Source organism: Desmodus rotundus, chromosome 8, assembly GCF_022682495.2.
Source record: "Desmodus rotundus isolate HL8 chromosome 8, HLdesRot8A.1, whole genome shotgun sequence".
Classification (NCBI taxonomy): Eukaryota; Metazoa; Chordata; class Mammalia; order Chiroptera; family Phyllostomidae; genus Desmodus; species Desmodus rotundus.
In genome coordinates this window covers 64,392,993-64,537,171 of record NC_071394.1, presented here as the reverse complement: position 1 = coordinate 64,537,171, position 144,179 = coordinate 64,392,993, and the positions used below count along the sequence as shown (strand labels likewise).

Genomic DNA, 144,179 nt, shown 5'->3' with positions numbered 1-144,179 from the left:
TCACCTTCCATTTTAATTGAGAGCTTTGCTGGATAGAGTAGTCTTGGTTGCAGGCGTTTCTTAAAACTTACTTATAATACTTCTTGCCATTCTCTTCTGGCTTGGAGCATTTCCATTGAGAAGTCAGTTGCTAACCTTATTGGGGCTCCCTTGTATGTTACTTCCTGTTTCTCCCTTGCTGCCTTTAAGATTCTCTCTTTGCCTTGGAATTTTGCCATTTTAATTATGATGTGTCTTGACATGGGCCTCTTTGGGTTCCTCTTGACTGGGATCCTCTGGGTTTCCTGGATTTGTGTGACTTTTTCTCTCATCAGATTAGGGAAATATTCCATCATTCCTTTTTCAAACAGGTTTTCTATCACTTGCTCTTCTTCTGCTTCTGATACCCTATTATATGACTATTATTATGTTTAATGTTGTCCTGCAGTTCACTTACCTCTCTTCATTCTTTCTGAGCCTTTTTTCCTTTTCTTGCTCTTTCTGCATGTTTTTTTTTTTTACCTTGTCCTCCAGCTTGCTGATCTGGTCCTCTGCTTCATCAAGCCTGCTTTGATTCCTTCTACCGTCTTCTTCAATTCAGAAATTGTATTCTTCATTTCCTCTTGGCCCTTGTTGATAGTTTCTATTTCCTTTTTCGTATTGATATAGTTTGCAGTGAGTTCATTGTAGATTCCCTTTAGTTTCTGGTAATTCTCTGTGAGCTCATTGAGCTTCCTTATAAACATTGCTTTGAACTTAGTGTCTGATAGTTGATGTGTCTCTATTTCATTTAGCATTCTTTCTGAGGCTTCCTCCTTTCCTTTCATTTGGGGTTTGTTTGTTTGTATCCCCACTATTTGTGAGACTCTTCTTGTTAGCCTCTGCTTCTTAAATTGATCTGTTCTGACTCTCTAGGTTTGTGGTGTGAACTTCTATGGTTGGAGACCTGTGAGATTCAGTGGTGCAGTCTCCTTGACCTCCTGAAGTTTCTGCTTTTGGGCTGTCATTTATGTCTTTGGGTTTTGGTTGTTGTTGGGTCTTTCTTTGATGGGTCCTTTCCTTGAGCTGGTTAACTGAGGGTCGCTCCACCCACCATGTTTCGTATGCTGTTGTGCAGGCGCAGACAGGTTGTGTCACATCTGGTTCTTCTGTCTGTCCAAAGTTTCGAGGCTTCTCTCACTATTGTTCAGTTATTTTTGGGGGGTAATTTCTCCACCATTTAGTTGTAATTCCAGATTGGTCCTCAGGGGAAGTTAGTGTGGCTTTCACTTACTCCTTCACCATCTTCCTTTATTATCTGTTGGTCGTTCCTTTGTTGGTTGGTTCTGTCTTCAAACAGGTATACTGGTGTTCACAGCTCCCACCTACTCTTTTATGTGATCAGTTGAAAGGGAAGGCAAAATGGATTAAGACAGCATGAACATATTGTATGGGATTTAAAGCACCAACACAAAAAGAAGAAATTGGAGATCCTTTGGATAAGTATAGTGTTAACCTTGATATTTCACCCAACTAGCCTGTTTTTAGAAAGGGTGGAAAAAATATAAGACTCTTGTTAGAGGGGAAAGGATTATGAGTTTAATCCAGAAAACAGTGAGTTTGTGGGGGGTCAGATTATGAGATATTGTGAGAGTAAAGAATAGAGAATAGGCACAGTGTACAAGAGAATAGAGTTAACCACAACAGTAATAAAGTTCTAGAAGACAGTGAAATGGGCTAAGATCTGGAGGGTATTTGCAATTGTATGGAACAACAATTATTTACAATAATACTGAAACAACAGTCATATGAGAGAATCTATGTGATCTGAATAACAAGAATAGGAAGTACATGACTACTGGAACAGAAGTGAAGTGAAAGAAGGAAAATTAAAAATACACTGTGAAATAGAGAACAAGGAGAACCAGTCAAACAATGCAATTAAACAAACAAAACAAAGAAAACTAAACAGAAAAAGAGAAATAGAAAAATGCTAATGAAATAGAAGAAGTAAAAATAATGAAAAAATAATAATAATACAAATAAACAAAAACTTGCAAGTTTTCTGAAATAGCAAAGTGAAATTTGTGTCACTGTGTCAGTTGTTGGGATGATCCCTCTTTGGGTCTGACCGTGGTCCTTTCATAGCTCTAGGTCTTATTGTCTCACTTGTGGGGGACAAAATATTAAGGAATAAAAAGTCTCTTGCTAGCTTGAAAAAGGCCAAGTGAGTTCTGCTAGTCTTCCTGGCTGCAGCAGGCCCAGGAAGGTTGGGTTTCACTTTTCTCCCTTCCTATGGTTTTACTAGATGGGGGCCAGGTCTGAGCTGTACTCTTCACAGTTGCCTGACCTCCAGCCCAGTTCCTTAGTTTGTTCCTGGGCCCCCAATGCCTTTCTGCACCAAGCCTGTGAATTCAGTCCACCAGTTGTGCTGTCCTTGAGGTGCACCAGTTAGGGGCAACTAAAACACCACCTTCTCACTCTTTGCTGTCTTAGGTGCCAGGAACTCTCAAAGTCTCTTCAGGGTAGTTCAGCTTCCCCACTGAGTTGTCTTCCTGGGGATTAACTCCATGAGCCCTGCTGCTCTCCTTTGTGAGGGGTGCCTCTTCCTTCCTCTCAGCAAGGCAGTCTGGCCCACGCAGAGTGGGGAGGGGGCACCACCTTGGCTGTGGTGGTGGGTGCAGGTGAGTGCCGCTGGGGCTGCAGGCGTGGGCAGGCACTCTCCATGGCTGTGGCCGGTTGGAGGGTAACCGTGTGTCCGTGGTCATGGCTGCAGGGGTCGGCCAGTGGCCAAGGCTCTGGCGGTTGCAGAGGGCACAGCCAGGGAGGTGGAGGTAGTCACTGTGGGAGAGTTCCTTAAATAGCCACTGAGAGCCTTTTTTTTTTTTTTTTTTTTTTTTTTAACAAAATCCTCTTGTTTAAGCCTGCCTCTCCTAACAAGTACCTGGCCTCTCACACATCCCAATTTTCCAACCAGATTGGAGACTATCTGGGTCAGGGTCCATTGTGGCCCAACTCTTTTCCCTTCTCCAGGCATCACCCAGCTCCCCAATTTCTCCGGTAATGACCCAGCTGGTGTCCACAGTCTAAGCAGTTGAACATTGCCTCTGTGCTTTTGCCACTTTGTCTTTATTCCCCCCCCAGCAACTTCAAGTATCCAGGTCCACCCTGGTGTTGCTCTAACCTGCCTGTTTGGCAGGGGAGGGAGCTGTTGATTTGGCTCTCTTCCAAGAATTCTGCGGCAGGCCTGGCAGGCACCAGGCCTGCTGCTGCAGGTGCCCTGGTCCCCACACTGGTCCCAGGGACCGTACCATCCCAAAGCAATCTCCTTACCATCTGTTTTTCAATGTCCTCTACAGTTTTGGCCTCTAACCTTCATATATGCTAGTTTTCCATTGGCTATTCACTTTGGTCCTCAGAAGATCGGCTAGATGTTCCACCTGTGTGCAGGGGGAAGTAGACTCCAATCCCACCTATTCACCACCATCTTCTCTGCCAGAAATAATTTTATACTCATTAGTGGTATCAAGAGTAGTGACTGACTAGGAAGAATTTGCTCTTGAATAAACAAGATACACGAGTGGACAAGTCCAGCCCTTGAGTGACATTGCTGTAACATGTCAATCTAGGCCCCACAAGACCCAGCTGCCTGAGCTGCAGCCAAGATTACCAGCCCTGATATCATCAAAGCCTGTTTATAGTGAATCAATCCTTCATGCCAGGTGCTGATGGGTGAGCTTCACTTTCAGCTGGCCTTCCTGACAAGTTGAATGACTATTTTGCAACTGTTGGCTAAGAACAAATATTCACTTGGGGAGGTTAGTCAAACTCAAGTTTGGTCTACTTTCATTGAAATATATCTTTGAGTAAGTAGATTGTGGAGGAAGATGCATGTAGCCCCCAGATATGTCTGAAAAGGCTACCAATACTTACTGAAAAAGGTTGATAATTATTAGCCTTCCAAATTAGCTTGGGTCACTTCACAAAAGTGAAGGATTGGATGAGGCACATGTGTGCATTTTAATTCACACACATGTGAGTCTGAGACAAATGATCTACCAACCAGATATTAAAAAATACTGGTTTAAGAAAGATCACATTCAGTTACAAATGAGTTTTAGAAATCTAGTCTTTGATGAAAGAGTTTGAGAGATAACACAATTACTAGGGGAGTGTCAGCAGAAACTTTTTTTAAATCTTAAGATAACTTTTAGGTAGATGGACCCCCAAAAATGTTGCACAAAAGATGTTATGTCAAGGTGACTGATTTGACTGACCTTTATCTCCCTTAATATTTACACTTGAGAACTTATCTCTTTGCATAGTGACATGGAGGATTTCTTCAAATCTGTAGCAAGCAGATTTCTGTTATGCAATAGTTTGAATTTCTGGCCACGTGTAATCATTTGAATTATTTTATTTTATTTAATCATATATTTACCTGAAAGTTAAGATCAATCTCTTTTTGAGGGCAAGGGACACTAAAGTCAATCATTTACATCTATGCAGTATTTTGTGGTTTACAAAAGATTATGCATGTTTTTTAGATGAAATATAGGCTTAATAATGTCATCTATTATAGAAGGATTCATCAATTCCCCCAAACAGTCATAGGAGATAAGATACAAATAGTATTTTGGTCAGTTGTAAAAATAAATGTAAGAATACACTTAACCTGTTCAGGTAAGCTATTTATCCAGTACAAGACATTCCTAACCATTAGCTCAAAATTTACCAGTCTATATCCTTAGCATCTCAGTTTATCTGTCCAAGCAGTAATTTCAATAAACACGAGAGTCAACCAGAGATATTTAAAATTTAATGTTTGAAAAGGCATGAAATTGTAAGAAACTGAGAATGCCTCTATGCTGTGGATTAAAATAGCCAGCAATGTAGAGGTGACTTAGTTGTTAATAAAAAGTACTCATCAGTGGATTTAAAAATTGTCCTAAAAAATAAATATAAAATGTTCCAAGACAGGAAATACAAGATTGAAAGTGTTAGAGTGATTACAGTGATAAAAACCATAAATTTTGTAAATTCATATGTCAAAAAGTTCAAACCACATTGTAGGAGTTAAGTTTTGACTCTTACAAAGACTAACTTCCACTTTCCTGGCAATGAGTGACAAACACAGGTGGGTCACTTCATCCCTCCCATGAATAGAACTAAGAAGGGAAAGGCTTTTTCTTTAGTTCCAAATACAAGCATGAGTTCACCTGCAGCAAATCCCATTCACAGGTCCACACATCAGTGTGTCACACATCCCTGAGATCAGATTAACACATTTCAGCCATTGCAAGATGGCCCAAACACATTTGGGCCTGCAGGACATTCTTCCCTTCCAAGTCTTTATAAACTACAATCATTGAATTTAAAAATGACTATTTAATCATTCTCTCTCTGAGTATTTATTGGGTACCACTGTTTTCCAGGCATATTATAAACTGAATGAACAGTGGTTAAAAATATACTCAAGGCCCTATCATCATTTTAGAGATGGTTATAGACATGAAGCAAGCAAATTAATTTCAGGATGCAACAAATGCTCTGGAAGAAATAAGACAGAATGATATAATGGAGTTGTTGGGAGGTCATGAATGTCATCTCTGTGCAAAGATCTGAATTCAGAGCAATCCAAAGGGGACAGCAAGTGCAAAAGTCCAAACATGGAGAAAAAGCTGGTTATGGCTAGAGACAAAGACATCCACTGGAAAAAATGAAGCTGGTAAGACATCTCGTACCTGTGAAGAGAAAGATCAATTTGAAGGAAATGAGAGCTGTGAAACCCAGGTAAGCCATCCTGCCATGGAAATCAGTTCATGGGATTTCTAGCTGTCTCACTGTAGAAATGCTCAAGCTAATATGGAAGGTTGGTTCTCCACAATCCACTTCTCCACCAGAAAAAAAAAAAAAGCTTTATGTCACCATTCTAAACAATACCACTTCTGGTGGGGAAGGGAAGTTAGGGAGCAACATGAAAGGCACACAAAATTGAAATTAAGAACAAACTGACAGTAACCAGAGGGGAGGTGGGAGGGGATAAAGGGGGAATGGTTTTGAGAAACATATATAAAGGTCACATGGACAAAATCAAAGAGGGGTAGGATCAAGGGTGGGAAGTGGGGATGGCTGAGTTGGAGGCAATAGTGGGAGCAAAATGGAGACAACTGTACTTGAACAATAAAAAAATGTAAAAAAAAATAAAAAAATCATAAGATAAAGAAAATTAAAAGCACTTAAAACCTTTAAAAAAACAAATTTAATAGTTTAAAATGACCCTTGGGTTCTTTCTGGTTGGCTCAGTTGGTTGGAACATAGCCCTGTGCATGAGAAAGTTGCAGGTTCAATTCCCAGTCATGGACATGCCTGGTTTGTGGGTTTGATCCCCCATGGGGGTACTTGTGGGAGGCAGCCAGTTGATGTTTCTCTCTCACATTGATGTTTCTCTCTCTCTCTTTCTCTCTCTTCCTCACTCTCTGAAATCAATAAAAACATATTTTAAAGATGACACTTGGTTTTCCTTAAGTATATTTCCTTATTTCTAGCCTAACCCTCACCCCCTAGCATAATGCACTGTGAAATATTTCTCCTCAATAATAATAATAATGGTGATTATGTTAGCACTCGTCATATTTCTTTTTGTTTTTATTTTTTGTAAAATAATTTATTTATTGTGAAGGAAGATATAAAATTGTAGTATATGGTTTAAGGGTGGTTCTTCTTAGGATAATATCAACAATTTATCTTTAAAAAGTTTTCAGTAGTATTTGACCTCTGAAATGCCTTTTCATAAGGTAAAGGAAGATAATCTCTCTCTTTTTTCCCCCTTCAGCCTATTAATACATTTTCATCAAATTTGAAAATTAAACCAATACAATTATTAAAATTAAATCTACACACCATTCTTTCAACATTTAAAAATCTCTTCGCTAAAATCTTTATGCTTATTTTTCCCACTTTTATTGAAATGTAATTGACATATAACTTGATACTCTTTCATTTTATTAATTAAGCAATTCTGTATCAAATTTATATATGTAATTTTGCATTACTTTAAAAAAAATTTTTTTCAAACAGCCTGGTTGGCCCTGATTCAGTTTCAAGTACATATGGATTTATTTGGCCTGTTCTATCAGGAAAAAATATGAGCCTTCCTTCCTCACTGTGTGCTCATGTATTTGAGGGCTTTCAGAAATAAACTGTTAGTTAGAAGAGCAGAGGCTGAGAGGCTTCACTCCTCAATGTGCAAAAGCTGTCCAAAGACTACAGCCCAGGACAAGGATCTGGGAGGGGACACAGTAAAGGTGAAGTACAACATGAGATGTTGAAATTTTGTATGGATTTTTAAGTTGAAAGAGGCAAGTTTATAAGAAGAAAAAGAAGTAAAATAAGAAATGGGTGGGGTGTTAGGACTCCAAACCTAGGTGCTCATTAAATTTTACACCTTCTCTCTAGAGTTTTCAGCTCATGGGGACATAGGCACACCTTGGGTACACAATGCATTAAAGGGTCAAGGTAGTCCAGATTGTGCCTCAAAGTAATTGTGCCTCAATTTCTGGCCATAATGGAAGCAGAGGTAGATACACTGTGCCTCCTCACACAACCAAAAGTAGAACAACAAATTTAAAAACAATAAACAACCAGAACTGCCAGAAAATCTAATTGTATGGAAGTCCAACACCCAAGGAGTTAAGGAAGAAGCATTCATCCAGACCGGTAGGAGGGGCAGAGAGGGGCAGCAGGGGCAGAGAAAACTCGATGCAAGGCAGCAGCTGGAGCACCAGGGAATGCAGCGGCTGACAGAGCAGAGGCGGTGACTGGCAGAGTGGGCAGTCCCACTTTTGTGTGTGGATAAACCGGGAGGAACAACTGGGAAGAAAGATCGTGCAACCCAGGGTGCCAATGTTGGGAAAATAAAGCCTCAAAATCTCCGGCTATAAAAACCTGTGGGCATTGTGGTGGTGGGAGAAATTCCCATCCTCACAGGAGAGTTCATTGGAGAGACCCACAGGGTCCTAGAATGTACACAAAACCACCCACATGGGAATCAGCACCAGAAGGGCCCAATTTGCTTGTGGGTAGTGGGGGAAGTGACTGAAAGCTGGCCAAGAGCTGAGCAAGAGACAATGCTCCTTCTCGGAACACTCCCTGACATACAGCGCCACAACAAAGCTACATGGGCAGCCCTGCCCTGGGGAATACCTAAGTCTCTGGCCCTTCCTACATAACAGGCAAGCCCAGACAAAAAAAAAAAAATGGCACTAATTTGATCAGTCCCAAGAACAGACCAAAGCTCCACAAAAAATAAAACTAAGTGATGAAGAGATAGCCAACCTCTCAGATGCAGGGTTGAAAATGCTGGTAATCAGGCTGCTCACAGAAATGGTTGAGTACGGTTGCAAAACAGAGGAAAAAATGAAGGCTATGAAAAGTGAAATAAAGGAAAATGCACAGGAAACCAACAGTGATGGGAAGGAAACCAGGACTCAAATCAGTGGTTTGGGGCAGAATGAGGAAATAAACACTCAACCAGAACTGAATGAAGAAACAAGAATTCAAAAAAAAAAAAAAAAATGAGAAGAGGCTTAGGACTCTCCAGGACAACTTTAAATGTTCCAACATCTAAATCATAGGGGTGCCAGAAGGAGAAGAAGAAGACCAAGAAATTGAAAACTTATTTGAAAACATAATGAAGGAGAACTTCCCCAATCAGGCAAAAGAAATAGACTTCCAGGAAGTCCAGGAAGCTCAGAGAGTCCCAAAGAAGTTGGACCCAAGGAAGCACACACCAAGGCATGTCATAATTACATTACTCAAGATTAAAGATAAGGAGAGAATCTTAAAAGCAGCAAGAGAAAAGGAGAAAGTTAACTACAAAGGTGTTCCCATAAGACTATCAGCTGATTTTTCAACAGAAACCTTACAGGCAAGAAGGGGCTGGAAAGAAGTATTTGAAGTCATGAAAAGCAAGATCCTACATCCAAGATTACTCTATACAGCAAAGCTATCATTTAGAATGGAAGGTCAGATAAAGTTGTTCCCAGATAAGGTCAAGTTAAAGGAGTTCATCATTACCAAGCCCTTAATATATGAAATGTTAAAGGGACTTGTCTAAGAAAATGAAGATGATCAAAAATATGAACAATAAAATGACAACAAACTCATAACAATCAACAACTGAACGTATAAAAGCAAAAACTAAAACTAAGTAAACAACTAGAACAGGAAGAGAATCACAGAAATGGAGATCACATGGAGGGTTATCAGTGGGGAGAGGGAGAGGGGAAAATGGGGGAAAAGGTACAGGGAATAAGTAGCATAAATGATAGGTACAAAATAGACATGGGGAGGTTAAGAATAGTAAGGGAAATGGAGAAGCCAAAGAACTTATATGTATGACCCATGGATATGAACTAAGGTAGGGGGCAGAATGTGGGTGGGTGGGGAGTGCCGGGCTGAGGGGAATTAAGGCGGGGAAATGGGACAACTGTAATAGCATAATCAATAAAATATATTTTAAAAAATACAAAGAAATTGTGCCTCAAACTTTAAATGAATTACCATCCTGTATGAATGTGGCAAATCACCATGTCATCATGTAATCAAAAAGGTGGTTGTCTTTTTTTGAAATATGTTGGTTAATATATTGGCTTAGCTTACAGTTATTTTTTTATTATTTTTTTGATATATTTACTGATTATGCTATTACAGTTGTCCCTTTTCTGCCCCTTCACTCCACTCCATCCTGCCCACCCCCTCCCTCCCACATTCCCCCCCCATAGTTCATGTCCATGGGTCATACTTATAAGTTCTTTGGCTTCTACATTTCCTACACTATTCTTACCCTCCCCCTGTCTATTTTCCACCTATCATCTATGCTACTTATTCTCTGTACCTTTCCCCCCCCTCCCCCTCCCACTCCCCTATTGACAACCCTCCATGTGATCTCCATCTCTATGGTTCTGTTCCTGTTCTAGTTGTTTGCCTAGTTTGCTCTTGTTTTTGTTTTAGGTGTGGTTGTTAATAACTGTGAGTTTGCTGTCATTTTTACTGTTCATATTTTTGATCTTCTTTTTCTTAGGTAACTCCCTGTAACATTTCATATAATAAGGGCTTGGTAATGATGAACTTCTTTAACTTGACCTTATCTGAGAAGCACTTTATCTTCCCTTCCATTCTAAATGATAGCTTTGCTGGATACAGTAATCTTGGATGTAGGATCTTGCTTTTCATGACTTCAAATACTTCTTGCCAGCCCCTTCTTGCCTGTAAGGTCTCCTGGAGAAATCAGCTGACAGTCTTATGGGAAGTCCTTTGTAGGTAACTGTGTCCTTTTCTCTTGCTGCTTCTAAGATTCTCTCCTTCTGCTTAATCTTGGCTAATGTAGTTATGATGTGCCTTGTTGTGTTCCTCCTTGGGTCCAGCTTCTTTGGGACTCTCTGAGCTTCCTGGACTTCCTGGAAGTCTATTTCCTTTGCCAGATAGGGGAAGTTCTACTTCATTATTTGTTCAAATAAGTTTTCAATTTTTTGTTCTTCCTCTTCTCCTTCTGGTACCCCTATAATTCAGATGTTGGAACGTTTCAAGGTGCCCTGGAAGTTCCTAAGCCTCTCCTCATTTTTCCAAGTTCTTGTTTCTTCATTCTTTTCTGGTTGCATGTTTCTTTCTTCCTTCTGGTCCACACCACTGATATGAGCTCCAGTTTCCTTCCCATCACTATTGGTTCCCTGTACACTTTCCTTTGTTTCTCTTAGCATAGCCTTCATTTTTTCATCTAATTTGCGACCATACTCAACCAATTCTGTGAGCTTCCTGATTACCAGTGTTTTGAACTATGCATTTGATAGGTTGGCTATCTGTTCGCTGCTTAGTTGAATTATTTCTGGAGCTTTGAAGTGTTCTGTCATTTGGGCCTTTTTTTTTTTTTTTTGTCTTGGCACGTCTGTTACTTTAAGGGGCGGAGCCTTAGGTGTTCACTGGGATGAGGTAAGGCTGGTTGCTGCACTGTGAAGCTGTACTTGGGGGAGGGGCCGAGGGGGAGCAATGGCACCTGCTTCAGTCTCCTCCGGATTTCAATCTTTCACTCCGCTACCCACAATCAAACTGGGCCCCTCTGTTGCTGGTTCCCGAGTGGGTGGGCTTGTGCACACTCTAGGCCCCTGTGGGTCTCTCCAAGGACCTCTCCTGTGAGGCTGGGAGTCTCTCCTGCTGCCCCCCCAACCCCCACGGGCATTTTCAATCAGAAGTTTGAGGCTTTATTTCCCCGAGCTGGAGCCCTGGGTTGCGAGGTCTGCTTCGCTCCCCTCTGTTTGTCCCAGTTTATCTGTGTGTGAGTGTGGGTCCGCGGTGTGCTACCTGCCGCTCTGCCTGCCCCGTTCTCCGCCACTCTTGAGTCCAGCCCTCTAGGTTTATCTGTGTGCAAATGTGGGGCCACAGGGTCTGCCAGTGGTCAGGCTGCCTGCCCCATTTGTCCCACACTCCGCCAGTCTCGGTCCTGGCACGGCCACGTGAGTCTTCTCCACCCCGGTACCCGTCTCCGCCCCTCCTACCGGTCTGGATGAATGTTTATTTTTTATTTTCTTGTTGTCGGACTTCCTTGCTGTTTGATTTTCTGTCAGTTCTGGTTGCGCGAGGAGGCGCAGTGTGTCCACCTACGTTGCCATCTTCGTTCTACCCAGCTTACAGTTATTTTTTACCAAGGTATGAAATGTTAGGAGGGAAATCATCTGGCAAAGCATTGCTTGCTGCTGTCACTGTGAATGCTTTAGCCACCTGAGCCTGTAGGGCTGGCATGCAATGAGCTTGAGGATTAAGCTTGACAACTGCTCATGTGAGCCAGATCAAACCAGATCCACAAATCCAACCCTCTAGAAAACAGAGTCAAGTGTAGGCCAACAGGCATCTGTTGATGGTGGAAAGTTAAGAAAGAGCATGTGCTTTGGAATTAGACAGATCTAGCTTTAAAACCCAGTCTTATGGGATGTCAGCCACCCCTTACATGTTGTAACCTCAACAAGGTGTCCTCACCTCTGCAAAGTGTCAATTTTTTCTTACATTGTAGAAATGTAAGAAAACAAATTTGAATGCTGAATTTAGTTATTATGAGAATTAAAAGAATTAATGCATGTAAAGTTTTTAGCATAGCATTTGAGACGTGCTGGGTCCTCAATACATTGAACCTTAAAAATAAATGTTCCCTTTTCAGTCAACTAGTTCCTTCTGCCTACTAGGGCATGAATAAGAAGCCAGCCTCCTCCTGCTCTGTTCATGAGGTAGTCACTCCACATCCCAGGCAGTTGACCATGATAGGCCAAAAAGAGGCAAATGACATATCTGCTCAGCCTTGCTAAAGATTGCACCAGCCCTCCTCATCCACCAGAAAATTTCTGAGCAAGAGAAGCTCTGACCACAAGGCACAAAAAGCATCACTTTATTCTCTGGTGCTGGGTCCTCTGAAGACAATTAAAGCGTTGGAAGTGTGGACCCAGCCAGGTTACATGAAGTCAAATAAAGCACAACAATTCTTCATAGATTCCACATGGTTTATTAGTAAAAGATTCAGCACTTTAAAGAGCAAAGAGAGAATTCTGTAATGTTACTGTATATTCAGAAAACTCAGGAGGATCCCAAATGTTTCCTGCTGAACAAAACAGACTGAGTCTAACGCAAGGGAGCTGGAGGGCAATGCAGCCTGCCCAGAAAACTCCTGATGAGCAGTATACATTGTGACCCAATTTTCTGTGACCTGATGGACTTGTGTGATAAACTCCTTTGACTCAAGGAGACAGAGGCCAAAAAGCTGTTCATACTTGGACTAAACACAAATGTGCAACAGTATCAGACCAGAGTCACTGGGTACTTCTCTATATGACTATCAGTCTCTGTTTGGTAAGAATGCACTCACTTTGCAATTCAAAGTATTAAAACAATATCTTCAGATTAATTCACATGGAACCAAAGATATATGATAGTGTCATTAAAATACTGTGGGCACAATTCACTCCAACAAACATAACAATAACAATTTAATTGTTAACAATTTAATTAATAACAATAACAATTTACTCAACAACCATAATGTGCTAGGCCCACTGCCAGTACCTCATTCCAGAACCCTACTAACCTCACTCGTCATTTCCATTTCCATAGCTCTGTCAAGGTCATTGTTTCCCCTGGGATCATGGCTACCCCGATTGGTGTCTCCGCCTCTGTTCTTGGCCTTCTCCAGGGCAGGATTCCATGTAAACTAGTTCTTTCCCTGTAAAAACCCTGTAGGGTCTTCTTTGTTTCAGAATAAACTCCAAATGGTTCTTACGACCTCCATCTCCCAATGTAATTCTCCTACTTCACCTCCCACCACTCTCCAGTAGTTTCCTGTGTTCCAGACGTGTCTGAAGTTCCTTGAACAGGCCATACTACTAAATACTTCAGTGCCTTTGCACACACTGTCAGCATTACACCCCACATGGCTCTGTCTCCAAGGCTCAAATAACCATCTGCCTCATCTAAAAAATTCCTTGGTCCTTCAGGTAGTGAGTACACAGTGTTTCCCTCAGACCCAAGCAAGAAGAACCCTGGGCTGGGCCCTGCACTGATGAAGCCTTTACATATCACAAAAACAAGTTCAAGAAAGAACAGACAGACACCTCTTTCAGGATCTGGTGCTCAGCATTGGGCAAGAGTCATGACCCCAAATGTCTGCTCTTGGGACTAGCATGACTCAAGTTCCAAGGAAACATGGTTCCATCTCTATGTCCCTGAAGCAAAAAGCACTTCAACTGGACAATGCAAAGGTCTGTGGGTTGTGCCACTGCTGATGTGGGAAAAATGTGGGAAACACTGCTGCAGAATGTGGGGAGAATCCGAGCAGCAATTTTTCTTAAGTGACCCAGAGGCCGCAGTCATCATGATTTCCAGATAGCATGTAGATTCCCACAAAAGAAGCTGTGATTCCCAGTACAGCCAAGTTCCCATTTTCTTGTTTGGCTATATGCGCAAATTTATGGTTCCATAGCTACTCATGAATTAGCGAGTATTCACAAAAGTTGTACAGGGCAAATGAGGAATGTTTTGAAACTTTAAACAATTCACTTGAATCTTAAATTTGTATAAAGATGTAATGTGCGACTCATCAATCCGATTAGCAACTACGTGGACATTGGTTTGTAGAATCCAAAATCATTTTATTTTTATAAAAATGTTTAATAAAATTGATTTAAAGCCCTGGCTAACGTGCCTTAGTTGGTTGAGCACTGTCCAGCAAAGTGAAGTGTGACTGGTTCAATTCCCAGTCAGGGCACATACATGCCTGGGTTGTGGGTTCAGCTCCCTGTCAGGGCATGTGCAGGAGGCAACCACCTCACATCAATGTTTCTCTTCTCCTCTTTCTCACTCCCTTCCCCTTCTCTAAAAAATAAATAAATAAATAAATTTTAAAAATAAAATAAAATAAAATTTATTTACATTTTCAAAACATTAAATTAGAAATTTCAGCTTTAGCTAATTTAAATTTGTAACTTTTCTTTTATATTTGATTTTAATGTATAGCTATTAATACTTTTCATAAACATAACTTTTTGAAAAATTATGAAAATAATATAAATTTTGTACACTTGTTTTAATTTTCAATTTGATGATCATGTATTCAAATTTTATATGTTTTGAACAAAAATATATATTTAGACACATAGTGTATATTTATAAATATATATTTATACATGCTTATATATAAACATACATAAAAATCTATATTTAGACACATAATAGTATATAATTATGAGAAAATTTTGATTATAAAATTAGTCATTTTGCTAAAATTAAGGTCATAATATTCATTTATGGCATAAATAAACTTTTTTATGAATTATTTTTATTTTTATTTTATTACTCAGAGCCCTTCAACAGAATACAGAGACAGGCCTATTAATATTTAAATTCATTTGTCTTTGATATTCTGCCAACTTTTAGTAATAAAAATTCATGGATTTACGCATACTTTTGATTTTTTCATTATAAAAGCAGCTTTGTGAAACTTGACTTATAATGTTCAAATATTTGGACATATGGAATGTGGGATTCCATCTCCACCTCTTCCCCAGCCCTTCCCACCTTAAGAGGGGGCCTTTGGTTACACTGCATCTCCATTCAGATTCCATAGCCACTATGCATGTGCTTTCTATGGATAGACAACATTGTCTCTTTTCACAAATCTCTCTTTACCACCAAACTAAGACTTTATCTTTGGAACCTAAGTGCCTAGGATAACCCGTAACACATGGTAGGAGTTAAGTAATTGGTTGAATTAATACATAAATAAAACAAGACAACACTAAGATCATGAATTCCTGAGTCTAATTGCCCAGGTAGGAATCCTGGCTCTGATTTTCTTCTAACCTGGAGTATTTACCTTAACCTCTCAGCCCCTCAATTTCCTCATCTATAAAGTAGAAATAACAAGAGTGTTGTTAAGTGTTGTTATTAGCATTAAAATAATAAGTGAAATAATAAATCAGTTAATATTTGCAAAGACTTAGAGCTGTGGCTGCACATTTTTAGCTAAATAAATGCCTAGTGAAGTCATTTTAACACATTCTTAGGTTTCTCTAGAAACTAATTTTTCTTAAATTGTCATAAAAAGATTTCAAAGGAAAAAAGTATTTCAAATCTCAACAACAAAACAATAAAAGTTTAGTAGGCAATAAGTAAAAAAAAAAGTCATTTTATTGCTAAGTGTGATTAAAAACAATAAGCTTAAATATTAGTCCCTAGAAATGCAGCATGCTCCTAACTGACCTTGGATATTGCAGTATTTTATGAGTACTATTGTACTTATTCTATGTATAGTAAATGAAGTACATGAGAATTGTGAGTATCTCCCTGGTGAAAAAAATATATGAAATTATTTCCGTCAGGTCATGTTCAGAGCTTAGATGGTGATTTCCATGCTCCTTCCCAGAACAAACGAGAATTATTGTAGCACCATAGATGTTTATGACTAAGTGACTTCTCACTGTTTTCTATGCCATTAAGTTCATAAACTTTTCATGAGACATTCTCTATTCACAAAGATGTTACAATCTAACAAGACAATAAAATCAACAGGCAGAGGTTTTATAAAATGTACCTGCTGACTGGGTGAGGAAGAGGAGGGATTTAAGTTTATAAATCCAGGGGTGCTGCATAATTATTTGTTCATGCTGGCATGCTGAACTAGACAGTGTAGTCAGAAAGACATAGGGGGAAGTAGAGGAAATGTCACTGGAGGAATCATGCATGGAGGGAGAGGTCCAGCCATTTCCCTGTTGAAGCAAGAACACTGCACAGGAGATTTGGTCAAGAGGATGATGTCATACTAGGAATGCCATAGATTTGTACTAAATCCATAAACTGGTCATTTACCTGCCGGAACTGAAGGAAGGATCCACAAAAGGAACAGAGAAAATGCCAAGATCATTGCATCCTGAAATGCAATTTTTCTTCTGTGAGCATTTTATCCTGTTTATGTATTCACTGTATATTCTTTAAGAATTTGTTTGCTGTACATAGAGTGTATATCATAGACCACAGAGGCACAAATAACAGTAACTTTTAAGAGGAGTTATTAAAGAAACAGAAAGAGTGAAAGCAATCAATGTCCCCATGGAACCCTTCTCCCCAGCACTCACCACACTTGTAATTACTGACTGGTGTTTGTGACCTCCATGAGGTCAGGGATCCTATCATTTCACTGCCACATTCCAACTGCCTAACCCATAGTAGGTGCTCCGTAAATATTATTCATTTATACAGATAATTCCTTTGTCAATAAGGTAAGTTTGTTTTGTTTCTGTTCCAAGTGAAATTTTGTTGTTCTTGGGGGAGGAAAAAATAAAGCAGATTTGTAGAAATAAACAGAAAACGTCTGCCAGAATTCTCATGGGAAAGTGGCAAGGCTTACATAGAAAATACACTAGTGTTCCTTATTAACTTCCAAAATCTTCCATTTCTTAAATTTCACAAATGGAACAAGTCCACTTAAGAGAACATGACCAGGAAGAGAGGATGGACTGGAGTGGGGCAAACTGGGGGGAGGGAAAACAGATTAGTAGACAGACTAAAGCAGCCCTCTGCACCTCATTTTCTCATGTGCAAACTGGGAATAATTTTTTGAGATGAGTGATTGTTGAAGAATATTCTAAAGAACTACATATTAAAAAACAAAATGCAGTGTCCATATTCAATGCATGCTTGTTCAATCTATTGAGTAGAAATATTTATTGTCTTTTAAAAGAGATATTCTTAGGAGAAAAAGAGAAAGTTGACTTAAATTTAGGTAAGAACTTGGGTATAGAAAACTTTAAGATCCCATTTGAAAGACCTTGCTAAGAAATTCCCCATATCCACCAGAAGTTCTTAATCATTTTCCAGTTTACTGAGATGAAGATATGCTCCTTTCCTTAAACACTCTTAACCTGATTGAGGAAAGAACCTAACTCTTGTCTGCAGAGTTTCATTTTTTAAACATCCTCCTCCATCTGTGTCCTGATGCTTTTAGATCTGTTGTATTTCCCTTCAGGACCTTGTGAGTTGGTGACTCAGGAAAAACAGATTTAGAGACCAAACACCTACCTGCTCAGCCCAACCTGTTTCAGGGAATATTTCAGAAGTAACTTTAAACATTAATTTTAAAAATGCCCACATTTCATTCTGTGGTATAACATTTTACAATTCAGTTTTAGTATTTTACTTAAATATTCTAAATGAATATACAGATAAACTAAGGAGTAGTGAGCTCAGTCCTTACCACTGTACCTTATTGACAGCCTGAGTGCAATTATATCAGCTAAAGTGTCAGTGTGGAAAAAAGATGATTTGGACATTTAATTAAAAAAGCAACTGAAAGATGATACTCTGCTGAAATGAACTCTGAGCCAGTGCCTTTGTAGAACATTAAAGTTACCATAGCACTGTTTGCTTACTTCCTGAACACGTAAGTCATGTCTAAGAACTGATTCTGTTGGCAAGAGCTAGACTCTTATCTAGCAAAGATTTTAATAGTTGGTGGTAATCACACTGAGCTCTGAATTTGGGTGGGTGTCCCTTATTGAATTCTCTGGCATGGAAACATTGCTCTAATAATCCTGAGCTAAAAAATAAAAAAAGCAGAACACAAAGGTATCCAACAGCAGTAACTGGCAACATTCTCCTTTTCTGTGATCAAACTTGTCAATTTGTCATTGACAATTTGTCATTGCTGAACCATCTTAGCCTTGGGCATCTGCTGCCCTGTGGGATTCTATCTTGCTGGTCTTCTCTAAGAAGAATTCAGAACTCTTTAAAGGTTACACAGAATGCATGCTGTCTTCTGAACCTATAGAGACCTGGAGGTATGATGTTGTAGATATGTAGAAGCAACTCCTTTGTGAGCAGAAGTGTGAAGTGTAGGATTTTCCAGGATGTGTGAGTGGAGGATATAGGACTGTAAACAAGTTCATTGTATAAAATTTATGAAATATAAATAATCTTATGAATGAATAAACCATGTCCATTATCCTACTACCCAAAGACTACTACTAAGATTTTAATCTTTGTCTCCCCATTTTGGCAGTCTCCCTGTGTTTGTTCCTATGTATTAGGTAGAGCTGCTATGACTCCCTGTCTTGGTAGTGTGGCCTAATGTAGTAGGTGTCCTGTAGGGTCCAGTGGTACTGCCTTCCCTATCACCCAAGCTGGGTACTCTAGGTGCACCCTTTTGTGGATTGCATGTACCTTCCTTTTATAGTTAAGACTTGACTGCTCTTGGTAGGTCAATGGGAGGGATTTATCCAGGCCAGTCTGTTGGAAGGACTGGCTGTGACCACTGACCACCAACCACCAACCTCCACCTACATCAAGGATCTGCTGCGCAGGGGCAGGGTGGTGATGCTCCTATGTGGTCTGTAGCTGTCCACTGGGTGTACAGGCTCTGGGGTTTTCCCGGGTAGTACAGTCCAAAGTCAGCCCCTATCTGTGTTCTGCCCGGGGCCACCTTGCCTGAGCTATAAAGCAATCTGAGATGCCTGCCACTTTTACTGGGCTTGGAGATTCCCAGGTAAAGCCAAGCTGTGTTGGGCCTGGGGCCACTTAGCAAGAGGTAGAGGGACTAGGGGCTCACTGAGGCCAGCTGTTGCTTGTTTGAAAGGATTTAGGAAGTTGTGAATTGTGAGCCAAGACAAGCCATTCATATAGAAAAGTCATGGTTAACAGTTTGGGTAGGCCTGTAAGTCAACTGGGACAGAGTCTCAGGGGATCTCCAGGGTGGGGATAATCATGTTAGCCAGGTTGATGGAGTATCAGATATGGCACCCACCTGTTGGCTCTGTGGCTCTGTCAGGGGAGGGCTCAGAAAAGGGACAGTGCCTTCTGCCCACCTTTCTGTTTGGGAAAAAGCTCCTCTCCAGCTCCCACCTTTTTGCTATACACATCAGTTCCTTCCTGTATGCTACTAGGTACATTTCAAGCTGCTACCCAAGTGCTGGAGCTCAGAGTGAGTCTGAGCAAGTCTGTGGGTGGGTTCTTTAAAGGGAACTGCTTGGGACTCTAGAAGTTTCTTCCAGCATCTCAATTCCCACTGTTTTTTCCAGCCAGAAGTTATGGGGACTAATTTCTCTGGTACTGGAACCCTGGGCTCTGGGGTATGGTGTGGGACTGTGACTCCTCACTCCCAAGATATCCCTGCAGAATTTTTATCCACCACATATGGGTATGGGACCATCCCCTTCCACATCTCTGCCCCTCCTACCAGTCTGGATAGATGTAGTTTCTTCAGTTCTGTATTTGTCAGACTTCCATTCAACTCAATTTCTGATGTTTCTGAGTGATGGCTGTTCTACATTTTAGTTGTAATTTTGATGTGGTTGTGGAAGGAGGTGAGCTGTGTTTACGTATGCCACCATCTTGACCAGAAGTCTTCTCTTTCTTCTATATATTACACACACTTCCCTATTGCACAAAATTCTTCCATCTACAGTTTATCTCTGTGCCTGAATCTCTTCATAGAGGACTGGATCTTCCTGAAACAGAGCCAGAGGCAGAACACGGGAGATATGAAGGTAACTAGGAGAGCATAGTAAATACCTGATAATGCACAAAACTAAGGGAAATTGAGGGAAGGAATCCAACCTTAACATCATGGAAAGACAACTTAAATGGTTTACATTCATGGTAGTCAAAAATTTCAGCAACTGTTTGAAGTTTAAAAGCTTATTGGCACAAAACCACAGTGAGACTCCACAGTACACCTACCATGATGGTGTTGGGAGGATGTGAAGAAATTGAACCCTTGTACATTGCTGGTGATCATGTAAAATTACGTATCCACTGTGGAAAACTGTTATGCTAATTATAAAACTACCATATGGTCCAGCAACTCTACTCCTAAATACATATATACCCCACAGAATTGAAAGCAAGGACTTGGACAAATACTTGTAGGCTAGTGTTCATAGCTGCAGCATTCTCAATAGCCAAAAGGTGGAAGCAACCCAAGTGTCCATTAACAATGAATGGATAAACAAAATGTGGTAATACATGCAATGAAATATTATTTAGCCATAAAAAAAGAAATGAAGTTCTGATATATGTTGCAACATGAATAAACCTTGAAAACATTATGGTAAGTAAACAAATCAGACAAAAAAGGAAAAAATATTATATGAGTCTACTTATATGAAATATCTAAAATAGATAAATTCATAAAAACAGAAAGTGGATTAGAGGTTACCAGGGCTGGGAGGAGGAAGAAATGGAGAATTATTGCTTAATGGACACAGAGTTCCCTTGGGAGGTGATGAAAATATTTTGGAAACAGTGGTTATGGTTACACAACACTGTAAGTGTAATGAATGTCACTGAATTTTACACATAAAAATGGTCCAAAACAGCAAATTTTGATATATATATTTTGTTACAATTTTTAAAAATCAATAATGCAATACCAAAAAACATTGAATTGTATACTTTCCAGGGGATGAATTGTATGGTGTAGGAATTATATCTCCATAAAGATGATTTTTTAAAGTTCACTCACAAAAATTCTCCCTCTCTGCATCTGAATTACTATGGTTAGAAGACAAGTAAATTTGAAAAATACTGTAGAATTATGTTACAGTGGCTAATTTTCCTTTTCATACTTTCAGTTCCTTGTAGTATAGAAAAATGCCTTACTTGCACTGTGCTATATTTTGACCATATTTTTTAAGTGTGCATATTCCTATATATAGAAGCTTAACTCATGTTATTTGAATAAAACAATAGCTGATTCTATTGGCTTCCATTAGAGCTGAGCTTCCTGCTATGAAAAGGGAGAACACCACTGTAATGAAGTTAGAGAAAATCAGCTAACATGAGGCTACACTACTCCCATTTTTTAAAGCAGTTTTGAGAAAATAATATATATTCATTTTTGTTCCATAGGTGGAAAAGAAACCCCAGATTTTGGAGGAAATCTTACTTGTGTCTCAATATTCAAGGATATGTAATAAGATCAGGAAAGAGAATGACGCGTCTATGGTACAAACTATCTGCTTTGAGAATGAGAGGGAATCTTCGCGGTATTGTGGTGGCTTTGAGCCCTTTCTCAACCCTGATGGATGGACTGTTTAACATCTTACCCCTAGTTTATGTTAACTTATTACCTGGAGTTTTCTCATGTAAAATAGGAATGATACAAACCAGGATACTTGTGAAGATCACATGAGATGCTTTGTAAAGTGATCAGTAAATGTTAATTTTCGGCAGTGAACTAGAAAAATCAGCTGAGGGAAATTTGTATGATCTTCTCCAGAGTTTTCAGGAAGGAGCTGAAGATTTCTTTCTTTTTTTAAAATTGTTATTCAATTACAGTTGTCTGGATTTTCTCCCCATCCCTCCACCCCAGCCCAGCCAAATCCATCTCCCTCCCCTGCCTCCACCCTCCCCCTTGATTATGTACATGTGTCCATTATGTGTCCATGTGTAGTTCCTATAAACCTCTCTCCCCACTGTCGCCTCCCTACACCCCTCTGGCTATTGTTAGATTGTTCTTAATTTCAATGTCTCTGGTTATATTTTGTTAGATTTTTTCTTTTGTTGCTTATGTTCCAGTTAAAGGTGAGATCATATGGTATTTGTCTCTCACCACCTGCCTTATTTCACTTAGCATAATGCTCTCCAGTTCCATCCATGCTGTTGCAAAGGATATAAGCTCCTTCTTTCTCTCTGCTGTGTAGAATTCCATTGTGTAAATGTACCATGTTTTTTGATCCACTCATTTGCTGATGGGCACTTAGGTTACTTCCAGTCCTTGGCTATTGTAAATTGTGTTGCTATGAACATTGGGGTGCATAGGTTCTTTTGGATTGGTGTTTCAGGGTCCTTAGGGTATAACCCCAGCAGCAGAATTGCTGGGTCAAAGGGCAGTTCCATTTTTAGTTTTCTGAGGAAATTCCATATTGTTTTCCACAGTGGCCTCACCAGGCTGCATTCCCACCAACAGTGCACTAGGGTTCCCTTTTCTCCTCATCTTCTCCAACATTTGTTTGTTGATCTGTTTATGTTGGCCACTCTGACTGGTGTGAGATGGTACCTCACTGTGGTTTTAATTTGCATCTCTCTGATGGCTAGTGATGCTGAGCACCTTTTCATATGTTTCTGGGCCCTCTGTATGTCTTCCTTGGAGAAGTGTCTGGTCAAGTCCTTTGCCCATTTTTTAATTGGGTTGTTTGACTTCCTGTAGTGCAGTTGTGTGAGTTCTTTATATATTTTGAAGATCAGGCCCTTGTCTGAGGTTATTGGCAAATATGTTTTCCCATACTGTTGGTTCTCTTTTTATTTTAATGCTGTTTTCTTTAGCCATGCAGAAGCTTTTTATTTTCATGAGGTCCGACTTGTTTATTCTTTCCTTTATGTCCCTTGCTTTAGGGGACATGTCTGTGAGGATATTGCTTCAAGGAATGTCTGAGATTTTCCTGCCAATGTTTTCCTGTAGGACTTTTATGGTGTTATGACTGATATTTAAGTATTTTATCCACCTTAAATTTATTTTTGTGTGTGGCGTAAGTTGGTGATCAAGTTTCACTTTTTTGGACATAGCTGTCTAGATCTCCCAACACCATTTGTTGAATAAGCTATTTTTGCTTCATTTTATGCTCCTGCCTCCTTTGTCAAATATTAATTGACTGTAGAGACTTGGGTTTATCTCTGGGCTGTCTGTTCTGTTTATTGGTTTATGCACCTGTTTTTATACCAGTACCAGGCTGTTTTTATTACAGTGGACTTGTAATACAATTTGATACCAGGTATTGTGATCCCTCCTGCTTTGTACTTCTTTCTCAAAATTGCTGCAGCTATTCGGGGTTGTTTATGGTTCCATATAAATTTCAAAAATGTTTGTTCTATATCTGTGAAATATGTCATGGGTACTCTAATAGGGATTGCATTGAGTCTATAAATCGCTTTCTGTAGTATGGCCATTTTGATGATGTTAATTCTTCCAATCCATGAGTATGGTACATGCTTCCATTTGTTTGTGTCTTCCTTAATTTCTCTCTTCAGTGTTGCATAGTTTTCTGATTATAGGTCTTTTACTTCCTTGGTTAGGTTTATTTCTAGGTACTTTATTTTTCTTGTTGCTATATCAACTGGGATTTTTTTTCCTGATTTCTGTTTCTGTAGTTTCATTGTTGGTATACAGGAATGCCTTTGATTTCTGAGTATTGACTTTGTATCCAGCAGTTTTGCCAAATTCATTTATTAGGTCGAGTAGTTTTTTGGTGGAGTCTATAGGATTTTCCATGTACACTATCATGTCATCTGCAAACAGTGACAGTTTCATTTCCTCCTTTCCAATTTGGATGCCTTTTATTTCTTATGCATGTCTGATTGCTGTGGCTAGGACTTCCAATACTATGTTGAATAGGAGTGGTGAGAGAGGGCATCCTTGTCTAGTTCCTGATCTTAGTGGGAAAGCTCTAAGTTTTTGTCCATTGAGTGTGATGTTGGCTGTAGGTCTCTCATATATGGCCTTTATTATGTTGAGGAACATTCTCTCTATTTCCACTATGCTGAGTGTTTTTATCAGAAGAGGGTGCTGTATCTTATCAAATGCTTTTTCTGCATCTATTGATATGATCAGGTGATTTTTGTCTTTGCTGTTGTTTATGTGATGTATTATGTTTATTGATTTGCGAATATTGTACCATCCTTGCATCCCTGGGATGAATCCCACTTGGTCATGGTGAATGATCTTTTTAATGTATTGCTGGATGCGGTTTGCCAATATTTTGTTGAGAATTTTAGCGTCTGTGTTCGACAGTGATATTGGCCTGAAGTTTTCTTTCTTCGTTGTGTCTTTATCTGCTTTTGGGATTAGGATGATGGTGACTTCATAAAAAGAGTTTGGGAGTCTTCCATCATTTTGGATTTTTACGAATATTCTGTGAAGGATAGGGGTTAGCTCTTCCTTAAATGTTTGGAGAGTTCTCCTGTGGAACCATGTGGTTCAAGGCTTTTGTATGTTGGGAGTTTTTTGATTACTGCTTCAATTTCATCTGCTGTTATTGGTCTGTTCAGGCTTACTGCTTCTTCTTCATTCAGGTTTGGAAGATTATATTTTTCTAGAAATGTGTCCATTTCACCTAGATGTTCAAATTTCTTGGCATACAGTTCTTTGTAGTAATTTCTTACAGTCCTTGGTATTTCTGTGGTATAGTTGCAATCTCTCCTCTTTCATTTCTAATTGTGTTTATTTGGATCCTCTCTCTTTTTTTCTTGATGAGCCTGGTTAAAGGCTTGTCGCTTTTGTTCATCTTTTCAAAGAACCAGCTCCTGGATTCATTGATCCGTAGAATTGTGCTTTTAGTCTCTATGTCATTTAACTCTGCTCTGATCTTGGTTATTTCCTTCCTTCTACTTGCTCTGGGCTGTCTTTGCTGTTGTTCTTTGTGTTCTTATAGGCATAGGGTTAGGTTGTTTGTTTGAAATGTTTCTATCTTTTTAAGGTAAGCCTATATTGCTATGAACTTCCCTCTCAGGACTGCCTTTGTTGTGTCCCGTAGGTTTTGGGTTGTTGTGACTTCGTTTTTGTTTGTTTCTAGAAACTTTTGATTTATTCCCTAATCTTATTCTTGACCCATTCATTGTTTAATGGCATGCTATTCAGTCTCCATGTGTTTGAGTGCTTTGGATTTTTTCCGTTGGGGTTGGTTTCTAGTTTCAGTCCCTTGTGGTCAGAGAAAATGCTTGACATGATTTCAATTTTCTTGAATTTGTTGAGGCTTGTTTTGGGTCCTATCATGTGGTCTATCTTTGAAAATGTTTTATGTGCATTTGAGAAGAATGTGTATTTTCCTTCTTTGGGATGAAAAGCTCTTCATGTCTCAGTTAATTCCATTTCGTCTAGGGTATTGTTCAGTGACACAATATCTTTGTTGATATTTTGTTTGGAAGATCTGTCCATCTTTGACAGTGGGGTGTTAAAATTCCCTACTATAATTGTGTTGCTGTCATTATCTTTCTTGAAGTCTTCCAAGATTTTCTTTATGTATTTGGGTGCTCCTATGTTGGGTACATGTACATTTACAATGTTTATGCCTTCTTCGTGGATTCTTCCTTTGAATATAAATGAGGTGACTTTCTGGGTCTCTCTTTATGGCCCTTCTTTGGAAGTCTATTTTGTCTGATATAAGTATTGCTACCCTGGCTTTTTTTTCTTGTCTGTTTGCTTGGAAAATTTGTTTCCAGCCCTTCACTTTCAGTCTGTGTAGGTCTTTTATCCTGAGGTGGGTCTCTCGTAGGCAGCGTATGTATAGGTCAGGCTTTCTTATCCATTCAGCTATTCTGTCTTTTGATTGGAGCATTTAATCCATTCACGTTTAAGGTTATTATTGATAGGTAGTTATTCATTGCCAGTTTTACATACCTGTGTTCCTCTCTCTTTCTCTTTTCCTTCCTTTCCTTAAAGCAGTCCCTTTAGCATCTCTTGCAGAGCTGGGTTGGTGGAGCTGTATTCTTTTAGACTTCTTTTTTCTGGGAAGCTCTTTATTTGGCCTTCTATCTGATTGAGAGCCTTGCTGGGTAAAGTAGCCTTGGTTGGAGGCCTCTGGTTCTTATTACTTTGAATATTTTTTGCCATTCTCTTCTGGCTTGGAACATTTGCATTGAAAAGTCAGCTGCTAACCTTATTGGGGCACCCTTGTATGTTACTTCCTGTTTCTCCCTTGCTACCTTTGAGATCTTCTCTTTGTCTTAGAATTTTGCCATTTTAATTATGATGTGTCTTGCACTGGGCCTCTTTGGGTTCCTCTTGTTTGGGACTCTCTGTGTTTCCTGTATTTGTGTGACTTTTTCTCTCATCAAATTAGGGAAATTTTCCATCATTTCTTTTTCAAACAGGTTTTCTATCCCTTGCTCTTCTTCTTCTCCTTCTGGTATCCCCTTTATACAGATATTATTACATTTCATGTTGTCCTGCAGTTCCCTTAATCCCTCTTCATTCTTTCTGAGCCTCTTTTCCTTTTCTTGCTCTTTCTGGGTGTTTTTTTCTATATTGTCCTCCAGCTCGCTCATCTGATGTTCTGCTTCGTCAAGTCTGCTTTTGATTCCTTCTACTGTGTTCTTCAGTTCAGAAATTGTATTCTTCATTTCCTCTTGGCCCTTGTTGATAGTTTCTATTTCCTTTTTTTGTATTGATATAATTTGCAGTGAGTTCATTGTAGTTTCCCTGTTGTCTGGTAGTTCTCTGTGAGCTCAGTGAGCTTGCTGATAACCAGTGCTTTGAACTCAGCATCGATAGTTGACTTGCCTCTATTTCATTTAGCATTCTTTCTGAGGCTTCCCCCTTTCCTTTTATTTGGGGATTGTTTCTTTGTCTTCCTATTGTTTGTGAGACTCTTCTTGTTAGCCTCTGCTTTTTAAATTGATGTGTTCTGACTCCCTGGGTTTATGGTATGAACTTCTCTGGTAGAATGCCAGTGGGATTCAGTGGTGCCATCTCCTTAATCTCCTGAGCTTGCTGCTCTTGGGCTGTCATTTATGTTGGCTCTCTGTATGTCTTTGGGTTTTATTTGTTGTTGTGTCTTTCTTTGATCGGTCCTTCCCTTGAGCTGGTTAATTGAGGGTCACTGTGTCCACCACATCTCCTATTCTCTTGTGCAGGTGTGTACAGTTTGTGTTGAAGGTGATTCTTCTGTGTGTACAAGGTTTTGAGGCTTCTCTCTCACTCTTGTTCAGTTGTTTGTTCTGAGTAATTTCTCCACTATTTAGTTGTATTTCCAGATCAGTACTGGATTGAGGTTAGTGTGGCTTCCACTCCCTCCTTCACCTTCTCCCGTTGTTATCTGTTGGTGGTTCCTTTGTTAGTGTGTTTCCTCTTCCAGTAGGTGTACTGGTGTTCACTGCTTCCACCTTGCAAGTTCTCTGGAGTAGCAAAGTGAAATTTGTCTCAGTGTCTCAGTTATTATGATGACCCCTGTTTGGGTCTAACTCTGGTGTTTTCAGAGCTCCAGGTTTTATTGTCTCACCTGTGGGAAAAATAGAAAAGAAAAAGAAAAAATAGAATAAGGGAAAGAAGGAAAAAGGAATAGAAAAGGAAAGGGAATAAGGAAGAAGGAATACAAAAGATTGGAGGAAAGAAAAGAAGAAGGGATTTTAACATAAATTGACATAAAGAAATAAAAGAAGGAAGGAAGAAGGAATAAAAAAAAGAAAGAAGGACAGAAAGCAAGAAGGAATTTAAAAATAAAAAATGTCTTCTGCTGGCTTTAAACTGGTCAGGTCAGTTCTGCTGGTCTTCCTGTCTGTGAGGGGGTAGGGGTTGGTGGAGGGATTGGTTTCACTTTTCTCCCTTCCTGAGCCACACTCTTCGCTGTTGTCCAGGCTCCAATCCATTTCCTCATGGTCCTTCTGCTCCCCCCTAAGCCTTTAGTCCACCAGTTGTGCTGTCCTTGAGGTGCACCAATTAGGGGCAACTCACACTCTACCTTCTTGCTCTTCGCTGTCTGTCCTAGATGCTAGGGGCTCTCGGTGCTCCTTCAGGGTAGTTCAGCCCCCTACTGAATCAAGTCTTTCTAGGGACTGCAGTCTCCCCCAGCCCTGCAGCTCTCCTCTGCTGGGCGTTTTGCCTTCCTCCTAGAGAGCAAGTAGGCACTGCAAGGCTCTGTGCGCAGGGGCTAGGTGGGAGGTGTTCATTCCCCGTGCTTCAGGCATGGTTGCCCAGGGGCAGCCAGGTCACTGATCGGGGTGCACACACACCCGGGGCTTCAGGTGTGGGCACCCAGGCCGCTGTTTGGGGTACGCACCTACCCGGGGGCTTTGGGTCTGTGTGTCCAGGCAGCCAGGCCGCTGATCTGGATGTGCACCGACCTAGGCTTCAGGTGTTAGTTTGTGCTGCTTATCCAGTGTTCACAGTCCAGGGGCTGAGGGAGTGGGGGCACAAGAGGCCACAGCTGCTGCACAGAATTCTCTAAACAGCCACTGAGTGCCTCTATTTTCTGTTTTTCTTTTGGAGAAATTCTTCCTATTCAAGCCCCCTGGTCCAAACAAGCACCTGGCCTCTCACACAGCCCAGCTTGGCTCTCTCCCAAGAATCTCGCAGCAGACCCTGCAGCCCCAGCTGGAGGCTTCAGCTGCCCTGGTCGCAGGAACCTTATTGTCCTTAAGCACTCTTCTTACCATCTGATTTTTCAATATCCTCTACAATTTTTGGTCTCTGATCTTCATATATGCTGGAATACCGTTGGCTGTTCACTCTGTTTCTCAGATCAGCTAGTCATTTCACTGGTGCCGAGGGGAAGTGGACTCCGCTCCCACCTAGCTCGCTGCCATCTTCCCTGTTCTGGAGCTGAAGATTTCTTTCCTCCTTATTCCAACAGAACAATTAAATCCCTCCTACTGATTCACTCGACTGAGTAGGAACTGCCTGCCCACAGCCTGTTGAAGAACCACACGGAGATGTGCACTGCATCCTTCTATGCGTCAGACCCAACTCCTCTTGTTGGGTATTTATGATTATTATCATAATACATCCCTGTACAAGTTTTCTGTTGCTGCCATAAAAAATTACCAACTTTTAGTGGCTTAAAACAATACTGATGTATTATCTTACACTTTTATAGGTCAAAAGTCTACATAGCTCTCATTGAGCTAAAATCAAATTATTACCAGGACTGAACTCCTATTTTGGAAACTCTAAGAGTGAATCTGTTTATTTAACTTTTGCAGCTTCCAGAAGTCCCCTGCATTCCTTGGCTCATATCTGTTGTCACCATGTTTAAAGTGCACAGATATACAAATGGCAACAGGTACATAAAAAGGTACTCAACCTTACTAATTATCAAGGAAACACAAATCAAAACCACAGTGAGATATCACTTCACACCTATTAGAATAGCTACTACCCAAAAGACAAGAGATAACAGGTGTTGGTGAGGATGTGGAGAAAATGGGACTCATTTACTGTTGATGGGAATGCAGACTGGTACAGTCACTATAGAAAATATTATGGAGGTTCCTCAAAAAATTAAAAATTGAGCTGCCACATGATCAGCAAACCCAATTATGGATAAATATCCATGGTAATGAAATCAGTATCTCAAAAAGATATCTGCACTCCTACATTCACTGCATAATCATTCATAATATTTGGATATGGAAATAACCTAAATGTTCATCAATGGATAAGTAGATAAAGAAAATGTGTATATATATGCATACATGTTGTATGTATGCATATAATTAATAAATACAAGAATGACCTTTGTTTTGCATACTCACAACTGTAAACCTACTTATGCCCACCACTGTTTTTGTCATATATAATAATGTAATTTATTCAACCATAAAAACAGAAATCCTGCCATTTGTGACAACATAGATGAACCCCAAGGACATTATGCTAAGTGAAATAGGCCAATACGGAAAGACAAATACTACATGATCTCACTTTTATATTAAATCTAAAAAGGCGAACTTATAGAAACAGAGTCAAATAGTTGTTACCAGGGTCAAAGGGGTGGTGGAATTGAGGATATGTTGGTCAAAGAGTACAAGCTTCTAGTTATAGGTGAGTAAGTTCTGGGGATTTGATATATAGTATGATTAATAATAGTTAATATAGCTAATAATACTGTATTATATACTTAAAATTTGCTGACTAGCAATTCTTAACACACACACACACACAGGTAACCATTTAAAGTGATAAATATATTAATTAACTTGATTATGGTAATCATTTCATAGTGTATACATATATTAAATCATCATGTTGTACATATTAAAAATCACATTGCATAGCCCTGACCAGCATGGCTTAGTTGGTTAAGCTCATCCCACAAAGCTAAAGGTCACTGGTTTAATTCCCAGTCAGGGCACATGCCTGGGTTGTAGGCCCAGTTTCTAGCTGAGACATATGTGAGAGGCAACCTTTGATTATTTCCTCTCTTTCTCCCTCTCTTTCCCTCTCTCTAAAAATAAATAAATAAAATCTTTTAAAAATCATGTAACATAAATTAAATAGATATGTTTATTTGTCAAACATACCTCAACAGAGCTAAGGGAAAATAGTAAATTTTTTTTTTATTCCCCTACACCCTGTGCCCCCCACCCACCATCATTCCCTGATTTTAGTTCATGTCCATGGGTCATACATATAAGTCCTTTGGCTTCTCCATTTCCCTTACTATTCTTAACCTTCCCCTGTCTATTTTGTATCTACCATTTATGCTACTTATTCCCTGTACCATTTCCTCCATTCTCTCCCCTCTACCCTCCCCATTGATAACCCTCCATATGATCTCTATTTCTGTGAATCTTTTCTTGTTCTAGTTGTTTACTTAGTTCATTTTTCTTTATGTTTTTGTTTTAGGTTCAGTTGTTGATAGTTGTGAGTTTGTTGTCATTTTACTGTTCATATTTTTGATCTTCTTCTTTTTCTTAGACAAGTCCCTTTAACATTTCATATATTAAGGGCTTGGTAATGATGAACTCCTTTAACTTGACCTTATCTGGGAACAACTTTATCTGACCTTCCATTCTAAATGATAGTTTTGCTGGATAGAGTAATCTTGGATGTAGGTCCTTGCTTTTCATGACTTCAAAGACTTCTTTCCAACCCCTTGTTGCCTGTAAGGTTTCTGTTGAAAAATCAGCTGATAGTCTTATGGGAACACCTTTGTAGTTAACTTTCTCCTTTTCTCTTGCTGCTTTTAAGATTCTCTCCTTATCTTTAATCTTGAGTAATGTAATTATGACATGCCTTGGTGTGTGCTTCCTTGGGTCCAACTTCTTTGGGACTCTCTGAGCTTCCTGGACTTCCTGGAAGTCTATTTCTTTTGCCTGATTGGGGAAGTTCTCCTTCATTATGTTTTCAAATAAGTTTTCAATTTCTTGGTCTTCTTCTTCTCCTTCTGGCACCCCTATGATTTAGATGTTGGAACATTTAAAGTTGTCCTGGAGAGTCCTAAGCCTCTTCTCATTTTTTTTTTTTTTTGAATTCTTGTTTCTTCATTCAGTTCTGGTTGAGTGTTTATTTCCTCATTCTGCCCCAAACCACTGATTTGAGTCCTGGTTTCCTTCCCATCACTGTTGGTTTCCTGTGCATTTTCCTTTATTTCACTTTTCATAGCCTTCATTTTTTCCTCTGTTTTGCAACCGTACTCAACCATTTCTGTGAGCAGCCTGATTACCAGCATTTTCAACCCTGCATCTGAGAGGTTGGCTATCTCTTCATCACTTAGTTTTATTTTTTCTGGATCTTGATATGTTCTTTCATTTGGGCCATATTATTTTTGTCTGGGTTTGCTGGCTACATAGTAAGGGGTGGAGCCTTAGGTATTCCCCAGGGCAGGGCAACCCACTTTGGTGCGTTGTGGCACTGTATGTTGGGGAGGGGTCTGAGAGGGAACATTGCCTCTTGCTCAGCTCTCGGCCAGCTTTCAGTCACTTCCCCCACTACCCACAAGCAAATTGGGCCCTTCTAGTGCTGATTCCTGGGTAGGTGGGTTTGTGTATGTTCTAGGACCCTGTGGGTCTTTCCAACGAACTCTCCTGTGAGGCTGGGAGTTTCTCCCACTGCCTCAACCCCCACAGATCTTTTCAGTCAGAGCTTTTCAGGCTTTATTTCCCCATACTGGAACCCTGGGTTGTGGGGTCTGTCTTACTTCCCAGTTGTTCCTCCTGGTTTATCTGCATGCAAATTTGAGACTGACTGCTCCGTCAGCTGCTGCATTGCCATGTGTCCTTTCCACCCTGGCTGCCCATCTCTGCCCCTCCTACTGGTCTGGATGAATGCTTCTTCTTTAACTCCTTGGTTGTTGGACTTCCATACAGTTCAATTTTCTGGAAGTTCTGGTTGTTTTTAAAAATTTTTTGTTGTCCTTCTTTTGGTTGTGCAAGGAGGCCAAGTGCATCTACCTATGCCTCCATCTTGGCCAGAAGTCATATTTAAAAATAAATAAATAAATAAATCACTACTAAGAATGGTCATCTGCTTTCAAAGATTTATGCAATTAGATTGGACCCACATGGAATAATGGAATAATTTTCCACCTCAAAGTCTGTACCTTTATTCACATTTGTATAGTCCCTTTTGCTATGTGAGGTAACTGAGTCATGGTTTCTAAGGATTAGGATGTGGGTATCTGTAAGAGCCATTATTCTACCTATCAGAATTTTAATAAATTCAAGGATTTTTAATAAAAATGAGTAGATATACCTCCATACAATACTCACTGAGAATGCTTTGCCCTACACCTATCCCATAAAGCTGTCTGATCTCAGACTCAATACTTAGTCTATGTAAGCATTGTGCAAGTCATGGTTGAATTAGAAGCCAAAACTTAGCTTTTTTGTCATTATCCAGGACAACTTTACAGATTCTCACATCACACATTGACAGACTAAATTTCCATTGTGCCTGTTACTCTTTTCTGGAAAGTGGTAGCAAAAGGCACCATATTTTTTTCAAAAAGCTGTATCAAACTTTAAGAAAGGAGACAAGGGAGGGAAGAAAGACAATACATTAAAATAGTTGCAAATAACACCATAGAAGGATTGGTAATTGATAAATATTATTATTTTTACTATGAAGAGCTTATTGTTGCTTTGCTAAAAATTTTCTTAATAAACTTCTGATTCTCCAGTCCATCCTATGGATTTGCTTGTTCACACCTGGAGCCAATACTCACTCCCATGGCTCAAAGAAGTCCACTTCCCTCTACTGTAGGGTTGACATTAGTGCCTACAGTATCTTCAAGGGCATGCCCCTCACATTGTCATATTGTCTCACATTGTGATACAATAGCTGCAACACTATTCTTTTCCATAATCTTAAAAGAGCTCACTCTCAAAAGATGAGCAAAGAAAACTAACAACACAGGTAAGGAAATCGTGAACTGTCTTAAGGGTTCCATCTGTACTTCCAGCAGTTCCATGCTGTTCTAGAACATAAACTCACACACCATACAGATGTTACCTGGGCCATTCACTGGTAAAGTCATTTGGCTTCCAAAGTAAGATCCAGGTTATTGGGTTCATTCTATTTGCCCTTGGATTTTGAATGTTTGAATGTCCTCCTGTTCAATATAAGGGTTGACTCACCTCATTTCCTGATGTTCCTGTTAGTCTAGCCACCTGGATTGTCTTCCTTCTGATGGGAAAGAGTGATAGTTGTCTTTGCATGTGTCTTTTCAGAGGAATTTCTGGCCTTTACCAAGTACCAGTTGACTATCTCAGGCTGTCCCTTTACATAACACAGTTCATTTATAACTGGCTTGCTTGGCCCAACTCTAGTAAACTCTTGCTCTAAGCCTGTGAGATGGGCTGATACTAAAATCAAAGTCCGATACAAGACTCCTATGCTTTCCTTGTTAAACTCTGCTCCAAGATGCTGACGATGTTCATGATGATGTCACACATTGGTGCCAGGCTGTGGATTACTGGGTCCACAGAGTCTGGGTGGAGCTGTGGCCCTGGAGGAAGCTGCCTCTCTCAGATATCCATCCTAGCACCCCTGCTCTTGTCTCACAGTCCAGGCTGTGGCAGGGGTGACTGCTGTGGGAGGACATGGGCACTCCAAATCCCCAACACATCCAGTAGAAGCACTAGGAATGCATCCTTGCTGGCAAAGGAAAGAGGAATTACTCTTGAACACACCTTTTCTGGGAAGTGCAGATGTGAAATTAGGTGTCATTTATGTATTTTTGCTACTTAAACTCTTAAAATGCCCCTATCCACTCTAATTTCATGAAGGAAAACCATCCAAATTTAAGAACATCTTTCTATTACAGAATAAATGAGTAGCCATAATTCATGACGATAAGTCCATCTCTCTCGCAAGACTGGTGGCTTCAGCTCAGGAAAAATGTCTGCTTATCTTTGCATACCATCACCTGTCACAATGCCTGGCATAGAGTAGGGACTCAGTAAAGGACAGCCGAATACATAAATAACAAATACTGGTGAATAACCATTACTTACTTTTTATTAATATGCCAGTGGTTATAACCCACTTACAAATAAATGAGTTTGTTCAATAATATTAAATGTGCCAGAACACTACTATGTGCCTGACAATATATTAGTTCTGGGGATGGAAACATGGAGTAGACCTGACATGCACCCATCCCAGAGGAGCTTCCATCAGCCAAGAGTGGGAGAAGCAGTTAGAAGCACCTGCATTTAAGGTGGGCTGAATGGGAACAGAGCAATCATGGCTGAGATGAGGAGCTGTATCTCTGCCCCAGGGAGAGAGACACAGAGTAACCAGGATTCCCAGAGGAGGCTGTGAATGTACTAGTTTCCAGGACAAAGAAATGGAGGAAGGGGATTTAATGGGAGAGGAAGAAGCATGTGTGAGAAGAGGGAGGAGGAACAGAATGTGTAGAGAATGGCAGGTGTGTCTGGACACAGAGCAGAGGGCTAGCGCTGGGGAGTCTGCAGCCAGGAACTCTGGAGGGTTTGGACTCTGCTGTAAGGCTGTAGCCCTTACCAAATGTGTGGCCAGGTGGCATCATTAGCCCTGCAACTTAGAGATTATGAGTTCATTGAGGAGGCAGCGACTGAAGGCAAGAGAGGTGGATGATGACAGCCTGAGTGGGGGCCATGGGTAAGGATGAGTCCCTGCTCCAAGGATACCCTCATGGTACACACAGTTCTGGGACCCAAGTGAATGTGTGAGGTTGGGGATTTTGTGGTCCCATTAGTCCAATCCCGACTGCACCCCACACAACCAAACTTAACATAAAATTTTCTATGTGAAAAGACAAACATGACTCCCAGTTAAAATCTGGGCATCTTCTCGAACACATATTTAATAAAGACATTCTTTCCTTGTTTGTGCCATCCTTATTGCTGGCATCTGTGGACAATGGAATGTCTCTGCTTTATGAGAAGAGAGATTGCCACTTTGGGGCAGTGTGTGACATCCCCCAACCTTGGGTCACCACCTTGCCCTAGCTGATGTCACCTGGAGATGATGGAATGGTACAGCTGCACTGTTCTCTGCTGGGCTCAAAGGCAGAAAGGCCAGTGAGAGGGTTTACATGCTTGACTGAGGAAAGTAAATTCATGCTTTAGAAAGCAGCCCTTGCCCTTCACATTATCAAGTGCATTGGAAATTACTGCAAATGTGGGATTCACAAGCATGGAGTCACATTGATTCATCTGGTTCCTTCAATACTCCACTGCTTCATTCAATTCATAAAAAGTAAAAAAATGACCAAACCTTTATAAGAGCAAGATGCACTAGAGATTCACTTTTTAATCACTGAAAGGCAAAGTGGTTGGAGTTGATATGGGTGTGGAAGTGAGAATATGAGTGATTTTTTCTTCTCTTTTTCTTTCATTTGATGTGATGTTTTAAATCCACTCTCTGCATGAGTTAAACACATTAGCATTTCCTGGTAGTGCCCTGATGATTCAGGTGTTCCCATCTGTAAAATGGAAATAATGAGAATGCCCATTACCCAAACATTCAATAAGTTGATTTGTGCACAGTGCTGAGAACGGTCAGCAGGTTTTAGCTGTTATAAGTAATATCATCACTCATTAGACTCAGTTGTGATTAAAAAAGAGAGATTCCATCTTTTTCACTCAGGGCAGTACGTTCCTGTCCAGCTCTGTAGGCTGGAGCTGAGACACCCCAAAACTCAGTAGTTGGGGTGCTTCCACAGACCTACCCCTTTGTAATACTTGAGAAAATAGCATTTCCCTCCTCAGACCTCCAATACAATAAGCACACTCAATACAGGGATTCAAAGCTCCATCTTGCATGGATCCTGACCCCAGAAATTTTTACTTTAGGCTGTAGTTTTCCTTTAACCTGATATAGATATACAGATCAGATAAGGGACTTAAAATAAGGTTTCAATATGTAAATACATTGACTACATATTAAATGGAAGGAACATCCATGTTTACATAATGCTACCTGCCATACAAATAGGGTCATGTGCCTCCTAAGAATGTTTTGGTCAACATCAGACCCACATACAATGGTGCACCCAACAGACTGCAATGTGGTAAGGAATTTCTACATTTAGAGAGTCCAGGAGTGCTGATGTCACAGCTGTACTGACATCTTGGCCATGCTGACATCTTAGCATCCTTACTTACATGTTTGTGGTAATGCTGGTGCAAAGAGACCTACTGCACTGCCAGTCATATGAAAGTATAACACATACAGTTATGTACACTACATAATGATACTTGATAATGATAATACACTACTTGATGATGATAATAAGTAACTGTGTTACTGGCTGGTGTATTTACTATACTATAATTTTGATTGTTATTTTAGAGTGTACGTTTCCTGTAAACAGTAGCTGTGTTATACCAGCAACAGCCTCATGCATCTTGTGTTTACCATGTCTCTCAATGACATTTTCTCTTGTGCTTTATTAATCGCATGTTGTTTGTGCAGTAATGTGCTATGCAAGCTTGTAGCCCTGGAGCTACACCATGTATGGTGTAGTCATTACTGCTGATTTAACTTAACCTTGAGCTCAAATGAAACACTCCCTGGGAACACTTAGAAATGAAGGAGGAGGGGGACCCCTTGGGGAGCCCAGGTGTGCAGCAGGCTAGAACACCAAGAGCTGTGTAAAAGCCTCTATGATGTTCACACAATAATGAAATCACCTATCAATGCATTTCTCTGAACTTCTCCCTGTTGTTAAGCCATGTGTGAAGGTACAGGGGCAGTAGGATGTTTTATCTTTTACTGTTTTTTTCCTCCTGTTATGCAGCTGTTTGCTAATGTCCCCTACACATCCTCACCCAAGCCTTTAATTTCAGGGTCACATCAGAAGCAGCAAATTTCTTAAATACAGCATCAGCATCACTTTTGTATCAACATCACTCAGTGACTCTGCAAATCGCACTGGTAAACTTGCTGTCTAAATACGTTGATTAAAGCCTTACAGTTTTTGTAAGTCTGACTCACCTTTAATGCAGTATTTAGAGAAAAGCTTTCAGGCTTATGTTCTTACCAAAGCAATCTCCCCCCACCGTCTTCTTTCTTTAAGACTTTTTAAACGTGACTTTGGGGAGCATCAAACATGAACAGTGACACCTAGTGTCCAAATCTAGAAGGCACCTGGAATTACTCTATTATTCTATCTTCCTAGTTGATAGGTACTGAAGGTGCCAGGGCCTGTGAAAACTATACTGAGTGCCTCAGCTCCTGTCAGAGGCATGACATGTTTGTTATGTTGATACTCTTCTGCTTTGTGTGTGTGTTGGGGCAGGGGGCGGGTAAGAAAGTGAGACCTGGAGCAGTGCAGAGACCAGCCACTACTGCTCTTCCTCCTTCCTCCAGATGAGAATAGGCACTTTCTTCTCGGCCACTGCCCTTAACCTCAGATCCAAAATCCTGCAGAAAGAAGAGCTTAGAGCTGGCCTTGTCTCTGGAAGAGAGATAAGCCCCAAAGGAGTAAGGACACCCAGGGCAGGTGGCAGGATGCTCCCAGCAGGGATGGTGGCCTGGAGATGCACCTGGAGGTGGTGAGAGTGCATTAGAGGACACCTAGTATGAGCTGATTTAACTTAACCTTCAGCTCAAATGAGATACTCCCTGGGAACACATAGAAATGAAGGAGGAGAGGGACCCCTTGGGGAGCTGGAGCCCAGCACCCTCAGACAGGGTCAAAGCAATGGTCATGTGTTAAAGGCCCTGCTGTCCAGTTTCCCGCCAGCCAGTCCAAGACTGTAGAGCAAACCAGCTTTTCTTTTCCAAGAGCACCCCTGGTGATTAATGAAGGAAAAACCTCCTCTTGTCTAACACCTGCCCTTTTCACACTTTAGGGAGATTATGCTCATTTTTCCTCTTACAGTTTCTTTAATTCCTGTTAAAATACTCTTTTTTTCTTTTGTTCCATATTCTCCCATTCAAATAGTGGCTATTTACTGAGGACATCTTCCTACCTATTCCCTTTTGAGCTTCACCCTGGTAGTATTGTTCTGGATCGTAAGAGGTCCAAGGCAAAGCTACTACCTGACTATGAAAACATAGCATTCACTGAATTATGAGTGACTGTCTTTGAGTGAACCCACTGCTTGGCAGTAAGAGTTATACCTTTGAACATTGCAAGAAAACTTTTGGAAGCCTTTCAAGGTACTAAAGCACTATTGAAAAATAACTGCTGAATATGTGCGTGTGTGTTTTCATTGTTGCACTAACATCCTAAAGACTTCTATCTTTCTAAAGTATTTTTAAAGATATATTTCTAAAGTATTTATGGAATTCTGCATACTCTATATAAAGCAAAGTTAATATACAACTATAACTCTATACCCAATCTTCTACAGAAGCACACAGCTAAACCAGAAAATTAAAGATTATATTGTTAATAATAAATGTTATTTTATTTTTGTTGAGATGTAACTGACATATAACACTGTGTAAGCTTAAAAAGTACAGTGTGTTGATTTGATATCTTCACATATTACAATGTGATTTCCACTGTAGGGTTAGCTACCACCTCTACCACTTCATGTAATCATCATTTCTTTTTCTGTGATGAGAATATTTATGATCTAGTCTTTCAGCAACTTTGAAGTTTATAATGCAATATTATTGACTGTTATCACTAGGATGGGCACTATATCCCAGGGCTAATTCATCTTCTAGTTGCAAGTTTGAGCCCTTTGAATGACTATGTATGTGTTATGTTAAATGTGCATGGAAAATATTCATTTGCTCATTAAATATTTATCGATATCTATCATAAGCCAAGCACTACTGGATGCTGGGAACACTGGTTAAAAAAATAAAATCCCTGTTCTTAAAAAGTTACATTCTGGTGGTAGAGACAGAAAGACGACAATAGAAATCGATAGCCTGGGCTCTTTTTTTCCGAAGGAACACCAAATGGCAGATGGCGCCAGTGCTGCCGAAGGGCCGGGAGGCCCTGGGGGCCCTGGAATGGGAGGCCTCGGTGGCTTCCCAGGAGGATTTGGCAGCGGCATCTGGGGCCGAGGTCGCGGCAGGGGTCGGGTCCAGGCCCTGGAGCTCGCAGAGGCAAGGCCGAGGATAAGGAGTGGATCCCCGTCACCAGTTGGGCCGCCTGGTCAAGGACATGAAAATCAAGTCTTTGGAAGAAATCTATCTCTTTTCTCTGCCTATTAAGGAATCTGAGATCATTGACTTTTTCTTGGGGGCATCCCTCAAGGACGAGGCTTTGAAGATTATGCCTGTGCAAAAGCAGACACGTGCAGGCCAGAGGACTCGGTTCAAGGCATTTGTCACCATTGGGGACTACAATGGGCACATTGGTCTGGGTGTTAACTGCTCAAAGAAGTAGCCACTGCCATCCGCGGGGCCATCATCCTGGCCAAGCTCTCCATTGTCCCTGTGCGGCGAGGCTACTGGGGAAACAAGATCAGCAAGCCTCACACAGTCCCTTGTAAGGTGACCGGGTGCTGCGGCTCTGTGCTGGTGCACCTCATCCCTGCACCCAGGGGCACTGGCATCGTCTCGGCCCCTGTGCCCAAAAAGCTGCTGATGGTGGCTTGTATCGACGACTGCTACACCTCAGCCAGGGGCTGCACTGCTACCCTGGGCACCAAGGCCACCTTTGATGCCATTCCTAAGACCTACAGCTATCTCACCCCTGACCTCTGGAAAGAGACTGTGTTCACCAAGTCTCCCTACCAGGAATTCACCAACCATCTTGTAAAGACTCACACCAGAGTTTCTGTGCAGAGGACCCAGGCTCCAGCTGTGGCCACCACATAATTTTTGTACAAGGAAAATAAAGTGAATTAAGCCTGTTTTAAAAAAAAAAAAGAAAGAAAGAAATCGATAGCCTATTGTTCTGTGCCTTATGTTAAGTGCTATGGAAGAACATAAAGCAAGGTCAGGAGAAATAGAGTAACAGTGCAACTTGGGAGCAGTTAGGGAAAGCCTCTTTGAGGAGGTGACATTGGAAGAAATGTAGATGAACCATGTGAAAATCCAGGGGAGTGGCTTCTAGCACAAAATGTCAGGTATGAAGGTCAGGAGGCCTGTGGAGGGAGAAGGAATGTGGGGGCCAGAGACTGGAGCATAGGACAGCAGCTGAGAGTGGGGCAGCAGATGTGCAGACCACATAGAGCCCTGCAAGCCAACTCAGGACTTGGGTTTTCTTCCTAGTGGTCTCTGAGCAAGGAGCTGTGAGGAGAAGACCAGGGAACTTAGAGCAGTGGGGAGCCCTGGGGTAGAAGAGTCCTCAGGTCTTGCTCACAGATGGATGTGGTTCAAAGACAGAGTTGAACATGGTTGTGAGTCTTGAGGATCTGCTTATGCCATTTGCTGACACAACACTCTTGGGAGGAGGAGGTCGCAGGGATGCCGTGTGGAATGGAGGTTTCTGTGTGGATGGGTGGTTGGGTTGTCAGGTGTCTATCATACATGCCATGGGGCTGTCCCAAAGGCAGCTGGACAGTTAGAAATTCAGGGAAAATGCTGGGGCTGGAGATATGAATATAGGTGTAATCAATATAGTGAATGTTATATAAAGTCATGGGTCAGAAAAAATCACCCAGAGAGGGAATGAAGTAGAGAAAGAAGTACAAACCACAAAGAAGCAGCTGGAGGGGAGGGAGGAAACCAGATGTCTCAGTGGAGGACAGAAGAGGTGGAGACGCACATCCACATACATGTCTGTATGGGTGCACGTGTGTGCATGCATGTCTGGTAAGTCATTAAATTGACCCATATGGTATTTCTCGGTTCTGTGCCAAGACTAAGGGGGAGTAAAGGCTGTGGAGAGGAACAGCAGAGACAACTTTGGCTTTGTTTATGACTTAGTTGCAGAGTATTCACAGGTAAATTCAGCTGTATGATTATCACAGAACAGCATGTGGTTAAGGTTTTCCAAGTCGTTTGAAAGATATTACCTGACTTGGTGGTAAATTAACACATTTACAATAAACATTAATCAGAGGGACTAATTCAAGTATTTATTATTGAACACTAGAAAGTAATAGACATTATCTCAAAATTTTCAAATGGAATGTGTCCCTATATCCTTTTCATCTTACTATTAATAAGGATATATTTTCATTACCCATGACAAGGAGATTTTGCTCGTCAGAGGAAATGTATCCTCTTAATCAAGAAAACAGAGCTCTCTGCTTCCTCTTTTACTTCATATTGGTCGGAAGCCAGATTCAGCTTGGCCTTTTCTTAATAGAGTCCGTTAAGTGGAAGAATCATTGGGGTTCGAATTTCAAACTCTTGTGGTGAGTAAGCAAATGGCTAAATGTGCACCTCTGGAAAGCTACAAACACAACATAAGATTTCTTTGTTCAGTTGGGAGCACTCCAAGCCCATGTATGTCCAGCACCAGTTTCTAAAGAAAAAAACTCAGACAGTGAAGTGATGACATAGCTAACAGGAGCAAGTAGATGGGGGATGGCGCCCTGTTGTTTCACTGCCTCACTGCAGATGTCTAATGGGCACAGTTGCCACACCAAGAGTAAGGTTAGGTGAGTGATATTAGGGGGACCCTTGGGGTCAGGGCTGTGGGAGCTTTGTGGATCCCAAAGATTCTTATTATATAACAACCCTGAAAATTGTCTCCTAAGGTCTCTACACCTACAAAATATCTACTTGGTCACAGAATTGTGACTAGCCTGACTGAAATGAATCAGTCAGTGCCTCCCATCTCATCTGTATTCTTGATTTTATTTTACTGCTTCTCATCTGCATCAAAAGCTAATTTCCTGAAAATAAGAAAATAAGAAGAAAATTCCCATGAAAATAAAACAGGGTGAAATGAAGAAACAGGCTATATTAAATTTTTTTTAAGTATGCTATATCACTTTTTTTATTTCTTTTTTCTATAAAAAAATGAAACATCATTGTTGATGCTGTAAACATCAACATTGTGTACTCGGGGACTCTATTGGACTTTCCAAAACAAATCTGAAAATAAGAAAAAGAAGTTTAAAGTTCTATACATCAGCCAAAGAGCTCTAAGAGTTGGGTCTTATAATCTATACCTTATAGATAAGAGCAGACATATAAAAACTTTTCTTAAAGGTCAGAGTGTCCTTTAGATTTGAAACTACTTGATTTGAGTGAATGTATTGACACATTCAAAGAACCAGGAAAAGGTTGATTTGTCACAGAACAATAGAAAGCAGAAAACCACAAAAGTACATATTAATGGGAGTTTATCCAAGCATGATCCAACATTAAGAAAACACTATCCAACAGACAAAGTATTTTATTCCTCTTGGAAAAATAATCCATATTTTGGAGACAATGCTGGGGGGTACAGCCAACAAAATTCTATTTTTATGAAGTCACTTTGAAAATCACCCTTTGGCGAGTTCGAGTTTTCAGACTATTCCAGGTCTAATAAAGCACTTACTTCTATTTATATCCTTTGTTCTGAGTTCCACACTCACCAAGCCAACTGCTGATTCTGATGAACGATCATGCTGATTGGAATATTCCAGCTAATGCAAGACTTGCATTACTCATTATGAATTAATAACTTGACTTTTGTTCTATATATTAGACTTGTAAAGTCAGTTATGGTGTCTGTACCTGAGAAAGGAATTTATTTTGCTAACAAATCAGGTTTCTGACCTTGCAGATGTAAGGGCTTGACTCTGGACCTGAAGGATTTTATCAAGGTGTATCAATCTACAAGACTCCTTAAGAAAATAGCCCCTTGACTTACATCCAGCCACATATTCCCTTTTGCATTGCAATGACCTAGCAAGAAAGCTAGATCATCACTAACCTGTCAAGATAGATTATTGCTTTTTTCTGAGAGAAGAAGCCAGAACTTGAAGAGAGGGCCCTGGGCACTCTGTGAGGGTAAAGGACAGGAATGAGAGGGAGGGCAGTAAAATACAAGGTGAGACTGGGAAAGGCTGTGGCACAGAAACATGGAATTCATGGTCAGACCATTCAGAAATACATGGTCAGGAAAAGGGAAAGGGCTGGGACGAAGTTTTTCAAAATGGAGTGCTCAGAATAGCAGTGACAGTTTGCTAGAAGCAAACACAGGTGAGATATTTGAGATGGAAAAATCCAGGGAACTTCTCAGCCAGGACCTTGAGTGACAACAGTATGTAGTTTGGACTCGAATTTAAGGACTTAACCCAAATTTAGAGAAAATGATATGGTTCCTCCAGAACCTAAGCAGAAATTAACACAAATTACTTGGCTTGGAGTTGATGTTGGGAAGTAAAGTGGTGAGAAACATGTAACAGTAGAAGTAAGGAAGGGCTAGAAAGGAAGAGTGAACCCACAAGCGCCTGAAACAGAATAATTAATCCTGTGTCAGATGATGTGAGATGATGGGATTGTGATTCACCTTTTATAGCAAATTGCATCAGAAAGAAAGGAAGTGGAAACATGTTGAAGGACACAGGCCAGCTCGAAGACAATCCTATTGGCCACATTAAAAACAATCTGCCAGTGAAAACAGATGGCAATAATGATAATAGACTAGAGCCCACTGAATGAAATAAAAATTGCTAAGTCCATACTGGAAATAAGTGAATAAATTAGAAGTTTAACGAGGTACAGGATATTTACATGGTCTCAGTACACATCCCTGCACAAATATGTTTCCTACAGAGGATAAAATAGTAATCACAGTGGAGAAGCCTCACAGATATCACCTTAGCCAGTGGTGGAAGTAAATGTATGCTATAAGAAAAGTCAGAGGAGGTTTCCTGATTGTAGACAGTGAGGGGGTGCAGCATGGGCATTGCTCTGGGGGTAGTCCTGCCACCCACGCATAATCGGAATCTAATCACAATGAAACAGGGAACAAACCCAAATTGAGGGACATTCTATAAAATAACTGGCCTTGCCCTGACCAGTGTGGCTCAGTTGGTGGGGGATAGTCCTGCAGAGCAAAAGATTGGTGGTTCAATTCCCAGTTAGGGCATATGCCTTGGTTGAGGGCATATGCTCCAATTGGGGTGTGTACAAGGGGCAACCAGTTGATGATGTTTCTCTCTTGCGTCAATGTTTCTCTCCCTCTCTTTCTTCCTCCCTTCCCTGCTCTGTAAAAATAAATAAATAAAATCTTAAAAATAACTTGCCTATCACCTTCAAAAGAGTAGGGTCCTGAAAAGCAAAGACAGACTGAGGAACGGTGCCCAGTCTCTAGGGGAGAAGGGGATGACAAGGCCAGTTCACCTCATGGTCAGATGTGTCATGTAGAGCAAATGTGCCAGCTCGTAGGACACAGACATTCAAGTCTGTAGCAGCAGTTTGGCAACTTACTCTCAAATAATTCGGAACAAAAATGTTTTTTGCTCTGCTTGCAGTTTTTCTGTGAGTTTGAAATTATTTCTAAATAAAAAGCATAAAAATGTAATCTCGTTCTGTGCCTTATAGATACAGGTCCTTGATACAGTTCAAAGTTTGTCTCATTTTCTTTATTGTGGTTGAATCCAATTTAAAGGCGAAAGACTTATACGATCTGAAGAGAAACCAGAGTATGGTTGAATCCAATTTAAATTAAAATACAAAATGCCTAACAAACATACATACAATATATCTTGTGGGAAATAAGAGAGAATTCTACTAGCTTTTACAGCTCTTTAATAGTCTCAGAAGATAACAATTTGAACACATCCTGACACTTTTGCCTCTAAGAGAGAAATAAATTAGCAGATAATCTTCAAGGTAACATTTTTAGTCCATGAAAATCCTATTTGTAGCATGAAACCAACCCAATACTGTAGCGGAAACCACAAGTTACAAAGAGGTACCTCTCACACGCAGTAATTAGAATTCCTACCCCACACAGGTACACCCCTCCAGGTACAACAACTTACCTTCTCTGAGTGTAAAACACTTCTTTCTCAAACTAGGATACTTTACAACATGTCTTTCTAAACTAAAGAAGCACCTTCCCATTGGTATTTTTAAAACCATTAGAATGGCTGGTTACACAAGTAGATTTAATAAGTATTCCTTTAAGAAGAAACCATTTTCAAGAGATAGCTTACATTTTACTTGTTACATTAACTTAGGGGACATTGATCCCAAACAGTAAGAGAATTACTGAAGATAAAATAAAATTAGAAAAAATAATTGATTCATTAGGTATTTACTACATCATTAGAATTCTCTGCAAGGTCTCAAGCTGGATACTGGGGTGGGGGGTTGGGGAGGGTAAGAATCATAGTGACTAAGCCGTCAGCCTCAGTGTCTAGGAGCCTGTCTTTTACAACCACATGCATCATTATTACACAATTTGCTGACACTCAGTTACCCTGCCAGGAAGTCTATCACAGAATATTTTCAATGACAAAATCTACACCCAGAAGAAGAGAGGTGTCTTAAACAAATCACCAAAAATCAAGGAAACTTGGTAAAACTTCTCTCAGAACATGACAGCATGTGGCTAAGTCTCCTGTGTGGTTACTAAGTTAATGAATAATGTTATTCCTTATACCAAAGAGAGAAAAGAGATACTCCCACCCCATCCTCCTTCACCCAAAACAAATACAAATATACCAGAGTAATAAGTTAAAGTGAACATCAAGAGCCACCTTGCAAAATTACTTAAAGACTAAAGGACATGGTTAAGGGGAGATGGTTTTGCCCCAGAAATGGGTGGGTTTATGGACAGTCTGTACATTTATCTAAGACTCAGGTAAGTTTGCCCAGCCATCGACAGAAGAATGAGCTGCAGAGACTGGCCATGCTCTGTGGACAAAATGCAGGGCAGAGTGGGCCATGCATCACATGTCTCAGCAGCTTGTACTGTGTCTGTGAGCTGCTCCTTTCAAAGGACTTCTTGCCCTGAGTTGGCCAGCACTGCATCTCCTCAGTCCTTAGCCAGTTTATCATTAACATCATCAGTGAATATGATGTGCAACAATTCATTCAAGTTTAAACAGCAACTTATATCCTGAGGAATTCTTCATCGAAACTGTGTGGGCTATTGCTGAGCATGGAGTACATACAGGAAGTGGTTATATTGCACCGCCACTCCCAACAACTGTCATATTGTTCATTTTCCCAAAGGCATCATGAATCAGCAACATAATCAAAACCAAATCCTTTTTAAAATTGGAAACATTATCAACTTTTTATGAACTGGAATGATATCAAGACATTAACAAAATCACTCATTTAGAAAAAGGTGTCCCAATTCTATCATTCTGGAAATGAATTTAAGTTTTTCACAAATAGCACAGAGACATGATTGATTTGGTCTATACAACAAGGGAAAATATTTCATACATTCTAAGGTTTGCCATGCCAGCATGTTTTCCCTCGGGCTGAAGAACACACATTTCATGGGTTTTTTTTTTTTGTTTTTTTTTTTTTGTCTATTCTTTTTTTTTGTTTTTATTGTTATTCAATTACAGTTGTATGCCTTTTCTCCCCATCCCTCCACCCCACCCCAGCTGAACCCACCTCCCTCCCCCCTCTCCACCCTCCCCCTTGGTTTTGTCCATGTGTCCTTTATAGTAGTTCCTGTAATCCCCTCTACCCACTGTCCCCGCCCCCACCCCCCACCCCCGCCCTGGCTATTGTTAGATTGTTCTTAACTTCAATGACTCTGGTTATATTTTGTTTGCTTTTTCCTTCTATTGCTTATGTTCCAGTTAAAGGTGAGATCATATGGTATTTGTCCCTCACTTCCTGGCTTATTTCACTTAGCATAATGCTCTCCAGTTTCATCCATGCTGTTGCAAAGGGTATAAGCTCCTTCTTTCTCTCTGCTGCGTAGAATTCCATTGTGTGAATATACCATAGTTTTTGGAACCATTTCATGGGTTTTAACACACGTGACACAGTCTTTCCTGCTTGAAGACCCAACAGTGCAAATCCGAGATGGACAAGTCAAGTCGGTTTGATTAAACGGATCTGATTTTCTTGGTGTTCCTGAGGCTGATAGCACAATGGTACCTGCAAACTAGAATTCTAGGGAAGAACCATCAGTAGGGATTTTTCTGTCCTGATTGGTTGTGTTTTCTCTCCGCAGGCATGTTTGGGGTGGTGCACTGGCAACAGTATTTAGTGGAATGAGGCCCTCACTTGTCGGCCCTTCAGAGGCTGCAGAGGACGGTGATTGCTCAGCAAGAAGGTGGCTGCTTCGCCCTCTGCGGTGCAGAGGAGGGTACGGAATGTGCACAGCTGTCAGTGGGAAGAGAAGACTGTGTCAACATACAAGGTGAGCAGTGTTAGTGCAGTGACCTGCGCAGAAAGCTGAGAAACATCACCTTCTCTCTACCAGGAACTAAGCATTGCAATGAAAATTTTCTAAGTTATAGGTCATGCCCAATAAAGCAAATCTTTTGCTAAATTCTCACCATTCTACAAATACATATGGCTTCAAAAATTAAGTATATCAGCATTCTTTGTTTGAAGAGCAAAGTCATGAGAGGAAACATTTGGAGTGTTTAAAATGTACATATCCAGAAATCAGAGAGTGTCACCTCAAAGGCAGAATGGGACAGTGGAACAGGCCTCAGGCTTTCTGAGCAAGGACCCAGGTCCGGTTCTGCCACAACCTATGTGACCTTGGCTTCAGCATAAAGTGAAGCCTTGGATTAGGTCACCTCAGGGGCTATCTTCAGCTCTTGGAATCACACTGAACACTTGCAAGCTCCCCGGTATCACACAGGCCCAATTTTCACAAGAACCATGTTCATCCTGGAACATTTTGATTTTTAAGTATTATTTTCCCTTACCTAGGAAATGTTGCTTGTTTTCAACATATTTGTGCCTTGTAAACAACTATCTGTGGAAAAAGCCTAAGGCCTTTTAACCTCTGATAATGTTTAAGCACAATTTAAGTGGCATACACATATTTCTCACCAAAAGGGATTAGTTTTTCTCATTACATAAAACTTACTTACCTTACAAACTTCATACAATATTCACATATCAAGAAAAAAATAGAAATTACTAGTAACCACATCACAAGATATAACCACTGTTAACATTATAAAGTATTTTTCTATGTATAAATACACACATATTTGAGATGTTTTATTACAAAAAATGAGCTTAACAAAAATGTTCTCTTGAAACCTTATTTTTTCTATATATGGGGTATGAAAAAGTAGGTTTACAATTATGAGTATGTTAAACACAAAGTTTATTCTTTTTTTACAAAGTTTATTCTTGTATTATTAATTATTCCATTATTTTCCATAAGAACAACTGTAAACCTACTTTTGCCCCACCCTGTGCATATACATCTTTGCATATCAATAAATATAAATCATTATCACTCTTTTTAATTTCTGAAAAGTTTTGTATTATAAGCATGTTTAATATTATTTAAGATTTAGCATAGGTCTACGGCAATAAAATAAAGATAGGGTAAATGTCTTGAGTAACTTTACTGTCTTAAAAATGTTCACCAAGCTCTGGTCAGCGTGGCTCATTGTTTGGGTATCATCCTGTAGAGTGAAAGGCCACTGCACTGCTTTGATTCCCAGTCAAGGCACATGTTTGGGTTGCAGATTTGGTCCCCCATTGGGCTGTATGTGAGAGGCAGCTGATGGATGTTTCTCTCTCACTTCGATGTTTCTCTCCCTCTTTTTCTCCCTCCCTTCCCCTCTCTCTAAAAATAAATAAATATTAAAAGAAATGTCCACCAAAAATATATTGCCAGTTAATACAAGTAATGTTTTGGTATTTGTTTTGCTGTTTTGAGTGGAAACAAATCATTAAATTACTGAGAATGACAGCCTCTATTCTTTAAGCTTTACTAGTCACTTAATCACTAAGTCAAGCAAATTCAGACCAGGACCCATCAGTTAGGTTCCCATCATCATCATGAACCTAAACCATTTCTCGCAGAGCACTTGCCAGTCTGGGAGGCAAGAGGCAGAGAGGGTCCTTCATGTAAAAGGCAGCTTATAACCTCACTTTGTGGAGGTAAATTTAGGTTATGCACAAGCAGCTGTGCATTTCCACAAGTGATATTTTGAGGCATCCTTTAAAAGTGTGTAGGTTTGGGAAGGATAAGACAAGCATTTACAACTTGCTATCATTCGTGATTCATTAGACCAAACCATTGAGCTAAAGCCAGAGGAGACAGGTTATTCTTAGAAAAGTCAAGCAGCAGAGGCCACAAGGAAGACTCCCCCAGCTTAGTGCAGAACCCAGTAACCCTGGTCTGTGTGGAGCAGCCATTCCAGATGGAAAGCTGTGCAGGAATCCAGAGTTCCAAATCAGGGCACTGCCTCACTGGCCTCACAGAGCACAACCAGCCTCCCAGGGAAACTGAAGAGTCTCTCAAAATTCCCCCTTCCTGCTTCTTACCCCCCTGCAAACTGACCATGGATCCCTACCTCTCCGATACATTAGCCTCATGGGTCTCAGGCTGGAACTTACTCTAGACAGAACTTTCTCTGATCTGGTTGCTCATTTTGGTAAGACTTCCTGAACCTGTCTTGATGTCCCATCAAACCCCTTCCCTTCCTGACTCTGGATCTGCCTCCCACTTACTTAGCCCAGTGAGGTAGGCCCTGCATTTGCCAGTCCCTGTTCAGATTTGCTTCTCTCAGCTCTGGTGCTGATGGGCTAAAGGGACATTAAGAATCCTCCCTGTTTATGCCCGAGCCATGACCTTTATTGTAAGAATGAAATATAGGCGTGCTGTCTCCCAGGGAGAACTGGCCCTTCTCCCAGAGGGACCTGTTGGTTAGTTAAGTCACACAAGGCCTTTGGCGCATAGCCACTTTTGTCTAAAACATATTTAACCATAGCTCCCAAAGTGCGACTTTGGAATCTCACCCAAGAAAAGGATGCTTTGCTCTGAACTTTCCCAGTTGGACCCCGAATGCTGTCTCTGAGATTCTCCAGCGTCTATGTTAGGGTGTTGGTGATTTCTCATCTGCTGATGTATGACCTTGATTCTTGCTTTTGCTTTGCTCTCACTTAATAAAGCACTTAGCTATTCACCTATGACTCCGGGTTTTTGTTGTCTGCATATCCGAACCTCCAAGTTAAGTGGCCACGATCTCCTACGTGCCCCTTAATGGCACAGGTGTCCCCTGCCACTGCCCTGGCCTCAAAATGCACACCTTGGCCAGTCCCTAACAATTTCATCCCTTCAGTGCCCTGAATTTGTTCAGGTAAAAAAATGTACCCCTCTGTCACTAAAGCTGACTCCTGACTCTGTATTCACCTGGCTCTGGGCAGGGGCCTCCCCAGGTGAGCCTGGAGGCTCAGGTGGGTGTGACCTGTTTTGCTATTTCCTTTGGCTCAATACTGCAATTTTCATTTCCTTGTGTAGTAACCCCAGTAAACAGAAATACAGGGTCTGGCACAAGTAACACCCCTCTTTTATTACAAAGCCATAAGCATGTAATTCTGTAATATAATGATGTCACACTCAAGCACACCATATGACATTTCAGGTAAAATGTTGAAATAGTTGTCCATTTCATATGAGACATGAGTGTGGTACCAACCACACTCAAGCAAGCGTTACTTCTGTACTTTTTTCTAGTGCTTTGTAAATAGATTTGTGTCACTCTGGTGCTCAAATGTCTGCCAAAGTTGAATCATAATAAAAATAAGCTCTACTATGGAACATGGTGGGACAGGCACTGTGCTAAGTGCTTTACATTACATTATCTCACTTAATCCCCCAAACAACCCTGTCAATAATGTACTGTTATCCCCACTTAAAGATGAGAAACTTGAAGGACAGCAAGGAAGGTTTGCAGACAAGCCATCTGGCAAACAAGCCACAGCACCTTAGTGCATCTCTAACTTTGTCTGTTCTTTCCTTTTCCCCCATTTTTCCCCAATCTCTTTTTATTTACTTTTTATTATGAAAACTTTCAAACATGCACAAAGGTAGAATAATAAAGCATGATGAACCCATCACCAGCTTTAACAACTACCTATCCACACATGGCCAAGTTAACATCATCCACACTCTCACCCATTCCCTCTCTACCTCCTGCCTGCCCAACTGTATTATTTTGATGTAAATTCCAAATATCATATCATTTCAGGTATAAATATCTCAAAGTATAACTCTGAAATAACTGACATTTCTACCTCCATAAAGGCACCCAAAACAAACTTATTACCATGGCTTCTGAGCATCTATACCACCCAGTTCCAACTAACCCAGATTACCTCCTGTCACTTCCATACACATGTCCCACTCTCAGCCACGTTGGTGACAGGTGGTCCCTGAACACCTGAATGAAAAGACTTTGGGTGATTTTAAAAATTCAGGTACCATCGAGAACCAAGATGGCAGTGTAGGTGGGCACGGTGCGCCTCCTCGCACAACCAGAACTGATGGAGGGTCAAACGGCAAGGAAGTCTGACACCAAGGAAATAAAGGATAAATGTTCATCCAGACTGGTGGGAGGGGCGGAGACGGGCAGCCGGGGCAGAGAGGACTCTTGTTGCTGTGGCGGGACCTAGACTGGCGGAGTGTGGGACAAACAGGGCAGGCAGTCTGGCCACTGGCAGGCCCCGTGGCCCCACATTCGCGCACAGATAAATCGGATGAGAGGCGGGCTGCCGGCCCAGGGCTCCGGCATGGGGAAATGAAGCCTCAAACCTCTGATTGGGGACGCCCGTGGGGATTGGGGCGGCAGTGGGGGAGACTCCCAGCCTCGTGGGAGAGGTCGTTGGAAAAACCCACAGGGGCCTGGGGCGTGTGGGGGCCCACCCACTTGGGAGCCAGCACGGGGTGGGGGGGGGAGGGGGGAGGGGGGCCAGTTTGATTGTGGGTGGTGGAGTGAAGGATTGGAGTCTGGTGGAGAGTGGAGCGGACACCATTGCTCCCTCTCAGCCCGTCCCCCAAGTACAGCGTCACAGTGCAGCAACCAGCCTTACCTCATCCCTGTGAACACCTAAGGCTCTGCCCCTTAAAGTAACAGACAACCCCCCCCAAAAAAAAATGGCCCAAATGACAGAATACTTCAAAGCTCCAGGAAAAATACAACTAAGTGAGGAAGAGATAGCCAACCTATCAGATGCACAGTTCAAAACACTGGTTATCAAGACGCTCACAGAATTGGTTGAATTTGTTCGAAAACTAGATGAAAAAATGAAGCCTATGCTAAGAGAAACAAAGGAAAATGTACAGGGAACCAATAGTGATGGGAAGGAAACTGGGACTCAAATCAATGGTGTGGACCAGAAGGAAGAAAGAAACATCCAACCAGAAAAGAATGAAGAAACAAGAATTCAAAAAAATGAGGAGAAGCTTAGGAACCTCCAGGACATCTTGAAATGTTCTAACATCCAAATTATATGGGTGCCAGAAGGAGAAGAGGAAGAACAAAAAATTGAAAACTTACTTGAACAAATAATGAAGGAGAACTTCCCTCATCTGGCAAAGGAAATAGACTTCCAGGAAGTCCGGAAAGCTCAGAGAGTCCTAAAGAAGCTGTACCCAAGGAGGAACACACCAAGGCACATCATAATTACATTAGCCAAGATGAAACAGAAGGAGAGAATCTTAGAAGCAGCAAGAGAAAAGGACACAGTTACCTACAAAGGGGTTCCCATAAGACTGTCAGCTGATTTCTCCAAGAGACCTTACAGGCAAGAAGGGGCTGGCAAGAAGTATTCCAAGTCATGAAAGGCAAGGGCCTACATCCAAGATTACTGTATCCAGCAAAGCTATTATTTAGAATGGAAGGGAAGATAAAGTGCTTCTCAGATAAGGTCAAGTTAAGGAAGTTCATCATCACCAAGCCCTTATTATATGAAATGTTACAGGGAGTTACCTAAGAAAAAGAAGATAAAAAATATGAACAGTAAAAATGACAGCAAACTCACAGTTATAAACAACCACACCTAAAACCAAAACAAAAGCAAACTAAGCAAACAACTAGAACAGGAACAGAGCCACAGAAATGGAGATCACATGGAGAGTTATCAACAGGGGAGTGGGAGGGGGAGAGAGGGGGAAAAGGTACAGAGAATAAGTAGCATAAATGGTAGGTGAAAAATAGACAGGGGGAGGGTAAGAATAGTGTAGGAAATGTAGAAGCCAAAGAACTTATAAGTATGACCCATGGACATGAACTATGGCGGGGGGAATGTGGGAGGGAGGGGGTGGGCAGGATGGAGTGGAGTGAGGGGGGCGGAAATGGGACAACTGTAATAGCATAATCAATAAATATATTTAAAAAAAAGAAGAGGAGAAGATAGAGAGACACAGAGCAGAAGAAGACCATGTGAAGATGGAGACAGAGACTGCAGTGATGCAGGAGAAGGACAAGCCAAGGATGGCCAGGAGCCATCAGAAGCTGGAATAGGCAAGGAAGCATTCTTCCCTGCAGCCTGCAGAGAGAGCACGGCCTTGCTGACACCTTGATATTGGATTTCTGGCCTCCAGACTCTAAAAGAATAAATTTCTGTTGTTTTAAGCCAAAAAAAAAAAGAAAGAAAGCTATCATTTTTTACATTATCAAAATTTTTAACAATATCAAATTTTTACATTAACCAAATATTGAACCACTTCAATAATTTAACTACTTATTTCTTTTAGCTTGTCAGTTGATTAATAAATTTTCCAGGTAAACACTTTTGTTATATTTAAATAATGATCTTTTAAGATCTATCGTTCAATTGCAATACTATTTATTTATTATTACTTTAGTGTTTATTATAGTAAGTAGATCTTGTTGAATAATATTAAATAACCAACTAGGGACTTGGCCTGCAGCCCATGAATGTGCCCTGACTGGGAATTGAACCAGTGACTCTTTGGTTCACAGGCTGGCATTCAATCCACTGAGCCACACCAGCCAGGTCCCCAAAAACGTATTTCTTAAAAATGTTTAATTTTGTTAGTGTTGGAAAGTTTATGACATGGTAACAGGTACTGTAGTGATTACTAGTATGTGCAAGGAAAATTGAGACTAGCTGACCACTTCCTAAGTAAAACTTGTACTTCTCATGTGCAATGTACTTTGCAGTAATTTAGGAAACCATATGACTGAGAAAAAGAGCATTGGTTTATTTTAGAGAAATGATTGGTTCAATTTGAGATTTGTGGATTAGAATTTTTTTGTATGTTTTGATTTTTATTATTTTGTTTTTCCTTTCTGGATGAAAATATGTGTTTTGAAGAAAAAATAGAGCGAAGATAGAATAGTAGATAAGGCAAGAACTAAGACTGATAAAGAAACTACAGATAGAATCTGAATGGGTTCATGAGTGACGACAAGCAATAATAAGGAAGAATGGAAGAAAGGCACATGTAACTTGAAGTAATGGGCCACATCTCTCTTGTTTTATTGTACTCTTTAATTTAGCAATCGGTAGTATGACTGGCATATTGTAAGTACTTAATAAATATTGTTAAATGGAAAAACAAAATTCAGGTACCTAGATCATCTCCCAGAACTTCTGAATCAGAATCTCTGCTGAGGCCCAAGGATCGACATTCTGACAAACTTTCCTAGGTCATTCTTGCAGGCACTGAAGTTTGAGAACCTCAGGTATAGATTCACCACTTTCCCTTTCCTGCTGTTTCTTCTTGAAATTCCCCTTTTTCCTGACTCCCCCCAGTCTATAGTCATCTTCTAACCAGCCAACATATCAGGTCTTTCATGAAGTTTTTTCCTGATTTCTCCAATGAAAAATCATCTTGCCCCTTCTGTACCTCCCATATACCCATGTTCTCTTCTAGTACCGGGAACAGCCATGTTGTCACAGTTTTTATGCATTTCTTTTATCTGTTCTGTTAGATTATAAACTACTGGAGGACAAGGGTCACTTTTTAACACCTCTTTGTATATCTTGCATGAATTAGCAATTATTAAATAATTTTAGAGTTAACTTATACTGCCTCCTGTAGTTTGGAAATTTAATTTCAAAGCTAATCATACAGAATTTTATATATTGAGTCAAAATTAATGTTCAAGCGGATGAATTCTTTCCTCATTTCACAACTAGTCTAAAGATGCAGAAGTAAAGAAAAACATTCTTAGGTCATTAATTATTACTAATATGAAATATAAAATTTTACTCTTAAAAGAGGACATTAGGAGTTTTGCTTCCAGATATGCTGGACTAAGATCCTGCAGACAACCTCCATGCAGAAAACAACTCTAAAACCAGATGTGGTGCAAAAGCAACTGGCTGCTGGAACTGCAGCAGAAACACAAATACAGGGACTCAGGGGTGTTCACACTCACGGGAAGGAGTGGTGGGAGCTGTACAGTGAGTTCCTGTCTATTCAGTTTATCACCAGGAGCTGGGTGGAGTCTGCAATGGGGACACCTGTTTTACAAAAAAATGAGCCAGAGAGCGATCTCCAACTCTATACCCACAAACAGTCAGGGCTGAACTGATGCAAGAGCTGCAGCACAAGAAAAAAAAAATTTGCAGTTCAAGCCTAGCCAAGAAAATTATGTGCTAACACCAAGGAGACAATACTCATCAGAGAAAAATAACAGAATCCAGAATCTCTATATCTTAATGTTCATAATACATAGAATACAATAAAAAATCACTCAACATAAAGAAAATGGAACACATTCTCAAAGAAAGAAAAATGAACAGAGTCAGACCCAAGATGAATGAAATTTGAAACTTACAAGGGTGTTAAATTTGCTATTTGAAATTAAGCAAAGCATCTTTTTTAATGCATGAGATATCTCAGCAGAGTAATGGGAAGTCTCAGCAGAGAACAGAAATAACAAAATAAAACAAAACAGAAATTTTAGAACTAAAAATATAATTTTTAAAACAAAAAGTTCACTCGATACACTTAACAGTCATATTGATATGCCAGAGGAAAGCAAATGAACTTGAATACATATAGACAGAAATTATCCACAGTGAAGAACAGAGATTAAAAAATCTCAATAGAGCTTAAGGGATGATATTATAAGGTTAAATAGGTGTAATTAGAATATCAGAATGAAAAGAAAGAGAGAATGAGGTACAGCATACATAAAATTTAACTCATAAATAATCAAAGACTTAAATGTAAAAGCTAAAAGTAATGTAGAAAAAATATTTTGTCATATATAGTTAGGCAAAAACTTCTTAAACAGAGTTATTTTGCACAAACTATAAAAGATAAGTTGATAGAATGGATTTAATTAAAATGAAGAACATTTCCTCTTCAAAAAATGTAGTAAAAAAAAAAAAGCAATCCACAGGCTGTGAAAAAATGTTTACAAAAACATGTATTGAAAAGGGGATTTTTCCAGAAAACTAAAAATGGAACTACCTTTTGACCCAGCAATTGCTCTGCTGGGATTATATCCTAAGAACCCTGAAACACCAATCCAAAAGAACCTATGCACCCCAATGTTCATAGCAGCACAATTTACAATAGCCAAGTGCTGGAAGCAACCTAAGTGCCCATCAGTAAACGAATGGATCAAAAAACTATGGTACATTTACACAATGGAATTCTATGCAGCAGAGAGAAAGAAGGAGCTCCTACCCTTTGCAACAGCATGGATGGAACTGGAGAGCATTATGCTAAGTGAAATAAGCCAGGCAGTGAGGGACAAATACCATATGATCTCACCTTTAACTGGAACCTAATCAACAAAACAAACAAGTCAGCAAAATATAGCCAGAGACATTGAAATTAAGAACAATCTGACAGTAACCAGAGGGGAGGTGGGAGGGGATAATGGGGGGAAGTGCGGAAGGGTTTTCAGGAACAACTATAAAGGACACATGGACAAAACCAAGGGGGTGAGGGGTGGAAGCAAGGGAGGGAGGTAGGGATGGCTGGGGTGGTGGGGGAGTGACAGGGGGTAAATGCAGACAACTGTAATTGAAAAACAATAACATAACTTAAAAAAAGAAAAGAAATGTATAACTTTAGCACCTGTCCCCAACTGCTGAATCAAAATCGGCATATCTTCATTGAACAGGGTTTCCAAGTGACTTCTTTCCATAATGCAATTTGAGAAGCACCGCCCAACTCATCCTTTATTACAAAACTTAAATGTTATATTGTACCATAAAGAAATAAAAATTATGAAGCACACCATTAAAAAAAAAGAAAAAGGGGGTTTTTATCCAGATTGTACAAAGAGCTCTTGCAATTCAAAAATGAAATGACACACAACCCAATTTTAAAATGAGCAAATGATTTGAACAGATACTTCACAAGAGATTATATACATAGCCAATAAGCATATGAAAAAGTGCTCAACATCACTAGTCATCAGATCCATGCATATTAAAATCACACAGACATACTAGAATGATTCAAGTTAAAGATGGACAATACCAAATGCTGATAAGTATGTGAACCAACTAGAAATCTCATTACTACTAAGGATAGAAGAAGAAACAGCCCTTTAGAAGACAATATGGGGAGCCCCAAGATGGTGGAGGAGTGAATAGAGGTCACACTAACCTCCTCCCAGGACCAATCTGGAATTATAACTATATTGTGGAGAAATCACTTGGAACAAACAACTGAACAACAGTGAGAGAGAACCCTTATAACCTCGAACAGACAGAAGAGTCATCTTCAGAAGTAACTGACTATAAAGGAGTACAGTGGAGACTTGAGAGGGCTGGCTGGGCACCCACAGGCAGCAGCACTGGAGGGATACTTAAGCAGCTGGTTGGATCTCCCTGAGAAGTGTGGGATCTAAACCCTAGGCTGGGATCCCCAGCCTAGACCATCAGAGCCCAAAAAGTATACAGATAACATCCAGTGGTGAAAAGTGGCAGGGTTGCTCTCTGCCAGAGACTGATGGCTGGAGATGCAAAGAGACGTTTAAAGGGACAATACACAAATTTTCATTTGCAGCCACTTACCCAGGGCTCCAGCAAAGGTGGGGACAGAGTGGGCTAGAGAAGGCTGAAGAGAGACTGGGGATAGAGGCTTTGGGGAGAGAGTTGAGAGAATAGACTCCAGGATCCCAGTACCAAGTCATCCCTCATAAGGGTAGCAGACTACTTGTTCAGGCAGAGCCCCCTGCCCTCCATGGCAGCAGCCTGAGGGGAAGCAATAGCCCCTCCCCCAGGAGATATTCTGCCCTACCCTGTGGTAGAAGCCTGACTGCTGAGTGCAGTATGACTAGATTAACAACTGAAGGAGACAGCCACAGACAGTAGACTCCTGGATGTCTCAGATGGGGCCAACATCTGACATCACCACAGGCAGATCCAGAAATAATAAAGGGTAGTAAATACTAGATGCTACCAAGATGAAATCCACTGTGGTCTTCTCCATGATTTGCGACATTTTCTCTCCTGCATAGCTTTTTAACATTCATTTCTTGTCCTTCAAGTTTCTGCATATTAAGTCACTAGATTTTATAGTACAGTTTATTTCAATTCATATATTTTGCCTCTCCCTTCCTATTACTCTATTTTACCTTCTCCTTTCCCCTCATCATTTTCACTTTAAATTTTGTTTTCTCTCTTGCTACAACATGTTTCCATTACACACTCTTACTATTTGTCCCCCATCCAGCCTCTCAACACCATTTTCTTGTCAATGGTCATCTCATATCCTTTTTCCCACTCTTAAAATACCTGCATTTTCTCTCAACCTTTAGCAATCTTTGCACATTGGTTGTAGATAGGGTAGTTGTTGTTGCATTTTTTTCAATTTTATCTCTAGATCTTCACTAATTTTGTATTTCAATATCAAATTTTATTGTTTCCTTCTCCTGCTCTTTTTTTCATCTCAAATTTTAATTTTGCCCTGCCTGGCCTGTTTTTTCTTTCTTCTTTTTTTCTTTCATCCTGCCGTTTTTCCTTTTTTCTCCTTTTTTATTTTTCCTTTTCATCTCAAATTTTAATTTTTCTTTGTCTTAGCCTGGTTTTCATTCCTCATTCAGTACTCCCCTCTCCCTATCTCATCTCAAAATCACTTTCCATTCCTCCAACATCTCTTAAGCTTTTCTTTCTTTATTTTTTCTCTGTTATTCCCATCCCACCTATATTAATTTTACCTCATTTGTTGTTGATAGTGTTGTGGTGGATCTTTCTCTGCAATAAGGCTCCTATATTTTTATTATTTATTTAATTTTTTCCTTCCTTTTTCTTTCTATCACTCTATATTATTTTAATATCTGTTTAAACCTAATACTATATACTTCTCTCCTCTTACTCCAAACTACCTTCTTCATTCTCTTTTTTATTTATGATACAAATTTTACTTTATCTCTTTGCATTGCTCTGATTCCCAACTCTTATTCATGCTCCTCCCTCTATCCTCTCAAAATCATTTTTCTTTCAGTAGGTCATCTCATATTTGCTCTCCTTTCTTATAATAGTCTTAATCTCTTTACACCCTTATTAATACTGGTTCATTTGCTGTTGATAGTGGGATTGAGAGAGGGAGTTATTTTTATGGGTGTGTGTTTGTTTCCTGGGCTTTGTGGGTTTTCTTCTGGCAGCACGTGCACAAGAACATACAAGACATGGTGGGCAGAGTGACCCTCAGTCAATCAGCTGGAAGGAAGGATCCACCAAAGAGTAACTCAACAATAATCAAAACCCAATTACATCCAGAAAGCCAACATAAATGGTATAAAATGCATCTCAAGAGCATAAAGTTCAGGAGATCAAGAAGACTACACCACTGAATCACATAGGTCCCCTACCATAGAACTTCACACCACAAACTCAGGGAGTCAAAACAGATCAATTTAAGAAGAAGAGGCAAGCAAGAAGAATCTCCCCAAAAATGGGAAGGCAAAGAAACAACTCCCAATCCAAATAAAAAGCAGGAATTCTCAGAAACAGTGCTAAATGAAATAGAGGCAAGTCAACTATCAGATATTGGGTTCAAAACAATGGTTACAAAAAGGCTCAATGGGCTCAGTAAAAATCACCAAAAACTACAGGGAAGCTACAAGGAACTTATTGCGAACTACATCAGCATGAAAAAGTACATACAAACTGTCAACAAGAGCCATGAGGAAATGAAGAATACAATTTCTGAATTGAAGAACACAGTAGAAGGAATCAAAGGCAGGCTCAATGACGCAGAGGATTGGATTAGTGAGCTGGCGGACAAAGTTGAAAAAAAAATTCCTAGAAAGAGAAAGAAAAGAAAAGAAGACACAAACAGAATGAAGAGGGGTTAAGGGAACTGCAGGATAATATGAAATGTAATAATATCCATATAATAGGGATACCAAGAGAAGAAGAGGAGCAAGGGATAGAAAATCTATTTGAAAAAGTAATGATGGAAAACTTCCCTAATTTGATGAGACAAAAGGTCATACAAGTCCAGGAAGTACATAGGGTGCCAATCAGGATGAACCCAAACAGGCCAACACCAAGAAACACTTAATCACACTTAAATCTTAATCATACTTAAATCATACTTAAATTACTTAATCATAATTAAAATGGCAAAATCCAAAGAAAAAGAGAAAATCTTAAAGGCAGCAAGGGAGACATAGGAAGTAACATATAAGGGAGCTCTTGATAAAGCTAGTGGCTGACTTCTCAACCAAAACACAAGCCAGAAGGGAGTTGAAAGAAATATTCCAAGTAACAAAAAGCAAAGGCCTGCAACCAAGAGTATTCTACCCAGCAATACTCTCAATTAAAATGGAAGGTGAAATAAGGAGTTTCCTAGACAAAAGAAGGCTAAAAGAATACCCCTCCAACAAACCAGCATTACAAGATATGCTTAAGAAAATAAAGAAAAAGAGCAAGAGAGAGAGAAGAAACAGGTACAAAGGGGAAAAATGAATAAATACATATCAATAAACCACAAATGTAAATGGATTACATGCTCCAATCAAAAGACATAGGATAGCTGAATGGATAAGAAAACATGACCCACACATAAACTATCTACAACAGACCCACCTCAGAACAAAAGACCTACACAGACTGAAAGTGAAGGGTTGGAAAACATATTCCAAACAAATGGATAGAAAAAAAAAAAAAGCTGTGATAGCAATACTTATATCAGACAAAACAGACTTCAAACAAAGGCCAGAAAAAGAGACCCAGAAGAAGACTTCATAATACTCAAGGGAAGAATCTATCAAGAAGACATAAATATTGTAAACATATATGCACCCAACATAGGAGCACCCAGATATATAAGGAAAATCTTGGAGGACTTCAATAAAGATATTGACAGCAACACAATTATAGTAGGGGGTCTTGACACCCCACTTTCAAAAATGGATAGATCTACCAAACAAACTATCAACAATGATATTGTGGCACTGAACAGTGTCCTAGATCAAATGGACTTAACTGATATTATAGAGATCCTTTCATCCCAAAGAAGCAAAATATATTCTTTTCAAATGCACATGAAACATTTTCAAAGACAGATCACATGATAGGACACAAAACATGCCTATACAAATTCAAGAAAATTGAAATCATATCAAGCATTTTCTTGGACCACAAGGGTTTGAAAAAAGAAACCAACCTCAAGGAAAAAACTAAAACATTCGAACTCATGGATACTGAATAGCATTATATTAAAAATGAATGGGTTAATAATAAGATCAAGGAAGAAATCAAGAAGCTTCTGGAAACAAATGAAAACAACACATTACAGTCCAAAACCGATTGGACAAAGTGAAGGCAGTTCTGAGAGGGAAGTTCATAGCGATACAGGCCTACCTAAAAAACACAGAAAAATTTCAAATAAACACCTAACCCCACATCTACAAGAAGTGGAGGAACAACAACAAACAAAGCCCAGAGGGAGTAGAAGGAATGAAATAATCATGATCAGAACAGAATTAAATGACATAGAGACTAAAAGAACAATTGTAAGGATCAATAAATCCAGGAGCTGGTTCTTTGAAAAGATAAACAAAATGGACAAGCCTTTAACCAGACTTATCAAGAAAAAAAGAGAGAGGACCCAAGTAAATAAAATCAGAAATGAAAGAGGAGAAATTACAACTGATACCACAGAAATCCAGAGGATTGTAAGGAATTACAATGAACAACTGTATGCCAAGAAATTTGAAAAACTGGGTGACATTGACAAATTTCCAGAAACATATAATCTTCCCAAACTAAAAGAAGAAGAAGCAGAAAGCCTGAACAGACCAAGAAGAGTTAGTAAAATTGAAGCAGTAATCAAAAAACTCCCAGCACACAAGAGCCCTGGACCAGGCAATTTCACAGGAGAATTTTACCAAATGTTTAAGAAAGAGTTAACCCTGATCTTTCTCAAACTATTCCAAGAAATCCAAGAAGAGGGAAGACTCCCGTACTCTTTTTAGGAGGCCACCATCATCCTGATCCCAAAACCAAAGACATAACAAAGAAAGAAAACTATAGGCCAATACTTCTATGAACATAGATGCTAAAATCCTCAACAAAATATAGGCAAACTGGATCCAGCAATACAGTAAAAAGATCATACACCATAATGAAGTGGGATTCATCCCAGTCATGCAAGGATGGTACAGTATTCACAATCCAAAAAACACAATACATCACATAAACAAAAGGAAAGGCAAAATCACATGATCATATCATAGATACAGAAAAAACATTTGATAAGGTACAGCACCCATATATGAAAAAAAATCATCAAAGTGGAAGTAGAGAGAGCATATCTCAACATAATAAAGGACATATAGGAGAAACCTATAACCAACATTATACTCAATGGGCGAAACCTAAAAGTAAGATCAAGACAAGTGTGTCTGCTTTCACCACTTCTATTAAACATAGTATTGGAAGTCCTAGCCACAGATATCAATCAAGAAAAAGAAATAAAAGGCATCCAAACTGGAAAGAGGGATTTAAAACTGTCATTGTTTGTAGATGACATGATAGTGTACATGGAAAACCCTGTAGACTCACCAAAAAACTACTCAACCTAATAAGTGAATTTGGCAAAGCAGCAGAATACAAAGTCAATATTCAGAAATTGAAGGCATTTTTGTATACCAACAATGAAATATCAGAAACAGATGTCAGGGAAAAAAATCCCATTTGCTATAGTAACAAGAAAAATAAAGTACCTAGGAATAAACTTAACCAAGGAGGTAAAAAAGGATCTGTACTCAGAAAACTACAGAACACTGAATAAAGAAATTAAGGAAGACTCAAGTAAATGGAAGCATATACTGTATTCATGGATTGGAAGAATTAACATCATCAAAATGTCCATACAACCCAAAGCAATCTATAGATTCAAGGCAATCACTATCAAAATACCAATGACATATTTCATAGATAAAGAACAAACACTTCTAAAATTTATATGGAACCATAAATGACCCTGAATAGCCTCAGCAATTTTGAGAAAGAAGGACAAAGTAAAAGGGATTGCAATATATGATATCAAACTGTATTACAAGGCCACGGTAATCAAAACAGTCTGGTACTGGCATAAGAATAGACACATAGATCAATGGAAGAGAATAGAAAGCCCAGAAATAAATCATGCCTCTGTGGTCAATTAATATTCAACAAAGGGAAAAGAAGCACAAAATGGAGTAAAAATAGCCTCTTCAAGAAATGGTGTTGGGGGATCTGGACAGCTACATGCAAAAATATGAAACTCGATCACAAACTTACACCATACACAAAAATAAATTCAAGGTTGATAAAAGACTTAAACATAAACCATAACACCATAAAAGTCCTAGAGAAAAACACAGGCAGGAAAATTTCAGATATTCCACGCAGCAATATTTTCCCCAACGTTTCCTAGAGCAAGGGACATAAAGGAAAGAATAAACAAATGGGATCTCATCAAAATAAAAAGCTTCTGCACACCTAAAGAAAACAGCAATAAAATGAAAAGGGAACCAACCGTATGGGAAAACATATTTGCCAATGATACCTCAGACAAGGGTTTGATCTCCAAAATATGTAAATAACTCACATGACTCCACACCAGGAAGACAAACAATCCAATTAAAAAATGGTCAAAGGACTTGAACAGATACTTCTCTAAGGAGGACATACAGAGGCCCCAGACATAGGAAAGGATGCTCAGTATCAGAAGCCAGCAGAGAGATGCAAATTAAAACCACAATGAAATACCACTTCACAGCGGTCAGAATGACCATCATAAACAAATCAAGAAACAATAAGTATTAGAGAGGATGTGGAGAAAAGGGAATCCTAGTGCACTGTTGTTGGGAGTGAAGATTGGTGCAGCCACTGTGGAAAACAGTGTGAAATTTCCTCAAGAAACCAAAGATGTAACTGCCTTTTGACCTGGCAATTCCACTGTTGGGATTATATCCTAAGAACCCTGAAACACCAATTTGAAACAATCTATGCACCCCAATGTTCATAGCAGCTCAATTTACAATAGCCAAGTGTTGGAAGAATCCTAAGTGCCCATCAGGAAATGAGTGGATCAAAAAACTGTGGTACATTTACACAATGGAATACTACAAAGTAGAAAGAAAGGAGTCATACCCTTCTCAACAGCATGGATGGAACTGGAGAGCATTATGCTAAGTGAAAAAAGCCAGGCAGTGAAAAACAAATACCATATAATCTCACCTATAAGTGGAACCTAATCAACAAAACAAACAAGCAAGCAAAATAGAACCAGAGACTTGGAAATAAAGAACAATCTGACAGTAACTAGGGATTGGGGGAGGGGGATAACAGGGTCACCAAGGAACATGTATAAAGGACCCATGGACAATGAAAATAGGGACAGGGGGAGGATTGAATGTGGAAGGTGTGGGTGGGTTGGGTGGGGGAAAGTAATCAGGTAAAATGGGGACAACTGTAATTGAACAATAAAAAAAATGTCTTTGGGAAAAAATGACAGTATGGCAGTGCCTTATAAAATCAAACGTGAGTTTACCTAGTAATGACAGTCCTAGGTATTGCCACAAGACATAAAAATGTGTTCACAGAAAGTGTGTATGTCAATTATTCCTAACACATAAATATGGATAGCTACATTCATAACACCTCCAAACTAAAAGCTACCATAATGTCCATCAAGCGGTAAACCGATTTTTTAAAAAAAAGAGTTATGGTGATATTCGTACCATAGAATATTAGTAACAAAAATAAATACATCGGGTGAATCTTTAAAACACCATACTGAGTAAAAGAAATCAACACAGAAGTGTATATCTGTATGACTCTACTTGAATAAAATTCTAGTGACAGTATCTCAATAGTGTTCCAAGGCCATGGGTGAATGGAGTGTAAAGAGGTATGAGGAAACCCTTTTGGCCAGGGAAGTATTCTTTAACTTGATTGTAGTAGTAGTGGTTGCTTTATTGCACAGTAATATACAATAACCACAACCATCCACTACACAGTGAAATTCATGAATGTTGTTATATGCAAATAATATCACAACAACAAAAAAAGAATTTAAAAAAAGAAACCTAGAATTAAAGCCAAGTATCTTGCACATTGAATTTCAGCAGATGAATAAGCCAATGTAGATAATTTAGGATAACCCCAAAGAGACTTGACAAGAAAAGTTAGCCTGCCGAAGAAAATGAAAGATCTGTTACCCAAAGTGTCAGAAAACAGAGTACCTGTTCTGTGGCCTGGCAGTTAAATCAAGCATTTCAGTAAGTGACTCTGGGGAGAAAAATGGTCTTGCATCAAGAAAAAGAAAAAGAAAACCATAGAATCTGCCCATTAGGTCAAACAGTGACTTGACAAAAAAGAGCAATGGGAAAAAAACTGGCACCAACTTACTAGAAAGAAGATTTATGGTTGGATTAAAAAATAAAAAAAAAATGCCTTGGTTGATGTGGCTCAGTGGATTGAGTGCCGTCCTGCGAAGCAAAGTGTTGCTTGTTGGATTCCCAGTCAGGGCACTTGCCTGGGTTGTGGGCCAGGTCCCCAGTAGGGGCACGTGAGAGGCAACCACACACTGATATTTCTCTCCCTCTCTTTCTCCATCCCTTCCCCTCTCTCTAAAAATAAATATTTTAAAAACTTAAAAAATTATATTTTCCATCAACTTCAAAAATAAAGAGCTGCCATCATCAAGATTAAAAGTCATGTTCTGGAAAGTATTTCTTAGGTCAGCGGCATGCACAAAAGACATCTTCATTTTATTTTATATAAAAGAGCCTGGCAACTGAAAAATCTTATCAACCCTCTCGTGTTTTGGATTTTTAAATGTATTTTTTAGAACAGTTTTAGATTTACATAATTATTGCAAAGATAGTAGTGCAAAGTTTTCTCATACACCTCACACTCAATTTATTCTATTATTACCATCTTATATTAGTATAGTACATTTTCAAAATTAATGAACCGATATTAATCTTATCCTTAGTTCATCCTTTATTCAGATTTCCTTTGTTTGTACCTAATGTCTTTCTCTGCTCCAGGATCTCACCAGGAAAAGGCATTACACTTAGTAGTCATGTGTCCCTGAGCATTTCTTTATTATGACAATTTCTCAGACTTCCCTTGTTTTCTGATGACATTGACAGTTTTGAGGAGTACTGATCAGGTATTTTGCAGAATGTTCCTTAATTGGGCTTTGTCTGATGTTTTTCTCATGGTTAAAACTGGGATTGAACTTTTAAAAGTTCAATCTTTTATTCTTATATTGTTTTATCTTTTCCTTTATTCTTGTCTTAAAATCACTATAACATCATATTGTAATAATTTGGATTATTATTCAGATAATCATTTCAATCTGGTTACAAATAAAAATGTCTGAAAGGGTTTCTGCTACTGTAGGTTTAAGTGAATGCTTGAAAGGGAATTATCAATCACACTAAAACTAAAATTCAGCTATTATTTTATATACTGTATTGTACAAAAACCAAATTATAATTAACATTAATTAATTGAGCCTCAAAAAAGATACAGTAGTGAATCCACAGCCAGGCAACCATAATTTCAAAACTTGCAAAAAGTTATTCTTGATTAGGTTAACTTTATGCATTTTAAGAAACAAAAATATATTTTGATATATCTCTTTCAAATCACAGGTGGATTTTTAAAAAGCTATTTTCTAAGTGGCTTTAAGGAATAAAGATACCCTTGAAATATCAGAAAAAACATGACTCCTTTACTGTTACTGCCTTGATATTATAATGTTTTAACTCTTACTATTTCTCTAACTGTTCAAATTTAACACTGAATTGTGAAAGTAAACAATTTGGCACACGAAGGGGATAAGTTAAAATCCATTAGTAAGGCCACTGACTCCGTGACAGGTCATTATTCTCATTACACAACTCACTTTCTTAGTAATGCAATAAATTCACAGGAATTTTTGTGTCAGTCAAACTCTGGATTTCTATCCACACCTTTGTAAAATGTTTAATTAAGTATGTCCCAGGTATCATTCAGCTTTTATCCTAAAGACAAAGTCAACAGAATTTGCACGTGTTCCTCACACAAGGGTAAAGTCCCTCACATTTCCTTGGTAAAGATCAATTAGCTCTAGTCTTTGGGGGGAAATAGACAGGTAGGCAGGTGGGCCAGCCCCAAACAGAAGAGCTTTATTAGCTGCAAAAACTACTATACTATGTTCTTGCTAAGGTTTTGCACATGTAATTCAAAAAGGGAAAAAAATAAAACATACTAAGCACAGCATCCCAGGATACATAGCATCTACCTGTCAGGTGGGTCAGTCACAGGGTTCCCAGCCCCTGAGCAGAGCCTCTGGGCAAAGGCATCCTGAGCCTGCAGACTTATCAGAAAAGTGAGTGGGAAAGTGTTTTCACAAGAAGAGCACAAGGGGCTACCAACAGCCTCTTAGCAAATGCTTAATGCTCCTAAGGCAACCCCACAAAAGCTATGTCAACAAAAGGCAAAAAATCACATAGACTTCTTCTTACACTCAGCAGGCACCCACATCTGAGGCTGTTCTCACTATCTATGTTCTGAATGTGAAACCTGTAGGAGGGGCAGGTCGAGGGACTGAAGTCAAAAGGAGAATGCCACCTTTTAAGAGCAGCATCTCTCCTGATTTTTCTTTTATATCAGCCCCTTTATATTCTAGGCCAAACAAAAGGAAGCAGAAGCAAACAGTGATGCCTTCAGTGAGGTGCCTCACCTCCCCAGTATGCCCATGGACATGGCATCTCTGAGAGGTGGGGAAGGAATCACCAAATCCCAGAAGGTCAAAAAAGAACAGGACGTAAATCTCATCTGGTGCAACCACCATTTAATTAATAAGGGGAAAGCACAGGCTTCATAGCATAGCAGAAATTAGAGCAGGAATTAAAAAAAAAAAAATCAGCCCAGTTTCCTCTAGGGCAGTGATTTTCAACTGGTGTGCCACAAGAATCTTTAAAACATGTAATACCTGACAACTTAGTCAGGGGCACTGACTTCTTTTCCCTTAGATTGTCAAATAATAAAATGACAACATCCAACACAACAATAGCCATCCTGTGTGAATGAATCAAAATTACACCTAATTATTTTTGTCAGATTGTCAAAAAATATATTTTTGGGGGTGTTGCAGAATTTTAGTAATTAGTTTATGTGTGTCATGAGATGAAAAGGTTGAAAATCGCTCCTCTAAGGGATCAGATGATCCCAGAGAAGTGGTGTACCTGTTGAGAGCTGATACTTATCGGTTGTTTTAAAATGATCCACGTGACACTCTCAAAAAGAGGTGGGACTGTAAGAGACCCAGGGTAAGTCCAGTAATCCCAGGATGGAGGAAGCAGACATACTGGGTCAAAATCCGTGAATCGAGTTTGTTTCCCCTGGGGCAGAAAAGAGAATGTCACAGATTACAATGGGAAAACTTTCCAGAGACCTGAAAAGCATATATCCAATGAAATATAATTTCACTGGAATTTATTCATTCATGGAATTATTTAGTGCTGCCTTTTGTATTTTAAAAAGAGACTCTGCCTTAATCTAAAAAATTTAGAGGAAGTCGGGCATCGCTTAGCTTTATTTGAGAACAAGATTCGTTTTCATATAAGTGGCTTTAAAATGTGTTGCAGCTAAAGGCTTATTTTGTAAAATTCCAATAACAGAAATTAATTATGCATAAATAGATTTCAGGAGATAAATGGTGACAGATTACTTCTGCTCTATTGGTCAAGGTTGCTCCAACCTGCTCCAAAGAAGGCAGCACACATGCCATCTCAGGCCTACATTTTTAAAAGGAGGTAAGAGAACTCAGCTGAAAACAGTGAATATATTAGTCATTAGTCAACAGGAATTAATTTTACCTTTTCTTTAATGGAATCCAAAATGTCAATAATCTTTTGCAGTTGGGGATTAAATTCACCGATCTGAAAACATGATATTTTATAAGAAGTGGTTACTGTCTCAGATCAGGTCTGAATTTTTCCATTTCAGTCACTATTTTAAAGTTCCTTAAAAAAACAAAACAAAACTATGCCAACCAAGAACAAACAGTGATTATTGTATAATGAAACTCTCTTTTTACCTCTGGCCTTATCCTGCTTAAAGAATCTGAACAAGATAGTATTACAAGGGCTTCTTGGCCAAACCATAAGTTTCACTCCCAAACTGGTAGTAATAGCTTCCTATTTCTTCACCTTTATGAATGTTTCAGATGCAGGTGACCTTGAGAGAAACCTGGCTTAGGAAACTCCCATCATACCTGCACTATGAAACCAGGTGTGACTTTCAGATCCTCCATCCAAATGGGCTATTGTAACATCAAAATATTAGAGGAAAAACATCTCCCACATTCATCCTGAAGTGACTGGAGGTCCTGACTCAAGGCAATGTGTCATCCTGATCAGAACTACTCAGAAAAATATAAATACTTCTTTCCCATTAGAGTGGGTGTTGGAACAAAAAGGAACACCCTACAAGAATGTGGTCCCAGTAGGAGTAGAGCAGCCCCACCCACTCACAGATGTGGCTAAAGCGACACCTGTCTGACCACATGTGAATAAGTCACAAAAAGTACAACAAAAAAATGGTCATTGCATTTGGGACAACAAGCCATTGTGGTCAAATCAGTGCTTCAAGAATCAGGGAGTTAAGCTCCACTCTCCCCTGTGTCTCTAAATGTTGTGCAATCAGAAGAACCTAGAATAAAGATTTCCTTCTTGGGGGCTTAGTTGTTCCTTTGGGCACTACTGTTGTTGCTGCTAGTCAATAAAAATGATCAATGGACACCAGGAGGGATCATAAGACAAAGTTCCCAGGGTTGTTCTGGGCTCTGAGATGAACCATAAACATAGAATTTTAATATCTGTTTCACAAGGAAAACATTAAACCTAGAACTAGTTTGCTATTAAAAAATGGTCTAATGTCCACTCCATGACTATAACTCTACCCAACACGGTTGATTAATTATTTCAAATGAAATCAGTGGGTTCTCACCTGTAAAAACACTCCCAAGACAGCTAGCCCATCAGGCTCATGAGCTGCCTCCACGAAGCTGGAGTATTTGTTAGAATTCCAGTGAACAACGTGGAGCTGGAAAGGAAGAACACAGCTTAACTCCAACATTATTTTTTTAAAACATTCTCAAAAACATAAATGTAAATGAAGCATATATACAGATGTTATGGGGCTGTGCATTTATATGCATAATGTATTATACACATTCATGTCTGCATTGCTGTTTAGAAGGGCTCCAAAGCTTCCTGCCACACCCCTGGAGTCCGAACAATTTGCAGCCACTGTTCCAAAGTGACTTATGGCTCCCACGTGTCCCATGCCCAGGACTGCAATCAGGCAGCCTGAGATCAGACCCCAGCTAGTTGCAGAGTCAAGGCTGAGAGGCAGGTGGGGAGGTCAGTGGGCACCCAGGGACAATCCTGCCATGAGGATAGTGCCAGTGGTTCTTGGGACTCCCCAGTCAGATGCTCATCACTGTAGCCGAAGACTTTTATGGCTTGAAAACGTGAATTCCTTGTAAGAGTAACTATTTTAAGCAGTATGCACACATTTACTATCTTCTTGGACTATGTTCAGATTCTTTACTAAGGTCACATTTTAATAGGGAAAAAGAGGTTTTGGGTTTTGGAAACAGAAGTGTCAGAGGAAGAAAAGGAGAGTCAGCTGGTCCTGCTGAGGACGGGGTGGGAAAAAAGGGGAGGGGGACAGTGGACCTGGAACTCTAGAAAAGTGGCTTCACCAACTTCCAAACTCGTCCCCAGTGCATCTGACCTTCTGCCAAACCCACAGGTGTCCCACATGTCCTCCCACCACATGCAACACAGCACCCCAAACATATGGACAAGTGGACAGGCTGCAGAATAACATACGGTAAGGCAGATAGCCACTTCTGGAAAGTCTGCATTCCTAGTTAAAGTAAGGACAAACTGAAATGGAAGCCACAGCATAATGTGACACACCCTGATGACATGGCCAAGGTCATGACCAGGCCGTGCTGTCCAAGGACCTGTGAGAGGGACCAGTTTAGATGAGACATCCTTCAAGTGACTTCTCTGACCCTTCAGGGAGGAAACATGAAGGGCTTCAGACACAAATTACTTTTCTAGCTAACTGTTAGAGAATTTAGCATACTTAGACATGTTTTTATCCCATTCTTTAAATGTAACTTTACATCTTATGGGCAACTAATATGGGGGATTTCTGAATAATGAAGAATGACATAAGCAGTGAACTATAAAACTATGAAACAGTGCACACACCCTACCCCAAACAGTGGAGGGAGACTGGCTACCCAGAGAGACAGTGGTTTCCATCTTCCAAGTTGTGAGATAGTGGGAGGAAGAAACCATGAAACACTGGATGATAAAACACACTCCATTCAGCTCACATGGGATGGGTAACACTCCACCAGGAGGGCCAGGAAAGGACCTCAATGTTGATGCCCAAGCACCAGCACACTTTGTAAGAGATGACACCACTGACAGAAACATGGGAAGCAACTCCTTACTTCATGACCATCACTGATTAGAAAATGAATGTGTAACCAAAGAGAGAAGAACATATATATCCTTCTACTTGTTCAAGAACAACTGTTTGAAACATCCTGGGAAACTAGAGCAAGAAAAATCTTTTGTTTGTTTTAAACAAGTCCTTCTTTCTCCCACATACCTTGCTTAACTGGCTGCAACACCTTCAGAGGAGCTGGTGTCACTCCCATTAGCATTTGTGTTTGAACTGAGCAAGAGCAAACTCACATTTTCTGACTAACACTGACAGCTGAAGTGATTTGAGCTCCAGGACCAGAAGTTATTGTAGCCAATGCAAAAATAGAAATGATTAAGATTCTTCCCTATTTGAAAACAATTTCTGAATAACAGTATCATTCGACTTGAGTATTTTTAAGCTGTGTATTATTGACACAGAATATGCATAGTATGCCAAAAATCACCATAATGTTGAAAACATAGTTTTACACTCAACTACATATTTAACATACTTATATATATTAGGCATAAACTGTAATCAGATAAAGTTCCAAACATACTGTGACTGTTAGCTTACTTTTCCTAGATGCGAAACTCTTGGAATAAAGCTTTTTAAGATTTACGTCCCGTCAATCTGTCTGTAGCATCACAAGCCATCAGATTTGGCTCCAAATCATATTTTCATAGGTTACAGCTTTAAATGGTTTTTTCCTTTTGTTTTTTTCTTTTTCTTTTTGTGTATTAAGAGGATACAACATGATGATGGTCCTGAAGTCAGGTACAAACGTAGCTGGAAAAACTGCTTCCACAACCTTCTAATCTTGTCTCCCGAGTTCCCGGTTAGTCCAGCCTTTTCTCCACAGAGAGCTAGTTGTGTTTATAAAATATAGAGCATAGCACTGTCACCCTCCTGCTCAAAACCTCCCGTTGTCTTTGTCCTGCTACATCTTTATGAATGTTTCATATGGCGAACCCTAACTGCTCACCAGGCCCTACACAGCCAACATGGCATGGCCGCCCCTACATCTCTAGGACACGGCTATGACTTCTCCCATTAATTCCAATCCTAGCAGCCAACAACTTTGTCTTCTCAAAAATGCTGACCTTATTCCTGCCCAAGAGCACGTGTACCCACTATTCTCTCTCTTGCTGGATTTTCTCAGAGTGGTTTCTGGTCATTCAGTCTCAATTCACATAGCATCTCAAAGGGGCCCTTCCTAAGCACTCAGCCACTCTACAGGATCACATGGTAATGCTCCTGTCTGAGAACTTACCCTGTACCATTCATGTGGTTACTGTCTGCCTGTAGCAGCATGCCAACCCTGAGCTGTCACCAGATTCCTCCCTCTCTAGCAGCATCCCTATGTCATAGCATACACCTGCCTCCTTCCTCTGTCACCCTCAAATCCCATCAACCAACGAATTCCATGGATGCTGCTTCTCTCACTGGCCATCTGGCCACCTGCACTATCACCCGGGACTCCCCCAGAGCTGTGGTAATTTTTGCACTTCAAAATAGCATTGAAATTTTGTAAGTGCAAAGACATGTGTAATTTAAAGACAGCCAGTGACTTAGTACAGTTCACAGCCCTACCAGCCTCAGCCACCGAGCTTCTGCCACACCCACTGTGGTCTGTGCTCTAATCACACTGCATTTTCTCCTTCCATTGTATGGGCTCTCTCCCAGCCCAAGCCACACCTGATTCTGCGCAGGCCCACTGCTGTCTATCCCACTGCCTGCCTCGCTCCTGCTTCTCCACAAGAATGCATTCCTGACCATTCCCACTTCTGCCAGGCACTCCCTTTGGGACAAGCATGGTAAATTGAGCAAAGGTGGGGGAATGAGTGGGATCTCAATGAGTTCTTAGAGTAAATGAAGGAATGCAGGAGTGCAGAGACAAATGAACTAATGAAATGAGAAAAATCCTCTAATACACATTAAAGCCCAGTAAGCAATTCCAGTTGAAGCCTTACCCAATTTAAAAGGAATGTCCACAAAAGGTCCTTGCAAGTCAGAACTCTGAGTCTCTGGACACAATTAAAGATAATGGGACTATTCTTGGGAGACCATGTCAACTCAGAATAACCTTCCCAAGTGTCCATATTCAAGTGTGTGGAAGATGGAACCACTTTTCCAGAGCTGCTTCAGAAACTGACAAGTCAGTGACTCAAAGCAGGCTCTTCTGCCCCACAGAGGTTTTGAGGTGTAGAATATGTTAAGTTTAGACATAACACTTTACAACGCAAACATGAAAAGTACCTGACAATGCAAACTGAGGCACCATATGGACTCGGGGTCCCACTTTCCACATTCTGGGCATCTCTGTTCATTGTTACAGAGCAGTTCCCATACTGGGAGTCCCTGGTCCCAAACAAAGTGCTTCAGGAGGCAAATGGACCTGTGGTTAATAGCCTCCAACAGCACGTGTACATGTGCTACAAAGGAGAGTCTAGCTCCCAAGTCCAGTAACACTAAGAAAATGAAGGAACCTGCCTGGAACATCCTCTGTCTGCCTAGATGGCTCTCAGGCCACACTATTCTCTCAGAAGTAGCCTTGGCTGAGTCATACAATAATTCACTTCTGTCTCAGTCTCATGGTAAAGTTACGGGTTAGCAGTATCTAACTGTATTAAAACTTGAGCATAGTATGATTTATCTTTTAGCCAGAGGGTTAGAAAAAGTAGAATATACTTAATGAGTATAATCATAAAAAGGAGTAACTTCCCAGTGAAAAAGAAGTCAGAGACACTTTATTGTGTTCTGTTTTACCAGCAACTAAATGATTGACGGAGATCCCATTTCATACTTGCAAATGTAGAGTAAAGGAGGGTTGAAGAGTTTGTGTCTTTGTTTTTTTTCCCCAAGAGGAACTTTGCCACTTATTATCACCTCTGTAATATTGACTTTATATGATATAAGCATATATCTGTGTCTGGACCAAATATGCACACAGTTGAGCCTAAAACAAACCTTTCTCTCCCTTCTCACTGGCCTTTTAGGAAACAGGACAGATATTGTAGAAAGAGTCTGTAACTGGTATCAGACAGACCTGATGCTTCCTGGATCAGTTACTTAATCTCCCCTAGTGTCCAGTTTGCTCAGTTTTATAATGGGCACAAGACCTCCAACTCTCAGAGTTGCTCTAAGGCTCAGAAGGGCCATTCATAGCTCTTATACTGACAAACTTTTATACTGATGGAATAAAGCAATTTCATAGAATGAGATACCTAATAGGCTCAGGACCTTTTGGGGGTCGAGGAAGTCATTCTCCATATCCCTTTCCTCCCACCAGAGAGGACAGCTCTGAGTCATGAACCTGCATTGGATGGCTTACCTCGGCAGCAGACCTCACTCCATCCACCACGTGCTCAGAGCCGTGGTCATCAGCAGACCCCCAGTGCAGGTGAAATTGTTGCAACCTGTATCTCCCAGTGAGCGGACCCCCATGCAGAACTAAACATGAACACATTTTAAATTGTTAGCAACATAAAGTGTTTCCGTGTGCTCCCCAACCCACAACCCCTCCCTGAATTGCTCAACATGTCCATGTCCTCCGAGGAATGTTTTACAAATGTATCATTGAGTTTGCTGACAGGCATCCAACTTTTAGGTGCATGAGGAGTGAAAACAAATATTTTAAAAGGTGAGAGAATTCAAAATACAGTTGTATGGAACACATGGTTAAGGACTTCTTCTGCTTACTGGAGGATGTCAGGCTCTATGCATAAGAACATGATGTGCAGGGTGCATCGTGAACTCCATGGAGCAGCCCAGCTCTCCAAGATGGCTCACAGATAAATAACTTGAAAGGCACATGTTCCTAAGTGACAGCACACAGCACAGATGCCGTGGTCATTAAGTGAAATCAACACATTGGTTGTCCTGTTTTTTCTCTTCTGTAACACAATAAGATTTGAGCTGAGCCAGGAAGTCATCCTTTCACAACTACAACCCAGATTAGATGGCTTGAGTAATCAGTGTGGAATTGACTTTGGGAGAAGACACAAACAAGCTGGCTCTGGAGAAAACCATGATACCAAAAAAATACACATCATCAGCGGAAAGTCCAAGCGTCACGGCTGATCTCTGGCAAGCCTGCTTTGAATCCAGAGTTTAAACTCAGATTAGCACAGCTCTGCTTAGCTATGCAGCAAAGCTTGCCTGACACTTTACATAATTGGACCCCACATGTGAGTGTCTCCTCTAAAATATCCTACCTGTGACCATGACCAGAAAATGCCTAACATGAAGACAACTTCTCAGAGCAGGGCTTTGCACAGGGTGGGGAAAATGAGTCAAAATATCATGGGTAACTCAGCACTGACTTTGAGACATTTTGTAATAAAACAGTTAAACTATGGTATAAAGTAAATAATCGTGGCAAAATTATTTTTAATAAGAATATTTAGTGTTGTTGTGTCAATTTATTCATCTTACTATCCAGCCTAGATGAGTAAATATATATTACTGTCTCCATCTTAAGTCTAAAAATAAGAGGTCATTTCTCCAAAATCATACTTGGCATACATATAGAGTTCATTTACCATTTCATTCAGAATTTTAAAAAAATCTATTTCAAACAATGCACTCAGATAAGAGGTCTACAGAGGTTAAGAAACCAGAGTTAAATACCACAAAAGATTGGGGAACATGTAATATCTTAGTAAAAGGGTCATTGTTATTTGCTATATGCCTCAAAGTTCAACATTGTTGTGAAACTAGAAACATACGTGGCACTCTATTGCATTTGACTTTTTTCTTTTTTATTATTTATTTAAAATTATATTTCATTGGTTATGCTGTTACAGTTGTGCTGATTTTCCCCCTTTGCCATCCTCCACAAAGCACCCCCCACTCCCTCAGGAAATCCCCCCGCCGTTGTTCATGTCCATGGGTCATGCGTATAAGTTCTTTGGTTGCTCCATTTCCTGTACTGTATTTTACATCCCCACGGCTATTCTATAACTACCTATTTGTACTTCTTAATCCCCTCACCACTTCAACCATTCCCCCACACCCCCTCCCATCTGACAACCATCAAAATATTCTCCATATCCATGATGTTGTCTCTGGTCTTCTTGTTTGCTTAGTTTGGTTTTTAGATTCAATTGTTTATAGATATGTATTCTTGACATTTTACTGTTCATAGTTTTGATTTTCTTTTTCTTAAATAAGTGCCTCTAACATTTCCTATAATAACAGTTTGATGATGATGAACTCCTTTAGTTTTTTCTTCTCTGGGAAGCTCTTTATCTGCCCTTTGATTCTAAATGATAGCTTTGCCGGGGAGAGCAATCTTGGCTGTAGGTCCCTGCTTTTCATGATTTTGCATATTTCTTGCCAATTCCTTCTAGCCTGAAAAGTTTCTTTTGAGAAATCAACTAATAGTCTTATGGGAACTCCTTTGTAGGTAACTCTCTGCTTTTCTCTTGCTGCTTTTAAGATTCTTTCTTTATCTTTAACCTTTGGCATTTTAATCATGACATGTCTTAGAGTGGGCCTCTTTGCATTCATCTTGTCTGGGACTCTCTGTGCTTCCTGGACTTGCATGTCAATTTTCTTCAACAAATTAGATAAGTTTTCTTTCATTATTTTTCCAAATAGATTTCCAGTGTCTTGCTCTTTCTCCTCTCCTTTCCGGCACCCCTATAATGAGAATGTTGGACCTTTTGAAGTTGTCCCAGAGGCTTCTTACACTATCCTTATACTTTTGGATTATTTTTTCTTCTTGTTGTTCTGATTGGTTTTTTGTTTCCTTACATTTAAATCAGTGATTTGATTCTAGACTTCACCCACTCTACTGTTGTTTCCCTGTAAATTGTTTTTTATTTCAATTAGTGTACCTTCATTTCTAACTGGATGTTTTTAATGTTGCTAAGGTCCTCACTATGGCCCTTGAGCATCCTTATAATCAGTGTTTTGAACTCTGTATCTGATATATTGCTTATCTCCATTTCATTTACCTCTTTTTCTGGAGTTTTGATCTGTCCTTTCACTTGGGCCATATTTCTTTGTCTCCTCATTTTGGCAGCCTCCCTGTGTTTGTTTCTATGGATTAGGTAGAGCTGCTTTGACTCTGTGTCTTGGTAGTGTGGTCTAATGTAGTAGGTCCTGTAGGGTCCAGTGGCACAGCCTCCCCTATCACCCAAGCTGGGTACTGGAGGTGTGCCCTTTGTGTGGGCCGAGTATACCCTGCTCTTGTAGTTGGGCCTTTGTTGCTGTTGGCAGATCAATGGGAGGGATTTACCCAGGCCAATCAGCTGCAAGGATTGGCTGTGATCACTTACCACCACCCTCTGCCCTCCAAGGAGAATCAGCTGTGCAAGGTGGTGGTGCTCCGATGTGGTATGTAGCACATGGGAACACATACAAAGCACTCCACAGGGTGCACAGGCCCTGGGGTTTCCTGGGTGGTGCAGGCCAAGGTCAGCCCCCTATCTGTGTTTTGCCCATGGACAACCTGCCTGAGCTATAAAGCAATCTGAGATGGCTGCTGGTTGTGCTGGGCTTAGAGATTCCCTGGCAAAGCTAAGCTGTGAATCTAGGCTGGCTTCTGCTAGTCCCAGGCCTGGGTTTCACTGAGGCCAGCTGTTGCATTTGAGAGGATTTAGTAAGTTGTGCAGCATGAGCCAAGGTCAGCCATTCATACAGAAAAGCAGCTTGGGTGGAGGCAGAATCTCTAGGGACCTCTGAGGTGAATCAAACAGTGTTAGCTAGGTTGATGGAATCTCAGATATGGCACCAGCTTGCCAGGTAGGGTTTAGAAAAGGGGCAATGTCCTCTGCTTGTCTTCATGCCAGATTCTTCATTTCTCCCAGTATGCTGCTGACATTTAAGCTGCTACCTGGTACTGCAGTTCAGCGGGAGTGAGTCTGCTTAGGTGAGTCCATTTGTGGGTTCTTTAAGAGGAAGTTGTGGGGACTTATCTTCCTGGCACTGCAACCCTGGCTGAGGGGCCTGGTATAGGGCTGGGACTCCTCACTCCCTCACTCCTAAGATATCCCTCCTGAATTTTTAAACACCATACTTGGTGTGGGACTAGCCTGTTCCACATCGGCGTCCCTCCTACTAGTCTGGATGGATGTGGCTTCTTTAATCCCATAGTTGTCAGACTTTCATTCAACTCAATTTCTGGCAGTTCTGAGTCATTGTTTTTGTATATTTTACTTGTAATTTTGATGTGGTTGTGCGAAGAGGTGAGTCATATCTGCCTATGCTGCCAGCGTGACTAGAAAACTCTCATTTGACTTCTAATATTGTTAGTAACTTGCAAATCCCACTCATTTTCTGAAACTACATTGTAGTCAGCTGCCTTGAATAATAAGCAAGGCTGGCACCGCAATCAGAAAAAAACTAATTTAAAAACCACCACATTTGTCTCTTCATACAACTTCTGTCTATCCCATTAGGATACAAACTCCTTTAAAGTGGATCTATCTTGTTCCTTTGTGTCCTCAATACCTAGGAGAGTACCCAAGCAATAAATACACTGGCATAAGTGCAAGGTTGCTAGTGAAGTGACCTGGGAATCACCAAAGAGCATACTCTAGGACCAGTGAGTGTAACAGTGAAATACAATCTAATCACTTCTTATTCTAGAACTAGCAGTGTAGCCTCACTTGTTTTTTTTACATGTGAGATACTATAAACAGTGTCCAACTATGATTGTGGGTGGTTTAACTTTATATTGAAAGCCTTGGACTACTTACTGCGTGATCATATGTATGAGCCCATTACATCAACCATCTCTATTAACTCAGATTCAACTGAGGGCATGAAAAAAAGACAATTGCACATATATGAAAACTGAGGTCCCTCCTCCCCCCAAAAGTTGAAAATACCAAGTGTTAATCTTTCTTTGTGCATTTTTACAGCACTCTGAATAATATGAATCACTTTGACAAATTTGACAAGTATGAGGAAGAAATTTTATGGGCTTATAATTTTTACTAACAATATAGCATTACATAAATATAGGAAATTATTATTAAACCAAAGCTGAGCTTAGTCAGTGAAAACTTTCTTCCATTTAAGAATTTAAAATGTTTAACTATATGCATCATTAGTAGAGCAAATACAGTGTCATCCTAATGTGAGAAGAGAAGCCTTAAAATATTATTCTCTCTAATATCTCTCATCTTACTCTTAAACTCTATACCATCTATTTCTCTGGACTGTAGCTGTGCCTGAAAAAGGATTGATTATTCATTTTAAGGAAACACTCTTTTCTACTTAATTTAGCTAATTTGTTATATATAAATAATACTAAAGTTTTATTTGGTCAGTCCATTATTTATTGACAATGTGAAAGACACTGTCCCATGAACTTCAAACAGAACTTCTATTACAAGTTCCAGCAAAGTACTAACAGGGCCATACAATGCATAGGTGTTTCAAATATGAGAGAAAAGAAGGTACCATCCAATCATCCAAGCCCCTCGTTTCTCCCCGCAAAAAGCCAACCTGATTTGTCCTCTGTGTCATCAAAGTCAACGTTGAAGGAATGGCCACTGTTACGGATTATTTTTGCTGAGCTTGCATCATACTCGATACAAAGTGGTCGGAGGGAAGAGTCATACTTCACTTCCTTGGTTTTAATCTCAATTGGGGATTGCTGGTCCCCTTCAGCGATAGGGAAAAGTTCATTCCAGTGAACAGGACCTTGAATACAGGGGACCAAAAGAGAAGGACTAAACAAGTGATTTCATTCAACGAATATTTGTTGCATACAATGCACTGTGCTTGAGATTGAAGAGAGAACAATAATTAATAAAATAAGGTCTTCGTCTTCAATACCTTCACATTTAATTGTGTGTTGATGTTTTTAAAAGACTAGTTGCTCTTATTATAGGTATGGAAACTTCCTGGTTTACCTTCATTCATTTTCAGAATTAAACAAATCCTTGCAGACAAAAGAGCATGTATGCTTTATAAGGTACTTTCCAAAGCTACTGTTCTACCAAACTAAAAACAACAGCACCATTCATCACCGAGAACAATGACGTTCAGTCTCAGCTCCAAGAATGAGCTGTGGTAGCTGCAGAGCTCACCAAGTTTATGACTGAAAGAATTTAAAGAGTTGAGTAAGCACAGAAAGGGTGAGTTCTTAAGAATGCCTCCTTCTTTCTTCCATTGCTTGGTGGTATCTTCAGGTGTCACCCAGCCCTTACTCAATGACCTGTCATGTGCAACAGGTAATAAATAAATTCTCACATGGGATAATCCAATACAATGGCTGCACCGTGTTAGGAAATGTAGTATTGTAGATGATCTGCAGTGCAATCAGGTAACAATTTATTATTCTTTTTCTACATTTCAGGATGTCCTTCTGTGGTTATTTTGCCAATGCTACATTTGAATTCCAAAACTCAGGACAAGGGTCACCCTGATCCTCTACTCAAAGGCCAAAACTGTATCAAGTTCCCAAACCAGACATGTTTGGTAAATTAATGTGAACCAATGGGCCAACAATTCCCTTGTCTAGTCTCTGCATTTCTCTGGGAAACTCAGTGTGAGTTCTGCCACTCAGAACTAACAGCAAGGTGGCAGCTCTAAGTAAGCTCCAGGTACATGGACAGAACCTCATCACTTACAGGTCAGAGGTTATTGTCTCCTCTACTGATCTGTAGCCGACATAGACATATACTGGCATAAGTGCAAGGTTGCTGCTGAAAAGCTCAGGGCTACTGGCTAAGCTCTTCCCTCCTCACCAGACAACTTACCTGGTTTCTCCAAAACTCAAGTACTTGTGAAAATGACACAGCACGACAATTAGCTAAACATTGGTGACTAACAACACAAATATTTTTAAAAGATAAGATTAAGAATTGTATTTCATGAAAGGTAAAAATGTCACAATTAGTAACAACTTCGATCTCTAAATCTTATGTCCCTGATTACTCATTTTGGCAAAAAAGGAAGCATAAATGTCTTCCTTTACCTAAGCTTCAGGTACAAAACATCCCAACATGAATACACACCTACACACGCAACTCAAGAGTTGTTCTCTCATGAATCTGACATTTTGGACTTCAAAGCAACTTGAACATCGGAAGTCCTTGCTTACAACTTACTATAGAAAAAGAATTGCTATTTCTTATTAAGTATTCTTACACACCTTTCTACTATTTTCAATGTATACAATCCAGTCTTTTTTTTAAGATTTTATTTATTTATTTTTAAAGAGAGGGGAAATAAAGGATAAAGAGAGAGAGAGAAACAATGGGTGGTTGCCTCTCATGTGCCCCACGCTGGGGACCCAGTCATGTGCCCTAGACTGGGAATTGAACCAGCCACTCTTTGGTATGCAGGCCTGTGTTCAATCCACTGAGCTGTACCAGCTAGGGCTAGTCTTTTTTTTTTTTTTAATGTGAAAAAGTTTTCTATTTCACAGCCACCAAGTATGACTTAACATAAAGAGAATTAGATTTCAAATATGCAATGCATATGTCACAACATGTTGTTGATTTTTCCAATCAGGAAACAGTTTTTTTCTCCTCCTAATTACTTTACTCTCCTCTTTTCAGTTCTTTATAACTAGAACCATTTTGAAATATTCAATTTTAAATATTAACTACTAAGCTAGGTTCATTTCCCTGCATTTTAAGAGGCCCCTTTTAAAAAAGTTTTTCAAAAACATTTAAACATGGTTCTTAAGGAGAGATATACAAGGTCTGTCCAGAAGGTATCCAGCCATTTAATATGAAAAATAGAGACATTTATTGAAGAAGATAACAAGATACAAGAAACATTGTACATAGGACAGTGTCACCTCAGTCTCCTTCAAAGTAGGTACCTTGGGGCCTCACACAGTTCTCCCAGTCGTATTTTCATGAATCTCATCAAAGGTCTGAAATCTCTTCTCTTTCAAAGCTGATTTTGGCTTTGGGAAAAGCCAGAAATCACAAGACCCCAAATCTGGGCTGAGTCTCCTGGGTGGTTTGATATTTCACCAAAAACTCTGCATGAGATGTGATGCATGAGCAGGTATTTTGTCATGTTGAAGCTGCCAATCACCAGTTGCCCACAGCTGCAGCCTACTGAACTATCGAAATAGTTTCCGCAGAAAAATGTTCAAGTTTAACACAAAATCTTATGCAGATTCGTGATCTACTTGCTCATTTTGAATGTGACTGCCACACAGTACACATGCTCACTCAATGGCATCTACCACCCCCAATGACTAGTACAGTGAAGCCGCCATTGTTCATACATACACATCCCAGCATTCCAGTCCATTCTCCTTGGTTGCCAGGTTACATTAATATCCCAGAAACTATTCTCATTATGTTAACAATGGCTGGACTTTTTCTGGACACACCTCATATGTTGTTTCTTCCTTTGATTCTGGAGCTTTTGAATATCCATAGTGATACAGTTTTCAGTAACTGTCACACTTTCTAAACTAAGCCAATACATCTAAGTTTAGTGGAAGATATTCTAAGTTGTTTGTGAAGGTGGTTGCCCCCTTCCAAGGCCTCGTGTCACCTGCTCATTCATGGCCTTTGCCATTCTAAGCAGAAAAGAACATCAGACCCACCAGCCAGGATGAATAACTTCCAGCAGGATTTTTGGCACAGGTGAGCCTTCAGAGTGCTATTGCTTCTAAAGCAGGGAGTGGCCCAGCAATTCTTAGAGAACTATGAAATCAGTCTTTGCTCATGGCTTTCCTGAGAAGGATTTTTAAACTTTCTAAAGACAGCTTCAATGTTTTCTAACATATTAGAAAGTAATCAATACTCATTGATCAAAAATACCATTTTTCCTAACCATAATTACTATTGTTACATAGTAACTACTAATTGATAATAATAATACAACCCTAGCCAGGTGGCTCAGTTGGTTGGAATGTTTTCCAAAAGGTTACAGGTTCCACTCCTGGCTGTGGCACATACCTAGGTTGTGCCATACAATACCTGGTTGGGGTGCAATATGGGAGGCAAGTGATCCATGTTTTTCTCTCACACTGATGTTTCTCTGTCCCTCTCCATCTCTCCTCCTCTCCTACTCTCTCCCCCTCTCTTCCCCTACTCTCTCTTTAAAAATCAATAAACATATCGTAGGGTGAGGATTAAAAAGATAATAATACAAATTCTTCCAACAGAAAGGAACATATAAAAAAATCCAAACATATATTAGAAATTAGCAAAATGTAATTACAATTGTAGCCTTCATCAAAAAGTAATCTACCCAAATTATTTGTTTCATTTTTAAAGTGTTAAATTTTACCTGCTGCCATTTTTAATTGGCAAGTTAATGATAACTTCAAAAGGCTACAGTTAGAAGTGAAACTTTGCTGCTTGGGCCAATGTGGCTCAGTTGGTTGGGGCTTAGTTCTGGAACTAAAAGGTTGTGGGTTTCCAGACCCGGCACATGCCTGGGTTGTGGGGTTCATAGGAGGCAACCAGTGGGTGTTTCTCTCTCTCCCTTCCTCTGTCTGTAAAAAGCAATGAGAAAAAATGTCCTCTGGTGAAGTTAAAAAAAGAAGTGAAAATTTTCTCTTTTTTTGTGAAAGTTTTTATAAAACTATACTGTAGAGTACCATTCAATAATATACATATTAGTCAAAAAATTATTATTATCACTGTTATTTCTAGGACTAATTTTGAGAGTGATTCCCTATAAGGCTTTGTCCATGTCACTTTGAAATTAGTTTAAATAAACAGTATGTGAAACAATAAGTTTAGTTCAATTTAACATAAAAAATAAGAAAATGTTTTACTTTTGATAGTTTAAAATAGATAAGAATAAAAGTATTGTACATGCCTAATTACTACTGCACCCATCAGTAAATGCATTTTGCCCACGTGTTTTAAGTTCAATAATACTTTGCTGATCCCCAGTGTCTGCAGGGTGTATCCAAAGGAGAGGAGGGAAGACTGGAAGGAGCCTGAACTCCAACTTCCAGAAAGAACCTAAGCTGGAGTCTGAGCCAAGCAGGGACGCAGGGCGGTGGCAAGTGTCATAGTTACCGAGAAACTGGCAGTCTTGGGGTTGCCAAGAAGGCAACCTGAGTTTTCAGAACTGCAATTTAAGTTATTCAAATTTTTAAATATTTTTCCCCGTTTTTCCATTATTTGTTTCTCCGGAGTGAATAATAAGCTCACAAGACTGAAAGGGAAGTTGTCCTCGAGTCATTAAAGTGTGTCCTCAGACCACCTTTAACCCAAAGGTGCTGTCACTAGGGCAAGTCCCCCCACATCGTCCGCTTCCCAAAGGCAGTGCACGGACCAAGGTGAAGTTTGGGGTCTGAAAACCCCTGGAAGGCTGTCACCCCTGTACCAACACCCCAAGAGCCACCCCCACACGCGGTCCATGAGGGCCTCAGGGCAAGGGACCCAGGTGTCTAGGCAACCACGTACGCTAAGTGGGACTCCGGGTCCCTGAACCTCCTCGGCTCCTCAGGCCCGTCTGTCCATCTGCTGTCCTTCTGTCCGCGGGGCACTCACCGTTGTGCTCTGCATACCCCCAGCTAAGCCGCGACATGATCCCCAGAGGAGGGCGGGAGAGCAGGGAGCTCGGGCGGAGCCACAGAAGTGGGGGTGGTGTGCGCCCTTGGCCAGGAGCCTGAGGGTTGCTCGGTCTGCCGCCAGGGGGCGCACGCACAGCTGGCTGAGTCAGGGGCCTGGGTCCCCTGCTGCTCTGAACCCAGAAAAAGGTGGGTGGTGGGGAGGGGAAGGAGAAAGGCTCCGGGGGCTTTCCGCCTGCTGCGTAAGTCCCGGGAGAAAGAAGCTCTGCCGGTAGGCTGCCCCAGATGGTGAGTAACCGGAGGTGGCCCTAGTGGGGGTTCAAACCCAGAACAACCAGGATGGTGGCAAAGCCCAAAAGTAACAGCAGTATTCGTGAAGGGCGCACCCTGATCAGGCCAACGCATTTATCCACACTTTACACGACGTCTTCCCAGCATCTGCTGAGGAAGACACTTCAAATGCCACAGAGTCAGAAGGGATCAGTGAAGGCTCTTGGCCAGGCAGAAAGCGGGGCCTGCAGTCCCACCTGCGCCCACACGCCGCTGGCTCTCTGTCATCTTCTGCATGCTGGAGCTGGGGTGAATGCACTAAGCCTGGATGCCTGGGTCCCCAAATTCTGCTGCCCTTTGCACCCCACACGAGCAGGGTGTTCAGGCCTCTCCTGGATGCTCAGTGGCCTTGCTGTCCTGGACCGAAGTGAACTTTCTGTTTTGGAAGGGTGGCTGTGCTGAGCTCCCAGTGAAAAACAGACACTGTGATCCGCTGGGATTATAATTACTGTCCCAGAGACTAAGGCTTTGAGTTTGGTCCCTTTGAAATTTCAGATTGAACTCTGCAGTGTTTCGAATGAAGAAACTAGTGCAAAGGGCTTCTTGATGGCATGAAACTTCCATTAAGATGGAAGAGTGGCTGTTTAAATGCCATCTTTCCTTTCCTCTCGAGGCGGGAGACAGCATAGGAAGAACTCAGAACTCTGAGACTGCACTGCTGTTACTGGCCAGCGTCTACCATCCTGGTTGCCAGGAAACACCTTTTATCACTTAGGTAGAATGAATAGTAAAGGGAGGCAGGGAGGAGGAAAGAGGCATGTCTCACATGCCAACTCAGTAGTCATGAGCCTGATCTGATAATGTTACCAAGTGTTCCAACATCACAAGAAACACTATTCTAGCAAGAAAGAAGGGAAGTCCTTGAGATGCTCTTGGAAGCATGGGATCACTTTCCTAGAAAAGTCAGCCCAGAGGTCTTAACTGGGAAGTCTGCACAGACACAGCGGGAAGGAAGACGTGTTTCCAAAACAAGAAAAGACATCATTGGGGTTCAGGCTGCCCGTCATGTACAGAATACAATAAGCAGAGACAGGGACTGAATTTTTAGGGGCGCTTTATACAGATGGCCGGCAATCTGAGAAGATGGGTTCGCACCCTAACAAACCGTCTTACATTTTCTTTCCAAGCCAGTGTATTTATTTATAACAGGGAATAAAGAAGGTGCAGAGAGTTTTTTGAAATTCAGGGAAAATTTAGGTGAAAGAAACTGCAGCGGTTCCCAGGGGTGGTTGTCTGGAACACAATGGCCTGGATGCCTCCACTTGTTCCCCAGGCGGTAATCTCTAGCAGTGCCCCAGGAGGTCAGCTGTCTCTCTGGGGAGTGGTGGGCCTTATCTGCAGTTCCTGAAACAATAGCTTTAACATATGCATTACCTCCTAGACTTATTAACTATTTACCTTAAACTAAAATTTTCCAATTCTTGAGTCCCCTATCATTTCCTCTGTGTTTTTGAAGCTCCCTGATACTCATTTGACAACATCTTCCCACGGCCCTGCGCTCCTCCTCTGTCCCACACGCTGCTCTGAAGCTAGGAAAACAACCCGGAAAAAAACACCTTGACTCCTAACGCTCGGACACCGCCTGGGGTATGCGCGCCCCCTCCTGGAAGTGAAGGCACAGCCGGAGAATTGGCCCGAGACCACAACTCGGGTGAAGTCCCTCCGCCACGTTGACGAATCGGCATTTCTAAAGCGAAGGCCTGAGACACTAGGGGCGTGACTTCCCATGGTGGGCGGGTCTTTGGGGGCAGGGCGTCGCTGTGCATTGGCTACAGTGCCCGGAAACGAGACCAGGCCTTGTGGGCGGGACTACGTCAGGGAGCCGGAACCAGCGTAAGGGCGGAAACACTTTCGTTTTGCTAGTGGGTGGGGTTTTATTTACTGATTGGGATTTCGCTCAGTGAGCCCGGTGCTGCTTTGTGGGCGGGGCCATAATCGGTTGGCCGCGCTTGTCTGTCTTCGGACATATTCAGGAACAGGACGTCGCTTTGTGGGCGGGGCGCTGCTCGGTGGGTGGAACCACAAACTAGGAGAGGAAGCTTAATTGTCTGCCTCCCCTTGAACTTTCTGAATTCAGCGCGTTACTGTGAGCTGGGGCGGCTGTGTGAAGGTTTCAGAAGTCCGTCTTGTGAGAGGTTGATGTGTAGTTTCGGGGCCGGGGCGGGGCTGGCGGGCCTCGCGCCACTGCAGGCCGGGGCGCACTTCCGCTGCGCTCAATCAGGCCGTCGCGGTGGGCGGGCGGGTGGGCCTCAGCCCTGGGCCGGGGACCAGTTTTTGGTCGTGTGTTATCATGGTTTACATGTGGTTGTCAGGGATAGTCCCTGTTCCCCCAAATAGAATATTACCTTCTCCACGAACCTGCCTTTGACAGCACCTGTCATTATGTGTTTGCCATACATGGTAAATAATAGTAATTGATTAATGAGTAGATGAGTGGTTGGCTTTTGGTTAATATTGGAAGGATTGTAGATCATTTAATTTGGGGGGAATTCTGTGTACGTTCTGTTTCTTCTATATTGTATTTTTTATCGTGTTCGTTATTTTTAAGTACTGTTGGGGTCAAAAGCGTTGCTGTTTTGTAGTTGAGGTCAGACGTGGAGAATGTAAACTTTAGTCAAGAGATACAGTTTGAGCAAAGGGAGGAAAACGAGAATGTTCAGATATCTTCAAAGAACAATATGCAGAGCAGGTGGGTGCATATGGAGAGGTAGCAGGAGAGAGTGTGACATGTATGCTGGATCCTGGGTTCCAGCAGTAAAGACAGAGCATATTGCTTCTTGTGCCCTGAGGAGCCATCATAGGTTTTTAACATTGGAAGGTTCATTTCATAGATTATGCCGGACAGACTTTAATGCATGTGGCTCATGCCAGGGGTGGGCAATCTTTCTGTAAAGGGCCAAATAGTAAATACTTTAGGCTTTATGGGCCACAGTTGTAGCATGAAAGCATCCGTAGACAATACATAATTGAATGGTCATAGCTGTTTATTTATTTATTCTAATAAAACTTTTACAAAGACAGGTACCTTACCTGATTTGATATATAGGTATAGTTTGACAGCCAATAGGCTAACCAAATATACCTAGGGACTACAGCAGTAACCCAGTAAATATTATGTCATATTTTTGCATTGCATGTTTATTTATATAAGGTTGGCCAAAGGTAGGTTTACTTGTCTGTACGGAAAATAATACAATAATTAATAAATAATACAAGAATAAACTGTCTCACGTACTTACAGCTGTAAACCTACTTATGCCCCTCCCTGTACAGGAGAGGCCACTAGATCTACCTTTGAATCTTGACATTCTCTGATTATTCCCAGTGTGATAATGGGCACATTAACTTGCCTTTGCATCAGTTTTTCTTTTTTAATTTGTAAAATGGGGATAAACAGTGCCTCCAACCAAGTATTATGAGGAGTAAATTAGTCAAAGCACATAAAGCGTAAGCATGGTACACCTAGTAAAAACTTAGTAAATTTTAACTATTAATATTTTTTAAATATATTTTATTGATTATGCTATTACAGTTGTCCCATTTTTTTCTCTCCTTTATTCCCCTCCATCCTGCACCCACCCCCCCACCATCATTCCCTGTCCTTAGTTCATGTCCATGTATTGTGCATGTAAGTTCTTTGACTTCTCCATTTCCTACACTATTGTTGACCTCCCCTTGTCTACTTTGTATCTACAATTTATGCTTCTTATTCCTTGTATTGTTGCCCTGTGCCCAGCCACCCTCTCCCCAACTAATAACCCACCATGTGTTCTCCATTTCTGTGATTCTGTTCCTGTTCTAGTTGTTTGCTTAGTTTTAGTTTTTGCTTTTTTTAGGTTCAGTTGTTGATAGTTGGGAGTTGTCATTTTCCTGTTCTATTTTTGATCTTCTTTTCCTTAGGTAAGTCCCTCTAACATTTCATATAATAAGGGCTTAGTGATGATCAACTCCTTGAACTTGACCTTATCTGGGAAGCACTTTATCTGCCCTTCCATTCTAAATGAAAGCTTTGCTGGGTAGAGTAATCTTGGATGTAGGTCCTTGCCTTTCATGACTTTGAATACTTTTTTCCAGCCCCTTCTTGCCTGCAAGGTTTCTTTTGAGAAATCAGCTGATAGCCTCATGGGCATTCCTTTGTAGGTAACTATCTCCTTTCCTCTTGCTGCTTTTAAGATTCTCTTGTACTGCTTTTAAGATTCTCTCCTATTCTTTAATCTTGAGTAATATAATTATGATGTGCCTAGGTGTGTGCTTCCTTGGGTCCAACTTTGGGGCTCTCTGAGCTTCCTGGACTTCCTGGAAGTCTATTTCTTTTGCCAGATTAAGGAAACTCTCCTTCATGATTTTTTCAAGTAAGTTTTCAATTTCTTGCTCTTCTCCTTCTGGAACCCCTCTGATTTGGATGTTGCAATGTCTAAAGTTGTCCCATAGGTTCTTAAGCCTCTCCTCATTTTTTAAAAAGGTTTTATTTATTTATTTTGAGACAGAGGTAAAGGGAGGGAGAAAGAGAAGGAAAGAAACATCAATGTTTGGTTATCTCTCACGCTCCCCCTATTGGAGACCTGGTCCACAACCCAGGCATGTGCACTGACTGAGAATCGAACCCTGGACGCTTTGGTTCGCAGGCCAATGCTCAGTCCACTGAGCCATACCAGTCAGGGCCTTCTCATTTTTTTGAATTCTTGTTTCTTCATTCTGTTCTGGTTGAATATTTACTTCTTCTGCTCCAAACAGTTGATTTGAGTCCCAGTTTCCTTCCTGTCACTGTTGGTTCCCTATGTGTTTTTATTTCACTTTGCATGGTCTTCACTTCTTCCTCTGTTTTGTGACCCTACTCAACCTTTTCTGTGAGCATCCTGATTACCAGTGTTTTGAACTCTGCATCTGGTAGGTTGGCTATCTCTGTCTTGCTTAGGTGTTTTTGGATCTTTGATCTGTTCTTTCATTTGGGCCATTTTTTTTTGTCTTGGGGTCCTGTTACATTCTAAGGCGTGGAACCTTAAGTATATGCCAGGGCGGGGCAACCCATATCACTGCATTGTGGTGCTGTATGTGGGGGAGGGGTCCGAAAGGGAACAACTCCTCTTGCTTGGCTCTGGGTTGGCTTTCAATCACTTCCCCCGCTTCCTGCGAGCAAATCAGGCCCTTTTGGTGCTGATTCCCGGGTGGGTTGGTTTGTGTATGTTCTAGGACCCTGTGGGTCTCTCCAATGAACTCTCCTATAAGGCTGGGAGTTTCTTCCTCTGCCACAATTCCCACAGGTTCTTACAGCCGGAGGTTTTGAGGCTTTCTTTTCCTGCACTGGAACCCTGGGTTGTGGGGTCTGTCTCAATCCCCAGTTGTTCCTCCTGGTTTATCTGCATGGGAAAGCAGGACCGCTGGACCAGATGCTACCTCGCCCACCTGGTCCTCCATCTGCTGCCCTGCCCTGCATCCTGTCTTCCCTGGCTGCCCATCTCTGCCCCTCCTATCAGTGTGGATGAATGTTTCTTCTTTAACTCTTGTTGTCAGACTTCCATATAGTTTGATTTTCTGGCAATTGTAGTTTTTTGTTTTTATATTTGTTGTTGTCCTTTCGGTTGTGGGAGGAGGCAAAGTGCATCTACCTATGCCTTCATCTGGGCCAGAAGTCCTTAACTATTAATATTTTCAAAGTTGTTCCTCATGTTCATTGTTAAAAATAGACTGGAGAAGTGTGTCTCAGGTTGAATTTACTGGCTTAGTGCACATTTGGCTATAGAAAGAATATCTGAAGTTTCAAGGCAAGAGCCCTTCAGAGAGAGGTGACCTGAAAATCGCGGAAGTAATTTAAGGGAGGGGAGGGAGGTAGGAAGTGTAAGATTAATTACTGATTTTGAGGTGGGGCACACAGGAGGGGAAGTGGGGTAAGTAGACAAGAATGAAAAGAAGGAAGGGGTCAGTCCTAGGGTATGATGGGCACCAGAGTGGGCACTAGTAGCATGTGAACTAGCAGGATGGATGGTGATGGTTCACTTGGTGGGATGTGCTGCAGGGAACCTAAAAAACAATTGTGTTGATGTTAGTAATTCAGCCAGCAGAAGTGAATGTGACGTCTTCTAAGGGCCAGGTGCTGGAGATGCAAAAAAGAATTAGATACGTATTTCTGCAATCCAGTAGAAAAGACATGGAAATAATTTAATACATACAGCAACTTAAAAAAAAAAAAAACAGCAGTAGCCCTCGTTGGTGTGGCTCAATGGATTGAATGCTGGTCTGAGAACCGAAGGGTCACCGGTTCGATTCCCAGTCAGGGCACGTGCCTGGGTTGCAGGCCACGTCCCCAGTGTGGGGCACACGAGTGGCAACCACACACTGATGTTCTTTCCCTCTTTTTCTCCCTCCCTTCCCCTCTTTCTAAAAAATAAATAAATAAAATCTTTTAAAAAAATAATCAGCAGTAAGATGGAATTTCTTAGATTTTAATTGGTCCCTTTACTGTAAAAACTCTGATTTATAAGTTGTAAATGTGGGCAGCTTAGTTGAGCTCCTTTTCTTTTCTAGACAATGGCCAAGAACAAACGAAAAGGGCAGAAGTCCAGGAATGTATTTCACATAGCCAGCCAAAAACACTTTAAGGTTAAGAGTAAAGCAAAACCAGTTACCACAAAACTTAAGAAGGTGAGTATTAAGCACCCTGACTCTAATGTTTACAAACAAAGCATAGTGGTCAAGCTACTGAGAAACTGAATGCTTTTATTTAAAACAGGTTCTCAGTCTTTCCTACAAGGGCAAGAGTATTTTAAACATTTAAAAAAAGGAGAAAAATAACATCCTTTTCTTGAATCCAAATCAAATGTACAAAAAGAAAAATATTAATTGTGAATGTGTGAGGTGCCAAATAACAGTTTGAGAGCTTTATCGGAATACAGAAAAAAAAAGAAACCTGGTATCAAAACCAGTTCTTATCTCTGAACTCATATATTCAAGAACCTGTCAAATGAAGATAAAATATTATTTCTTAAAATCCAAAATCTGAAAAGGAGCTTATCTTCGTTTTTACTGAAAATATTTGGGAAATGGAAAATTTCTTCATTAAGGTATAGTGTATTAAGAAAATGTTTTGAAGTTTAAGTAATACGTGGTGGCAGCTCGTTGGATCTTGGTAATTATCGTAATAGCCCATTGAAATGTAACATTTTATTTTACAGTTTTCATGAACTAATTGAGTTTAGCTTTCTGATCGAGCAGTTTTATGACTGGAAATCCTATAAAGGAAGTAAAGCTGGGTAATACAATGGGGGTTTGGAGTGATAGCTGTCTTCAGAGTTGACACTGGAGCCAAGACCTGAGAGATAAGGAGCTAGTGATACAGAGCAGGGAGACGCTGGGAGCAGCATTTTCCAGGCAGTGGACGGCAAAGGTCACCAATATTTCATTAGGTGAAAGTGCTGGAAGCTTCATGTATGCTGGTGGGAAATGAAGAGAGGAAAGTCTGCGAGCAGGCAGCCTGGTGGTGTTCTCTCATAAAGTAGCCTAACTTATGAGGGGAGGCCATAAGGTTGCCAGGCACCATGTAAATGGTAAATTGAAGTTTGTGGCCATGGATGTAAAGTCACTCACCTAATTATGACTTTCTATGGCCTCAGTTGCAGGCTCAGGAAAGTCTGAGAGTTGACTAGGTTGCCAAGCAAGTATGATTAAGGGAGAGAAGTTAAGGAAAGTTAAGTGATTGATGAAATAATGGTCATGGAATTTGTGCTGGCTAAAGGAAAAAGTGAGGGTAGGGAACTGAAAAATAATGGAATTGGAGGTTTAGTGAGATTTAAGAATTGTGAGTAAACTAGGTGAATGAGGACAGGAGATGAGCACCTGGAGAGGTGACAAGGCCATTGCCACTTAGTTGAAGCCACTAAGCAGTGACATCAGTCCTGAGAGATCAGTGAGCTGAGGTTCAACAACTTTCAAGAAGGAGTAAGTAATTATGGAGTTGGCAGGTGACAGTGGGGAAGGAGACGGTAACAGGACCAGGGGCATAAGGCACACAGGTGAGTTTTGAAGGAGAAATAGCTTGGGAGCAGCAGGAAGAATAGGACCACTACTCTACTGTTCAGATTTAATAGAAGGGGTGTGCCAGGTGGTTGGCCTGATTGCCAGGGACTTCCATCAGGCCAAGGAGGAGGTGAGTGGTACTGTTAGCAGGACACTAAGCATGGGATCCAGGCTCCTTGTTTCACAGGTGAGAGATGACAGGTCTGTCTAGAAAGAGTGTGGTCCGTACTTTGGTCTGCTTATACCAGTGAAGTCAAGGTATGGGTTATTCCACATAATTCTTTTTAAAAATAGAACCTTTTGTCTAAAATCCCCAGTGAGACTAAGAGTTTTGGTGTGAATCCTTCCTGCAAATTGGTATGGCTAAGTTTTTTTAGATTTTAGGCTTAAAAAGGTTAAATTAAGATTGAATATATTTTAACTTTAATGGTTAGGAAATGATGGATTTTTTTTTCTTTTTTAAAAAGATAAACATTGTGAATGATGAAAAAGTTAACAGAATGAATAAAGCTTTTGTTGACATACAGAAGGAGCTTGCTCACTTCTCAAAAGGCCTTTCCCTCGAACCTCTGAAGAAAGAGCTGGTGGGTAGAAATCATTTCCTTTTACTAAACTGAACACTAATAAATTAAATCCCAAATTTTGTAAGCTGTAAGTTGCATGTAGTTTTTAGTACTTGGCTCTCTGGTATACGTGGCTATACAGTATGTATTGCATATAAACCATTGAGTGTAAACATGAGAACTTACTGTTCTATTTCCAAAGGTATGACTACAAAAAATTAAATTGGATAATAGATCATATGTCATTTTGTCCACCATTCTTATCAAAACTTTTAACTACTGTATAACGCTTTCCTCCCTCCAGATTCCTCAGCAGTGTTGTGAAAACGAACCAGTTAGTGTTGAAGAAGCTACAAGATTAATGGCTCAGTTGTAATGCCCTGGTGATGCGTCAAATTCCCCCAAAACACCAATAAATTAAATGTTTTATACATCTTTATTTTTAAAAATCTTGTTAATGTACAGGCATTGGCACATTTTAAAAACAAACTACATAAACAGATCTTCTTATAATCTAGGAAAGTAGAATGCCAGAAGTCAACCAAACGTGATAAAGTGCTAAAACAGAAGGCACTTCACAAACTCTGTTCATGGAAACAGTGACTATATTTTAGTCTACACACTTCACTTTATATGTGGCAGTGAATGTCTGTCTGCATTGGAGCACACAGAAATATGGAAAGTTTTGTGGCAGTACAATCCTAACACAAATAAGTGATGAGTCCTTGGCCAACATTTTCATTGTTGCTGACCTTAAGCCTATTTTAACTTTCCTCTCATTAGAGTAAAAAACAGGAGTCAGAATTATAATTAACACTGAAGTCCCACAATGCAGTTACTACAGGGTGGGGTGTGTGGGGGTATTAAATCACTTTCACCTGAAGCAATAGAGCCCTTTGTGTTCATGGTTGAAGTTTTGTGAGGAGAGAAAGTATTAGGGAAGGAGACTTAAGAATCAGCAAACTAAACAGGTGTTATGTTCATTATAAATACTTAGGTTATTAGGAAGTCTACAATATTACACAGTTAGAGGTAGATAATAGTCCCAGGTTTCCATGGAATCTAATAATTTAGTATCTGGACATCGAACAGGTCACACACTCCTTCATTATCATCTAAATTAAAGTTGTAGTCATCCGCTGGGGTTGGAGAGAGCCGGAGGAGAGGAAACACTGCAAACAGCACAAGTTCAGGGTTAATGACGGCTTCTCCAAACACAAAACCATCCATTAAATTATGGTTTCTATATTATACAAGAATTTAAAATATACACTAGGAAAAACAAGGATCAAATTAATGATGTGTTTAGTGTGTATTTTGAAAGATTGTTTAAAGATAATTATGCATTGATTATAGGCATAAGCTTGAGAAATAGGTTACAATTTTTATTGTTTGACTTGTCACTAAAATAACATGATTAAAAAACATGAGTCCAAGTATGTTCTCTGATCTGTTAAATGAGCCACTACCTTGGTTTGCAGGCCAGTGCTCAATGAGCTACTACTTTTGAAAACAGAATAAAGTAGACTTAGGTTAATAAGTGTTGGTGTTCTCTTCAGAAATGCGGAAGGAATTGAACTGGTTATGGTTCCATTTGCTAACTTAACAACTAACTGCTCCTTCCCAGGTCTTGGCTGTAGTTGTTAGGGGCCAGGACTCTAAATCCAAGAACTTATAGAAAGGTGAAACCAAGAGAGTTATCAGTGAAGTAATTACAATGTTGTAGCTGCTGATTTTTAAGAAGGATTTTACATTGGATGATAACATGGCCTGTCAGGAACAGTGCAGTCACTTCATGTCCCATGGTAGCGGGGGTGACTTACAAAGCTGTTTTTTCCCCCTTCACCTGAGGACATTTTTTTCATTGCTTTTAGAGAGAGAGGAAGGAAAAGAGAGAGAAACATTGATGGGTTGCCTTCTTGTATGCACCCCAACCGGGGATCAAAACCTACAACCTTTGTCTATAATATGATGCGCCAGCCGAGTCACACCAGCTAGGGCACAAAACTGGGTTTTCAGACTGATTAGCTGTGCACGTATATTATTTTACTGTTCTTGGCCAGATTCTTGAGGAGTGAAAGGGCTAGTGTGCCACCAGCTTCAAAGTTTATTCAGTGCAGGGTAAGTGTCCCCTTATGGAGTCTTCCTTCGAAACAGAGGCAAAGACAAATGCAAGAAGATGCCTATAATTTACTCTAAAATGTTATTAAAGGAGAATTTTATGACTTGTCATATTGAATTAAGTAAACAATAAATTATGTGCCATTATATATTCCAGGAAAGCATTATTGATTATAAGGTAGTTAGTAAAATTTTAAATTACTTACCATCAGAAGACATCAACTCATCAATGATATCTCCACTAACAGATCCTGCTGGAAAGAGAAATGTGATAAATGTTTTGTGACATTTTTGTAATAGTAAAGGCAGTTAGTTGTATTTCAACACAGTATATACTAAACACAATTATATTTAATCAGCAGCAGCTTGATTAACAGTAAAAAGTTATGTACTTCATGGAAAGATATTTTCATTCACATCTACTCTGCTTTTAAACTTCCAAACTCAAGATGTAGACCAAAAGCCTCATCCTCCTCCCAAAATAGACTCCTGGGTTTTACAGTCAGTGGTACTGTAGTTCTCTATCACCTGACCTTGAGCAGTTGTCACTTTCCATTCCTCCTGGTAGCTTCATTTCCAGATCTCACACATCAGATAGTACTTATTTACCCTAAACAGTGTTTCTCACCTGTTCTTTATTTCTCGTTCTACACCCACTGTCCCCAAGCTACTTTGGCCTTAAGGTTCTCAGATGTACAAGTGCCTGTGCCCTCTGCTTCCCAGGCATCTTCTCCCTAATCATGTCCGTCCGGTGCTCAGCACCCTGTGCAGTCCTCCACAAGCCACTTCCCTGATCACAGACCCTCACTGGCTATCCACTACCTCCTCACTCAGTGTTACATATAAGGCCCTCTTCAATCCAGTCCCAAATTACGTCCCTTTTTCCAAATACAAAATCATATACAGAAACTAACTGCTCAAAATTTTTTGAATGCTAGAAGCCCATGTACTAACTGGGTCTGAGTTAAACCTTACAAAGCTTGCTTGCTTTCTTTACCCCCTTTGGATTATACTTCAGAGGACAGGCTTATAAAGTACCACACTTGCTTTCGTGCATCCCCATGGCCTAAAGGTAGAAATTCTTACTGGAAGCATAGGAGGGAGGGTGAGAGAACACTATGCTGAGTGATATTCTATGTGCTATCAGACCCTTACAGCCTCACCCCGTGAACAGCCAGGGCAACAGATTCCTGCCACAACCCAGGACACGTCCCGAGGTACAAATAAAACTACAGTGCAGGTTGGAATAATCTGCAGCACTCCAACTAGATGGGCGTTGATTGTCATTCACTGAGCAGTATGCTCTCCAGATACAGCAATAGAGACTGAAGGAAGAGGAGGCGTATGTCACTGTATACTCTATAGCCTGACTGTTCTTCAAGGTGGTTACAGCACATGTCAATAATTTGTCCTCGAGGTACTAAGAGATGATTGTACAAAGTAAACCTCAGATAAAAAGCAGACGTGTAAATAGTAACAGGGATGCTGGCTACTTGTGAAAATGGAATCCTAAAGAAAATTGAGCTTTAGACCCATTAACATCATTCCCTTGCTAAATACTTATAGTTCTATATACAGTTTCAACCACATTACATTCTACCACATTATTTCTGAATACACAATCAGATGGTGTGTGTGTAAAAAATATGTATCTTAAAGAAATCTGTAATTAAAAAACTTATACATGTAATTACAATCAAACATACAATAAATAATATAGCCCTGGCTGGTGTGGCTCAGTAGATTTGAGTGCTGGCCTGTGAACCAGAAGGTTGCAGGTTCGATCCCAGTCCAGGCATATGCCTGGGTGCGGGCCAGGTCCCCATTTGAAGGTGTGTGAAAGGCAACCAATCGATGCATCTCTCCCATTTCGATGTTTCTCTCCCTCTGTTCCCTTCTCTCTAAAAATAAATAAAATCTTAAAAAAATATATCGAAGGACAGGTTTTTAAATCTCCCTCGTAAAACCTGTCCCCATGCTGAACACATAGAGACACTAAATTAACACATGTTGATTAAATTAAGCTTCCTACTTCCCTCCTGTATCAGATAACAGAGTCATATGACAACCTATGACTTTCTAAAATAAAGGCTCTGGGCCCACCTGAATCTGTGGCTGGCATGTGCTGGGGTGCCTGGTCCCTTTCAGGTGTGGGCTGCTCAGCGGGGCTCCGAGTGGCTGGACTGGGCTTGTGCGGAGTCCGGGGAGTTGAGGGCTGAGAGGAGGGCTGTGTGAGGTCATCTGGTGGAGGGACCGGAAAAACCACGGGCTGAGATGAACTGGACTCTTTGTTTATAAGCAGCACGTGGATGGGGCCCGAATGACTCTTTAGGTTGATCTGGTATTTCTTCTGTCCATTCTGACCCTTGAAGTTGTTAAGTATAACCAAATGAATAAATATTAAGATTAAAAATGAGATAAAGCAACTAGGGACTAAGTAAATTTACACAACAAAAGAGAGGCAGTAAGTCAAGACACAAGAGTGGAGACCAAGAGTAGGACATGATATTAAGGCTCTAAACCACCTGTCCCTGAAAGCAAGCTTTTTTCAAAATTAGCATCAAAAGCTCTCAGTTGTAGAATTATGGCAACCTTCCATTTTTAATGTAATCACTCCTCACATTCTCACTATGTGTGAACACCATCTGGTTGTAGGCTGCTATGGATGTGGTGGTCACCTCAACACACTTTGTCAAAAGTGGCAACCATTTCACAAGTCAAACTCTCTGTTTTCCACTCAGCAAGCATAAAAAACACTGATTTTCCTACAGACATGTAAGTGCACTACCCCTGTATCTTAAAAGATTATCTGCATCCTAAGGCTTCAGAATCCAGTTGTATAAATGCCTAAATAAAACCTCTAGAGTGGCTGAGGCAGGGAGGTGAATGAGAGTCATTATCTTTTTCTACTGTCTTCTTTGGTTGGTACAGCTTTCAAATCAGTTTTAGGAAATCTGAATCCAAAACTAAAATCATGAAACTTATATATTGTACAAAGTCAGTAAGTATTATTTGACTCAATAAACCAAAAAATGTTTTTAAAAAGGCCCAATTTAAAGCAATATGTTACTGCTGATATTTAAATTGAACTTCTTCCTCAGTCAGTATTGGTACATCAGTTAGAGATATAGTGAAACTAATTTTTTTTGATGTTTTAAGATTTATTATATCTTGACTCATCCCTTGATATCCTGTAGCCAAATAAAGTGAAGTTAAAAATAAAATGTTATACAATTCATTCAGTCACATCTACGATTTTACTAAAGTAATGAAAACACCCAAATTTAGTATCAATACCCTCAAACAGACAACCTGATGGTGTTCACACACAGTTAGCTCATGTTCAGTGAAAGAAAACACATTTGTGTCTCTTGAGACAGCAGTTCCACTGTAACAAGTCCCCCGTGTACCATTTCTGGAATAGGAACCTCCAGTTGTGTACCAGAAGGTGCTTGAATGGCCAAAAGTGTGTCACCTGTCAAAAAAATAAAGAAATAAAAGATTTTCACATTTTAGAAAATACTATTGATCCAGGAATAGAGTGGCAACAAGGTGGATCTTGGAGTCATAACACTTGGGTTTGAATCCCAGGCTCAGGCACGGGTTCCTACAGGGCTTATGACTTACTGCATAGGTTGTTCTGAGGATGAGGTCATAGATGTATTAGATCTCAGAACAGGGCAAACACACAATGTTAGATCTATTATTATCCATAAGTTCACTTCAAGTTCATTTTGTTTTCACTCGGTCTCATGTTAAGCTTGAAACTCTGGAAACCTTTTAACCTCAATTAAATCATGCTGCTTACTTGATTTAAACTACTTAAATGACTGGGGACATCAGAGATAAAGTATGACACACTAAAATTTTGAGCTTAATGGAGCTTACTTGTGAAACCAAATTCTACAGCTATCTCTGAGGAAGACTAAGAAGACTTCCCCATGGTGGCCAAGTGGAGCAATAGCCATTCATCTGCTCAGAAAGTCGGTGACAGGCCGTGCTCTTGACAGGCACAATTAAATAAAATGTGCATGCACAATTTCATTTATTTGTGTTAGGTATAATACAGGCACTACAGCCCCACCCTTTCAGCTATTAATCCACTATGTTGTCATTTCAGGAACATCACAAGGTGGGGTGGATGGGGTGAGGAACAGTTTTCCTGGTTATAAACTGACTCCTTAATTGTCCTTATGCTTTCTGTGTTCCATTTGTGACCAGCACACTTGCTTCAGTTCCATAAACAGAGCTGATGAGCACGGTGTTCACGTTCAAGTTCCATCAATGCCTGTGAAACTATGACTGAGACTACTGTTGCTTCATCCCTCTCTGACTTGGCTGCCCCTCCCACTCAGTTTACAGCCACTAATGCAGACAATGATGTGATCTGTGAAAAGCTGTTACTGTTACAGGAACAGAAATATGAGTGGCCTACGAATACGGCACACTGAAGAGTGAGATGAGATATCCACTCCTGACAATAACGAGGGAACGCAAGGGATTCTGATTCACTGCAGTAAATGGGTTGAGCAGAGGAAGAATGTACTTACCATTAAAGCAACTGCAGATATCCTCATGAGTTACATAGGAAAACGTACTGTCGTAAGAGTTAAGGAACAATATTTGTATCAAGGTCTAGGCATTTCGATTAAGATAATAATAAATCAGAGGCCAAAATAAACAAAATGACAAATGCTTGTGGGGCTGTCAGCCATGGTCAGACTAAAAAGAACAGAAGTCTTCAGTCTGAAAAACCAAAGACAAACAAAGGTCCCCAAAAGGTAGGTTCATCCTGGGCTCTGAGAAGAAGCCACTTTAGTTTTCTGTGACAACTGATGACCCTTTGGAGATAGATGGAAAACCTATTCAACAAGGAGACAGGCTTCTGGGGGAAAGGTACTAATGGGGAAAAGGAAGCCACAACCACAGAAACCTCCACATCCAGAACTTTCTTAGGCTGTGACTTGGGGAACTGGGAGTGACCAGAAACTTGGAAAGCAGTGCACCAAGGTCCAAGATCAGCTAATTCAACAGGGTTTTGAATCTTGGGGCTCCACAGTACCCATCTTGAAAACCCACTATTATAAAACTTAAGGAGCTCTTACCCATAGAAAGAAAGTAACAAACACGATCACGGACTTCTGCACCCAGGACAGGACAACATAAAACATAACTGTATACCTTAGTCAGAAGCTCATGAAGGTACAAGATCAATGCAGTTAAATGTTCCATAGAGCACAGGTACATTCACGAATCATGAGCTTCACAGATACCCAAGAGAACAATGATTGTAAGAAACATGGAGTGTATCACCCATCTTTTTGAAGATGACAGACCACAGCCTTGGAACCCTACCATCTTTGAGTTAGTATCAGGCTGAAAGTATCCTGGATTGATTTCAAGGCCCATGATATTTCATTTTCCAACCAATATTAATTTTTCAAAACTCTGAAAGTTGCTGACTGCCACTTCAGAGCATGGAACATAATGATTTAATGATAACCTATACACTTCACAATGACATTTAAAGCTCACAGTCGCTCTGAGCATACCGGCTTGTGTATCACATCCTATCAATGGGTAGACCAAAAGTAGATGAAATTTTTTTTCTCAATATAATACAGGGATGATGTTACTAGATAAAACTAGATAACTGAAAAAGATAAAATCTTTAAATTATTAGAAACATAAAACTAAAATATTATATTTACTTCCTAAACTTAAATCTCTAAAAAAATGTACAACAGAGTACCCAATCTTCTACCTGGAACAATGTCAGGTAACATATCCTCTCTGGCTATATGTGCACATGTATCCTATGGAAAAGGATATCTATTGTTAATGGAATCATCCATCACATTTTTGATGCTTTGCTGAAGCCATGACTTCTGCTGATCCAGTTGTCTTTCCTTCAGTTCCAGGTCGTCAATCTCAGCTTTGAGATCTCGCAGTCTCTCCAGGACCTCTTTAGTGTTGCAGCCAGAACCTACACCTCTTAAAAAGAGGTGAGAATCAACATTCCCATATTAGACCCAGGTTAACATCACTTGCTTTTTATAGTAGTAAGATTGACTTAATTAGCAATTTATTCAAGACAAAAATCTTCACACTCATCTAAAAATCAAGGATTAAAAAATTTAAATACCATAACTCTGAACGTGTTTGCATAGAATATTTTTTGGCAAGAACAATAAAATTACAAAAATTCTTTTTCTCACCAAGGTCAGGCTGTTAACAGATGCACCAAAAAGATGTCATGGCCAAACAGTCACACTGGGACATGTCATAGGTACACTGAGATACAGGTAAAATCAATTACAACCTTTAAATATTAGGGTGAGATTTTGACTAAAGAGAAAAAAAAGAACTAAGGCCAAGGAAACAAATTTGCAAAACAGGAAGTATTTGTCACATTCAAAAGTACTGTATAACCACACCAAAATTAATAGGACAACATGTGTTTTGATCAATTATTATTTATAAGGTCCGTATTTCTACATATTAAGATGTAGTTCCTACTTACAAGGCATTTATATTACTTAATTGGCCAACAAACACTTAGGCGGAGAGGGATAAGAACATGAAGCAGTGTGCAGGGTGTGCCAAATGAGGGCTAGGATTTGAATTTGGAGAGTATAAATTAAATGGCAGAGAGCAAGGGAATGGCCTAACTCAGGAGCAACAACATATGGTCATGTGCACAGAAGCCCTGAGAGGCAGGTCATAGGAAAAGTGGGACCCAATGTGTGGCCAGAGAACTTAGGAGAGACGAACATTGGAACGACGGACTTCAGAGCACTGGGAAGAAAAAGCAGGGTTTTAGAACAGAGCACTAATTTATAACTTACTTCCATTGGATGCTATTTTTTGACTTTTTTTCAATCAGGTCAATTCCTTCTAAGACATTGGTGATATCATAAATTCTTCTTTTTTGCCTCACAGCCAAAGTATCTGCAGCCTGTTTTAAAGAAAAAAAAAAGGGGGGGGGGGGGACAAAGACCAATAACATAAATTACAATTCATATTTTAAAGCTCAAAACATTGGTTACTAAATTCAGAGCACAAGAACCCAATCCCAGATCTGTTCCAGGCAGCTGTTGGGAACAAGGGCTGGGTGTATTCAAAAGCAGCTCTCACACCCTTGGAAGACCACAGAAATTATTCCATTTAAAAGCCAGCAGATGTTGAAATGGAAAGAAAATAAAGAGGTCAGGACACAAAGCCCACAGAAATGAAAGAACAGTGAGAACACTTCATATCATCTCATGGACTAATCTTGGGGGCTGCAAATTGCCAACCCTGTCATGTCCTATCTCATTTCTCTGTTCGTAAAGTCTTGTCTAGAGACAGCTTCAATTCTTCTTGGGAAATTTTGAACAATTATATCTCAGTAATTTTTAAAATAATTCAGTCAACATATTTGGGGGAAAATTCTGAAGGATGGATACTCACATGGTGAAACCTTGAGATACACTATCAGCATTTTTTAAACTCACAGTGAAAACTGAACACACGGTATCAAATCAACAACTCACAATGAACACTGAACTCGGATGCTCTAGTCCTAGATGGTACCAGCAAATGGTGTACAAGAGCTTGGTACTCTCACTCATATGTGACAAGCTCAATAAAAACATTCAAGTTATGACTGAATTTAGGAATGATGACAGTTCCTCTATCTAGTTCTCACTCACATTTCTGACACTTGTTCCCTAAGATAATGAATGGAAACTCAAAGAAGGGGGACCCCAGAGCTCTTTTCCAGTGGATTAGGCAAGAGCCTACCTGAACATGCAGTCACAAATTCATGGCAGTCATGAAAAAACACCTTTGTGTCCTTCCTAACAGTTAGCAAGTTATCTCAATTAGTGAATGGCAATGAGCTTCATGTACTGGTTTATCAGCCACCTGATATCACTACTTTCTTGATTGTGTTAAAAAGCAGCTCCTATAAAACTCAGTTTTGCAAGCTGGACCCTCCCTCCATGGGAATATGTGTGACCAACAGCTCACCTCACAGGCACCTGGAACCTGTAAGTGCAATGTCAGTCCTAGCAATCCATTTGTTGTGTCACCAAAATGTCCAGCTTACTCCTGTCCAGTCACTCAGGTCTTCAGGGAGGGGATCCATGCCTCAAACAGTGGACAGAAGAGTCAGTGGGATATGGCAGAGACAAGGGAGAACTGGAAGTGAGGCTCTTCCATACAGACAATTATAAGTAGGACCAAGCCTGGTCTCACTCGCGCCCTCTTCCCTTGTGCTCAGCAAGCCCTTTCTGTTTATCTGCCTTCACAAGAGTTTCTGTTGTGTAGTGTGAGGCTGTTTTCCTGAGGAGCAGTAGTCACTGCAAAGTTAACTGTAGAAATTGGAGTTGTGGGTACATTTCTCCCTTTCCTCTGATGAGGCCCCTTGAGAGAGAGCTCAGGCCTCCCAGGCTGCTGGGTCATCTGCATCCAAGTGCTCAGATACAGCAGTGCTATGGCCACCTCACGGTTCACTGGTTAGAGCACCAGGACATGTTTGCATGAACCAGTCCACAAGAGCTGTCCTAGGTCATTAGGCAAAGGGCCATCAGATGTCGCTTTTTGCTCAATTTAAAAAATTTCTTACTGCTTAACAACTACCAAGTTTAACCCTTGATTTCTAAAACTCAACATTATTTCCTAAATATTCTTCTCTCTAAGCACATGAGCATATAAATGGCCAAGATGTATTTCCAAAAGCACATCACTTGGACAGGACCTGTAGGAGGCTTGCACATTAGCAGCCATACCAGCCTTGGGAAGTTAGGCTGGAGCAGGGAATGCCAAGATGGCCCAAGGGTCAACTGGGGAAAACAAGGGGCAGCTGGCCCTAATGTCAGAAAAGCTGAGAGGGGGTCCTGGAAGCCAAGGGAAGAGTGAGAAAAGGTAACTGTCTCAAGAACTGCTATCAGGGAGTCAAGGTGCACTGATAACTGATCCCTGGAGATGACTCTGGAAGGACCACTGAGGACCATTTCCTAGCTGGACAAGGCCAGGGGCTCTTGGGCAGCAGCTGCAGGGAACTGTGGGGTCTCTCCGGGAAGTGTGTTCAATAAAGATGCAGGTATGATGGTAGACAGGTAGGGAGAGGTAGGATATCGCCTTGTGGTAGCTTTTTATTTTCTCACCAGTGGGGGTGCAGTGAAGGGGGAGGGGAGGTAATGGCTGAGAAAAGAGTGTGAAATTCCCCTACAGGAGCAGGAGGGAGCAACAGAAGGAATGCTGGGCCCCTGCTGTCCTGGCAGTGAGCTGTACTGACACCCCAGCATCACTGGTTTTCTCCATCCCTGGGGATGGGCCTGGGTACTGATGAGGTGTGCACAGGGCAGACTGGCACGTTCTCTTTCCACTCTGCCACAGTCATGTACTTACAAAGTTTGCTTACAAAGGTTGTTATTTGCTGTTACAGGATTTGATTTACGCAGCCATGATGGAAGCATCTAATTGTACACCGAGTCCACTTTTCAGGAATATATACAAGAAAATGTAACCCTTAGGAGGAAAAGATCTCCCCTCCAAACATTAAATCTTGTTCTAACAGTGTCATCAATGGTGAGCAAAGTCATGTGTACAGGTGGAACAAAATTCAATCCAGAGGTGCTGCTAGGAGTTGGGCAAGACAAAATTAGATGAGATCCCTTACAAGGGCTGAACAGGGCTTTGTCCCACCTGCATTTTAAAAGAGCCCAGTGCGAGCTCTGGGAGGAGGGACAGATCCCAAGGTAGCTTTATTTGTTTAGGATTAGTTGCAGTTCCTTTGCCCAAGTATGTTCTGATGGCATGAGGTCCTGAACATGAAAGAGTAACTAGGGAAACATCTGTCTCAGGTTCTGTAGCACAGGTCAGTTGTTCTCTGAGACTACAGCTGTCAGTACATGTGCCCTCAGTGTTTGGGCTGCTGGGCATCACAAACAAATGTGACTGCATCCAAATCCACAAACATGCAAGACACTACATATGACCAATCTGTTACACATACACACACATGAAGTGATGGTCTGGAAAGTAAGGTGGTATGATCCCATGTAACACAGCAAGACTGCCCATGAAATGTGTGTGTGTATATATATTACTTTGTATGTTTATTTTATATATATATATATTTTTAATCCTCACCAGAGGTTATATTCATTGGTTTTAGAGAGAGAGGAAAGGAGGGAAGGAGAGGGAGAGAAAGGGACAGATAGACAGAGACAGACATGGATGTGGGAGAGAAATATGGATCAGTTGCCTCCTGACAGGAGATTGAACCCCCAAACCCGGTATGTGCCCTGACTGGGAATCAAACCCACCTTTCTGGGGTACAGGATGGATACGCCAACGAACTGAGCCACCTGGCCAGGGCTGCCCATGAAATATTTTAATGAAAACTTCAAAAAACCTGAGTGAACTCATTTTCAACTGTATCCCACAATGTGCTATGTCCATCTCAGGATTTTAGCTAATTTCAAACACAGAGAAAATTAATATAGAGCTTTTATAAGCCAGTAATGGGATAATCATTATAGATCTTTCACAGACGTTACCTAATTCAATGGTCATAACTGCTTTGTAAAGTAGCCATCATTCTGTTTCATAAGAAACAAATTCAGAAAGTTAATGAATACTCAGGTAGAATTTGGCATTACTTATATATTTGTAAAAGACATTTGTAGCAAAACATTTTCAAATGGGCTTCCATACTTTTAAAAAGACTTACACAGCTATACAGTTCAAAAGTTCCCCAGCTACGTAACTGCCCTGAAGGAGCAGTTCAGGTACCACTGATCCACAGGTGCTTTCACCTGGAGTGTATGAAATGGTCTGAAAAAGGCACATCTTTATTTCCATTTATTTATTCATTGAAAATAATAAACAGTAACAAAAAATTGTATATATGTCTAAAACTTGGGACTGTAGTGACAAGTTGTACAATGATGTTTAAAAAATTAAACAGTCTCACAGAAAAAAGAGGTCAGGTGGAAGCCTGTAAGAAAGAGTTCCTGGAAGAGGCTGCTATGTGCTCTCAATTGAGACTGTAGGGGACATTAACCAGATAGGAAATTAAAAACCAAGAAATAAATAACTTACTTCGGGGAACAAAGGCTCCCCCCAGAAGCAGCACATTAAGTGTTTTAACTCCAACTCAGCACGTAGGCCCACAGGAATCTCTCCTAGAAATGTATTCAGTGCATTCCCTACCACTGGACTCAGGATTTTTGAAATGCATATGCTTTAATTTGCTCCAATTTTTATTTCTTGATTTTTAATAAACTGCCTAAGTTTTTACAATGGAAGTTCATTTTTATTGTCTTACTCTTCAGTAGTAGTGTCACAAGTTAGAAAAGAAACAATATCACATGGTCTTGCATATTTTATGGTATCCAAGATATGTACATATGAAGGTTGTTATACTTTTCATATTCAAGATATTCACGAAAAATGATGCTTCCTTAACAGCTTCTTTAAAAATACCAAGTATCTAACTCAAAAGTGTCAGTAACTTACGATGAAATAGACCCCCCCAAAGTTAAAATGTAAGAAAAAATGTGATTTTATAAGTTTACATTAGAGGAAATGTCAAAAATGTGTTAATGATAAAAAAAACAAAAAAAAAATTTTTTTAATGTGTTAATGATGTTTTACTATGGTACACAGTAAGAAACATCATTGGAAAGATTTCAATGTAAGATTTTTAGATACATAAGATTTTACACACATATAAATGAATGAAAATATATGTAAATAAATGATATATTTTTCATACAAATGTGAAAAACAGTGACTGCTCTCTATAAGTAAAAGTCATTAAAATAAGACAATGTTATTGCAGAAACCTCTGAACTTTCAGGAAACTGTGAATAAATATCAAATCCTGTTCCTTCTCACTGGCCCTGTGACTCCAGAGAGCAATTTCATAAAACGCAAGGAAGCCAAAGAATCCAAGGGCACATGGGTCTCAGTTGTGTCATTCTCAGCCAAGTGGAGGGAGAAACCTGCAAAGTCAGCCCTCAGAGTTCAGTTTTATCCGGAAAACCCCAAACTTGAGGTATTCCTTTTACTCAAATCACAGGCTACAGCTGAATTTCTAGATTTTCAACAGGAGTTTGTAAGTTGTGTTACTGTAACATCCCCATGACTGCGAAAATTTTTAAGCAGAATGCATTCTAGTTCATGAGCATTTTATTATGGTGTATTTGCTACAAAGCCTAAGGGAGGGAAGGGGCCGTGGTAAATGAGACAGGAATTTGCACAGGTGGGAACCTCAAGAACAACGCTTCGTGAAAAACACATGGAGTAGGCCCATTTGTTCAAAGCAGAGACAGAAACAAGTCACAGCCCCTCACTCAACACCGAGGACACCCGGGGAAACAGGACCTGAAAATACCCTACCCAGGGCAATCTCGGGTGTCAGAGGATATTCCGGTGGCCACAGTCACACTGTCCAGCCAGGTGGCGTCCTGGGCTCCCATGAGTGCGGGTAAAACGCTTCGAAGTCAGCCCAGGCTCCGGACAGTGCGGGGGGCGGGGGGTGCGGCGACTAATTGCTTACTACTTAGTGTCATTTGTGTGTTTACAGCCTGGTTCTTATTTAAACTTGGCGCTGGGTGACTTTTCACTGTGACGGTCACCATGTGTCCCTGGGTGCTGTTGCATCCCGGCAAACTCTGGTTGGGGAGGTCACTTCCGTGCATGTAGTCGTTTGAAGGACCTGCGCTGGAGCCCAGGACAGGGCGCGCCCCCACGACACAAGCGACTTCGAAGGAACAGAAGGGTCCTTCTCGTGACATGGAAAACCCCACCTTAGAGATATGCGACTGGTGCCGAAATAAGTCACACACTGAACGTTCCCCACAACAGCCGGACCATGAAAAGTGGACGAGGAAGAGGATTTCGTTACCATTATTTTAGTAGGTAAGAAGTACGGGGATGTCACATTTTTTTCCTTCTTTAATCTGGAATGGGTGGTTAAATAGCTTTGTTTTTGTTTTGAACACGGCGAGTACGGTGGCCATCAGAACGGCCCATGGAAACCACCGAGTCCCAACAGCGGTGACCCCGGGACGCGGGCCCGAAGCGCGGGGTAGTTGCCCTTTGTGGAGAGCGGGCCGGGCTGTGGCCACGCGGCGGGTCCGGCGCCCGGCCAACATCCCCTCCCCCCGCCGGTTCACCCCCCGCCCCTCGCATCCCTCGGCGGCTTACTCACCGCCTTGAGGTCCAGCACGCCGTCCTGCGCCTCCTGAAGCAGCGACACAAACTTCGCGGTGAGCAGCCCCAGGCTCTTCTCGTGCCGGCTGCTCCCGCCCGCCGGGCCCCCGAACTGCGACGGCGGAGCGGGAGACGATGGGGGCGGCCGGTGGCTCTGCGCCTGACCCTGCTGCGCCGCCTGCCCGGTGCTCCGGGTCTCGGCCGCCGCCATCCCAGTGTGCGCCCCGCCGACGCCGAGTTTAAATGGCAGGAAGTGACGCCACCGCGGTTGCTGGGAGACGCACCAGCGGCGGGGGTAGGGACGGAGGAAGGCGGGGCCTTGAGGAAGGGGCGGGGCCAGCGTCTCCACCCCTCAGCTCCCTAGCTCTGGTGCTCCACAGCTCTCCTAGGCTCTATCAGGATAGCTTTCTCCACACCCGCCCCCCGCCCCCCGTCTTCCCCTCCCGCCCCGCCCCGGGCAAACGGGGGGCAGACTATTGAATTCCTTCGACTTGCGCGTCCATCTTTATGCCCGTGACTTAGTCTCGGTTCCTGGTTTTTCCAGTAAGTTTTGTAACCAGGAATGTGCGTTTCCAAACTTTGTTTTCCTTTTTCGACATGGTTTTAGCTACTTTAGTTCCCTTTAATTTCTTTGAATTTTAGGATCATTTTAAAAACTTCTGCAAACAAGCTAGCTGCGGGGTTGATAAGGATTGCACTGAATCCGGAGATAAATTTGGGGAGAATGACCATCTCAAGTCTTCCAACCATGAATAGCTTTCTAACAATGTTTTGTACTTAAGATTCGCCCTTCCTTTGTTAAATTTAACCTAATAACTTCCTTTTTGATGACATTGCCAATGGAATTTTTTTCTTTTTAAATCACTTTATTTAGGTAAAATTGACATGCAAAACATGCACATATTTATTCAACTTAATGACTCATGAAATTATCACGGTCAAGACAATAAACATAGTCATCAATTCCTAAAGTTTCCTCCCATCCCATTATTATTATGTCATTGTTTTCATTGCTGATTATAGTGAATTGAGTCTTGCTGGCTCCTCAAGCTCATGGGAAAGGCTGTCAGCCTGCCCAGCCTGGTGACTGACGGAACTGAGCGGATGGGAATCCTATTTTCTTGGCCACAACCATCCACCAAGGAATTTCCATTAGGGTGAGCAGAAGGTGATGGATGATGGATATGGTTCAGTGCTTCAGGCTTTTGCTGTTGACATAGATTTAGTAAATCTTATTCAATAAATGTCTTTGCTAAATGCTCTTAGGACAATTTTCAGAGTCTTTAAATGGATGTTTTAAAATCTTTGGCAGTTAAGAGTTGTTTTGTTGGGAAACAGGCCAGCAGTTCCTCGTGCTCCCTTCCAGAAGTGGAACCTGCTCTGCTTTTTAACTATGATTCCAATATGCATTTTATCAGTCTTCTGTAGATCAGTACTAACTTGGTAAAATAAGTTACTACAATATAGCTCTATTTCCCTCTTCCAACTTCATGCAATTTTTTTTACATATCACATCTTATATATGCTGTAAATCCAAGTGTTATAATTGCTTTACATAGTCTTCAAATAGAAGAAAAACATACTTAAGATCTCGTGTAAAAATTTACCCACATTTGTTTCTAATATTATTTCTTCCAGTGGACTTGAGTTACTGATATCATTTCCTTTTAGCCTTTAGGACAGTCTTATCATTTTTTTTTTTCAGGCATTTTGGGTAGCAATACATTTTCTCGGATGTAGCATTCTAGACTGACAGTTCCTTGTCTTTCCACACTTCAAATATGTCAGTTTCTACCTTTGGGCCTCCACTGTTTCTGATGAGGTCAATTGTTAATTATATTGCTCCTCTATATGAGATAAACCATATTTTCTTGTTGCTTTCAAGATTTTCCCAACAGTTTGACTATAAAGTGTCTAGGTGTGGTTCTCTTCATGTTTGTCCTGGGTTTTACAGAAATTCTTAAGTCTGTAGGTTGATCTTTTTTTTTTTTTTGGTCAGATATAGGAAGTTTTCAGCTATTATTCTCCCAAATATTTCTTATGTCCTCCCCTTCCTCTAAGTCCCATTCCACCTTGGTATACTTAGTGCTGTCCTACAGATGTTAGTGTGAAGCTTGCCCATAATGAAATGCAATCCTCTCTTTTAGAAGCATTTACATTTTTTTCTGATTCCGTTTAAATTTTAAAACTTACTTCACTGGATATTTGTTAAAAACATAGTATCATATTCTCTTTCAAAAAGAGTAAGGAGAATAGTATTTAGGTTTTTGTTTTGTATACACAGGAACAAGAGATGACAAAAGCAAAAGAGTAATAAATGACCAGACTAAATGAAAGAAAACTTGTTTCCAAATGCAAAATAAGAATTCTCTTCATATATACAGTGATTAAAAAGAAAAATGAAAAAATGAGGGTGGAAGAGTAGTATTCCTCTTGAGGAAAAGAAAATGTTTATGAAACCTTAAATGTAATCTTTAATGAAAAAGTCATATATATCACAAAAAAGGGGTCATTATGAGTGATGTGGAGATGGCAATATATGCTTTCTTAAGAGTATCACATCTTTTGATTATACAGATTTCGGATACCTTTTGGCTCTATGTATGAGTATTTTGAAAGAATGGAGCTACATCAACTAAAAGACAACCAATCAATATAATTAGTTCTTCATCAATACAATAAGGCAACAATCATTAAAGTACTTCCCCTAATATAGTTAAAAGCTAACGTAATTTTCATTTACATATTTATAGGCAAATGTGTAATTATCACACAATGTATAGCACAGAAACAAAGTGTCTTAAAGTCTAGTTATTTTGATAGGTTTTTCTAATACACATATTTATCAACAATTTGTTATAAAAACCTACATATACAATTAAATACTTTTTCAAGTCTTTTAAAATCTCAGAATGAAATGTGTAGAAAGAGACATTTCAAAGTCGTAGCAGTTACTACTATTACAATATTTAATCATTTTTACAGTAGGTCTGCTGGTCCATTTTAATTAAATTCATTCTCAGAACCATTACAAGTCTTGTTGAATTTCATTTAGCGCAAAAGCCAGTTGCTTAATTTTCGCTTCCATTGCTTTTTTGTTCTTGCAGTTTTCTTGCAGAAGTTCACGCATTTCTTCTTCAACCTGACGAACCTAAATCAAATATAAATTTTACATTTAAATTTCTTAAATAGATTTTAAAATGCATTCTGAAAGAAAAAAGTCAAAAATTGATTCTTATGCATTTTGCAACTGTGACATTTATTTAAAGCAAAGAAGTCAGTAAAAGGTGACTTGTTCAAATACTAATTGGGAATATGTTATTTATGCTGGATACAAAGTATATACACTTATATTATCTATTTCTCATAGGTTCTGGTGATGAACATATGGTAATTTATTTAAAGTCTATTATAGAGCTTAAAAACATCTGTTGAAATTTGTGCAACTTCGCAGTAGCATGTCTGGACAGAAAGTCTTCTGGCTTAATCTTTGCACTGTCCTGTGATGCAGTGAGGGCTGAGACATGAATATTACCTTAAATAGGAGACCCTTAAGGACTTTCAAACCTGACATAACCTCCCCTCCCTAATACTATAGTAAAGTTCCTTACTGTATTTCTATAGTTGCTGTTGGTGGTTACAAAGTGCCTTCTATTTGAGAGGTCATTTTATCATTTATTCCTAACCTACACTTTCCTAGAATTTTCTGTAATTGATACTAATAATTTCTGCTTGAAACTCTCTTGTATGATACATACAGCGATCCCAACAGAACTATCACAAGGCCTGTACCTTTTTCTAATCTCTAATACAGCTTTCCTATTCTTTCTCCCTCAGAAAGCTAGTATTTCTCCTACTTTCTTTTCTTGATTGTCACATGTAAGCTCTGGTGCCATTACTCTAACTCCTGAACAGACATATCCCTTTAATATTACACTGTATCAGCAAGAGGGGTCCAAATCAGAGCTCAATGTTTTCCCTTTAGCCAAGGGCCTAACCTTATGCTTTACTTAGTACCTAATAAACCCTAGCCAACGCTCCTCAGATTTTAAATAAAACAACTGAATCATCTGTTGACTTGACATGAAATAAAGAATTTTGAACAAATTACACTTCCTTATTAATTGTGATTATTTCCAAAGCCCTCATCCATCTATCTTCACAGACTCCTCAGGACAATCAATATCCACTAATCAAACCACCTTGATTATAGTGATATGAAGTATGCCTTTCCCTTTCTGTTGTTTGACTCTTTTCCAGCTGTTTATTTCTGAGTCTCCAGTCTTACAGAAGACAGTCATCCCACTTATCCATGGGGATACCTTCCACAACCCCCCAGCGGCTGCCTAAAACCAGATAGTACCAAACCCCATATATGCTGAATTCTTTTCCTACATGTACATATCTATGATAAAAGCTTAATTTATAAAATAGGCACAGCAAGAGATTAACAATAAAATAATCAGAGCAATAAACTATAATAAAAATTATATGATGTGATCTCTCTCAAAACATCTTACTGTACTGTACTCACCCTTCTTATTCTTGAGATGACGTGAGGTGATAAAATGCCAAACCTATTCCTGAATCTGTGACCATCCCTCACTTGCAGTAAATGGCCTCATGTCACTTGTTTCAGAGGCTCCCTTGATGAAGTCCTCACACAGGCTCAGTGCTTTCTGAGCAACACGTTGCCATCAATCAGAACACATTTTCTGTTCGTGTCTTCCACCCACAAATTTAATGCCTTTTCCATCTTAGCTAAGCACTCATCATACTCTGTGGCCGTAACTTTTGCAGTTTGAGGTACAACAGCAAAACTAGCACAAATTTCTTTTTCCTTCTTCAGAATTTCATGATAGAAGATTCATTCTTAATGTAGATTTCAGCAACCTCAGCATACGATTTTTTTTCTTTCCTTATTAAGTCCAGAATGTTCACCTTTCCACTTAAAGGAAGCTCTTTATGGTTTCTTTTGGCATGTCCGAGTTGCCAGCATCACAACTCTTGCACTTTGGAGCCATTATTAAGTAAAATAAATGTTACTTGAACACAAGCACTGTGATACTGCGATATTTTAACAGTCGATCTGATCACCAAGGTGGCTATTAATGCTAATGGGAAGGGAGTACATACAGCATGGACAAGCTGGATAAAGAGATGATTCACATCCAGGACAGGATAGACTTCATCATGCTACTTAGAATGGTGCTCAATTTAAAACTTATTAATTATTTCTGGAATTTTCCACTTACTGTTTCAAACCACAATTGACCGTGGGTAACTGAAACCTCAGAAAGCAAAAGGGTGGATTTGCGGGGAGGGGACTACTGTGTCTGTTTCTTACTACCACTTCAAAATCAGGGAAAAATGAAATTTCTTAACTTTCCACTCAGCTGGTGTTACCTCAACATAGGAGTCACATCTGAATCACCTGTTGAGTTTTAAAAATACCTGGATCTACCCTGGCTAGTGTGGCTTGGTAGACTGAGTACTGGGCTGTGAACCAAAGGGTCGCCAATTCAATTCCCAGTCAGGGCACACGCCTGGGTTGCAGGCCAGGTCCTCGGTATGAGGCACACCAGAGGCAACCACACATTGATGTTTCTCTCCCTCTCATTCTCCTTCCCTTCCCCTCTCTCTAAAAATAAATAAAATCTTTAAAAAAAAAATAAAAATACCTGGATCTGACCCCAGACTTAGTGAATGAAAATTTCAGGGGGAAGCTCATGCATGTGTATTATTAAAAGCTCCTTTGTAAATGATATTATTATGATAAACTTGATAGTCCTGGACCCTAATTATTAATAAAATACTTCTTGAGAACTTTTCCAGAGTAGTGATGGATTGTATTTAATACATTCAATTCTCACCCTGCTTATGTGTACACAAATGGGCTTTGCTCTGAGACTGGTTAGGGAGATGGCAATTTTTATTGAGAGATCACAGAGCAGGTGCACACCAGAATCGAACTTTCAGTTTTGGTTTAATCAGAATTCTATTCTACAACCGATCTAAGAATTACCAATATTTTGGCCTGGCTTCATGATAGTTTTGGCAACATCCGTCATATCTATTTGGTTATTAAATGATGCTGCCTTTTTTCTTTATAATTCTCAGTTTATTTAGCTGTTACAATTCAATACTCATAATCAAAGTGCATTTTACTTACAGTACCTTTAAATTTGCAGAATCAATATATTTCTGCTTTTCGTTTTCCAGTTGTATGATTTCAGCTTGATGAGCTTCAACAATTGCTTCAACTTGTTTTTTAAAGGCATCATCCATACTATGGAGTTTCTCCATAGCATCCCTTAAAAACAGAAAAAAATCACACATCTCTGTGCATAAAAGTTAGGATGTTTTTCTTTTTCTTCTGAGATGGCAGCTTGTATATTCATTTTTTCTTAATACTCGCCTGAGGATACATTTATTGATTTTAGAGAGAGAGGAAGGGAGAGAGAGAAACATTGATCAGCTGCATCCCATACCTGCCCAGAATAGGGACTGAATCCACAACGTAGGAATGTGCCCTGACTGGGAATTAAACCCATGATCTTTTGGTGCACAGACCAACGCTCCAATCAACTGAACCACCTGGCCAGGGCAACAAGCATATTTTAATAGAAGCATAACTCTGTTAAATAGCAAAGGACTATCTATCTCAGGTAACTCTGGGGAGATATAAGCAGTTCACCATACAGCAGAAACAGTTAGCAGCAGAATAGGGTAGGGTAACCTTTGCATATTTGTTACATTCCCACCCTCTGAAAGTTTTGAGTACTCTGGTTCTCATTTATTCTGAGTCTAAGGAAATTGTTTATAAGCACCTTCACAGATATCTATCATCAGTTCTTTTTCCCTCCATGTATTTGCACTGATAATAATTTGAGAAGTAAACCACAGGCAGGTTTATATTTATAAACAGGTATGTCTGGCTTCCCTGTGCTAATGCTTATTAGATAATACCCTAGGTTAATAAAGACATTAAGTAGTATTCACAAAACTCTAGTGCTAAAAGTATGAGGCAAAACACCAATTCCTTTATATTAAATATGAATGATTTTATGTAAAAAGTTAAGTCCATAATGAAAACATTTTCTGGTTTTGGCATTGCTTATAGAAACAGCAGACTGAACATTAGGACCACATATCAGAGCCTCTTTTATTCCCAGTTACAACACAGTAACCATGCAACTGAGGGCAAGTTAAACTCTACAGTCTACACTGAGGTTTTTCACTATAAAAATAGAATAATCCTGCCTGTTCTGCCAACCCCACTGCTGGCTTCAAAATAAAATATAAGAAAAAAATCAATTTATACATTAAAAAGCTATACAAATAAAAATGTTTTTATTAACCAGAACTCATTTTATTAAAATTCCATTGAATTAAAAATCATATATACCAATCTTAGTCATAAAGGCATTAACACATAAAATCAGGTCTATTGTTTTGCCATGAATGAATGACACACTTAACAATGAAATATAAGGGATTCTAAAACTTGTCAGGCTTTATGATTTTTATTAAGTTTAGGAATTGCTATTTATAGGGATGATTCTTTCTTATAATATGTAAAGGACTGCCAATTGTAAAGCTGTGACAGGCAGGGGAGAAAGTTGAACAGGTTCCAAGCTGAGGGCTCTGGAACAGTTAAAAACAAAGTGCAACAAGGTATGTTAGCAGACAAATGAGTAACTACTGTCAGTCAATCAAACCTTTCTGGAGAGGATTAATACTTTCAATTTCATGGAGTTAAAATCCGAGGAAATCGACTCCATGTCCCACGAGGTATGCTGGAATGGGAACCACCCCTCCAGGAGTCTGTGCCCTGCTGTCTATACCACTCCGTATCTGAACATGAGACTGATCGTGAAACTGCACTACCTATTTCCAAGGCAATCAACTTTACAAATTATTTTAACAGGTTTAGCTATAGATCTTAGAAGGTAAAACCTGAATTTCCTCTAGAGCATTTTTGAAACCCACACAGCCAGCACCCGGGAACACATTTTCTTCCCGTTCGAAATCAGCCGTTGCTTCTGTAATTCATTGCCCCCAGAGGTCAGGTGACTTACTCCTCTGAAGCCCACACACAATGGCCAAAAATTCCACTGGCTGCTTTCAATCAAACAGCATGAAAACAACAAGCACAGTAATAAAAACAAATATTCATACAGTAATTACTATGTGACAGGCCCTATGCTCCTATACACGTGCACACTCCCCACCCCCAGAACTTAAAGTTCACCTCCACACAGAATGGGGGACCTACTACCTTCCCTTTACAGATGGAATGATGGAAGGGAAAGAAAGTATTTGCCAAATGACTGCCTCCAACATGATTTCAGCTTCCTGCCTCCTTTCCATGCATCTCACCCATCCCAATTCAGTGTTTCCCTATATAGAGGGCCCTGCCTCTTGAGGATATAATGCTTACTTTTGCAGTTCAATACTTTTGTCTCTCTCTGCTTTGAGTTTTCTTTCCTTGTTTTCAAATTTCTCTTTCACTTCTTTTACTTGAATTTCCAGATTACAGAGAAGTTCCCCTTTATCATGCCACTTTTGATTAAGTGTACTGAATGAGAAGAGATAATGTTAGAGATAAAATCGGTTATACAAAATTATTAAGCCACATTTTACTTCTCAATGGGAGATACTGTAGAATACCTGTAAGCTTTTCTAATTTCTTCAAGTTCTAATTCCTTTATTTGCAACTGCTGTTTTAGTTTTTCTTTCCTTTCATTGTGTCTTTCTAGTTTCTCAATTATGTCATCCAGTTGTGAAGATTTTTCGTCAAGTTGTTCTTGAGTACATTTCTGTATTTCAGTGATCTTTTCCTGTAATATTTTGACTTGTTCCTCTCTTTCCTGTAAACACTTCAAGAAAATAATCAATACTTTATTAATCTCCAGTGTCTTATTTCCTAATTAATTAGATATGGTTTAAAATTATTATAAAAACTACAAGTTAGATATAAATTGAATATTCAGTGAGTGTTCTAGAAAAGATTTACAGAATATTGTTTATCAGTCAATAAGAAACATCACTACTACTTTACGTGCTATTAACACAGAAAATTTTTGTCCTATTCACACTTTCCATTTCATGAAGTTAGTAATTATTACTCACACAGGGAGTAGAAGAGAAAGAGAAAGCAGAAGAATGAAAATTTCAATTAACATGATTTTGCATTTGAAAGAATCTGTTTTCTTATTGACAGGGAGAGAAAGAAAACCAACCCTAGGTGGCTGATAGCAATGCAGCAAAGGCTGATGTTTACCAGATGCAATGGCACAAATCAAACTATTTCTACCATGGAAATACTTTAAAATAATGATTTCATTGCTACTGAAATATCACATGCAAACAGGCTTTATATCTCCCCAAATTTCCTTTTTATTATGTCTTCTGTACTGTGAGTCCAATACATGGGAGGATCAAACCACCTGAGGCTCTGTGCAATGTTTGCAGATTCTAGGCCTCACATAGGCTCACATATCCCAATGAACTTGGTCTTCTGAATCCGGCTGTCTGGGCCCCTGGGGCAGCCTGCTGCACACTAGCACTGGGCTGCACGTGAGAAGATGGAAGTGGATCTTAACTTTTGCCATGATTCTTCCCTGCCCCGCTTGCCTTTCCCTTTTGTTCCTCTTGGAAAGATGGAGGCAAACAAATGCTGGACAAGTCTAATTTAAGTACAGATTCTTAAGTCTCATACAGAATGTGGTTCAGTTCCTCACAGTGTTACAGAACTAAAAATTCTAAGCAAAGGAAGTCAGGTAGTCTTGAGCAACATTTTCATAAGTCATGAATTGTTTATTTTCTCCCACAACTCCCTGAACTACTTAGGAGTGAGCAGTCTTGGTATATATTAAGAAACCACAAAAGCCATAAAAGATTCTTATAAAATAACCCTATTAATAATAACATTGCAGCATCAGAGTCTAATGATCCATATATACTGAAAAGTACCAAAATAATACATGGAGAGGAAACAGAATTTCAAAAAATAGATCTGTTTCTGACTTCCATAATCAGAAGCTAACTATAGAATCTACTTAGTTGAAAACATCAAACTCCAAATTTTGCTGATTAGGTCATGATCCCTTTAAGTTATTAGCTAAGTTGACTGTTAGAATGTACTAGGCCATGGGCCTAACCCACCGCAGATGCTGCAACAAAGAAGATTTACATCACAGGCTAAATACCTGACCTAGAGACCCCATTTCAGAAGCAACTGAGGCATAGCCCCTAGCAACCTGCTGGAAACCAGTTGAATCCTCTGTCTCCTCCCATCTCCCTCGAGCTTTCTACAGAATAAGCCCTCCCTCATCAGATACCCAGGACACCCAGAGCAGATCAGCAGGATGAGTCACCCTCCCGCAACGGTCTGCTACACACTTTAAGAGCCCTTCTACCCCTGCCCTTGGGGCTGCCATCTATTCAGACCCAGCCAGCCTGATACAGTGTCCGCCTTGAACAAAAGCCCTTAGCCCTGAATTGGACTTTTCTGGCTCCGGGTCCCTTCTTAGCCACCTTGGCTACCTAACACTGACTTTACTGCTGAAAGAAATTATGCATAGCTACCTCAGTATGTTCTGTGATTATTTGGGAAGTACCATTAACCCTCCTATCTTTGAGAGTACCATTTTTCTTTAAAGTAAATGTATTAAATTGTGGGGAAAAATATTGGGTTAAAATCTAAAAATCTTTTGTGTATTTTACTAAAAATCAAAAACTAAAATCTACCTGTTGTTTGGCTTCACTATGTCATTAAGTCATTTCCTTCTAAAACTCTGCTCAGATTGAGAAGGCATCATCAGTCTTATGTGTGGTTAAGTCAAACACAATGCACTGTACCAAATGTATCACCTGTTTTGCCTTGTGAAACTTAAATACAAATCACTAGTCTTTCTGTTTCATGTATTACCTTAGTACAAAAGAAAATAAACTTTGCTAGATTTTTAAAATAAGAAAAAGGGTCTACTTCTAAAAATTTTTTATAATTTTCAGTGCCAGTTGGCACATATGACCAATATATTTGAAATACTGACTATACTGAGTCCTAATTTTCAACTGAGTAAATACCGATATAATTATTCAGGGTAGTTCAAGCCTACAGGACAGGTCAAGATGCAGGATATTCATACCTACATCTAGCTATGGATAAAGCAACATGGGGATAAATAGGTTTCTTTATTTTCTGTACTTGATGAAATTAAAATTCTTAAGAAGTTTCTTAAAAACGACTAAGAAAAAAATCTCTAAAGAATGAGTTCCTAATTTTATGGGTGATAACCCCATTAAGAAGTTTCTTTAAAAAAACCCCTTTTCAGTTATTTTTACACTTTAAGATATAAATTCTAGAAGAAAATTTTGAAATTCAAGTTTGATTTAATGCTCAAGATAATTTTCAGAAAATTTCTCCGGAGAATTTTCATGTAAGATGCTTTGAAAGAAGTGATCTTCATTAGTATTCTCTCAAGATAGGCCCAACTGAAAAAAAGGGTACACACATTGTCCTCGGGAACTAGGATGAATCTTATAATCTATTTACATACCTTTAAGGATTGCAGGTTTGTCATAACTTTGAGAAGTGAGTTAGCAATATTGAAAGATACTAAACAATTCTATAAAAGAATATTTTAAACATACAAAACATTAATTTTCTTGTGATTCCTAACTTTTCATTGACATTATTTCCAGTTATTTCAAAGGGCCCTAAGAACATTCTCCATAAAATTTTGAAGTGAAAGTAATTTTAAGTTAATAAATGAATGCCTAATAGCACTTTTAAAAGCAAAGGGGCAAATACTGCAAAAGGAAAAAAATGATAATCTGTCCTAAAAATTGCAATAGTTGGGATTCACGGAGACAAGCATTAATTGGATATTCTGATCCATAGTTTTTCAAATCTGCCATATGCCCTTTTTCCAAAATAAAACATCAAACTTACAACTTTTAATTTTCTGATAGTTTCAGTTTGGTCTTCTATGATTTTGCACTTAATTCTTAATGTGTCATTGTCACGCTCATTTGCCTTCCGCAGAGATTCATTTTCTCTACATAAACTTTCAATCTGCGCCTCTAGTTTCCCACGGTCCTGGGCTAGAGAGGATCCTGAGAAACAAAGATCACCAGTAACAAACTTTAGAAGGCCATGGAGGATTTGTATTTTATGAACATATACATTTAACAATGTATAATAGAGTAGGACAAAAAACTGATTAAAAAAAGATAGATTAGTACAATATGAAGAGGAAAGGGCCAGAAAACAAAAAGGCCTTTTAAACACCTGTAGCTATTTGAAAACCTAAAACAAACTGAGAACAAGTAACTCAGGCAGGTACTATCACATTTAATTGGTCATGTTATGGCATACAACCAACACAAACCATGTGAAAAATATTCCTATGTGGATGACATATGAACTATGTTCCATTAAAACTAATATCTGTAAAGTATCCATGAAAGCCCTAAAATGGGCCATCTCCTGTTGTGCTGTGATTGGAAAGGGAATGGACTGAAGGTAAGTTTACCTAAGCGGACAGTAGTTTTCATCATACCATTTCACATTTCTCATGTATAACAAGATAACTGTTACCAACATTTTTAGAAAAAACCTGAATGCTGCTGCATCTGTACAAATAATGTAAAATCACTGTGTAGGAAGTAATTATTTTCAACAACTCATTCAACAGGTAGCACTCTACAGGTATACCTGTTGAGAAAAGTAACCCAATCATACTGGGAAGAAAAGCAACAACAAAAGAATCAGAGTGATAATTAATAATTAGTAAAATAACCTATTTCCTGTTTCCAAGAGGTGCATGGAGAGTGTGGCCATTGCTCTTGGTTGTAGGGGCAGGGAAGCCCTTCCTTTTCTAATTACAAATTTGTTCATTTAGAAAAATGGTCTATTTTTCCTCTGAAAATTTGAGAATTTTACCCTGTTGTGCCAGCTCATGTCCCCACACTTTTCTTTCTGTCCTTAAACCGTAAATTAGTGATTCCTTGGCTGCTAGCTCCGAAATAAGCTGGACCTTTTCATGCTTGAGAAGCTCGATTTGGATACTCTTCTGCTTGTCGTCTTCAATCAGAATTTCAAGGGTGTTGATTTGATTCTGTATACTCCCAGAAAACATTGAAAAAATGTAAAATAATTATTATATTTGAATCCTTTATTTTCTATTTTTTGCATTTTATAGTAAGAAAAAATGTTATTTAAACAAATACCAAGTCAATGTTCCTCAATTTTATATCAGAAAAAGTTTTAGTTTTATTAACTAAAGATAAATGTAGGTAAGGAAATAAAAAGTCAAATTATAAGAGGCTACTCCTTCTAACACTGAATTTTATTTTAATACCCTCAGAAAGGAACTACACCTGTAATACTAAAAGTTTCTCAGCATTTACATCAGCAGTCTAAAGGTCACTTGCAGGAAGGAAGTCCTCTTGGGCAAAATATCCCTAAAGTTTAAAATGACGATAACAGAAATTAATTTAAAAATTATTACAGTAGGTATACTAAAAAACTGCCACTACCATAAAAGTAGTACCACTGGCTTACGGGCTATTTCCCAAACTCCAACTATTTGAGTATCACCATCAGAATTTTTGCTCTATCACTGTGCAACTGGCACCTAGTTACTCAGTATGGTTCTTAAAATTAATTCACTTACTTTATTTCACTTATAAATACTATTTTAGTGTAAACAGCACACTTTGAAATCACATTACTCTCCTAGTTTTATTACTTTTCTCATAGGCATCAAATACATAATTAGTATTTGTTGAAATTGTGCACCTCCTAAAAATTACTTCAGGCCCTTGAGAAGATGATGAAACAATTTGAAAAGAAAATGTTACAATGTCTTACCTGCAGATTTGCTGCTGTTTCCTGTTTCAATCTGGAAACTTCTGCGAGTTTTGTCTTCTGCTCCTTCACCATGCATGTCAGATCTTCAATTAAAGAGGAAGACTCGTTTTCTTTCCGTTGAGCCCAAACAAGAGCATGTTTGCTCTTTGCTAACTCAGTTGCAACACTTTCAAAACCATCTTTAACCTATATTTCAAAATTGCATTATAAATAGAAGTTCTCCAAATACTTAGAAAATATTTGTTTCTGGAAACGGCTTACTTCTTTCATATTTAGAATCACAGAGGTTTAGCACAAGAAGAAAATTCACAGATAACTGGCTTTGCAGGCTAGGCCAAGTGGCCTGTGTTGAAAGTACACAGTAGCATAGCTGTGTTCTAGTAATACTTGACAGAGGCCACAGCTGGGGTTTAGTATGCCAATCCCTGCCCTACAGAAACAACAGATTCAGGTTTCCCAATCCTCTCTTTACCTGACCATTTATAATCTCATTGGCTTTGAGAACAGCACTGACAAGCATTTATTATTTCAGCAAAACAACTAAGGCTCTAAGATTTTAAGTGATCTGCTTAAGGTTAGATAGGCAACATGTCAACAGAACTAGAACTCTAAAAAGTGTGGTTCTCTCATCAAACCATATGTTGCTGGTTCTGTTTTCAATAAAGACCTAAATACCAATTCTTACATCTTTAAATCTTCTGGCTTCAAGAGTTAAAGCTATACGAAATTCATTCTCTAAATCCAGGTACTGCTGGTTTAATGTGTCAATTTTTTCTTGGTATTCTTTTATCTCTTGCTCATGCTTTGTCTCTTCTTTAGCTACTTCCTTGGCTAAGGCTTCCTGGAACTCAGCATCACTAAAAATCTCCCTTGTTTCAAGTTCTTTCCTAGAATGAAAAGCAAATAAAAATCACAGGATGTTGTTCACCTGAAAAGCAAACTTTTAAATGTCTTTAAATAGTAATTAAATAGTCTATATTCAAACACAGAAAGTGGGATAGGACAGAGAAGGAACATGAGTTTTACTTGACTGTGTGTTCATTGGGGATGGGGATCAGAGGTGTGCCCCATATCTAAGTTCACGGAGATAGTTCAGGATCCCTGAACTATTACATTTTCTTTAAATGTGAGCTCATTCCTTACAGTTCTCCACTATTTTTCTTGATTAAATCAAGCCCATAATACAAAATCCATTATTTCTGGTTTTGGTTTCTTTAAATTAGAACAAGAAGTTAAAAAATATCTGCAAAGGAAGCTAAGTACAAAATTTTAGATTTTTAAATTATTTCCCTCAATCTTTTGTAGCTGTCCTGCCCACACATAGGATGTCAATTTTCCCCAGAGTATCTACATTTAGTTTATACATGAAATCACAGAATTAGCTGAGGGTATTAGGAGATAAGCAGCTGAAAGTGTCCCCATCACTGGGGACTCAGAGCACAGCAGGTATAACGGCAGACCATGGACCCAGATGGCCTGTGCCCTTTTCTGGAAACAAACTTATTGGCACACAGCCATACCTGCTGGCTTAAATTCTGTCTACAGTAAAGGCAATTAGGTGTGGCCTACAAAGCCTGAAATACTTTATATCTGGCAATTCACAGAAAAAGTCTGTTAATACCTGCTTCACAGGAGTAAAAAGCATGGAGTAATTGAACATGCAGTGACCTGGAGGTCCATTAAAAGTCTGTTGGGTTGGGTTTGCAGAATTGCAAACACATCTTCCCTGTTGAGGCCCACACCTCAGAGAGTCACCTATGTGTCTGTAAGCTGCCAGCTGCATTAGAAACCAACTTGGTCACCCACACAAGCACATGCCCTCGGGAGCTCCACCAATGCTCTTTCCACTGCTCAGTCCCCAGCTAGTGTTTGGGGAGTGGGGAGGAATCAAGTGGCTTCTTTCCTGTGCTTGAATGGCAACATTTCCTCTTTCATTTTCACTTACTTGTGCTCCTGTTCTTTCAGTGCAAGAAGCTCATGAAGCTGCTGCACTTGCTCCTTTTCTTGATGAAGGGAAGTTCGCAGTAAGTTTATTTCTTGGTCAGCAGCCGCAGCTTTGAGCTCTACCTCTTCAACAAGTCGCATCTGAGGAGAAGACACACAACTACATTCTTAAGATTCTCCCTGCTTCTATTTTAATACCAGTTACCCAAAGAAAAGTTCCTTTGAAATAATGGAACCTAGTGCCCAAATTGATTTTCAAAATGTCATAGGAGAATGATGCCATAGTCACATGAGGTACAGCCTCAGAAGCATCAGAAACACTCTCCTTTTCACATACAGATCTTACTCAAAATTCTCACTTAAAAAGTGTGAAATAACTTCAGAACAAAACAGAAGTAGGCTCAAAGATACAGAGAACAGACTTACAGCTGTCAGAGGAGAGGGGGGCTGATGGACGGGGTTAAAAAGTTGAAGGAATTAAGCAAAAAACAACAAAAACAAACAAACAAACAAACCTCATGGACGGAAAACACTATGGCAATTACCAGAGGGAAAGGGGGTAAAAAGGGGACAAGTAGCGAGGGAAGGAGGCTTGACTGTGGTTGGTGAACACACAGTACAAAATACAAATGATGTATTATAGAATTGTACACCTGAAACCTATATAATTTTATTAACCAATGTCATCCCAATAAATTCAATAAAAACATAAAAGAAATACCTTCAGGTGCCCCAAAGAGACTTTAAATACTGGCTCTTGGAACACAAGCCCAACAACTTGCAATATGTCCACCACGTCTTCTGGTTGCCTCATGAGTGCCAGGAGCCTTAATTCAGAAGTAACTCCATGAACTAAATTGCCATACCATTTAATTTTTGCACATTCTAACATCTCTGAGTCTACCATATAACCAGAGTTGTTTCAGTACACAGTCAGAACTGGGTGTTAACTCAGTGACTAACGGACAGAACAGGGAAATACCTGAGCCGCTTGCTGCTGTCCTTTCTGCCTCTCCATCTTTTCTAATGCTCTTTCCAGGGCTCTCAAGTGTCTGATGTAATCTTCTTGCTGATCTCTCGCTTTAATTAATTCAATAGTTAGTTTTTTAATTTCATTTTGAAGTCTGTGAACCATAATTTCGAGTTGCACTTTGGAATTTCTTTCTTTAAAAATAATTTCCTTTAACCTAAAGTAGAAATCAAACAGGTACATCATACATAAAAAAGGACAAAACCTGTAGTCAACATCAAAGCTCACAGTAGATAGGATGATTTGAAGCATGTTTCTAACTCATCAAATTTAAAAAAGGCTGAAAAACAGAAAAATATGTCTCTTTCCCATTCCTGAAACTAACATTGTGACAAAGGGAAAAACATTCTACCTGAGTTAATGAAACTATCTTATGTGAACTTTACTCAATTGCAAAACTTTACTTAACATTTGCTTCAGGTACTGTGCTAGGTATGGGCTTAAAAGTCAACAGCATGAGCCCTGGCCGGGTGGCTCAGTTGGTTGGAGCATTGTCCCATACACCAAAATGTTGCAGGTTCAATCCCCAGTCAGAGTGCATAAGGAAGGCAGGCGATCGATGTTTCTCTCTCTCTAAAAATCAATCAACATATCCTTGGGTGAGGATTAAAATAAAAAAAATAGCCAGCAGTATGAATGAGGAACAGCCTGTTCCTTCAAGGAACTCTTGCTGGTTTTATTTGGAAGATTTACTATCTGTCTGACACCTCCAGCTAGAGGGCAGAAATAAATGTGGCCTGAATTCTTTGTTTATGCAACAAGCTAATGAAGCACTAAATCTTTAAATACAATTAGTTCAAATTGAACTGAAACCACATACACCACAGGTGGCAAACACAAGGTTCACACCTTGTTTTATCCGGCCCCGCACCATGTTTCTACCAGGTGGCAGTGCTGAGCTCCTTGCCCCTAGTTAAGGAGTAGTTTACATTGATACAGTCCTGAAATTACATTTGGCCCTTTGAAGGCAACCTCGAGGCTGATGTGGCCCCTGGTGAAAATGAGTTTGACACCCCTGATATACACTATTTTGGTCTCATTACAGCTGGTTTAAACAAAGGTGTTCCAGCTGTGAGTTCACTGTCGTTTGGGTGATGAGCTAGCTCCAGGTGTAGACTTCCCCCTTACCTATTTGTGGTGAGTAGAGCTAGGCTATGGATATCTTTCTTTTCATTTGCATGTTTGTGTAGTTCATCAATATAATCCATAAGTTTCTTTTCAGCTTGTTCAGCTTTCCATCGCTTCTCTCTCTCTTGGTCTAGTTGTTCAACAAGTGTCTGAAAGAAAATAGTAGTGTTATGTGAACTTGGAAAAGTTACCTAATCTCTCATTGCCCCAATGTTCTCATTTACCATATGGGAATAATAGCATCTCATTCAGAGGGCTGTGAGAGAATTAAACAAATTAAGGTAAGTGAAGCATACATAATAGTGCCCGTCACTGAATGACAACTCAAGAAGTGTTAGGTGCCACTATTACCATAATGACAATTACTGTTGCTTCTCTCAATATTATAGACTCTACACTTGAGAATAAAAGGAGGAAATCATTAGCGTGAAAGGTGAAAAACAGCTTAAAAAGCAATTATGGTATTGGAAGAAGAGTGCATGTTTCATTCAAAACCAGTACTTCACAAGTAATATTAGGGCAAGTTAGTAAAATCACAAAGAAATCAATGTGTACTAAAAATTCTTAACACTTGAGAATGATTAAGGCAAATACTGAAGAATTTTTAAATTCTTAAATGCCTCTCAATCTGGAATCCATGGGTCCAAAACTGGGTTTTGGGAGAATCTTTGATATATACACATTTTGGGAGTGTGCATAAAAGTAGACTTATCTGAGAAGACCAACAGATTTCCTTAGATATTTAAAAATGTCTGAGGCCCAAAAGTTAGGAATCACTGCTTAAGAAATAGGAATTTGAAAATTCAAACAAGTTTCTTCCTCCACAATCACTTAACACGATTTCACTAAAATCTGATCTTAAATAAACATGTAATTTCCATTCCTTTATAAATTACAAAAGTAATAATATCACACAAAATCTAGAAACCAGGGAGAAAAAAAATAAACTAACCACTCCAATAAAAATAGATACAATCTTTTGTGTTTATAAAAGCACAAACTATTTTTCTGGGACTGACTTCATTTAAAACAATTCACATTGACCCTGGCTGGCATGGCTCAGTGGGTTGAGCATTGTCTGCAAAGCCAAAGGTTGCCAGTTTGATTCCTTGTCAGGGCATATGCCTGGATTGAGCACCTGGTCCCCGGCTAGGGCACTTGCAAGAGGCAACCAATTGATGTTTCTCTTACACATCAATGTTTCTCTCCCTCTCTTTCTCCCTATCTCCCCCTCTCTCTAAAATAAGTAAATAAAATCTTTTTAAAAAAAGATTATTCACATTCATTTCTCCTGAATCTGTTGAATCTTACCCGGTATGTGTTGTCTTCAGAGCTGCTGTTGTCAACTTTAATTAGTTCTGTCTTCTGCTCTTCAGCTTCCTCTAATCTGTTACAGTTTGCTAGAGATGATCTTATGTACAATTCTTTAAAGAAAGGCTGTTTCATTTTACGATTATAACTGCAAAGAATAAAACATAGACAATAACCCAGAGAAATGGGCAGTGTTTATGTTTTTTATAATAGAAGGACAATCTATCACAGATAAAAGGATCTTTCTGTATAAATTTATAAGAGGGTACTGACCAAATATGAACTGTCAAGGCTGAAACTCCTATCATTGGCATTAGAAGAGTAAAAAAATATCAACCACAAGATAACTAAGGAAGAAGCCAGGATATTAACTTCTGTGCTCCTCATTTCAATTTCTAAAACTGAAACACGTACCTTATAAACGGGTTGTTGTTTTTACTGTGGTGCTTAATAGTCTGAATTGTTTTGGAATAATATGGGATTTTTGATCTTCTAGGAATTTTTCTATTACATTCTTTTCTGTTTCCATAGTCACTTTCAGAAGTCATATCTGTGTCTCTTTTTGGTCTCAGGTCTTTCTCAGGAACATTATCTATTAAAGAACTAGAAGTCTAGAATTAAAAAACCAACAAAGTTTGTTAAAAGGTTGCTATGGTATAAAAGACTAAAATTTGCCCTGGCTGGTGTGGCTTAGTGAATTGAGCACCAGACTGTGAAGCAAAGGGTTGCTCGTTCAATTCCCAGTCAGGGCACAAGCCTGGGTTGCAGGCCAGGTTCCCCAGTGTGGGGCACATGAGAGGCAACCACACATTGATGTTTCTCTCCCTCTCTTTCTCCCTCCCTCCCTTCCCCTCTGTCTAAAAATAAATAAATAAAATCTTTTAAAAAAAGACTAAAATTTGAAATCTCCTAAAATATGAAGACCTTTTACAGGATTAAGGGTTTATAAAGTATGTTTGGAATTAAATACAGGGGTTCTGCCTCTTGTAGGACAAGTAATTTCCTGCAAGGTTGACTCTCTCAAGGTAACAGTGATAAACTCTGGGAAAAATACAAATAAAACCATGAATAAAAAACTATTTGGAAGCCCTGAAAAGTGAACAAAAACAGGCTTATTCTAGAGAGGAGCTGACACCTTAGAAAATAACCAGAATGAGGTATTTCTGTCTTTCTGGTATTTAGCCTGAAAACATATCACAAAATGTAGTATCATGTAGGGGTGTCCAACCTGCGGGCCCGCAGGCTGCATGTGGCACAGGGTAGCTATAAATGCAGCTAAAACAAAATCATAAATTTACTTAAAACATTTTTTTTATTCATAGTTTTCATTAGTGTTTTTGTACCTAATGTGTGGCCCAAGACAACTCTTCTTCCTGTGTGGCCCAGAGATGCCAAAAGGTTGGATACACCTGATGGGAGTCTTAAATTCAGGTAGAAAAAACAGGTTTTGGGTTCTGAATAGTCAGAGGACAGTACAGAAATGGCAAGAAGCCCCGTAAAGGACAAAATTCAGCAGCCCAAGAGACAAAGTAATAGTTTAAATCAAAGCAAGTTAAATGCTTGCCACAATAAAAATACTGAACTCTTTGGAGACTTGTGTAACAGTATCAGGTTTCCATAATGTAACATTCACAATATCAGGAATAAAAGCCAATGATACTCACCATAGGAAGAGCCAGGAAACTATGACCTACTCTCAACAGAAAAGGCAATCAATGGAGACCTAACCTGGGGGAACCCAAATGTCCAAATAAGAGACATGATGACTTTAAAATAGTGATCATAGCTCTGCTCAATGATATAAAAATTATGCTTGACATGAATAAAGAGAGAAGAAAATTCAGCAAAGATATAGAAATTATTTTTAAAAAGAATTTCACAATGAAAAAAAATGTCTGAAGTAAAAATTTACTGGCTGGGCTTCACAGAAGAATGAGTTGACAAAAGTAAGAATACGTGAACTTGAAGACATCTCAGTGGAAATTATTCAATAGGAAGAATACAGAGGGAAAAAGTTGATAAGATAGATGTTTAGTGTCTCAGGGATCTATGGTTCAATATCAGAAGATCAAGTGGGATCTGAATAAGAGGTGGCGATAGAATGGGACAGGAAAATATTTGAAGAAATAATGTCCACATTTTCCTAAATGGATAAGGACATAATTTAAAGATTTAAAATGCTCAGAGAAACAAACCTTAGGCAGGATAACATGAAGAAAACCATCCTTAAGTGCAATGTAGTCAAACTGCTGAAAATCAGGAGTAAATGTTAAGAAAATTAAAGGGAGAAATAGAAAAGACAAATCCACAATCGTAGTTGTATGTTTTAATATCTCGCATGCAAAAAGCAGAACTCAAAACCAAGCCAGTAAAGACATGAAACATCTGAAAATACTATCAAGCATCCTATTCTCATGTCACAACTGCAGGACACACATACTGTTCAAGTGCACAGATAATAATCCACCAAGATAGGTGTATGCTAGGCAATGAAAAAGGTCTGAGTAAATCAAAAGACAGATATTACCCACAGTATGTTCTCTGAGAAAAACAGAAGTAAATGAGACACTTCAAAATAATTCTTGGATAAAGAAAGTACAAGAGCAATCAGACAATATTTCTAGCTAAAAAATAATGAAAAGATTAATCTGTCAAAAGTGGCTCAAGCAGTGCTTTAAAAGAATATTCATCATTTTGAATGATTAAATTAGAAAACATGTCCAAAATCAATAACCTAAGCACTTACATTATGAAGATAGAAAATGGAATTTAATTTGGCTTTCGGCCAAGATGGAGGGGTAAGTAGATACACTTTGCCTCCTCAAACAACCAAAAGGACAACCATAAATTTAAAAACAAAAAATAGCCAAGCAGAATTGCCAGAAAATCGAACCTATGGAAGTCCAACAACCAAGGAGTTAAAAAAGAAACATTCATTCAGGCTGGGAGGAGGGGCAGAGATGGGCGGCTGAGGTGGAGAGGACCCACCACAAGTTGGCGGCTGGCAGTCTCACATTTGCAGGTAGATAAACAGGAAGAACAGTGGGGAGGGAGACAGACTGCTCAACCCAGGATTCCAGTGCCAGAAAAGAAAGCCTCAAGACCAATGGCTGTAAAAACATGTGGGAATTGTGGCAGCAGGAGAAACCCCCAGCCTCACAGGAGAGTACCTTGGAGAGACCCACAGGGCCCTAGAACGTACCAAACTTACCCACCTGGGAATTAGCACCAGAAGGACCCAATTTGCTTGTGGGTAGCCGAGGAAGTGACTGAAAGCAAGCTGAGAGCCAGCAAGAAGAATTGTTCTCTCTCTGGCCCCTCCTCGCACATACAGCACTGAAAACGAAGCCAGTGGGTTGCCCTGCCCTGGTGAACACCTAAGGCTCCACCCTTTACAATGTAGACACTGAGACAAAGAAATATGGCCTAAATGAAGAACAGATCAAAGATCCAAAAACAGACCTAAGCGATGAAGAGATACTCAACCTACCAGAAGCAGAGTTCAAAACACTGGTAATCAGGATGCTCACAGAAATGGTTGAGTACGGTTGCAAAATAAAGGAAGAAGTGAAGGCTATGCAAAGTGAAATAAAGAAAAATATACAGGGAACCAACAGTGATGGAAAGGAAACTGGGACTCAAATCAACGATTTGGAGCAGAAGGAAGAAATAAACATTCAACTGGAACACATTGAAGAAACAAGAATTCAGAAAAATAAGGAGAGGCTTAGGAACCTCCAGGATAACTTTAAATGTTCCAACATCCGATTAATAGGGGTGCCAGAAGGAGAAGAAGAGCAAGAAATTGAAAACTTATTTGAACAAATCATGAAGGAGAACTTCCCTAATCTGGCAAAGGAAATAGACTTCCAGGAAGTCCAGGAAGCTCAGAGAGCCCCAAAGTTGGACCCAAGGAAGCACACACCAAGGCACATCATAATTACATTACTCAAGATTAAAGAGAAGGAGAGAATCTTAAAAACAGCAAGAGAAAAGGAGAGAGTTATCTACACAGGAGTTCCCAGGAGAGTATCAGCTGATTTCTCAAAAGAAACCTTGCAGGCAAGAAGGGGCTGGAAAGAAGTATTCAAAGTCATGAAAGGCAAGGACCTACATCCAAGATGACTCTATGCAGCAAGAAAAAAGGAGTTATCTACACAGGAGTTCCCAGGAGAGTATCAGCTGATTTCTCAAAAGAAACCTTGCAGGCGAGAAGGGGCTGGAAAGAGGTATTCTTTGTGAGTTGGGGATAGCCAATAGTTTTTAAATTTACAGAAAGCAATAACCATAAAGAAAAAGATAAACTGGGCTTCAATAAAATAAATGAATGTGCAATCCACAATTTGAGAGAAAATATTCACAAATATTTGACAAATATCTGACATTAGAATGCAGAATATATAATGAATTCTTTCCACCCAGTAATAGACTAACAACTCAATAAAAATATGGGCAAAAAGTTTGAAAAGACACTTCACAAAAGATTTATGAATATTCAATAAGCCCATAAAAAGTGCTCAACACTGACAATCACTAGTGATATTCAAATTAAAGTCACAATGAATACCCAAACACACCCAGCAGAATGGCTAAAATAAGATCAGTGCTTACACCCACACTGGTGAGGATGTGGGAAGGTGGACAGTCGCTTCTGCTCTGTTGGTGGGATTGAAATGTACTGAGCACTCAGGTAATCTCTGGCAGTTTCTTATGTAACTGTATACATACCTAGCCTAGAATCCAGAAATTCAACTTCTAGCTATTTACTGAAGAAAAATGAAGACATAAGTTCACAAAAAGACTTGTACAGTAATTGTCATAAACCTAGAAATAACTCATTGGAACCTCAAGAGGTTAATGAAAAATAAATGCTGGTATATTCATTCAATAGAACACTACACAGCAACAAAGCCTAACTAGGGACAGACATAATCCATGCATTGGTTTCAAGGTCATCGGGTAGGGTACCAGGAGATCTGGGACTGAAGCTCAATTCTGTCTTACTAACAAAGAACTCTTAGATTAACTCCTGGGTTTCTTTTCCATGTAACAAGAACACTGAAATATTATTCCCTACCTACTTGACTGGGTTGTAGTAAGAATGATATGATAGTGTAAGAGAAGCTGCAAAGTTTACTTCAAATTTAACTTAAGCTGAAATATTAGTTTTGACACTGGTCAAAGAATTGGCAATTAGACAAGATGTAGAGGAAATCTGAGGAAATAGAGGAATTGAAAAGCTTAGCAATATGTCATCAGTGAGGCCAAAGAACATTCGGCCAGCACTGTGCCCCAGCTCTATCACTGTCTCTGTCTGTGGCCCCAAATGAAATAAATCTCTGGGCTCTCTGGACGAAGAATCCCTGCAGCCTCAGTCAGTCACCCACTCACCTAGGGCAGACCTTGTTTATTTTGCATTGTTAGTGTCATAGCTATGAAAATAGTTCAGGATGATTAAAAACCCACCACACTGTAAACATCCCATAAGTATTCTGTTTCCCATCGCCACCCCATCTTCAGAAAAAAAAATTAAATATTAAAATTATAAATTTTGAGGTAAAACTGACATTTGACTAACAGCCTAGCCTCTCTAGCATATCCACAACCTTTCTGCCCTATATCCAGGTAGGGGATAAAGTAACAGTCTGCTGCGTGCTGGGAGGTGTGGTGGTCAAGACAACACCTGCCTACAGGTCACAACAAGATTGTTGGAGCGAGGGCTGCAGACCCAAACAGCAGTTAAGTTCTAGGAATTGTAGTTCATCCACACCTTCAAAGATTCTAAAAATCAGTGTAAAGGGTAAAAAAGAACAAGTGTCTTGGGGAAGTAGAGATTAATTTGGGGAAAGTCTACTGGAAATAGAAGTTGGAGCAGAAAGTATATAAATGAACTTGAATTCAGATGTAAGTCCCAGAAGTGATTTTGACCATCAAACAACTGAAGAGATAGGAGAGGTCAAAAGTGACTCCCAATTCCCCATGTTAACAGACACAAATCCAAAGAGTTCCGTTTCCTGCAGTTTGAAATAATATAGGTAGGTCATTGGAAATAATGTGAAGTACAACAGAAATTACATAATGAAGGTTTGAAGGAGGATGACAAGGAAAATGAGGGAAGATGGGGTGTCACCTTTTCCTACCACTAGTACTATAACAATTCTGTTTCTGGAAAAGACAAAAATATACATACACATGGTTGCAGTAAGGACATGGCTTCTAATTGGTTCACTTGTACCATTTTTCATTTTAAATTTTCTGAACTACTATTTATTCAACAAACACACTGCTTAGAAAAATAGAAAAAATAGTTACTTCATGAAGAAGCTGTAAAAACTGATCATCTAATTTCTGAAGTTTCATCTCATTCTGAAAATCGCCTTCATGATTAACCTTCTCTGGTTCAGAAGATGGACACACAGACATAAAGGACGGCAAACCAGTGTCAGTCGGTGTACTAGCAAACTGATCCAGGGGAGCCATCTCCTCGATGGGGGCTGTCTGCACTGGCATGATGTCAATGATCTAGGACAGATACAACCCATATCCTTAACATTAGTGCTTATTAATTAAAAGCTGAAGTTATCTTCATATTAGGAAAAAAACCAATACTATACCTCATCTTCACTTATATTTAGGGGAGAATCAGATGAAACTAAATTATCCAAAAGACCTTCAAAACACTGTAGACTCGATGAATTTATTTGTGACAGATTTACTGGTTCACCAAATATGTTCTTGCAATCCAGGATTCGAAGCTGTGGCAAGGTCTGGAGCATAACTGCTCTGTACCCTTAGACACAAATCATTCAAAATGGAAAGTCAGGCATTAAAAAACATTAATTACTTCTAGAATCAACTAGATTCATCGCCTAACAGATATACCACCTACAGCTGCAATGTTACACTATAAAATATATCATAATGACATAATTTAATTGAGGCACTAGGTTATCAAATATAGCTGTCTAAATATAATTACTAATCTGTTCACACCGTTTTTCTTTTAACAGCAATTTAGTTGTCTAAATGAAATAATTTACTTGAAGTTATATTTTTCCAAATACATAATAAAAAATTACAAAGCTTAAGACAAATAAAAGCAGGTTAAAACACCAGTTGCTTTGAACACTGTTACCAAAATTTGAACATTGTTAGTTGTTCCCACCTGGTACACGGCAGACAGGATTATCCTCACCATCCTTCTCCAGAACAAGATTCGTCAGGAAGTGCAAGCCCACCACACACTGAAGTAAGTGATGGATGCTGTCTATGCAGTTACTGTGCAGGTCAATGTATCTAAGTTTATGTTTGATTCCATGAAGAGGCATCAAACCTGCAAGCCAAAAAAAACCCTGCTGATGCCACAGCAGCAACTGCCCAAAAGCTCACTAAATATTTGTATGTGGGTTCTATTTCGAGAGGCAAAGCAGCAGCATGAGTGATGACTCGCTGTGAAAGCTGCATCTCATGAGGAGGGCTCAGATGAGACAACTGTTGTTTTTAAAGAACAGAGGTTCCTGGAGTCTGGTTCTCTTCAAACAAAACAAATGGGCCTCTCTAGGCCATGCAGGTACTTACAGAACAGCATAAACAATGGCTCCAGGCTCCTTTTTCCATAAGCAGACACTGAGTACACTACAATTGTTGGTTTGGGCATAAAATACAAACAACACCCCTTTGATTTAATTCCTTGGTAATATCTGTAGCCCCTGCTTACCTAGGGTATGGTGATGCTAGGAACTACATCTCTGGGCAGCCTCTGACTTGGCTCAGCTGTGGTACCCCAGGGCCTTACACCCTGCCTGTGTACCCCATGAAGCATTGACTGTTTCTCTATTTTGCTTGCTAGATCACTTTGTTCATTAGATTCCACATATGAGTGAAATCATATGGTACTTATCTTCCTCTGACTAGCTTATTTCACTTAACGTAATATTCTCAAGGTACATCCATGCTATCACAAAGATAATATTTCCTTCTTTTTTATGGCTGCGAAGTATTCCATTGTACCACAGCTTTTTTATCCACTCCTGTATTGATGGGCACTTGGGCTATTTCCAAATTTGGCTATTTTAAGTAATGCTGCTATGAACACAAGGGTGCAACTGACTGTTTCTTTCCTGCCTCAGAACCACTTCCAAGTGGAGCTTGCTGAGCAACAGTGCAGCTTGTAAGCGTGAGGGCAACAATGCCTGCAGAGCTCCCCTCAGTCCTAGAGAAGGGAAGTTGTCAGTGGACTAGTGCCCCAGTCTCCCTTCTTCTGGAAGGGCCCACCATGTCACATGCCAGGTCTCCAGCCCCAAGTCCTGACCACACATACACAAGTCTAACAGGCTTCTCAACCCCTTATTTCTATATTTTCCTTCCCAATCATCCCACATTAGAAAGCAGTCCCATCATCTGCCTGTGACTAGAGAAAACTCATGTTCAGTAATTATCTTCAACACCTTTTCCTCCATTCCCTAATCTTATCCATCAGCAAATCCTGTGATGCCTATCTGCAAAACACATTTACCCATCTCCACTGTCTCCACCCTAGTCCAAGTCTCCATCATCTCTCTTCTGGACACTGGAGCAGCTTCCCACTGGGCGCCTGACTTCCATTCCTGTCCTCCTAAAAATCCACTCTTCCTCCCTCAGCAGCCAAAGCAACCCTTTAAATACACACACTATGTCACTTGTTTAAACCCTCCAGTGGCTTCTTATTGTACCCATGAAAATAAGCAAACTTCACCCTTTGCCTACTTCCTCATCTTTCTTCTTGCACACAAACCGCTTACTTGTGGCTCTAGCCACAGTTCCTTCAGACCCTCTATCATGGTGAGCTTGAGCAAGCCTTAGTTTCTCTACATGCTGTAGCATATAAACTGCAATTATTTATTGAGGTGTTTTAGAACAAATAAAGTACTATCATTCTAAGAATTATCTATTAGAACTTCCAGGGTGGACTACTACATTTTCTTCATATTCTTTATCACTATCAGTCACTAAAAAATGCACTTTCACCAACATACAGTTGTTTAACCACTGCTATGATTGAGATACAGAATTTCCACCACCCATACTGTTACATCCCTATGTAACAATTTTCTCTCCTTATCTTCAAACCCTGGCAACTAATGATCTGATTCCTGCCTTTATAACTTTGCCTTTTTCAGAATGTCATATAAGTGGATTCATACAGGGTAGCCTTTTGGGTCTGGCTTTCACTTAGCATAATTCTTTCTAGATTTATCCATGTTGCTTCATGTATCAATAGTTCATTCCTTTTTATTGCCAAGTAGTATTCCATAGTCAGGATACATCACCATTTATCTGTTTACCAGGTGATAGACAGTGGGTACTTTCTGGGTTTGGGAGATTATATATAATCATAGAAACATGATATGAAAAGCTATATAATGATATAAATACTCATGTACAGGTTAGATTGGACATGTTTTCATTTCTCTTTGGTAGATGCCTAGCGTGGGATTGCACGATATGGTAAGTGTACATTTAACATTATAAGAACACTTCAAATTGTTTTCCAAAGTACTTGTGACATTTTGAACTCTATCAGCAACTTACGTAAGTTCTATCTGCTCCACAACCTCACCCACACCGTGTGCTGTAGTTTTTAAAGCTACCTATTCCAGTAGGTGTGAAGCGGGTCTCACTATGGTTTTAATATGCATTTCCTTAGTTACTAAGGATGCCAAACATTCATTTTTCATGTGCTTACTTGCCATTTGGAAATCCTCTTCGGGAATCATCTACTCAAATATTTTGCCTATTTTGGGTGGCTGACATGATCTTACTTGTTTTTCTTCCTCGCTACACTATAAGACCTGCAACAAAAACTTTTATGTTCGATATGGTGATTTTTAATAAATATTTATTGAGTAAATAAGTGAACTAGCTTATCCAAGATTAACATTTTTCAGATAAGGAAATTGCATCTAAGAAGTAATAGCTTTACTCAACAATGCACAACAGTGACAGACCTATAGCCAATACTCGATCCTAATACTTTCACATCTTTGGAGAAAAAAGTTAAAAAAATTAAAATACTACTGCAACTTAGGCTTAAGGGTAGGGATAAGACCATTTTATCTTTTGTATAGTAAACACCTAATGTTGGGTAGTATTTTTCTAGCAGGGAGAAAACAAACAAATGAATAAGATCTGTTCCAAATATTGATAAAGACTATAAGATAATTACAGGAACTTCCAGGTCTAACTGGTTATTTGAGGAATAATTATGAATTCTAAAGTCAAAAAGAAAAAAATATATATTTGGTCCTCAGTTGGCCATAGCCTTTGGGATGCTATACACATATACTGTCCGACATGATAGAATGACCCTAGGTGGCTTTGTGATCTTAAATGAATATTTTATTAAAATAAAATGACAAATTCAGTTCCTCAGTGCACTAGGCACATTTCAAGTGCTCAAAAGCCACATCTGGCTTTTGGATGTCATCCCAGATGGCAGAAATATAGAATATTTTCATCACTGAAAAAGTACTATTGGAACTCTTCCTCTCTATATAATAGTATCTTCATTAATTATCTAAGACTAAAATATTATTTCCCCCAAATGAGGTCCTTCCTATCCAAGTTTTTTCTGTTATGGATCACTCTAGTTTTTGTTCCAGTTTTTCATTTAACTGTAGCTGTGGCACCAACACATTCTCTAGATGAGGGTTTTGGTCAAAAATTGGATTACTCAGATTTTTCACATGCTGAGCTCAATCTGACTCACCACATGTGGCAAATATTCAGCATTATAGAAAAATTAAGCACATCTACTTACCACTAAGATCATTTATGTGGTTATAGGATAAATTCAGTCTAGTCAGATTAATTAGTGCTTCAAGCCCTAAAATAAAATAAAATAAAGCTTTTATAGGTTTCAAATAATTAATTAGAGCTACATAATACTATAATTCTACTTTGTACTCTTTTGAAGCATATCTACAGTCTCAAATAACAGTGAAATCCATTTTATTGGTATTTTACAAAATACTCTAAAAAGACTGGTAACTTTTCTAGAAGTAAAAATTTTATATAATAAATTTGAGTCAGTTTTCAAACATTTAATATTCATCCCATTCTTTTGGGAGGGAAAATAAATGGACTTAAATGATTTTCCTTATTCAAAAGATTACATGAAAATCACAAACCTTCTATTCTTGTGATCAAATTGCAGGACAAATTTAAAGTGCGTAGTTTTGTCAGTGTGCTTAGCCCTTCGATTTGACTTATTTGATTAGATGACAGATCTAAGTGTTGCAAATTCCAAACATGATCAATGGCTTCGATCTTCGAGATGTTGTTACAATGCAGATTGATGGCATGGAGGGTTGAATCTAAGGATAACTCTGATATGCTATGAAACAAAATACGTATCATCAAAAACAAGTAAGAAATGGATTTTGAAATCATGACCAAAAAATTAAAATCAACCCAACAGCATGTAGATAAGTGTGACCTCTAATCAGTCTATTATGAAATCCTTCCTACTTGTAGTAGCCTTGAAATGTCTCATAAGGCATAGTGATTTGTATCACAAACCAGCATTTTGGACTACTTACGTAAACAAGAAACCCACTAAGCAGGGGCAAGTAACCCTGGGCATTTCTAGCTTCCCTATGCAAAATCATCAGCACCCTGTAAAGGCATCAGTGTAAATGCCCTGGATCCTAACAGCCCAGCTAAAATCTGCACTCTACCACTTTTTCTTCTATTATTTGAGTAAATGAGTTAATCTCTCTAAGCCTCCGTTTCCTCATCTCAAGATTCTAAACAGTAGGTATCATAAGAAAACTGAAGTTTACAGAAATTAAGTAACGTGTCCAAGTTACTGTAGTTATTTACCTAACTGAGCCAGTATAAATCCAGATTTGGCTCTGGAGTTTATAATCTTACTTCACTGTCCACAATGGCTACTTAACCCAGAGTGTAGCTAATTTCAAAAGAAACCACTAAGTATTGCTATTTCTACTGAAAAAGTGCCTATCTTCCCTCCTTGACATTTGAAGTACACCACCCCTAAATGGAACTCATTTCTCATTCTCTCAGTTATTGCCATTTAAACCAGAACCTCTCTGACAACAGCAGTTCCAGGAATACAAACTATTATACATAGCTGAGGGAAGTTGGATAGAGGCACAGTCGGGAACCAGGACACACAATGACATGTCATTTGCTCCATGTTCTGTGTACCCCTGAAGAAAAAGATGCAGCATTTCTACAAGTCAAACTAGCAATCTCTACAAGTATGACTGAAATATCTAGCATCTGTCATTTACTGATCTATTATTTAGTCCAGACTTTATGCTATTAACACATTTAGTCCAGACTTTATTATGCTATTAACACGTGCTCTTAATGACAACCATTTACTTTCTGAAACATCTGAGTTTCTGGAAAGTAGTATTGTGCAGATCATGTGGCAGAGCAGAAAAAGCAGGCAGAGAAATTAGACAGAAATAGGTGTGAACTCGAACTCAAGCACCCATCGGGTGCATGAGGCTGGAAAAGTTATTCATATTCTCTGAGTCTCCGATTTGTCACTTGTAAAATTAACACCTTGCAGAACTGTTGAGGACCGGTGATCATATATGTAACATGGGCACACAGATGGCATTCAGTGTATGTCAGTTACTATTAAGTATAAATGTTCCTTTGAAAAGACGTCTTCCTGGGGTCTTCTGGCAAATTTTAGACGAGGATCCAGAGCAAGATGCTTTAATTATGAGCAGTCAGGCTCGCAAAGGAACAGCAGAGCAGAGGCTGGACCTGCTGTCATTCAGCCTGGCAAATTAGACTGTCTGTGGGGAAACGGTTAAGAAAGAGATCTGGCTGAAGAGGTGGGCAGGGGCCAGTCGGTAACAGACAGAAACGGCCAGGTATGCCATGCACAAGACTGGGCTGCATGAAAGGGAGAATAGGTGACCTCAATAGGGTTAAGCTTAGTACTTGCAAAAAGTATGAGGACACATGCATCGCGGGGATCTGCAAAGGACAAACTGGAACCGGGGAAAAAGACCCGAGGCACAGCTAACGAAGGGGAGGTGAACGCGGCTCAAAGCTGCCGGTGGCGTCAGGGTCAAAGAAGGGACAGCGCTGGACAGGCAGGATCAGCGGAGATGGGGGACCTGGCAAAGCAGGGAGGACGCCAAGAGTCAGCCGTGGACCAAGACGTCAGGGGACGGAGGGAGCGCGGCCCCCGCACCTCCGCGGACAGTTTCGGAATAAGTGCCTGGGAAGATGCCCGTCCCCAGAGCGCCCTTCACCTCCGCAGGCCTTTGTCCATACAGCACAGGTCCCCGTAGCTGCTGTGGCCGTCCTCATTCTCTACTTCCGCCTCCACCGGTGCCTCCATGGACGCAGAGCTGGGTTTCAACCGACTCCCGGCGCCGAGTGTGACCGCCCTGAACACGCCTCTTGGTGAACGTGGGTGCGGCCTGCGGGGCGGGGCCGGGGCTCCCTCCAACCGCCCGCCGCACTTTCCCGCCCAGCCAGCGCCGCTCAGCCGGAAGTTGCAGCCTCCGCGCCAGAGGCTTCCTTTTGTGTAACGGCAGCCGTGGCGCCGCGCCCGGCACTGGACGTAAAGAGAGCAGCTTTTGGTGTGCAGTGTGGGAAACGAATGAGTCCTTTATGTGGCTTTTCTGTGTCATTTTTTCGCGTTGCTGGCACTGACTTCTGAAGTCGGTTTCACAACAGCTTATCTTTGCTGACCTAAAGTGTTACACACGCACAAGTTGTCCCCCACTGGCCATGGTTGGTTAACGTTGAAGATGCCTTCCAATGCCTGCCTGCCCTCTGCAGGCTTTAGTCAGGGAGCCGATTCTTGTCCTGGGAGCTTTCACAATTCAGAGGGAGGAACAGGTGGGGTGAGCAAGATGAGGCAATGTAAGGGTAATACTGGTCTCTATCCTGACTGAAGGAACTACTAAAGTCTTACAAGCCTGACAATGACTCCTTGCTTTCAGTAAAATTTCATGAATTTAACCTAATCGTCCTTAATGGAAAGAATGTACAATCACATTCTTTCTTAACATCAGTTCTGAAAAATAGTTGTTTTGTCCAATGGTAACTAGAATGTTTGTGCAAGCATTATTTTACAGACCCTTCAGGTGGTCCATTGACCATGGAAAATACCTTGTGACTGAAACAGGGTGCAGCCAAAGGGGGATCCAAATAGGGATTTGTAATGGGGTCCGGAACTCAAGGTGTCCAGGAAATACTAGAAAAATGTATATAAGATAGAGGATGTCCTCACCCCCACAAGCCTGAGCTGGGGGAAGGGACACAAGGAGCAGGGCCATTCAGAGCTATTTTGTATGGCAACAGCTTTTCAGCTAACCTCTGGCATGGTCATTTAACATACCTATAACCTTTAACGGGTTTCATAGATATGTTAAATAGCTGTGGTTATGCTTCGAGCCAGGGGGATGGCAGTGACTTCCACCCAAGATGGGAAGCAGCTCCCCCTAGTTACAGAGCCTGAGTGAGATCCTGAAGAAGACTGGCTCCATGCCAAGGGGCCACACCTGCCTGGACTTACTATGGCAGCCCAGTAAAGCTGGAAGAATAGGGAATGCTGGCAGGTGTAACTGATTGTAGGAGGGGTCGGAAATGGGGCTGCAGAGGAAGACTGGCACTGGGATTTAAACCTAGGCACGGCAGCCATATGAGGGAGGACCATGCGGTTTTGGGAGAGAAGAGAGAGGACCATGCGGTTTTGGGGTGCTCCTTTTTGCCACGCGGCTTAGGCAGCAGGAAAGACTTTGCTGGGAAGAAAAGGGGAGAAAGGACTCTTGCTGGTGGGCCATGAGAAGGTGCCACATGGCTCTGGATTAACTGGAGATTGCGGCAGCCACACAGCTGATGGTGCCGGGAGCCTGAATCACGGACTTCTACTTCTTTTCCTGAGACACGGTACCCCGGACTGGGCACAGGGAGAAGGAAGGACTGTGCATCTGTGGGCATTCTAGAGGACTTTAGTATCTTATTGAAGACATTAGGTCATTACTCTAAGTCTGTGTAACTTTTAAATAAAC

At 40.0% G+C, this 144,179-nt stretch overlaps 4 protein-coding genes and 1 pseudogene across 16 annotated transcripts; 2 read left to right on the top strand and 3 right to left on the bottom strand.

Moving 5' to 3' along the window:
- Nucleotides 1-39,325: 39,325 nt before the first annotated feature.
- LOC112320852 (small ribosomal subunit protein uS5 pseudogene) lies at nucleotides 39,326-40,463 on the top strand (annotated as a pseudogene).
- A 6,497-nt stretch (nucleotides 40,464-46,960) lies between these two features.
- LOC112320763 (carbonic anhydrase 13) lies at nucleotides 46,961-85,681 on the bottom strand. Of its 3 annotated transcripts, XM_024578262.3 has the most exons (7): nucleotides 85,573-85,681; nucleotides 80,588-80,785; nucleotides 75,459-75,577; nucleotides 70,619-70,714; nucleotides 69,487-69,549; nucleotides 68,854-69,009; nucleotides 46,961-47,569 (listed from the first exon to the last, which is right to left on the bottom strand). In XM_024578262.3, the coding sequence occupies exons 1-7, from the start codon at nucleotides 85,607-85,609 to the stop codon at nucleotides 47,450-47,452; spliced, it is 789 nt and encodes a 262-aa protein (XP_024434030.1). In that variant the 5' UTR covers nucleotides 85,610-85,681; the 3' UTR covers nucleotides 46,961-47,449. The 3 variants fall into 3 exon arrangements, with proteins under 3 accessions (XP_024434030.1, XP_053785479.1, XP_045042033.1); XM_053929504.1 differs by lacking the exon at nucleotides 68,854-69,009; XM_045186098.2 differs by lacking the exon at nucleotides 69,487-69,549.
- A 60-nt stretch (nucleotides 85,682-85,741) lies between these two features.
- RBIS (ribosomal biogenesis factor) lies at nucleotides 85,742-94,934 on the top strand. Of its 9 annotated transcripts, none has more exons than XM_045186100.1 (5): nucleotides 85,742-85,880; nucleotides 87,379-87,509; nucleotides 92,445-92,561; nucleotides 94,400-94,516; nucleotides 94,800-94,934. In XM_045186100.1, exons 3-5 carry the CDS (start codon nucleotides 92,448-92,450, stop codon nucleotides 94,869-94,871), a joined length of 303 nt encoding a protein of 100 aa, XP_045042035.1. In that variant the 5' UTR covers nucleotides 85,742-85,880; nucleotides 87,379-87,509; nucleotides 92,445-92,447; the 3' UTR covers nucleotides 94,872-94,934. The 9 variants fall into 9 exon arrangements, with proteins under 9 accessions (XP_045042035.1, XP_045042036.1, XP_024434075.1 ...); XM_045186099.2 differs by lacking the exons at nucleotides 85,742-85,880; nucleotides 87,379-87,509 and adding exons at nucleotides 87,927-88,057; nucleotides 89,759-89,822; XM_045186101.3 differs by lacking the exons at nucleotides 85,742-85,880; nucleotides 87,379-87,509 and adding an exon at nucleotides 87,618-87,755.
- Nucleotides 94,913-110,067, bottom strand: E2F5 (E2F transcription factor 5). 2 transcript variants are annotated; one of them, XM_053929502.2, is made up of 8 exons: nucleotides 109,827-110,067; nucleotides 103,465-103,574; nucleotides 102,449-102,610; nucleotides 101,167-101,210; nucleotides 100,027-100,091; nucleotides 98,720-98,981; nucleotides 96,823-96,870; nucleotides 94,913-95,667 (listed from the first exon to the last, which is right to left on the bottom strand). In XM_053929502.2, exons 1-8 carry the CDS (start codon nucleotides 110,037-110,039, stop codon nucleotides 95,558-95,560), a joined length of 1,014 nt encoding a protein of 337 aa, XP_053785477.1. In that variant the 5' UTR covers nucleotides 110,040-110,067; the 3' UTR covers nucleotides 94,913-95,557. The 2 variants fall into 2 exon arrangements, with proteins under 2 accessions (XP_053785477.1, XP_053785478.1); XM_053929503.2 differs by having other exon boundaries at nucleotides 96,823-96,867.
- A 2,397-nt stretch (nucleotides 110,068-112,464) lies between these two features.
- Nucleotides 112,465-142,566, bottom strand: LRRCC1 (leucine rich repeat and coiled-coil centrosomal protein 1). Of its 2 annotated transcripts, XM_024578333.3 has the most exons (19): nucleotides 142,410-142,566; nucleotides 140,295-140,500; nucleotides 139,925-139,990; nucleotides 136,292-136,459; nucleotides 135,741-135,916; nucleotides 135,439-135,648; nucleotides 129,541-129,737; nucleotides 129,127-129,274; nucleotides 127,816-127,964; nucleotides 126,640-126,844; nucleotides 125,659-125,798; nucleotides 124,399-124,600; nucleotides 123,714-123,899; nucleotides 122,784-122,958; nucleotides 121,791-121,954; nucleotides 118,502-118,710; nucleotides 118,272-118,409; nucleotides 116,006-116,141; nucleotides 112,465-112,979 (listed from the first exon to the last, which is right to left on the bottom strand). In XM_024578333.3, exons 1-19 carry the CDS (start codon nucleotides 142,496-142,498, stop codon nucleotides 112,857-112,859), a joined length of 3,087 nt encoding a protein of 1,028 aa, XP_024434101.1. In that variant the 5' UTR covers nucleotides 142,499-142,566; the 3' UTR covers nucleotides 112,465-112,856. The 2 variants fall into 2 exon arrangements, with proteins under 2 accessions (XP_024434101.1, XP_045042070.1); XM_045186135.2 differs by lacking the exons at nucleotides 139,925-139,990; nucleotides 140,295-140,500 and having other exon boundaries at nucleotides 142,410-142,564.
- Nucleotides 142,567-144,179: the final 1,613 nt, after the last annotated feature.

Excerpts from the sequence above, each read along its gene's own strand:
- RBIS (XM_045186100.1), top strand. The coding sequence starts at position 92,448 with ATGGCCAAGAACAAACGAAAAGGGCAGAAGTCCAGGAATGTATTTCAC. Across the intron at positions 92,562-94,399 it reads TTACCACAAAACTTAAGAAG|ATAAACATTGTGAATGATGA; the intron begins GTGAGTATTAAG and ends TTTTTTAAAAAG. Across the intron at positions 94,517-94,799 it reads AACCTCTGAAGAAAGAGCTG|ATTCCTCAGCAGTGTTGTGA; the intron begins GTGGGTAGAAAT and ends TCCTCCCTCCAG.
- LOC112320763 (XM_024578262.3), bottom strand. The coding sequence starts at position 85,609 with ATGTCGCGGCTTAGCTGGGGGTATGCAGAGCACAACG. Across the intron at positions 69,010-69,486 it reads TGGATTCCATTAAAGAAAAG|GGGAAACAAACTCGATTCAC; the intron begins GTAAAATTAATT and ends TTTCTGCCCCAG. Across the intron at positions 47,570-68,853 it reads TAAGTATCAGCTCTCAACAG|CTGTGCACATTCCGTACCCT; the intron begins GTACACCACTTC and ends TCCCACTGACAG.
- E2F5 (XM_053929502.2), bottom strand. The coding sequence starts at position 110,039 with ATGGCGGCGGCCGAGACCCGGAGCACCGGGCAGGCGGCGCAGCAGGGT. Across the intron at positions 101,211-102,448 it reads GATGATTCCATTAACAATAG|GTTTTCCTATGTAACTCATG; the intron begins ATATCCTTTTCC and ends TTACGACAGTAC. Across the intron at positions 100,092-101,166 it reads TATCTGCAGTTGCTTTAATG|GTGACACACTTTTGGCCATT; the intron begins GTAAGTACATTC and ends TTTTTTTGACAG.
- LRRCC1 (XM_024578333.3), bottom strand. The coding sequence starts at position 142,498 with ATGGAGGCACCGGTGGAGGCGGAAGTAGAGAATGAGGACGGCCACAGC. Across the intron at positions 125,799-126,639 it reads GACAGCAGCAAGCGGCTCAG|ATGCGACTTGTTGAAGAGGT; the intron begins GTATTTCCCTGT and ends TCTTCTCCTCAG. Across the intron at positions 121,955-122,783 it reads ACATGAGCTGGCACAACAGG|GATCCTCTCTAGCCCAGGAC; the intron begins GTAAAATTCTCA and ends TTTGTTTCTCAG.